This window comes from Mixophyes fleayi, chromosome 1, assembly GCF_038048845.1.
Source record: "Mixophyes fleayi isolate aMixFle1 chromosome 1, aMixFle1.hap1, whole genome shotgun sequence".
NCBI lineage: Eukaryota > Metazoa > Chordata > Amphibia > Anura > Limnodynastidae > Mixophyes > Mixophyes fleayi.
In genome coordinates, this window is record NC_134402.1 from 340,065,685 (window position 1) to 340,209,863 (window position 144,179).

The following is a 144,179-nucleotide window of genomic DNA, read 5'->3' on the forward strand; positions in this document are numbered from 1 at the left end:
GGCCGTCTTGATTTCTCACAATTGTCTTGCTGGGGTGTCTGTGTTTAGTGTCTTTTATTTATAAAGTTCTATCATATTCCACAGTGCTGTACCTGGGGGGAGCATGACCCATACAGATGACATACAATGACATGAAAGAAGGTAAACATGGCCCTGCCGGGGCTTGAAGTGCTTGTGTAGTCTGGTGTGTTTCTTTAGTACTGTGCTTGTTGCTGGATACAGTGTTGTCCTTGGTCGTTGGCAGCAAAGAGGCTGCAGAGATCAGCAAAGAAGGAACTGAGATGAGAACAGCATTGATGGTTACTGGGTCCAGCAGTTGAACTGAGAGGGTGCTCTGAAGATCTTCTACACAGCTTAGTCCTTGTACCACGATAAGTCTGCAGTATGTCAGGGCTGTAGCACCATGTGTTACCAGGAGCTTTTTGCCTCTCTTTTTCCGGTTGGTAGGGCGTGAAAGTTTTATAACACTCGAGTAGAAAGTACTTGATTTTCTTACATTTTAACTCATGTACAACTCAATTAAAAATAACACATGGATTACATTTATCTCTATGGCAGCATGACCCAATATTATTTGGTATTGATGCCCATATTTTGGATTTTTACATTGTTAAGGCAAAATGTAAGTGGAAATTTAAATTGACTAGCCCTATTCTAGACCAGTGATGGTCAACAGGAGGCCCTCCGAGCCTTCACCTCCAACCCACAGCTCCTTCATGCTTCATTTGTTATAGCTTGTAACACTTGTTTAAAATGCCTGTTGACAGGTTATTACAGATAGGTGTCTCTGTATTTGATTAAATGTATTTTTTTTTTAACTTAATAATGAGATTAATGGTAATATGGGCCCCATTGAAAGTTAGAGGATGTATCAGGATGCCCATAACTTTTCTGTACTGACAAAGCTATAAGATACCTGGAATTCTTGCTCTTTCCTGCAGAGCCTTTTATCTCTGCTTTTATTTTGCAATCACTCACATGGGCTATGATAAGTGCTGCCATAGTCTGTCCCTGTTATTTTATGCTCATTCTCAATTATATGTTTGTAAAGGTATTCTAAAACCATTTGGGGGGATATAAACCCTGTATTTTAGGATTTCCACTAGTTGCAAAAAGAGATAACATTATATGGAGTAACATTTAACTATTTAGTTTCTATTCTGCACCTGTCACTGTTTCCAGTGTTGGTATCATCAGCTCGTGCTGTCTACAGATAGCCAATGTAACAGTGACATCTGCTGGACAAAAATAAGTACTGCCTTGTGGTAAAATATATTGAGGAGGAACATTTAAACTTGCTATATTATATTTAATTTTTAAACAACATATTTAAAAGGCAAATTTTGCTGATTCCACACAATTGATGGCCTTTCTACTTTTTGTTTACGAATACATATATTTACAGATGTAAGAAACATGTTAAAAACAAAATGACATTATTTTTTGCTGCAGTAAAATAATAATTACATTAAAAAAAATGGAAATATAAATATTGATGGATGCACTAGGCAGTATTGATAAAAACATAAATCCAGGACAACCATGTGACATAATGTTTGTTTTACCTAAAATTTCCACCCAGCCTTCATTCGGTGCAAAACTCTAAAAAACTAAAACAGTTGTATTATGTTATTCCCACTATTTCTGCTAATGGAGGAGCATCTGGAATTTGACGTTTAAGACAAATCGAGACACACTGAAGTCCAATGCATGCTGCTTAATGTTAAAAATACTGATTAGGTGTCTTGCTTGATGAGTGATGCTGCAGTAGTTCTAGTACTATCAATCATATTGTTCATAAAAATAAATTTTACTGGTATTGACATATTGCAATTTTACCCTGTACATTTCTAGTTCACGTATTATTTTATCTTCATATATAATAATAATAATAATAATAATAATAATAATAATAATAATGAGTAATTATGTCCATGGTGGATTATATTAGGGGTGTTTTAGGTGGTATTAATTGCCTTTGTCATAGAAATGAGCCGCTTGATATGTTTTTTGGAAGAATGAGTGATCATAGATTTCTTTATAAAAAGCAACGTAAAGATGAATTCATCTTGGAGCATTTGACAGACGCTATGGTGTCATAAAGTACTCTCCCCCCAATTTGGTATCTGTCTGCATCATAATCATCAACATCCTCCTCAGCACCAGCTACATCAATATCCTCCTCCCGGTGTACAACATTCACACCTTCATTAGCCAAATCTGTAACTGGACTGTGGGTGTTCCTTCCAGCATATGCAGAGGGCGTGCTGCAAATGGTGGAAGGAGCCACCTCTTCCCGTACAGTGATGGGAAGGTCAGGCTTCGCAACCACCAACACCCTTGGACTCGCCTTGGGGATTTGTGATAATTTCTCTTTAGAAGGCAGAGTTGTTTGCTGTGTTGTTGCTGACAGCATAACTCTCTTAAATTTTTTGTAGGGGGGGGAGGAGGGCTTAGTTCCTTGGGTGAAGCTGAACCACTAGTCATAAACACGGGCCAGAGCCTAATCCGTTCCTTGCCACTGCGTGTCGTAAATGGCATATTGGCAACTTTACGTTTCTCCTCAGATGATTTTAAGTTTCTCTTTTTGCTACTTTTACTGAACTTGGGCTTTTTGGATTTTACATGCCCTGTACTAGGAGATTGGGCATTGGGCTTGCCAGACGACGTTGATGGCATTTCATCGTCTATGTCATGACTAGTGGCAGCAGCTTCAGCATTAGGAGGAAGTGGGTCTTGATCTTTCCCTACTTTATCCTCCAAATTTTTGTTCTGCATTATATGTAGCACAAGAGAGTGTACCCCTAAGCCACGCACACTTGGCAGAGCCTTTAAAAATTATATGCGGCACAGGAGAGTACCACTGCACTGGAGTTATACAGCAGTACCACTGGACTTATACTGCAGAATCAGTGAAATTTGTAATATGGCAGTAACAACAATGGACTTATACTGCAGAATGAGTGAACTTTGTAATATTGCAGTACCACTGGACTTATACTGCAGAATGAGTGAACTTTGTAATATTGCAGTACCAATGGACTTATACTGCAGAATGAGTGAACTTTGTAATATTGCAGTACCACTGGACTTATACTGCAGAATGAGTGAACTTTGTAATATTGCAGTACCAATGGACTTATACTGCAGAATGAGTGAACTTTGTAATATTGCAGTACCACTGGACTTATACTGCAGAATGAGTGAACTTTGTAATATAGCAGTACCACTGGACTTATACTGCAGAATGAGTGAACTTTGTAATATTGCAGTACCAATGGACTTATACTGCAGAATGAGTGAACTTTGTAATATAGCAGTACCAATGGACTTATACTGCAGGATTGTTTTGGGATATTTTTTTTTTTGTTGTTTGTTTTATAATTACTTTTTTTTATAACTTTTTTTGAATTTTTTTATAATTTGGGAATACTGGGGAAATAACAATGCCCTTAGAAGGACAGAGCACAGGACAGAGCACCACTGGACTGAACAGGACACAGCACAGGACCCAGCAGTACCACTGAACTCAGAAGGACAGAGCACAAGACACAGCACCACTGGACTGAACAGGACACAGCACAGGACCCAGCAGCACCACTGAACTCAGAAGGACAGAGCACAGGACACAGCACCACTGGACTGAACAGGACACAACACAGGACCCAGCAGCACCACTGAACTCAGAAGGACAGAGCACAAGACACAGCACCACTGGACTGAACATGACACAGCACAGGACCCAGCAGCACCACTGAACTCAGAAGGACAGAGCACAGGACACAGCACCACTGGACTGAGCAGAACACAGAGCACAGCACAGAACTGAACAGCACGAGATATAGCAGGACAGAGGACCACCTAACACACCCTCCCTCTACCCTGATCAATGCCCGAGTGAAGATGGCGGCGACTAGCGGGGAATTTATAGGATCCGAGTATCGCGAGATCCGACAGCGGGATTATGACTCAGAGCCTCGGTTTCAGTTTTGCATTTGGCGGGAATACCTGGATCTGTCTCGGATCCGGCTCGGATCCGGAACGTTCGGGTGGGCTCGGATTTCAGAAATCCGAGCCCGCTCATCTCTACTTTTAACCTCTAAATGAAGGGAGGGTTGTTGCCCCTTTATGACCAGACCAATTAGTAATTTCTTTTGTATTTTTTTTTTCTTTTTATAATCAATACAAGATAATGTTCTTGCAGGACACACATGACCTTTTTTTAATAGCATATTTGAAATTTAAAAAAGCTTCTATGTTATTTGATTTATATAGCTGAACAATTGTGAGAAATGTATGCTTTTCCTATGTGTCACGAGCCGCTGCTCCACTGCTGGCCACCACGGCTCGCTTCCTTCTGCCTCTGACGTCCCGACAGTCACCATGACGACCGGGATGTCCCTTCCTCCTTCATCGTCCCGGTTGCTTAGGCAACAACCGGGAAGCTTAGTTCTCCCTGCTGAAGCGCCCGGCCAGCTGTCTTAACAGCCGGGCGCGCGCGCAGGGGTGTGCGAGTACAGCCTCCTATGGCTGATGGGGGAATGGGTTCAGCTGTGCACTCTGAAAGGTTATATGTCCATATCACTATTTAAGGCAGTGAGGACTGAGCCTCACTGCTGGTTATAGTTTCCTGTCTTAGTTGCTTACCTGCTCCTTTATCCTGCTTCTGTGCTATTCTGGATAGATTCTCTGTGTATGACCCCTGGCTTGCTTACTGGACTTTGTTGGATTGCCTGTGACCCTGACCTCTGCCTGGTTCCTGGGTACGTGGCTTTCTTCCGCCCCTGACCCTTGCCTGGGCCTCACTCTGCTGCCTGTTATTGTTGTTCCTCTGACCTCGGCCTGTTTTCTGGACTCCGCTACTATCTACCATCAGGCCCTCGCCTGCGCTGCAGTAATATTATAAACTTGTACTACTCTGAGTTAAAGACCTGGGGGCATCTGAGTACCTGTGAGCGCGTACAGCTCTACAGGAAAGGCGGCTGCTATAGGGGAAGACCTCTCTTGCATGTCCTACAAGATTATGGTATTTTCTGTCAGCCCTAACACTGATTTTTCCCTACTTTTAGGGGGGATTTCAATTCTCTGTGGAATTTTAAAAAAATACAAAACAATCCGCGCAGGTTTGAACATGCAATCGAAGCCGTTTTTACTTAACCCAGCTGTAAAAATCGTGATATTCAATTTGAAAACAGGTAACGCCACCCCCATGCATTAACCATTGGTGCATGCGAGTTTTTAGGGGTATATATATTTTTTTTAACTATACAATTATCTATACCATCACTAAAACACATTAGTTTATACATACATTAGTGATTATTGTGTTTATTTTATAAAAAAGTTTTACATGCTTTTTGTAACAAAAAAAAAAAATCACCTTTTCCATGTTATACATTACTGAAAACATAATTTTTTTTATATTTTTTTACATTATTTCATGATTTCAAAAGTTTTCTTATGTTTTTAATTTTCTGCACAGCCGTAAGAGGTGCAAGATAAAACTGCCAATTTAACAGTTTACCGAGCCGCGTTAAAAAATTATTCAATAGCTTTTAATGCTCCTCCCTCCCTATACTTTCAATGGATAATCTACTAGTCCACGATGGGACCATTTTTGCTACCAAAATGGTGTGTTAAAAATAGATTTGAATAACGGGTAAAGGTAACACGCTCCAGAATGAGCGAAAACAATTTTAAAATCACTGTGGTGTTAAAAAATGTTACAGCTGAGAATTGAATTTTCCTCTTAGGTTGGATTAGTGCATACAAAATGATTTAATGTAAAGTGTACAGGGGTTGCCACCAATAAGGGAGCTGGAAATAAACTGTATACAATTTTAGATTAAGGCATTATTTTCTTTTTCCATTTAAAAGTTACATTGAGACCACATAAAGAATCAGAGTGTCATGTGCACGTCTCCTTCAGGTCTGAGTAATACCTGCAGTAACAATGTTTTTTTTCTTTTTTGTAGATTTAGGACCACCCATTCTGCCTGATATTCATGCATATTTCTATGCCTGTGCGACACTTGTGCAAAATGTGCCAGCATAACAGAGAATTGGCAGATGGGAAGGGACCATTATTTAATTTATTTATTTTACACCTTCTTTTATTTTAAAGAGGTTTCTTTTTCTATTTGTTTTGTTTTTTTTGGGTTGTTTTTTTTAAGGACAGGTGTGCGTCATGTCATCCATGCATTTCTGCATCAACATGTAATTGGTAGTTGAGATCTAATACCAGCTATAATCAATCACTATTCTGGAGAGGAGAATTGAATCAGCATTCCCCTGAGTTTTTATACCCACCCCAATGCATAAAAACTGTCAAAACTGGGTTCCCTGTTCGTATAGAACGCTACGTATGTAGTGATCTGGTGCTTTGGACTGAATGAAATTGTCTAGAGCAGAGGTGGGGAAGCTTATCATGTTGGATTGCTGCTTTAATTTAGCTGTAATCAAATAAGGCTGCATTCAAGAAATTTCAATTAAATTAACTTAAAACTGTTTTTATTTTATTATGTTATTATTTTGTAAAAATCTAACTATGTATTTTCTAACTTAAAAAAATTAAAGCAATTTAAATAATCTTTAAATGACTTCTGCTTTGTGTTGTGTTAATAAAGAGTCACTTTTGCCTGGAACTGCCATCCTCAACCCCCATAGACTCTCGCCAACCAACCTCGTGCGGTAGTGGCGCCAGTCAGGCGGGGAAGTTATCAGACATTTTAGAGTCGCATTAGAACTAGGTCATGAACGTAGAAGGCGTTAATTTAGCCCTTATGGCTTACTAATGTTCTAATTGTGGCCGTCAATCTGGGTGGATCATTTTATTGAAACTTATTTTACTCTTAGATAATTTAAATACGTTCATTTTAATAATAAAATAAAAGAGTTAAAAAATAAAAACATATTAATATAAATAAAAGGATTTGTTCTGTAAAATTTGGATTCGGTCAAAAGGCCACAATTAAGGAACTAGAAGGATGCAGGTTCCCCACCCCTGGTCTAGAGTCTATCACGAACAGGCTGGCTCCAGCTTTCTGTGCCTTTTCTAACAGCAATTCAAGTTTCACTGAAGTCTGAGTTGCCGGTTATATATGGATATTGGTCGAGAAATAGTTAAGAAATTTAGCTTTGTTTGTAAATGTACTCTTTCATTATCATGGAGTATGACTACTAACAAGATTGAGGTATGCAGGCTGAAATAAACTGCTCAAACAGAATCTTTTTTTTGCTTTTGTGATGTTTGTTTAATGTTTATGCATACAATTTGTAAACAATAAAAAGTTTGGTTTGACTCCAATTCGTAAAGAATATAAATAAACTCCCATTTATATTTATAGGAGTGCAGTTTATATAAATGTTTACAAGCTAAGTCTTATAAAGGCACAAGATTATTTCGAGCAGAAGAGATAGCAGATGCAAGAGGGACAGGGGAACAAAAATAATTGTGAAGAAGTATAAATGTCATTCAGCACAGGTACTGCACATCAAGCTGGTACACCTGATTGATGAGAAATCCGATCTGTGCTCAGCTTGTCACACACATGGTTCTGAATGAGAATTGGTGTGTAGTGTAGGGATTTGTATCACATTACATCAGATACTGAATCTGGCAGAGCTACGAGATTTAAAAGTTCCTATAGATGTAAGAGATACATGCTAAATGGCTGTATGTCTAAAATATTGCAGATGTTTTGTTATGCATACGAATACATTATAATTACATGGCCCTGCCGCTCATGCTGTTCTGTGACATACGGCCGTCTTGATTTCTCACAATTGTCTTGCTGGGGTGTCTGTGTTTAGTGTCTTTTATTTATAAAGTTCTATCATATTCCACAGTGCTGTACCTGGGGGGAGCATGACCCATACAGATGACATACAATGACATGAAAGAAGGTAAACATGGCCCTGCCGGGGCTTGAAGTGCTTGTGTAGTCTGGTGTGTTTCTTTAGTACTGTGCTTGTTGCTGGATACAGTGTTGTCCTTGGTCGTTGGCAGCAAAGAGGCTGCAGAGATCAGCAAAGAAGGAACTGAGATGAGAACAGCATTGATGGTTACTGGGTCCAGCAGTTGAACTGAGAGGGTGCTCTGAAGATCTTCTACACAGCTTAGTCCTTGTACCACGATAAGTCTGCAGTATGTCAGGGCTGTAGCACCATGTGTTACCAGGAGCTTTTTGCCTCTCTTTTTCCGGTTGGTAGGGCGTGAAAGTTTTATAACACTCGAGTAGAAAGTACTTGATTTTCTTACATTTTAACTCATGTACAACTCAATTAAAAATAACACATGGATTACATTTATCTCTATGGCAGCATGACCCAATATTATTTGGTATTGATGCCCATATTTTGGATTTTTACATTGTTAAGGCAAAATGTAAGTGGAAATTTAAATTGACTAGCCCTATTCTAGACCAGTGATGGTTAACAGGAGGCCCTCCGAGCCTTCACCTCCAACCCACAGCTCCTTCATGCTTCATTTGTTATAGCTTGTAACACTTGTTTAAAATGCCTGTTGACAGGTTATTACAGATAGGTGTCTCTGTATTTGATTAAATGTATTTTTTTTTTAACTTAATAATGAGATTAATGGTAATATGGGCCCCATTGAAAGTTAGAGGATGTATCAGGATGCCCATAACTTTTCTGTACTGACAAAGCTATAAGATACCTGGAATTCTTGCTCTTTCCTGCAGAGCCTTTTATCTCTGCTTTTATTTTGCAATCACTCACATGGGCTATGATAAGTGCTGCCATAGTCTGTCCCTGTTATTTTATGCTCATTCTCAATTATATGTTTGTAAAGGTATTCTAAAACCATTTGGGGGGATATAAACCCTGTATTTTAGGATTTCCACTAGTTGCAAAAAGAGATAACATTATATGGAGTAACATTTAACTATTTAGTTTCTATTCTGCACCTGTCACTGTTTCCAGTGTTGGTATCATCAGCTCGTGCTGTCTACAGATAGCCAATGTAACAGTGACATCTGCTGGACAAAAATAAGTACTGCCTTGTGGTAAAATATATTGAGAAGGAACATTTAAACTTGCTATATTATATTTAATTTTTAAACAACATATTTAAAAGGCAAATTTTGCTGATTCCACACAATTGATGGCCTTTCTACTTTTTGTTTACGAATACATATATTTACAGATGTAAGAAACATGTTAAAAACAAAATGACATTATTTTTTGCTGCAGTAAAATAATAATTACATTAAAAAAAATGGAAATATAAATATTGATGGATGCACTAGGCAGTATTGATAAAAACATAAATCCAGGACAACCATGTGACATAATGTTTGTTTTACCTAAAATTTCCACCCAGCCTTCATTCGGTGCAAAACTCTAAAAAACTAAAACAGTTGTATTATGTTATTCCCACTATTTCTGCTAATGGAGGAGCATCTGGAATTTGACGTTTAAGACAAATCGAGACACACTGAAGTCCAATGCCTGCTGCTTAATGTTAAAAATACTGATTAGGTGTCTTGCTTGATGAGTGATGCTGCAGTAGTTCTAGTACTATCAATCATATTGTTCATAAAAATAAATTTTACTGGTATTGACATATTGCAATTTTACCCTGTACATTTCTAGTTCACGTATTATTTTATCTTCATATATAATAATAATAATAAAAATAATAATAATAATAATAATAATAATAATGAGTAATTATGGTAATTATGTCCATGGTGGATTATATTAGGGGTGTTTTAGGTGGTATTAATTGCCTTTGTCATAGAAATGAGCCGCTTGATATGTTTTTTGGAAGAATGAGTGATCATAGATTTCTTTATAAAAAGCAACGTAAAGATGAATTCATCTTGGAGCATTTGACAGACGCTATGGTGTCATAAAGTACTCTCCCCCCAAGCCTACAATGCAGCAGTTATAGACCTTGAATGAAATATTGACATGCGTAGTACATTCTTAAACATTAGCCAACATTTTAAAAATAAAAGCACACATAGAATTGGCTTGCACAGCAAATACAAAAAAAAAAGTATCATTAAAACAAAACAGATATATACAGAAAAATGGCCTGTTTATTGTCTACTCACATATTACAGACATTTGGTAGAACATTTAGTATAGATAATACATATGTTCTCTTAAGAACCATGGGTAACCTATTGAATAACTGTCTTTGTTACATATATTTATACACATTTTACTATTCTATCCCTTATGAGAAAGGGATTTTTTTTTTTAATTTTAACCTTTAGTATTTCATTAATGCTCACACTATGAGGCTTGCTATGTAGCTTAATTGCAGTTTAAGGGTTGTAACTCAAACGAGGCTCTGTGTTGTTTAGGATGGATCTCCGTAATCTTTTTTTGGTCAAATCTACTGTTACACAGCTCACATTAATGCAGCGTCAGATGGGTATTTTACAATGCTGTGATTTTCTGGCCATGAAACTGCTGTGTTGTAAAGCAGGGGTACAAACAGTAACTGTAACATTTAAGTAAATGGGTAAGCCCCCCTGGCACACCTGCACAACATCGGAGTTACCACATGCAACTCTTTGACAACAGAATAGCTATACTGTGACAGTGGAACAACATTCCCAATCAAATTTAATGTTAGGGTGACTGAGTGGCTTTCTGGTTGGAAATTTGATGTGTACTGTCACACCTGTCGCGGCAGAAACATGTTGCACTGCACGGAGGCAAGTTTAAAATGTGTAGACAGATTTAGAGTTCGGAGGTGCGTGTCCTAGCTCACCTCTAAGTTGAAAAAATAGAAATAAATACATTTTGCACACCTCACATTAGAACACCAAGAACCAGGAAAGGAAAGCACGAGGATAAGAAGTTGGGAAGCAAGGCAGCAAAGTTATCAAGGAATAGGGAGGCAGGACCAAGGAGAAGGTAGCTGACTACAACACAAAGATGGACTTGATAGAAGAGACAGCGATGTGGTACTCAAAGGAGGGGAATGAGTTGAAGATGCAGAGAGGAGAGAGTCGGAAGCCCACATCGCCACTTTGTCAGCCTCCAGGTCTGGGGTGTGGAAGAAGAAGAGACTCCTGTAAGTGACAGCTGCAGGAGAAGTGCTGTCAAAGGAGGAAAGCCAGGTTTTGGTGATGGCAGGAGGACAGTTTCTAGAGAGCACTGGATGTAAAGGGAGGCAAGATTAGGGATGGAGGAAGGGCAGGAACAGAGAGTTGTGGGGCCCAAAGTTAGAAACCAGGAGAACTAGAGAGGTGAGGAGGAAGGTGTGGCTGGGAGAGATGTGGGTGATTAGGCTTATTGTGGTAAGAGTAGAAGGCTGAGGAGGGTGGGTAAGGGAAAGAATGTATCATGGTGAGTGAAGTAAGGTGGGCAAGGCATAATGTGAGACGTGGAGTACCTGAGAAGAGTGTGTAAGTGGGATGGGGAAGGAAAAGGAATAGGGCAGTGGTTCCAAAACATTTTCAGTTTGCGGCACCCTTAATTTTTTCAAGGCACCCGTCCAAAATAATTACTGAGCAGTCCCATTTTATAAGTAGTTGGGTCAAAAAAACGTAATATGTATTTAGGTGAGGACAGAAATACTTACTTAGTTGTATGCAAAAATAATACACATAAATCCAAGGGAAAAGAATATTTTTAGATTTATTTTTTTTTCAATTATATCTGTCAAAGAATAATTTACAGCTAACTCACACTATGCCCCTTCATCCACACACTCTGCGCCCTCCTTCATGTCCACACACACTGTGCCCTCCTTCATCTCCACACACTCTGCGCCCCCCTTCATCTCCACACATTCTGTACCCTCCTTCATCTCCACACACACTGTGCCCTCCATCATCTCCACACACTCTGCGCCCTCCTTCATCTCCACACACTCTGTGCCCTCCATCATTTCCACACACTCTGCGCCCTCCTTCATCTCCACACATTCTGTACCCTCCTTCATCTCCACACACACTGTGCCCTCCATCATCTCCACACACTCTGCGCCCTCCTTCATCTCCACACACTCTGTGCCCTCCATCATCTCCACACACTCTGTGCCCTCCATCATCTCCACACACACTGTGCCCTCCTTCATCTCCACACACTCTGCGCCCTCCATCATCTCCACACACACTGTGCCCTCCTTCATCTCCACACACTCTGCGCCCTCCTTCATCTCCACACACTCTGCGCCCTCCTTCATCTCCACACACTCTGCGCCCTCCTTCATCTCCACACACTCTGCGCCCTCCTTCATCTCCACACACTCTGCGCCCTCCATCATCTCCACACACTCTGTGCCCTCCATCATCTCCACACACTCTGTACCCTCCTTCATATCCACACACTCTGTGCCCCCTCTGCATCTCGGGGGCCAGGAAGAGGAAAAACAAAACCAACAACAAAAAAAAACAAACTTACCAATCCGTCAGCACCCAGGACCCAGCATCCTCTCTCCTGCCGCCTGTCACTGAATGTCGAGCGTGATGACGTCATGCCCGACATTCAGTAAGAAGGGCGGATGCTGGGTCCTGGGCACTGCCAGATTGGCAAGTTGTTGTTTTTTTCTCTACCTGGCCACGGCACCCCTGTGACAGCGCCACAGCACCCCTGGGAGCTGCGGCGCACACTTTGGGAACCGCTGGTATAGGGAGAGGGAGTGTGGAGGCGTAGAAGGTAAAGAGGTAGAAGGAGGGGGGGAAGATGTGGAGGGGGAGAATGCTCAAGCAGCTGAGTCAAGAGGTTAAGTAAGTTGGAAAGTCACAAGACAGGGATTAAGAGCAGCAGCAAAGAGAAGAAGGATGAGGCAAGTTCAAGAAAAGAAATGTAGAGCAGCATACAACGGAAGGAGCCTAAATGCAACAAGACAGGAGCTAGGGGTGGGAGAGTGAAAGCATGAGGGAAGCCCATGATGGCTGAGGGAGTGGTGAGTGGGTGAACAGTGAGACATAACATAAGTAGAGCAAGATCGGGAGAAATTAGAGTTTTGGCTACAGTTTGATCCTGAAGAAAATAGATCGGCGTTGCCTGATAAGAGGAAGCCAGGTAGGCTACAGCCTCCTTCACGACAAAGAGGTGGTGAGGACAGGCATGACGAGGAAGACGAGTGGGGCTGTGATACACCAGATACACCAGAAGTTATGTCAGAAGTGACTAAAGTGAGGACAGTGGCGAAGATGCCCATAGAAATGAAGGAGGAAGATCTTGGGAGACCTTGAGAAAAGGAAGAACACAACCCCACCCTTCCATAGTGGAAAAATAAGAGAACCTTCATATGGAAGCTGAGGAAGTGGAGACAGCTGGAGAGACTATCAAACACCCAGGAGGGATGTCAGGGGGACAGTAGGGATCATCCTGCCCAGGATAGGCCTAAACATGTTACTCAGCCCCCATGATGCTTTCCTATGATCATTTGGGGAGAGCTATTTAAGTGCCCAGAATGGTCCATCCTAGGTGGGTGTACCAATGGCCCTACTTAAGCCCCATAATAACTATATCATGGCCCTGTATGTGTATGAATGCTTGTGCTAGTGGGCAATATTGTACGAACATCATATTTGATTGCAGGAGCGGAACCACCATTTCACTTTGGCAGCAGCTTGCCAGTTCCACAGGGGGAGAGTGTAACCCTTGCAAACCAGGAAACAATTTATAGAGTCACACAGCCCAGTGCCAACATGGCTGCAGAAGAAAAGAACTACACCTCACAGACTACCTTGCTACCAAAGAGGATTCCATAAGGAGGAGGATGGCAAAGGTGCTGAGGGTATTCTCCACTGAGAGAGCGCGAACAGAGGGATGACAAGAAATCTGAGACAGAACAGAGACAGAATGTGTGATAACAGGTCAGCTAGAAGAGAGCCGAGAGCAGGCCCGGCGCTCCCATTAGGCAAGGTTAGGCACTTGCCTAGGGCGCCGGGCTCTGGAGGGCGCCACAGAATGGTAAATGACTTTAAAACTGTGCGGCGACCGCTGACCATACCTGTCACGGCCGCCGCACTGGACCCTAGCACCGACCCTGGCCGAGAGTTATTGGAGAAGTCAGTAAGCTACCGCCTGTTAAAAATTGTTAGGAACGTTTTAAAGGACAAAAAAATGCAGTTGGCCCAGTGACCCAGCCAAGGTAGCCCACTGTGGGACTGGACCAGGGGGCAGGTGCCCCCCCCTCCTGCCCCCTGAGCCCAGATGTTACCTGATTGCCACAATATTATGTTGGAGGCACTGAAGTGATCCGGAAGGCAAGAGGTACATCACAGTATACGTACATGCACCTTTCCCTTAGATTGGACAAGAAGGGGGATGCTACACTTATATTAAATAAATAGAAATTTTATTAAAAATACACAATAAAATGTTATTACATATACAAAAACAAAACATACACCATCATTTAAATGGCAAAATAAAACCACATCAGGCTTATACACATATAACTGTCCAAAAATCTCAGACACTTCACAGAAATGAATACAATAGAATAGATTGAGGCCACAGAAATAGCCCATATTGTGGCAAATAAATCCTCAGTTGATGAAGTCCTGAGAATACATCAAAACTGTAATAATTCTCAGTAAATTGTGAAGTTATTATTATTATTATTATTATCGTAGATTTGTAAGGCACCACAGTGCTCTGCAGCTCCGTATAGTAGAGAAAACAGGACATACATAAAACAAAGACATACAAGGCAGACAAAATAAATGCTGATATGAAAACAAAGGGTATGGAGGACCCTGCTCATGAGAGAGCTTACATTGTAAGTGGAAGAGAGCACAGCTGAAACAAGAGGAGCGAGTGTGGCTTAGAGTGGAGATTGGGACAGTTGTGAGGGTGATTTAGTGTGAATAGTATCAGCAGGAATAATGTAAACTTTAAAAAAAAAGATGGGTTTTAGAGAATGCCTAAAGATTTGAAGGCTGTGAGAAAGCCTGATTATTGGGTGTGGTAGGGAATTCCATAAGTGGGAAGCAGCACGGGAGAAGTCTTATAGGCGCGAGTGAGAGGTGGTTACCAGAGACGAGACAAGGCGCAGGTCAGAGGTAAATCTAAGAGGGCGGGAGGGCGAGAATTTTGATATGAGATTTGAGATGTATGAAGGGGTGGTGTTGTTGAGGGCTGCCATCAGAAATATCCAGAATACTACTGCAGCACAATACTCAATAAAGCATTTACTCACGGCTAATAAACAGGAAAAAATAAAGTTGTAGCTAGCTATAATTATTTCCAGTTTCAGAAGAAACTCTGTTAATAATGCTGGTGGTAATTAAAGACACCAGTGCAGTCAACTGGGAGAAAATTAGGGATGTGCATGATTTTAGGCACTTCTGCCCATTGGTTTAAGACTCACACATCTGTATTCAGAAGTGGCATCTACCTGCTTGTAAGCAAAGCTATCTTGAACTAAATTAATGTAGCTTAAACAAACAATTTAAAGGAGTAATATTTTGTACAAAACTTATTAAATGGTGCCCCCTATTACAACCTGTCACCCTGCAGGGATCCCCTTTCCCCTTTGAACCACCTCACCAACTCCAGTAGCATTCTAAATGGTTTTTACTTATTAGTTGAAACAAACTCGTCCTGCATACGGCCGTTAAGTCATATTGGTCCCTGGCAGCGTTATTCATCCAATCTTCTTGAATTCAAAGTACTTGAGCAAATATCTTGCGGAGCTGGAACTTGTAAAGCTGTGGTGTCAGGGGAATGACAAGGCATTGTACCCATCAGAAAGTATTACAGCACCAAGTATAACATTTAGGGATAGGTTTCAAAAGTTGTGTGCCTGCCATGGCAGAACTATTATTGCATTACTGATTATCAGTTTTCTTTATAAACGATCATAAAAAAAAAAAAAAGGTGATAATAAAATATCTTTAAAATATACTTACCCAGATGTTGCAGCTGCTGCTCCTTGCTGCTTCTTCCTACAACAGCGGCGGGAACATCAGTGTGACGTCAGGACACACCATCACTGACAGGGAGAAGGGAGGATCACATGATCGCAGGGATCAAGCAATGATTCCCCTGTGATCGCATTCTGCTTCCTGGCTGTCACGGTGACATACAGGCTGAAGACAGCAGCGGAGACACCAGGGACTGGAGGACAGCGGGCCCAGTGACGGATCCAGGGGGGGGGGGGGGCGGGCGATCGGGGCAATCGCCCCCTCCTAGCAGGGGCTTGCTGCCGATGACTTCACACTATGTGCAGCACACTCTCCCTGCCTGGCTGCTCGGATTGTGTTTTAAACAGAATCAGAACAGCGGACCTGCACATAGTGTGCAGCCGCTGGCAGCCTCAGATGTCAGAAAGGGGGCGGGGCCTATATCACACCCGCCCCATCCCCCCTAAATCGCCCCGGGTACAACAATTTTCTAGATCCGCCCCTAAGGGGGCCCCCCGGTAAGTCTGTGCCGCCGGGCCCCCTGGTGAGCCCGGGGCCGGTACAAGAGTACCTCCTGTACCCCCCTGATGGCGGCCCTGCAAAGTGATGCAGCAGATGTGGAGCAGTGAGAGAGGAAGATCAGTCTTGCAGCAGTATTTAGAATGTGGATATATGGGTGTAGGTAATGCCAGATAGCAGGAGGTTTCAGTATCCAAGAGATGATGAGAAAATGGATATGAGTTTTGGTAGCATGTTGAGTAAGAAAAGGGCATATTCTGGCAATGTATGGTCAAATTTCCATAAAAGGTCAATATATTAAGTTTATGTGCCACAAAAAAGGTATATGCCTTTAAAGTGTGTTCACTGTGCATTAGATTAACAGCATATATTATAAAACGGATAGACAATGAACCACTAAAATCAGCAGTAAAAACTGCAGTAATGCCAGTAGAACACTTTCTCAGAACATGTCAGTTTGCTTTATTAAAACAAAAACGGCAGTAACAAAGGAGTCTCCATAAACAAAAGGTCGTAAACTCTGATAATATGTAAAACTGCAACTTAAGAAAAAGCTGTGCTATAAGGCAATAGTAACCTGCACAGTTGAATTAATGAGGCGGGGAGGAGAAGCTGCTACAATGTAACCATGCATGTGGTGGCACTTATGGTCCTTCAAACTGTGGTCTGGATGTGAAATAGCATATTACATGAAAATAACCTTAGTCTTCAAATAAAAGTGCCAAGAATAGCCAGAAGTACTCATTTGGCTTCACACGTTTATTCACCAACGTGATTTCTTCATAGGCATTGAATACATTATAGCCCTTATAGGTTAAATATCTCTATTGGCCAATCAGTAGCCAGTGGCACAGCCAGCTGAATAAGTTACAATTACAGTGTTACAAATAAAAGCAAATGGTTAATTATGCTCTTTCATATCGATAAATGTTAAAAACATCTTTAAACAATTATACAGTTTAGTGCACAAAAACAAATTGTATATGTATAAACACAAGAACATTTCATATAAATGGATTTAAATGTTTTGCCACTTTCCATTTTCATTGGAGCAATATGTGTAAGTAATAGATATACCTAAAATTTTGAATACACGAGTCAAGTAAAAGAAAAAAAAGTGTATGAGCTAAAGGAACATTAACAAGGATGGAACTAGAGATGAGCGGGCTCGGATTCCGCTAATCCGAGCCCACCCGAACAGTGCGGATCCGAACGGGATCCGAGCACTGTTCGGATATTTCCGGCGGGCAAAAAAATTGAAAACGAGGCTCTGTCATCCAAGTCTCACTCGAATCTCGCGAGGGGTGGGAGGGAGGGCCCAGAACAATTCCATCTTGTACCTCTTTTTTTGGCATTATGTGCTCAAGCTACCTCGGTGCAACCTTTTGGCCTAAAAACAATATTGTGAGGTGTTCAGAATAGACTGGAAATTAGTGGAAATGATTGTTATTGAATGTTATTGAGGTTAATAATAGCGTAGGAGTGAAAAAAAAACACAAAACTGGTTTTTAGCACTTTTTATGTTTTTTTCAAAATAAATCCGAATCCAAAACCTTAAATCCGAACCAAAACCTTTCGTCAGGTGTTTTGCAAAACAAATCCGAACCCAAAACCTCAAGCAAATCTGAATCCAAAACACAAAACACGAGACACCAAAAGTGGCCGGTGCACATCCCTAGATGGAACCCAGGTCTACCACTTGGTAGGTAAAAATTCTACCACTACACGGCAATGTCCGGACCCTGCAAATAATTTAATGTGAAGTGTGTATTAGCGGGGTCCGGACATTGCTGCTTTAAATTATAATTTCTCTCGGTTGCTCTGTTCATTAACGTGTAAGTGAAGTGTCGTCTAGCAGTGTCTTCGGATTCAGTGGCTGTCAGCATCGTGCTGTCTTCGGAAACGTCAGATGTTGCTTTGCAGGTAAGTCTTGATTATATCCCAATCGTTGTAAAAGTCCTTGTTTTTTTTTATGTGGATTCTTCGGTGTCTGTGTTTTCACATTCGTGAAAACTACCACCGGCGTGCCCTTGTCCCTTAGTCCGTGTGTGCCTCTGTCACCCTGTTCCCTTGATCGTGTGTGCCTCTGTCCCACTATCCCCTTGCCTATGTGTGCCCCTGTCCCGCTGCCCCATAAATGTCCATTCAGGGTATATTTTTTACGTATCTACCTCACATGTATTATTCTAGTATTACATCGCAATAAGTGTGGGAATTACACATCACTTTGTCATTTACTTCATTTTGCAAAATAGTGAATATTCTGTCTGTTTTTTAATAACTGTAAATATAGACACTATGGAAATGTGAATATTCATTTACTTTTAACATTTTTAATTCCCTGTAATCCAACTTGAAGCTTTCAAATCTCTTCTTGATGAGTATATGAGTATGGGTTGAGTGTACTGGGGGGGCCGGGGCGGTAGACTGAAACCTTGCCTTGGGTGATGAGAAGCCTCGCACCAGCCCATGCCCATCACACCTCCCCACATTCAAATCAGACCTCCCCACCTGCCCCCAGATTTCACCACATTCCTCTTATATGCCAGCAGACCTCCCCATATGCTCTTTACATGCCAGCCAGATTTCCGCACATGCCATCAGACCTCCCCACATGACGCTTACATGCCATCAGACCTCCCCACATGACGCTTACATGCCATCAGACCTCCCCACATGACGCTTACATGCCATCAGACCTCCCCACATGACGCTTACATGCCATCAGACCTCCCCACATGACGCTTACATGCCATCACACCTCCCCACATGACGCTTACATGCTATAAGACTTCCTTACATGCCATCAAACCTTCCCACATGCCCCTTACTTACCTTTCCCACCAACCCCCCTCCTTCCCACACTCTTAGCCACTGGAGCCTGCAGAGTGAAGGAGGAAGCACATGCTAGACTCTGTCCTCCTTCTTCTCTGATTTGATTGTCTGTGACACTGTGGCTGCTCTCAGTTGAGCAGCAGAACTTTTTTCCAATCTGCCCCTGCTGGTGCCTGGACAGTATACATCGTTGATGCTCCCAGTCAAGAGCCACATTTCAAAGCTCAAAGAGCCACATATGACTCTAGAGCCACGAGTTGGCCACGCTGGTCTAAAGAATTACTAATCTTCACCTTCTGTTTCAGGTCATTGTATGTTAGTTGTTTGTATCATGATCCACTCAATGTACACTGCAGCGTAATATGTCACTGCTTTATAAATAAAAGAGAATAATAATGGTGTGTTTGTAAGTGTCTTGACACAAAAAGTATCACGATTAAGGTGCAACCCATATATTGTAATTTACAGCTACATTCGATCAAGTAGATTGTTTAGCTTGTCTGACAGTTTATAAAAGTTGTTAACTTTAAACTTTTCCTTGGTCACATATGATTCACATTCCTGACATCTGTGACAAATACATCCGAATGTTATGCAAGAGTCCTACTAGCCAGTAAAAAAAAAAGTCTGTTAGCAGATTTGGTATGTTACCTTATAGTGAACTACATCCATGTGGTCCTCATGTAACAAAATGTCCTACTTCAAAATGTTTTCTTCTAATATCGCATTATTCTTTACAAATGAGTTGTGCCAATGTAGTTCCTCTCTTCGCCACTAGTTTGCGCTGTATCATTACAATTAATGATCACATAGTAAGTCTGTCTGTCACACCTGCGTGTCCTGAAATGTTCGCGTCCTGTCTGGGGAACACACAGAGTTGGGGCAGGTTTTGGATTGCAAGCACATAGGACATGGTTGGCCAACCTGTAGCTCTTCAGCAGTTGTGGAACTGCAAGTCCCATAGATTAGCAGGACATGCAGGGGCTTGTAGTTTCACGGTGAAAGGCTGTCTGGTTTCCTCTCAAATACTTACCCCCAAATTACCAACAATGTTAAGAGTTCTTTATTATCATCATCATCATCCCCATTGCTAAAACTGAACAATAATTTAAACTATGGGGGTAATGTAATAATGGATAGTGATCTACTAGGGTACCATTATTTTGACTAGACAGGTACTACTCATTTCACTTTAATTTTCTTTCTCAAACTCAAATAATTTATATAAATGATTATTATAGATATGAGAAATTTCATGGTACACACCCATTTTTATAGCTTTTGTGTGTGTGAGTGTGGGGGGGGGTTATTTTGGTATAAAAAAAATCCATATTTAGATCATTGTGAATACTTCATAATTATAAAAATCAACAGATTTGATAGGGGACTATTTTTCTCCCAACATTCCAATAAAATCCTACATTGCTGGAAGGTCTTTTGCAGAATGACAGGATATGGAGCATCCAGTGACTGTGAATTAATCTTTGATGATGTAAATTCATAGTTTTGTTGCAGGAAATAGAATTACTTAGCATCTAATCCTTTAGCATCTAATCGTTTGGACCATGAAGCAAGCAATGTCCAATTTCCAGTGAAAATAACAACAACTTCAGTATTGCAAGTGGAATGCTAACCTATACATTCATATAGGATTTTTGGATTGGCTGTGCAATCTGTCCATCATATGACTTGAGAGAGAGAGAGGATTTCCCAGAGTTCTCTGCTCAGGGACCCCTTCCCCCAACATAAAGCTCCTGGGAAAGGAATTCCTCCTGCAGGACCAGTCTACCCCCGTCGCCCCCCTCTTTCCTATCCTCCCCCTCCTCCCAGGCAGAGGATGCTCAGAGCGGCACATTACTCCTGCCCCACACAATCTTTGTTCTAACACAAGAAAGGGGACCTGCCTGCCTGGCGAGGGAGCATTAGGATCTGTAATTAGTTGTCTGCCACATACTCAGGGTAACTTAGATTCACAATCACATTAATGGCTGGACTAACCATGCAGGCTGTATCCTCAACACTCTGTATATGTGTATACATACACATATACATACACACACACACACACACACACACACACACACACACACACACACACACATATATATATTTTATATATATATATACACACATATATATAAAATATATATATATACACACACACACACACACACACACACATATATATTTTATATATATATATATATATATATATATATATATATATACACATATATATAAAATATATATATATATATACACACACACACACACACATACATACATACATACACACACGTATATACACACATATATATGCACACATATATATATACACATATATACACACACACACATATATATGCACATACATACATACATACATACATACATGTCTGTATATTTCATAGTTGCTAATTTTAACATTTCAGAATTATTTCCAGGAACACACTGTTATACAGCAGTTGTTTCCAAGGTGGTCACTCGCTACACTCTCAATAATGTTATTTTTACAGAATGTGATGGTTATGTACTTCTGGTATTTTAAATACTCTTCTTTAATTATTTATTTATTAAGCCCAGAGTATAAGAGCAGATGCTAATAACTGCATCTAACATACAGGAAACCATTAATTGTATTGCGCAGTTTGGAAATACTGAAAGATAGGGACAAACCTTTAAACACCTGGGACTGTCCCTGGAAATTAGGGACAGTTGGCAATTATGATATTAATCAGGGTTAGGGTTTTCCAGCTTGTGATAATGAATATTGTTTCTTCATTTAGGACACAATACCCAATATCTACTAGGACAAATAATAAAATAATCCCCATGTCTTTCGCACACTGCCCCTGGCATTCATCAAATATAGCAATAATTTATTTTCCTTTCTGTATTTCAGAACTTTCTGTATAACTACCATTTTTTATTAATCATTTGCAGACTATTTGCTAAAAACAAAATGTATCTCATATTAACAAAATCTAAGGAACACTAATTGCTTCAAATATAAATGTTGTTTTGGACACTTACTTTCTGAACAGCTGCAGGGGTTTGATCCTGAAAATAACTGGCAATCCATTGCTATCAGTGTGTGTTTCATTGTACTACTGTATACAGCACTACTGGATTACATAGAGGATATTTATAAATAAATGTTACATAATGTAACCAATCCTTCTCAAATATTAACTGTATTATTGTATTTAAAACAAACTCCTTTGTTCTCTGCACACTGACCAAAAAGAGTAAAACTAGTAATGAAAAGTAGAAAACGCAGACTCTTGATTACCCCAGATGATATACTGCAGGGATAAATATTGAGCAAGATGGGTTCCATATAGTTTTGGAAATGGTGTTATTATGCAGGTTTGTAAAATAATGTTAATCATGACTAAGCAGGACTTCAAATCAAGAACCCAATATTTAAAATGAGCATGTTGGTACTGGATCCATATTTGTTTCAATGTAACATTTACACTGTAACTAAATTTTAGGAGTATGAAATTAAATAAGATCAAACTAAACTATTTAGTGTTCTGAGTGTTTGAAGCTTCAGCGTTACCCTACTCTGCTTCCTAAAACTGACAATATATAAAGTTTGTGACTATAATTAGTATTGTATTGAAAACGTATGTTTGCATTCAGACTGCTCACCATGATTTATAGCAGTGTCCTTTTTAGGTAATGTACATTTGTATTTATATACTGCCACGCACATGCAAACACTTTATAGGACAGACACTAGAATGCAGAGAATTCTAATCTGATCCAGTGAACAGTGAAAAATACATGGGGTCAGCAGTTGTAAGGACTCCCAAACAGGACAGACAGCTGAGTGTTTATCAACACGTATTATGGCTGGAGAGATCCACCCCATTTAAAATAGCATTTTAGTAGGACACTTGGTTATGTATCGTTCACCTGGAAGCCGGACACTATAATTTCACGTATTGCCTGTGATCAACTTACACATTCTTTTATTTGCCACCCACCTCTGCTGGAAGAACATTCCATGTATACCCAATAAATTAGTTTGCAAAGAACACACAAAAGCACACTTTGTTTTACAAGAAGGATGTGCTGGTAACATTCACACATCACATTCTATTTGTTGGTATGTCTTAGAATTAGAGAGAAGTATGTGATCATGGGATAACTACTTATGCTATGCACTCCAGGCTTTAATAGAATTATATTTATAAAGGGGATGACTGCATTACGTTAACCCCTAAACTCTGCCTTCCTCTACATAACAATATGGTGGGGTTGTGTTTCCTGGCAATCTCATTACCAAGATTAAACCACTAGCTTCCTATTCTCAAGGCAAGCCTGGAGAACTTGCAGAGGAGACGGGACCACCTCCTTAAACAGCGGTACCCAATTAGATAGGTGCCAACACTGTCTGCTTCTTTGTAATTTCTCCAAGGAACAAGGCCCGAAAACCCCCCCCAAAAAAACAAGCAAATGAATCCGAGGTTCTGTCCTGCTATTTTGTGGGGTTCACCAACATACTTGTTTAGTGGCTCTTTAATTCTTTAGTTTATGGGGTTACTCATGTGCCTTATACAACTTGCATATATAATGTTATGTATGACCTCCTTGGTCTTTAGGGAATCTCACTACCCCCGCCAATAAATCGTTATTTTTATAATGAAAATTTACTTTCAAAACAATATGATTTCGTACATATCTTCTTGTTTAGTTGCAAAAAAGTCACTCATGACTGTAAAGACCAATCAGAAATATGCTTTCATTGTCTAACTTTTGCTCTATCAGTGAAAACCGGTTGGTATAGATTACTGTATATTTGCACTTTGCTGTTGAATTAGATACTTAAAAAAAACAACTTCCATGCAACTATTATGTATGTTCTCATGGTGAATAGGTTACTTGTCAATTGTCCTATTGAAGTTTATTGTTGGTTCATTATACCCAAGCTGACTAACAAACATGACCGTCTTCACTTGTGTAAATAAATGTAAACATACAGGGCTGTAGGGTGTTCCGGTGGCTCTATATGCCTCAATTAATACCTGTGGAAGGATAAGCAAAAAAAAAACAACTATCCGCTCATTCTGCTGCTTCAGGCACCCTTCTCACCCCCATACAAACGATCATAAACCTTTCTATTAGTCTAGTGTGCTATAAGTGTAATGTTTTTAAATTAGTAATAAATCTACCAACAAAAAAACCCACCAATTAAATATCTTTTGAACTGGAAAAATATTTTGCCCTATATTATACTGCCCCCCAAAACACTGCCTGAATGAGCTGCTCCGGTGCTCATGAAGGGGCATCTACATTGTACCAGACATGAACATAGCGGATAATTGTGGAACAAACCAAAAACAAAGTGCAGGAAATTGAGATAAACATTTATTCTGAATATTTTATGTTAAAATGCAAGTGCGATCTATCATTTTACATGTGTAAACACTTTTTTGAAAAGTACTATAAGGCAAGTATTTTTTTTTTAATTAAAATCAAGCTGTAATAATCCTATTTTACAGGAAATATATACCCTACTTCACCATTTCTTTCGCAACACACAAGAAGCTAATTCCAGCAGTTTAGATTAAAAGAGATTAGATCAGAAAGTTGCAGGAAAATTTCATGCAAATGAAATGACAAGGAGCAAGATGCCAGAGGTGTGAAGATCCAGTGATACAATCTTTGGCTTCTGCTTGTGCTTCACCATTCCCCAGAATGCCATTCTGCATTGGATTTGTAAATTAATATTATGTGCAATTATAGTCTTCGAGCTGGGACAAGGACAGTCAATTTCATTCTGCTTGGAGTAGAACTTTGAACACTTAAAGCCATGGTTAACGAACAACCCATGCAAAATTTCATGGCTAAATGTGAAACGACAAATATTTCGCAGAACGATTTTTTACATTTTATGGCACAGCTCTAGTCAGTACCCCAGCCATTTAACCAGATCTTCAGCCCTAATTACAAATTTACCAGATTGATAGCCCGAAGAATAGCTTTATCAGTGGAAATCAATAGTTTAATCTGTATGGTGATGTCAGAAATAATGGACTACATTCAACAAGCTGCAAGAAAGTGAAATGTAAAAGTTTACATGAAAATTAGGATGTTAAAACAAACATAAAGGGAGCTGGAAATCTTATGCCTACAAAACAATGTTGTCTCCACCAGAGTATTGTGTTCTCTTCTGCACATAGAAGCTGCTCTTGTTTAACAACATTTTCTGTGAGATGTAACAGATAAAGTGTTATTATCTTCATTAATTAGTAATACTGGGGCAACATATTAGTTTCCACACAAAGTAAAGCAACATTTATAAAGTCTATATTCTCCAAAATATTTGATGTATTTGCGTTTTTTCAGTCTCCTTATTCTTCTTCTGGTGTCTACAAGTCTAATAATGTCCAACTATTGTCTGCCACTTTCACCTACACATTTGTTTTTACAACTTTTATTCAGCAATTTAGATAAACATTTATTCTTAATATTTTATGTTAAAATGCAACTGCGATCTATCAATTTACATGTGTAAACACTTTTTTTGAAAAGTACTATAAGGCAAGTATTTTTTTTTTTTATTAAAATCAAGCTGTAATAATCCTATTTTGCAGGAAATATATATCCTACTTCACCATTTCTTTCACAACACACAAGAACACCATTCCAGCAGTTTAGCTTATAAGAGATTAGATCAGAAATGTAGAGGTCATCCAATGAACAAAACTCTTGTACAGGTCCTCAAAGTCTAGGTGGTGGATTTACGAAGCTGCGGGTTTGAAAAAGTGGAGATGTTACCTATGGCAACCAATCAGATTCTAGCTTTCATTTTGTAGAATGCACTAAATAAATGACAGCTAGAATCTGATTGGTTGCTATAGGCAACATCTCCACTTTTTCAAACCCGCAGCTTAGTAAATCTAGCCATAGGTGTATATGCATATATTCAACCATCAGTCAGGCTCAGTAGCTGCTAAAGATAAAAGGATAGTTGTGACTGGGCAATGGGATTGAGGGACAGGGGCCCTTTCAAACCGTTGTTATAGAACCCAGTAATTCCTACTTGTATCATTGATTATGGCATAGAAACATAGTAGTACTGTAGTATGGAACACTACATAAAAAACTATTCATTTCTGAACAGTCATGAAAACAGCCCAGTATTGATTATGAGTCCTTTCCATAAAAATTTTCACACAATTTTGCAGCCACGCAACCTGAAATGTGACAGAGTTTTCAAATATCTATTCCCATTGTATTTTTGTCAATGTCCAACATGTGTGTCTTCCGCCCTTCGTTCCTTTATCCAGTAGCTACCAAAATGCATCAATGAGGGACACCCTGACAAATCTCTTAAAAGCGATATAGTCAATGTAGATCTACACCTTTAATATGTTGGCGTTGTTGTACAGGTGACTCAAACAATCTCCCCTCTTCTTCAATATCAGAATCGCTGTTTTCTTGAAAGATGAACTGGATTGCTGACTTTGTTTAGGTTTCTTAAAGGTTTATTTCATGTCTTAAGCCTTTGAGCATATATATATTCTATCACACACACTCTTATGTACATTAATAGCAATATATACTATCCAAGTACCTCCTTATATCTAAACCACATATAAGAAAAAGGACACTTGGGGCAGAGGATTGCCACTGTAATGGAATGATTTTTGCTTTCAGCACATGCAATATCACCCACTTAAATCATTATAGCAGCTCCCAATCAATATAAGTGAAGAATGGAGAACTGATGCATACGCAGACTGCATCCTTGTCACCTTAAAAAGGTAAGTACGGTTTTGAAAAATAGTATATTTTTTCTAATAGTCTGTAACAATTGGATCAAATGAACCATTAACAGAGAACACCTTCCAGGGCTAGTTCACGCTTGTGATGCATTTTTAATGCTTAGAAAATGCTGCAAAATGATTCTGCTATGTATTTGTGTAAGGACACGAGGAGTTTTTCATGTGTACTTAATTTGTATTCCTTATTTTCTCCATATGAAAAATGCAGGTTATGTACAAAAACAACTCTGAGTTTGATTGCACAAATGTAAATGGTGGGCAGTCATCATTAAATGAAGATACAATCATTAAAAAAAAAAAAAAAAAAAAAAAGACTTAAATAATTGTTTCTTGATTTACTGATGACTGGCAACTTTTTTTGCATATCTGTTGAAAAATGTAGCAAAACATAAATCAGTGGAACCATTAACACTTGTGTAATCAAACAAACATTTCATAGACATCTTCAGGGATAAAAAAAAAACAGAGGTCAATAAAAATCAGATTCCTTCTTGGTACTAGACGAATATTAATAATTAGAAATTATTCAATCAACACCTTAGTTACAATCCATAATCTCCTTTTCTTGTAGATTCAATTACATAAAATATATAAATCACATTTTCCCTTTCTCTAGGACTGACATACTTTATTCCTGCAGTTCAACTCTAGAAAATCTATATATTAAGCTTGAATATACTAATGAGCCCATGAAAATTATATGTGCATAAATTCCTTTTAAAAACTTGGATACCTCCTATGCAATTTGGGGACCACTGCCAATGCAGTGACACTTATGCAAGACGGACAATGTCTCCTACCAATGTTCTATGGAAAAGGGAATTATAAGTAAATGGTGGAACCTGCGCAATGTTGTGCAAAAAAATTATTCTGCTTGAACAGATATTTACCCCCATATCATCACATCATCAGCAGCTGTAATAAATAGTGTTAAATGTTATTGGAATAATATATTCTCAAATAACTGTTTGTTCACTTTACAATTGAACATTTAGGGGCGTATTCAATTGTCGGCGTTAACGCTGCAAAACGAGCGCTCGAAAAATATTACCGTTTATACAGTAATTACTCGCTCAATTTCAGCTCGCAGCTCCCTGAGCAGCGAGCTGAAATTGAGCGAGTAAATTACCATTTGAACGGTAATTACGCGCAATATTACCGTATAAACGTATGAATCCTGTTTTAACCCATATTAAATGATTCTTCATTAAGTTTTTAGTTGCACCACTAAATGTTCTGATTTGTGTGTTCAAGACAAGATTTCAGAAAACTAAATGGAATCCAAAATTGAAAGTTTTTGAAACATGCTACTTTGACAGATGGATATCTCATACCTCAGCATTGATATCAAGCCCATGAATTTAATGGTTATAGAACATGTCACCAAACCTCTTCGACAGACATAAGATCATCTCCTTCAAACAGAGGTTTATTTGTTTGACACATTGCAAAGTGTACAACCCAAACATTCTTCAATTCCTGCTTCTTAAAGTGGCAATAATATTTTATATCGTTTTATGATAATGCCATGCATCACAAGTTTTTAAAATTCCTTTATAGCTATATTTAACCAATTTTAATCCAATTAACACAACCCTGTGTGATCTAATGATAAATTAGTTTTATTGGTTGGAATATAAAACATGTATGTTAAGACTTTTTTTTGCCACCAATGAATTATTACAACAGAGGAAACATCTTGTTCCATATCTGTAGTTATTGCTTTAAACATATATTAATGAAAACACAGCATTCCAATATCAAATTTAATTTTTTTTTTATTTCACTGACGACATTCAAATAATTTCAATATTCAGTTTATTTATTTATTCACATATGTGTTACCACAACTCATTCTACAACCACTTATGGAGTCTTTTATTATTGCATTAGAATTTACAATCTTATTGTAGTGTGATATGTAACAAGTCATATTCAGTTCTCTTTCCTGTCCCACTTGTCTTATCATATGAGATACGTCACGTTATGCAACAGCAAATACAATTGTATGGGCTGGAAAAGATTCAGAACTTGTAGCCTTTTCTTCCAGTAAGACTTTTATCACATGACTAATCACATGATCAGGCAATTGTATAGTTCAATTCACTGGATTGTAGAATTTGATTGGTCACAATTTAAATAGTTATGGTGACAAAATAATTATTAATAATAATCCCACTATAGTTATTTATGAGACTTGTGATTTATTTAAACAATATCTATTTTGTTTTGGTTTTTAGTCTTGGATAGGACAGCCTTCATCTAGCCTTTGCATGTCAGGTAGATGGTTTTTAATTATGATGTCATCACTTGATTGTTATATATGCACTGATTGATTTCATTCTTTTATGGGGATCCTTGACAAAGACACTTTATTGTCTCCAAACATTATAAAATAAACACATTTGTAATATATCTGCATCAGTCTATGGTTTATATTTGCCTGTCACCTTGCTGAATGATGGGGCATTCCATAGACTAGGAAGCCAAGCACCCTGACGTTGCTAAACATTAAAGGTTTGCTTGTAATTATTTATTTTCCACATCAATTTATTCAGGGATTTCATGTGAAGAAACCAAAGATATATATATATATATATATATTTTATTATTATAAATTAACCTGTAAACTATTTAACCAAATTAGTAGAAAAGAAGCTGCGTGCTTGGATGGGAAAAGGCTAAAGTAACGAAAAATGCAGAGATGTGATTGGTGCCATAGAAATCAATGGTGTTTTACTTTTCACACTGTTCTTTAGGTCTACAGCTTTCAAGTATCCAAAAATGCATGAAAACCTCATAGATCTGAACATTCCTTAAAGAATATGGCTGTGCAATACCCGAGATATCTGAAGTATAGGTTTTGTTAATTTAATACTAGTAATATGCTGTTAAACTTGTGTAATGTGCAATTTACATGTGTTGCAATTTACAAACAGGAAGTTATAAAACAAATATTATATACACAAAGCAGAAATTCAATGTAAAAACAAAAAATGCTACATATAAAAGGCAACTTGTTTTACTATAAAATCTTTGATATGTACTGGCAATTTACAAAATACTAGGTTTGTATAAGCTGGCACTTACTTTAGAGCAGATCTTGAGAACAACAAATGAAAAGCAAAATTCAGTGTATTTATTGAAGTCATTGAGGGATATTTATAAAACAGACACAAGGAATAAATAATGCTTATATGAGAAGACATGACATTATGAGAAGACCAGCCCTATTTTCATGCACTCTTATTAAAAGTTGTGTGTTTGCATACTAAATATATAAATTCTCCCTGCTCTAGTAAAATGCCTGGTTCTTTATTCATTATTTGTGGGATTTTGTGTGCGTTACGACAATCTCCTAGTGTACTTTTAGTAAATATATATATATATATATATATATATATATATATATATATTATATATATCTCACGCACACATACACACACACGTATGTATTACACAATATTTTTTTGTCACTGTTTGACTGACCTTTTTACATGTGTCAATTTTTTGTATGTGTTTCTCATAGGGTTTCATTTACTAGTAAGATGCCACATGTGCGGCAATCTATAACAATCAAACATTTGCTTTCATTGTATTAACTTGCAGTAGAAAAAAAAGTAATTACTGATTGGGTTCCAAAGTAATATTGCAGTGCACATTTTTTATTACAGAATATCCATTATTGTTTTTAAATGAGTAGAGACTTTGTTTTTTTTAACTGGGTGCACACTGCAATTATATGTTTCTCCTTAAGTGCATTTATTTATTGATTATTTACATTTATGGTATGTATATCAATATATTTTACTCAACCAAGTATATGTAAAAATAGAAAAAGAAAGAAAGCTTTCAAAAAGGTCACCCTGACATTTTAGTAACATGTAACTCTAGGACACGTAAAACAAATCATAGAACAGGATGGAAATATACACAATGCTTGAGAAATAACTGGAGGGCTTTTATTGGATGGAGCTTCTGTCGTTTGATTATTCATTATCTTTTCTGCTTTGAAAATTATTAGCACTTTCTAAAATATATAAACTTAACCACTTTTTTAATCAAACAGGATTTATTGTAGACCCCCAGTCTCTGTATTATTTACAAAAATGTTACAAAAGTATGGATATTATTATTTAATATATAAAAACCACCACTAAACTACAAAAAAAAAAGAACTGTGGTTGAAGTGGAAATGTACAAGAAGCAGTATGGAAACTGTAAGTGAATAGAATGTGATAGTTTTACAATCAAAGCAGTAGGAGAAATGGTGGTACCACTGTCTACCAGCGCACTTCCACCACTGCTCATAATATAAAACAAACAACTTCACAAATAAACAATACTTCTAAGAACTTACAATATGAAATAAAAATAGTCTTTGGAAGTATTTCTTTTTCTATTCTGCCATTTTCAGTCTTTATCTCACGTTTCTGGCCACAGATGGGGCAAATTTCTTGGTCAGTTTTGAACTTTTTGACCCAATTGCTAAACTAATAAACCACATGTGCTATCCACACCATTATATCCAATCACTATAACGTCTGTTTAGAATCCATTATCAACACTTTTGTAGGGTTCAACCTGAAAATCTAGGTGCACATGCTTGGATTGAGATCTGGTTGTTTAATCTGGCATCTGAATTGATAAAGTAGTGAGGGTTGGATCACTTCTACAATTTGAAAAGGTAAGGCAGCGATTTATTTTGGGAGTATTAATTGAAACAAAGTGTTTTCTGGTTTTAAATGAAGTTTAACCTACACAACAGATTGAATTGAAATCCATTTGAATGCAGACTCACTGCGTACGTCCAAGAGCCTTAAGCCGGCCGCGCACAGTTGTCTTCTTACTGGCGTGGGTGGTAGAATTAACTTAGAATTGGCTCATAGGACCAAGCAAACAGATCATTTCCTGCATCGCACAAATCTGTTGATGCAGTCGGAAGATGATCATATACACAGGCCGATAGCAATCATCTTCTCACTACACCTGCCAATGTCTGAGGAGGATCAAATCAATTTATATTGGACTGTTATTGGGCATCGCAGTAGTTTTTGGGATCCCACACACACAATTGCCTAATATGGATTGCAATGTATGTGACAGGCATTGAACATGTATTCAACTCAAGCTGTACAAACAAACATAGACTAAAGGGGAAAGTCGGTCACCCCCAAATGATAGTAAATCATTGCAATCAATTTTATCTTAAAGGAGTATCTTAAAAACACCACCTACCAGGAAAAACTGGTTGTTAAAAGTATATCAAAATGTATTTAAAAATGTCAAAAAGATACAGAGCTCTACTCAGTGGGGGATCCAGGGAAAGGGGGCGATCGGTGCAATCCCCCCCTTCCCCCCCAGCTGCAGAAGCATAACATTTAAAATGTCAAGATGCCAATCACAGGGGGCAGGGCCAGGCAGGACTAGCCTGACTGAAGGGGGCGTAACTATGCTAAATCACCCCCCCCCCCCATAAAAAAATGTCTAGGTCCGCCCCTGGTTCTATTGACTGCCTGTGGATGTCTGTTGTAGTCAATGAGTAAGAGATAGGGAAGGGGGAGGAGCAACAGCCCAAAATAGCATGTTTTCCTACTCACTTAATACAGATTGGCTGCATTCTCCAGTAGACAAATGTTTGTGTTAAATACGTTGTATTCCCATGAAAAGGCAACAAAAAAATGAGAAATAAAAAACAATTGACATTATTTAATAAGAATATTACTGTTACAGTTTTAGACTACAAGCTCTAATAAACAGGTATCAGTCACATTTTTTTCTTAATGTACATTATTTTATTGTTATCAGTGCACATTTTCCTTGTTTTCCTATTGTGTAGCAATGTTGGCTACTTTGGCCCTTGATGGATAAAGGATACTAAATAAAGAATAGTTTTGAAGCCATGAAAACAATCATATCACTAGATCTCTATTTATTTAGCACATTTAAATGAGACAGTTCTAATGACATGGTCCCTTTTTAAGCACATAGGAAAGGAGCAATTTTTTGTCATGTGTTACAGATCTGGGATCTCTGCCATTATATTCCTATAAAAGTCTTTTATCTGCATTTACTTCATGGAAGCACAACATGTGGTGTTAACTAATGAAATAGCCAAACCAGACTCCCGCGTATAAAAAGGAATTCCTAACACGGTCAACTAATTAGTCATACCACAGCCACTTATTGCTTGCAACTGAAAGTAATGTATTATTGATATTGAAGGAACACGTACACCGGCCACACATGGTATGATCTGGCTGCTCAGCCGAGCGACAGTGTCAGAATACAGATTGGTCAAATTGGACAAAATGTGGCCATTTGGAGCGCTCACCTAGTAGCTGGATTTACAGGATTACATAATATAATTAAATTGATTGAAATCAATTGGATTAACATAGAACATGTTGATAAGGCTGGGTACACACTATACAAAATTTCTCCTGATGGATATCCTTAACTATTTTGCCAACAATTTAAAAAAAAGTCCTGATTAGCATACTGATTCATGTGTACACACTAAACACATTTTAGATGATTTACCTTCAAATCTGTGCTCTTCATCTGTTGTAACCATTGTCTGAAAAGTTTGTGACTCTTCACACTCCATAGAGATCTATAGACACTGCTGGCCGTGAGTGCCTACACACTGCAGGACTGGAACGACATTGTTCCACCGTTGAACAACATATTTAGTCAGGTTTAAAAATCAAATGAAACGAAATGATGCACTTTGGAATGATAATCGTTCATCATTACAGCACACACACTAATGTGATATCAGGCCGAATGGTTGTTTATTGTTTGATTTGCCCAATAATCGTCTTAAAACACTGTAGTGTGTAGCCAGCCTTAATGCATGTAGAACAGACACATATGGTCACTATGTCATCTTCCAATAGCATGAACACGCTCCAGTGATGAAGACCATGCAAGCCATAAGGTTCTTGCACAGACACACTTAACCTGTACTCAAAATCCAGTTCAATTTGTGGCATTGCGTATATTACATTATATTTAAAAAAAAAAATACATAAAACCATTTTTTTTTTATTAAACAACATCTTGTGAGAATACTATATATAACAATAAACTCCCTAGTGTACATCCTTCTCTTACCTTTTTATATTGCACCAATTCAATATGATTTTTTCCAGGTAACATAGCGCAGTCACACTGGAAGTGATCTGGACGAATGTTCCATGTGGGTTTTGTAATAATTTCACAATTTAATTGGATGAAAATGCTGTGATTCCTCTCCATTAGCTCTTCATACTAACAAGGCGTTCTTATTCCTGTTAATGTGGAGAGACATTCTGGACACAGGGCTGCATAAAGCAGCATGGGCATGAGGCCATTAATTTGGGCACAGACCTATATGTATTAATGGCATTAGACTGCTAACAGTCTGCCAAGTGGGCACAGGACTTTAATAGTGGGTATGGAGCTGCTATTCTAGGCACAGGGCTTTATGCATAGGACTGTAGCGGGCATGATGCTGTTAGGGTGGACATGGGACTGCAATGATTGTAGCATTGACCAGCGTGGTAATGGAGCTGCTAATCAGAGCACAGGTTTGTATATGGTGGGAGTGAGATAAATTAATATGGGCATGAGGCTGCAATCGCTGGCATAAGTCTGTGGTGGGCATGAAGCAGTTATAATGAGCACATGACTGCAGTGAGATATTGTTATTCAGGGTACAGGTCTGTATCTGATTGGCACGATACTGCAGTAAGCATAAAACATTTAATTTAGAAACTTTAATGGCATACTAATGGCTGTGCTGGGCACAGCAATGTACATAGTGGGCATAAAAACTATAAGATAGGCATGAGGCAGTTATGCTGGGCACAGCACTGTATATGATTGGCATTAGTCTACTATGCAGTATGTTCACTTGTTTGCATTTTCTGTACACACCATTTACTTTTTGGCTATATTTGATGCAGTAAGTGTACCACTTACACTAGACATGTTAAAGTAGTTATTTTTACACTAATGTGCACCATGCTACTCTAACTCCATGTTTACCATACCAGCCATAGTCTTCCATCTATTCAAGAAACTTCAAGCCAAACAATTGCACCATATTCACATAACACCCGAGTGCCTGAACACTCCACTACTAGAACTGTATACCCCATAAACAAAATCACATCACCATTTACATAATTGCTGCTCTGGCCCACCTTTGTCTTCTGCTAGCTCAGCGTCGCCACAATTTGCATTGGATTGTATATACTAGCATACATGTAATGTTGTTTAGGCACATGCACCTGAGCATAGGACTAGTAGGGCTTCCGCTATCTAACTTGCTTAGAATTACACAGGATAGCACCAGGACATGTGATTGGCAGGTAAACCTCCACCAACCTCTCAATACAAATGACTCAAAGGATGCACCCAGCAATTGCGGTAATCAGCATTACAGCTCTGAGCCCCGACTAATTTAAAATTCACCACTGATGTTGTTTTTCATTGATAGAAACTAGCAACATTTACACTAGCAGTCTATGGAAAATGATTACTTTATGTGCTAAAGATAAAGAGGAGGATCATCATATCAAAACTGTAAATGAATATAAATATACTTGATATGAACTGTAAAAAAATAAAATGAAATAAACTGTAAAATTCTATAACATTTATTTTAAACAAGTATTGTGGTATTTTCTTTTTGTAATGGCTGTTGATTTGGACATGAAGTTAACAGACTGAATCAATTATTATTCAAGAATAATTTACAAAAAACAACTGTTTATTAATGTATATATTTGTCAAATTTTCAGAATCTATGCCACAAGGTATATACACACCATATATAAAGGCTTATCAAGTGTGTGAGGCAGCTATACTTTGTATAAGGGATGTTTAGGTGCCATGCAGTTGGTGCTTCAAGCACTTGAATGTGTAGGAACACTGCTAGTGGTTAGGTTATTTTTCTATAAATGTTTTGTACACAGGGCCGGATTAAAGGAATGGAGGCCCCTGGGCTAAGGGGGCCTCCATTCCCCCGGGAGCCCCCCCCCCCCCCCCGTGATCCGAGCCGCCCCCAAGGCACTTACTTCCATCTACTGGCATTGCAGTCCTTCCCCGGCGCACTGTACACTCTTTACTGAGGAGATCTCGTGAGAGTGAGACTCACGAGATCTCCTCAGTAAGGAGACTACAGCGCGCCGGGGAAGGACCGCAGTGAAAGTGCTCAGCAGCATTGATCGCGCCGGGGGCGCCCCCCGTCCTCAACCGATCAATACTGCTGCTGAGCACTTTCAAGGGCCCCTGGATGCCCGAGGCCCCTGGGCTGTAGCCCAGTTAGCCCTAGGGTTAATCCGGCCCTGTTTGTACAATATTCATTTTCAATAGGATCAGAAAAGATATTTGACCATCAAGTTAATCAAGAGGAAGGCAAATAAAACCCTATAAAAGCATATTCCAATTTGCCTTCATTTCTTTGTGATTTTGGACAATTCACTTTGTCGTTTATGCCAGTAGTACTTTACTGTATATGCTTCTGTTTTGTTAGGAAAGTGTCCAATCCTTCCTTACATTTTGCTACAGTGCCAATACCAGTTCTTGTAGTGCTTTTTCCAGTTTAATGACTTTTACAATAACTCCTTTTGTAGTTGGCGATTAAGGGTCCCATGCTTCTGTTTAATTTATGTAAAATAGACATTTCAGTACTGCGCATGCTCACCAAAAATGTCTATGCATACATCTGCATACAGATTTTGTCGCACCTTACATTTAATACTCCATAAGCTTGGAAAGACAGATCAGGGGAGGGAAGGGGTGGACAAGAGTTGGCTGCGTGTAGTAAGGCAATATTCACGTACTTGTGACTGAAGTAGACCTGGACACAGACACAAATACACTTATCAGGAGGTGTATCCCTTGCTGGTGCTGGAGTGTTGATGCAACAAGACACAATGATGATGCAGCACTAGCTAGTTGCTCCTGATTGGCTAATTGTGGATTGATCTTTCTAACTAATAGTACTGCATTCATTAGTGTGGCTGCTGTTTGCATTACTCAACTGATATTTAAATTTGGACTGCGGCAGAAAAGAAGATCACAATTTGATTCTTAAAAGGGGAAAAACAACTTATGTTTGTATTTAATCTGTATTTGTATATTTCATATTGTAAATGCAATGCTTGCATTCAATAATAACTTGAAGACACTATTCTCTCAAGTGTATAGGACACTTCATTATTATAGGGTAATTATTGGGTAATGCCACTTTAGTGTTTCCTACTAACACCGTCAAGCCACATTTTCACGCTATCTTTATTTTTCACGCCCGATTCCTTTCCTGCTTATGTTCAGGGTGCCCACACAAGGGGTGGCCTTATTTCCTCTATGGGAACTTTAAATTAAACAGGTTGCCACAGAATTTTTATTAACATATTTATACACAGTGTAAATAAATAAATATCTGCTCATAACTGAGATATTTCATACCCTCTTATTAAATGTTGAGTTGTGAATTGGTGCAATTCGAACTGCAAGTCCTATAAGCGGCAAAATGATATTTTTCTCGTTTAAGTCTATGCCTTTATAGTACATGATAATATCATGTTGCTTCTGAATGCAACAGATTGACATTGCATGTTATTGCTAAGGCTGGGTACACAGTACAGACATTTTCTCCCTATGTCCAATCTATAACGATTTTACCAACAACTAATAAAAAAAAAAAAAGTCCCGATAAGCATGCCGATTCATGTGTACACGCGATACAGGTTTTACAAAATTTACCTTCAGATCTGTGCTCTTCAGCTGTCATAATCATCGGCTGAAAAGATCATGACTCTGTAAACTCTATGGAGATCCTGATCGTGAGTGTATACACACTGCAGAATTGGAACAACACCGTTCCACTGCTGAACGAGATTTTCAGTTCAGTTTGATAATCTCGATCAATGATTTGATCAGAATGGAATGATAATCATTCATTGTTCCAGGGTACACACTACTGTGATATGGGGTCAATCAGTTGTTTATCGTTTTAAGTAAATTGTTATCAAACTAAATCTTTGAATTCCACTGTAACATTGTTACATATTTCTTTAAATAAATCTTAGAGTATGCAGAGTTATTTGCACAGATTTATTGTCTGGTGTGTTAATAGATCACAAGATACAGATTACAACCACAATTACAGTTTTTATAAGCACAGGCTATGTGAAATGGGATTGAGAACTCACATGGTGAAGAATTATACATTTACTTAAAAACAAATTCCAAGTGTGCAAGGGAATGTACCTTTGCAAGTAGAGTATCTTGAAATTCCTGCTATAATAAACCAAAATATAAAAAAAAAAAAACCAATGTGAATTTATTTACTTATGTAGAGTGACGCCTAATTTTCATCTCCAATTTTTTTCTTTTTAATTACAGTATAGAACATCTTAAAAACAGCATTTAGGACATAACAGTAAATTGCAGCAAGACAGACAATCATGTCAAAATGGGCTAAAAGTATTAATAAAGACTTCAATAACAGATGTGTAAAACTTTTAAAAAAAACAAAAAAAACAACACACCACAATTTGTTTGTTTTTTTTAATTTAATTGTACCAAGTTTCTGTGGCTTTCGAATAAAGGAAAACCTAATAAAAAATACAAGTTGTTTACAAATACTTTAAAAGTAGCTTTTTCAACATTGCGAAATAAAACAAGTCAGTGGTCGAATGGGAAATTTGGAAATGGCGTTATGTAAATGTAGAAGTGGCGGTATGTGATGGAATTGTAAGTGATCGGAATTTGATAGTTTTACAACAAAGCAGTAGGAGGAGTGCCAGTATGGCATACTAACAATTTCCAGTCCACTTTGACCACTGACAATAGTTATATTCGGTTAACACTTCAATGTAGTCACATAGCACACGTAATATATGTTACAGGAAAGGAATGTCTCAATTCCAGGACGGGATTCATGGAGAGGTTTTTTTTGTTTCAAGATTGTAGTGTAAAACTTTTCATGATATTATCAGTTTTTCCCCCGGTTATATGGGGGTCACCAACACTACAGGTTTAGTAAATAACCCTCCAATCATTATTCACATAAAATGAGCATAAGCATTTGTATCAGAGTAGTGTACAATATAATAGCCATATCATTTTTTTAATCATTATTTGAGCTACCAGCAAAGTGGAAACCACTCATTTAAATGTTTGTAGCAAGAAGATTAACATTTTTGTAATCAATTCTCTACATGCTGCTGCTCCCCCTCCCCAAAACTACTTATTAACACAGCTGCTTCATCATTAGAACTCTGTCTACTGGACATGTAAATGCTATATTACATTTATAATTAGTAATAATGATTTAATTTATAATTAATAATAAATGTGCACTTCTGCAAATGTGCTGGAAACTTAGCAATACTATTTTAGCTATTTAAGCGAGTGCTACAAATCTATAAAGCCTAATGTTTAGGGGTTGTTACTACCAATGGCAGAAATACTGCCTCGGCAGTTGGTGCATGGTATGGGGCCCGGAGGTGAAAGGGGGCTAGGAGTCTGCTCTTCTGTTCCACCCTTGGTTACTACTATTTTACTGATCTAATTAGTAATATTTAAAGGTGAGTAAGATCCAAAACATACATATGGGGATTCGCTGAGTTAGGAGCCAACCGGAAGACTGAATCTACTTTATGCAGATTAATTTTTTCTTATCTACTTTAAAAAAGTTTTTTTTTTCCCTAGTGAGTCTGATGGAAAGTACAATTTCATTTTTTTATATTAAATAAGTGAATTCTTAAAAATGTCAGTGCTGTGTGGAGGTTCTACTTTAACAACCTTGAATAACAAAATTGTAGATAATTCAAGAGACAGATGCATTTTACAAAAAGACAAGACACCCCTATTGCATTTGAACAAGTTGTCTGTATGTACTGAAACAGGTCATATTCACTGGGATTACAGCACAAATAGTGGAATGTATAGAGAGTCAAAACATGCAGAATTACGGGGAACCCCTGACATGATTACCTTTTTGTAAACTCCGTCTGTTGTTAGAAGACTGAGCTACATGTGCACAGAAAGAATACACTGACCTAGATAAATATTAAACATGTTTACAACTTGTTACCAGGATAACCAGGCTAGAATACTTTATATTTGGAATGCATGTGTATTTGCATAATGAAATGAAAATATAATAATGAAATGTTTCTAATTTAGTCATTTGTGTAGAAGTTGTATTATTTTCCAACTAGCCACAAAACTACATAATTGTCTTTAATAACAATTAGCCGATAGTGTTAAGGACAATATTTTAAGAGGGGCTTATTAAATAATTTTGTCTACAAACATAAATTCTAGGTCCTTGGGTTATTCTGCATAGAGAGCATAAGTTTGCTACAAATTTCTATTTACAAATATCAATCAGATACTGTTTTGATTTTGTATGCTTTCAGGGTAAGTGTGTTCGATTCTCAATATGTACCCCTCCCTTTTTTCCTTTCTGTACCTCTTTGAAAAAACTATAAAAAAAAACAATAAAAATTTTATTTGTTAAAAGAAAAAAAAAATATGAATAAGACCCACCGAGGTAAAATTATAGATACTATGCCCATACTGAAATCAGAAATGTGTGTCCTTATAATTATCAGGATACTGTAGAAACTTGACATATAAACAGCAACAAAACACCAAACATTGGTCTATGTTAAAGGACCATTAAAACAAACAAAAAAAGTAGTTGAATATAGGAGAATTAAGGATAACGTAAATATATATGCAAAGGTTTTCAGGATATTTCAAAAACAAAAGTTAATTCAGAGGAGCATGCTCCAAATTCCTCCATGTGCACAAACCATTTATTGCATTTCTGTACATTTATATCAATATATTATTGAGGCCCACATGATACAATCCAATTGCAAGTCAAAAAGCAAGTATTGCTTCACACCTTACAACTTTGATCTGGCAAGCAGCAAGACCACTGTAGTGTATGCACGCAGTAAAATAGGAGTGAAAAATAAATTACACTATACACACACACTTCAACCTGCTCACTAAAAAAAAATATATTTTCTGCCAAAAACAAAACGGAATATCAGTTGATTTTGCCCTCTACACACAATTGTATTGAATCAATTGTCATCCACATGTCAATTTGTTAACAATTTGTTGAGATGATCAGATTGTGTAATCACATGGTGGTCATCTTTACTAATGAAGGACAACACTAGAATGATCTTAATTGCTATCTCTTAGCAACTTATAAAGTATACATACAATCCACTCCAAGGGGTATAATTACTAAGCTGCGGATTTGAAAAAGTGGAGATGTTGCCTATGGCAACCAATCAGATTCTAGCTATCTTTTTGTAGAATGCACAAAATAAATGACAGCTAGAATCTGATTGGTTGCTATAGGCAACATCTGCACTTTTTCAAACCCGCCGTTTAGTAAATCTAGCCCAAAATGTTAAAGTAACTTTTGCATTCATATTTTTAATGTTACAATGTCTTTTAATTTTAGTTTGCATTTTAGGTTTATACATAGACATTGTAATACAATGCTTAGAAACTGGCTTGGCATCACTAGATAATAAATTTAAAACTTTTGAATTATGCAATATCCAGAATACCATTCTTGATCTCATCAAGAAGTTTATCAATATATTTTCTGATTATTTGTTTCATATATTTGTGTGCCTTCCTGTTAGTGGTCTGCATTATGTAAATAAATATAATAAGCTAAAAAATGCAAGTTATCTATGAAAATCATCACAACCAGAATGGACACATGCAATGTCAAACATTTACAAGCTGCAATTTCTGAATTTAGCAAAACATGGAATATTATTGTATTATAACCCAGTTTGGAATACAAGGTTCTCTGAATCCTGAATTACAATTTTACATTGTTCCCAGAAAATAACCTGGGAGCATACGCAGTGCTGTAGCCATTGTCCGATGCACCATCACTATTCACAGCTACAGCTTTTGTAAGTGCAGACACCATAAAATTGGTTTATCGAAGAGAACATTGGCATATGTATTGTGATAAATGCCTTCACCACCATTACTGCTCATTTAAGTAAAATAATTTGCAGACTCTATTTTAATATGTGTAGCAATGCTGAATATAAACATTGTATCTTGAGCCTAGTTTTCCTTAAAGAACCATTAAACCTAAAATACTTTAACTTGCTTTTTTGTTTTAATTTTCTAGCAGATGGCATGACCTTTATGGAGAGTGTAAAAAAAATAAAAATAACGGATGTGTGTATAGAAACAGTGTTTATCATAGTGATTAATCAATGGCTGCTTTGGCAAATGCTGATACTGCATTTACATGGTATTGAACTCAGTAGAGGGTACTGTCTCAAAGGTGGATGTACACTTTCAGTGTGCACCATTAAGCCTTGTACAGAGGAAAACAGGACCATTCTACTGCATGGTGGACACAGCTAAAACAATCACCTGGATGATTGGGAGTCATTTATAAACATTTTGTAGTGAAGATATGTTGAAAAGCGGATATAAATGATAATGGTGATAAATACTTGTGACAAAATTGGTTTGAAATTATATTTTTGCAGTGCACAAGGAGTTTGATTTTATTTATTTTTTTATAAAAAAAAAAGTGTGTGGCTGAGAAGTTGCTAATGTAGTGATAAGTGTTATTCTTCCAGGCTAAAGTGGCAGATCACAGCAATAGGCAGTACTTGTCAGAATAATAGCATCTTGCTATTATGTAATGGTAAAAGGTGATAGCTTTTACAGAGGTTGCAGAGAGTTCAAATTAATATACCAAAATATTCAAATATTTCTGAACAGGTCAAGGACAATTTAATAAATTTAGCACATTTGTCAGTATCTTGCGATATTTTAAAACCAGTTTTAATAATCGTAAAATAAATATTTGTATACATGTTCTAATTTATCTTCATGGCAAACGTGAATTTCATCCGCAATGAAGAACAGGACGCACCTGTTCTGTTTTTTCAGGTGCGCCATACTTTAGTGAGCAAGGAGGTGACTTTTACCACAAAAATCAATGGTTACTATACAGACAGCCTTCCTAGAGTCAGAAGTAAAACGCTGTCATGAACGCAGTTTTACCAGAACTACTTCATTGAACCCTTTAACAAAAACACACTAGCAATACCCATAAGCAGTCTAAACGCATCTTGGTCTGGTATCCATGTTAGTCCAGCGTTTATTTAAACGCTGGTTTGTTCTGCCAGTGTCCCTCATAGGTTTTCACGACCCATATCTGCACTAACTACTTAAGATGGCTTCTGTGAGACTACTGAAAAGAGGTCTGTTGAGAGTTAAAAAAATAAAATAAAAATTGCTTTCACCATCACAACTTTTTCTCAAATATCTTTGTTTGATAAGTTCCTGGAACATTTACAGGTAGATGTTAACAATAATTTCTTTATATAACCTAACTTGTATTTAATTTTTTATTTGTCCTTAAATGCTGATCAAATCACCAGGGGGAGGGGGGGGGGGATATATTATCCAGCACAGCCTTTTATGATAATACACAAGAAGCAATACAACATTTATATTATATTATGAGGTAGCTTTCATAATGTTGCAATTTAAATATTCTTTCACCTAGTGATAACTTGCATTTTGTACATATTGTTTCTATGTTGAATTTGATCAAGAAAATAGAAGTCTAGTTTTGAGTGGTAATTCCATTAATAGGAGAATTGCTCAAAGCAAATGCAGTAGAACAAGTAGAATACATAACGATGTAGTTCATCTCACTACAAGATTATAACATACAGATCTCTAATTATTTAATGGTAGAGCACAGTAGAAGTGTCAGTGTGAGCATCCTGTGTATATTATGTAAATAGTTCACGTATAACTATTGAATCTTGTTAGATAAGTTATCAGGCGGTAACTTATCTGCAATGCGTCTTGGTCGTTCTGAGCCAACCCAGAATATGTTCACACACGCTGTGTGCATTAGGGGAGGGGGCCTGGTAGGATATCCCCTTCCGCATTCCTGCTTCTAGGTGCGTGTGGTGCTGGATTTACATTCCAATTAAGATATCTTTTAAGTGCTTAATGAAGGGTGGGGAACAGGCCTCTCTCACACCTACAATACGTGTGTCACAAGCACATGGGACAGGCAAGGGGCACACTGCCTTCTGGTGTGAGAGTTTACCATGTGCAAGTATAATATTTGTATTTATTCAAAGAGGGTCAGTTTGCCTATAAAGAAACAGACCCAAGCTGGGCTGTTCGAGTACAGTTTGCATGCGGCCTGGCTGACATCTTGTAACAAGAAGGCCGGTCCAGTAGCAATGCTGTCTGCCCGGCCTCCCTCCATAACTACTGGGTGATATACCGGGAGAATGGACTCCACAATAGGTGGTAATCATTATGGAGACTCATAACATCCAGGGATATGGTAGCTGGGGTGTGACCGCTTTCTGCCCCGCAGACACGAACATGACGAATATATCTGTATAGCCTTGCAGCAGCTAGCAGCAGATTATAAGTGATTGTTGTTGAACTCGGTATAGGCTCTGTCACAAAGGCGCATGTTGTCTATGAGCGTGTGCACTTATGGCATCGTCCTCATTTCAGTTTAAGGTTTCATGTATTTTTTTTTTTTTTAAATTATTATAATTGTTTTTAAAGAGTCAAAACACACTAGTACCCCCCTGTACCTATACCTGCCCACCACACGTCAGATCTGCCCAGTATACCTGCTCACCACACGTCAGATCTGCCCAGTATACCTGCTCACCACACGTCAGATCTGCCCAGTATACCCCCCCCCCCCCTGTACCTATACCTGCCCACCACACGTCAGATCTGCCCAGTATACGCCCCCTGTACCTATACCTGCCCACCACACGTCAGATCTGCCCAGTATACCCCCCCTGTACCTATACCTGCCCACCACACGTCAGATCTGCCCAGTATAACCCCCTGTACCTATACCTGCCCACCACACGTCAGATCTGCCCAGTATACCCCCCTGTACCTATACCTGCCCACCACACCAGTAGGATGGTTCCCCGGATCCTTACTACCTGGACGGCTGAAGGGAGTTGCCAGACTACACACACTGGCAGTTGCTGTAGAACCCAACAGCATTGTTACAATGTTGGTAACACTGTTTGGAGGGATATAGCTCTCCTAGCGTAGATATTATAATAATAAACTGCTCGAGATCAGTGCTTTCTGCTAAATATGGTGCATAATGAATGATACAACTATTAACTTAATTTCAGAATATCATACATGTGCTCACACAGAAGTAGCCATTTTAAATGCTCCCCACTTTATGACAGACTGCTTGTTATTCATAGATGCAAATTATTTTTTTTATCGATATGTATCACTTTACAGCAACATTTTTTATTGAACAATATATGGATTACCTTTGGGAGATAGTTGTTTTCTTTTTTTTTACTCATTATTTAAGCTGTGCATTATTAAAACACTGAAATTAGGGACACGTACACCCCTAAAATAAACGCTTATCCTTTCATTGTGAAGTGCTGAACAGCAGATGGAGGGAAGACTCGGCACAATTAGGGTTAATTGTGTTATGTGCAGTAAATGGTGAGCATTGTGTACATGTTTTGCCATAAGGACCTGCAATGGGCTTCTCCGCTTTGTCCCACCCAGTTATGCTATGTTGCTGCTCTTACACTTGTGAAAGAATAGTGGAGCAGCTGGTGACATGTCAGCAGTGATGTTGCACTGCCCGGTGTCCTGCAGCTGTCTTGCTAGTGGAAGTACTAGTTCCTCCTTGGATCTCCATGTCATTCTTCGATTCATTCACAGATTGTAAACCAAAGAAAGGGCAAGTCATTGAGTCCAACCCCCTCCCCCTGCAGCTACTCTTCCTCTCTCCCCCTCCTCCTCCTCCTCCCTGCCCCCTCACCTTCAACCTGATTGACTCAGCAGCTCTGGGGACAGAGTGGAGAAAGGCCCTGCGGGTCATAACCTCTGCAATCTTCAAAGAAGCAGCTGTCAGGTCTCTCACTGACCAGCCATGCAAGGTCAGGTTGAAAATAAACATTGGCTCCCCCAGCCCCCCCGACACTTTAAGAGACAATCTCTGGCGTGTTTAAGAGTCCGAGCTACACACAGACCCGACACCAGCATTAGTGTGAGCCTGGTGATAATAGTAGTAATCATAGTATGTGTGTGGTGTGGGGGGAGCCGGCTCAGGCCTGGGCAGAGCTGCCTTATCCACGTGCTGGAGCTGCAGCCATTTTACTGTGTGTGCGGAGACCAGTGTGTAACCTCATCCCTGTCCCGCTCTCCTCTGCCCCGAGCTCCCAGTACCAGGGGTGACAACAGGGTACACACACTGGCCAACCATTGGCAGGCACCAGAGCCCGCACCCTCACCCAGCAGTCATGCACAGATCTGGCTGCCCCTTCTCGCCATGAAATGGCTTCTCTCAGTCTGTAGGCTGAGCAGCAGGTGGCGGCCTATAGGACACATACATCTTATATACTGCCCTTGCATACATTGTGGCTGCCTGGCTAGAAGACGTTTAAAGGCTGCGGTGATATTTACTACAGATAAAATAGATATTATAATTATGTGGGTTATTTTATGAACATTACAGAACAGATTACATACGTGTCTCCGCACATTGCAACATAGAAAATAAATAGTACAGCTAAAAATATAATATCTGTCAATCTCTTAATACTAGGGTACAGTTAATGCAATAACAACACTGGGTCATGTTTACATGATTATAAATTGTTTATTTAAATGTGCAACTACAAACAAATACAACTACACACAGTCTGAAACATAGGTACACGACAGTACAGGGTTTGTATTCAGATACACAGTCCTACAATGGAGTTACAGGTGGAGGCTGGTGGGTTCCTAGGAACCCAAACAGCGAGTTGCTCCTCTCTCCTGGACATAACAGTTTGCAGTCAGGTTCAGACTGATGCCCTTTCATCATTGCACTGCTTAGTCATTGTGTTACAGTAGTGCAACAGAGAAAGAGTGTCAGGCAGCCTGGGGGGAGAGTGCCCCGCTAGCTACAATCACAAAGGTTGGATTAACTCTTTCAGCTAACAGTGGGGTCACAGAAGTACTACAGGTTATCGGCGTTAGAACAGAGTACAGTCAGCAAGAACATCACCAAAACATGCAGATGTACATTGGGGAACATTTCTATACAAATACCATACAGAATGACATAATGCAGTATAAAGCACAGACTTCTAGATCACATGTATGTAACAATGAGTGGTGCCTGGGGTGCACACGGTGTATGGTGCTGGAGATAACAGGCTCCTGGCTGAGCGAGCTACAGTAGGATCGATCAGCCCTGTTCTCACTTGAGCTGACTGTAGTGAGTGTCTGGTCACCACCCACTGAGCCCTTTTCCTGGGCCTCACAGGTCCCAGAAGACCCCATCCACAGACCACCTGAATATAGCAGGAGAGGCCACCCACACTCTGCCCCTGTGAGCCCCTCCTATCCATCCCTCTCTCCCTGCACTCCAGCCGTCAGCCATCACTATCACACACACACATTCTGCCCTAGGAAAACCTCGGATTCTGCCACTCCCAGACCCATGTTAGACTCGCTCTCTTTTCTCACATACCTCAGACCAAACAGCTCATCACGTGACCCCCAATTACCGAGGGTCCCTGGCAGAGCCGCTGCGGATGGGAGGGGACCGGGGAGGTTACTGACTTGGATAACTATTTAGTAAAAACTTTTACAACAAGATCTAATAGGACCGCAGTGTGATGTGAACAAGAACGGATACACTATAACAAAACCAGAAGCAAAGATGGGAAAAGAATTCATTTTCAATTGATGACTTCCATAAAGCGTTCTATACAGAACCCATTATATTCCGAGTATGAACATTACAGTGACGTCACTTTGAGATCTTAACTACAAACACCCAAAGAAGAGAATGTGTGTAATTATTACTGGCCTGTACTTTATATAATACATGAAACCATACTCTACAGCCAGCGTCTGAGAGGTGCTGGGTGGGAATCGAGAAGGAATAAGACATATCAGGTTACAGTTGCAAATATTATAAAAGAAAAGTACACTGCGTTTTTAATGTCGTGATAGTTACACCCAATTTCTGTAATACATCATATTCTGCATGATGACCAACCCACACACACACATTTCAAAATTATAACCATATCGCCTCTATTTATCTTATTACATTTACATACAATAACCATAAATACATTAGGATGCTAATAAATCTATGCTTCTAGTACATATTAGCATTTATATCTAGCAAGCAGGTTATGTTTTTCTTGAGGACACCATGGGACACAAAACAGGGAAATAGATGTAATCATGAGTAGATAGCTATAGGTAAGACGATCAGTTTAAGCTTTAAAAAAATGTGTAATGAGAGAAGAAACATTGAGAAAAGATCATACAAAATAAAAACGCAAAATAGGTCTAAATACATCTAATAGCACTTTGTTGCGTGTAGCTTGGATCGTGCCTTTATTCAGACGATTTAACGGAAAGCTGATTTCCATGGTTAAATAACGAGGTAATTGTGGGGTGGGGGCACATATGTATCTTCATGAAAACAAAGGGAAGGTGTCTCAAGGAAAAGACCCTATAAGCAATATTGCACTACTACTCTGATCTCAAAAGCAGAGGCAATATTGATAGGGTCTCTTCCTTAAGGGCGGGAGGACACTGTCACAACACAAAAGGGGGCTGAGCCTTACAACGGCAGATACCTGTTAGGAAGGAAGAATTCAAGGTATTTAGGTTTACCTACCGATAAACAACATTAAACAGTGCAAATACCAATGATACGGTCAGAATGAAACATTGTATAACAGAATACAATTCAGGTGAAAATCTGGCTCTATACTAGTAGTAAATGATAATTAAATCTACATTTCGGGGAGGGGAGGGGAGTGCTCTCTTGTGTAAAATATTCCCTTTGCCTCAGAGAACCCCGATATCTACTTGGATATTTTTTTTGTTTCAGAGTATGACGTTTAAATTGCTATTTTGTGCTACACATCGGATCATTTAAATACCCAGGAGGAATTGTGTACTTCTACCCCTTTATCCCAACGGGGTACTCCAATATTTAATGGATAAAGTGTTAGTCATACTTGAACAAACTATAGTCCATATTTAGGGACAACGTTTCGACCATATATCAGATGAGTTCATTTCATCCACGTACGCAATGATAGTAGTTAAAAAAAAATGCAATCTAAACAGTTTACACAAGCGAACATATACATGAATATGGCTACTTTACCATTTCAACAAACTTCTGCCGTAGTTGATGGCAGCTTTCTATTGATCCTGCTTGTTTAACCTTTCAGGAAATGGAGTGAAAGGGGGGGGGGGGTCTGTTTTCTCATTTTAAGGCAAAGAACCCCCCCTCTACGACCCCACACACACCCTCCTTTTTCCACAGTACAACCCCCTCCCCCTATCCCACCAATTCACTTTTTTGACACTTGATTCCCCTCTCCCTTCTTCCCACCACTGACTGGTTTTCCAGCGGATTAAATGAAAGTGGAAACGGGATACAATCCTGTAATTCATGGATTCCTGGCTAATGTATGCATTCCACATTGATCTTACTATTGCATTAAAGATTCCTCACGTTCCACAGAGCAGTGTGAGACAGGCCCAACCTGCTTTGATGTACGATTCTAACCACCAAAAATGTGTATATGTGTAAGATAGATATATATACACTATATATATATATATATATATATATATATATATATATATATATATATACACACACACACACACAAACCTTTACCGGTCAGCAATGGGTTAATCATGTATTTTATGTCCATTTACAGATTGTGCGTTTCTAACCATTTCTACTATTTTGCTTTGAACTATTAGAGATTAACGAAACAACGAATCGGTCATAACACTTCAAACAGTGTTCCACTTCATTCTAGAGCAATAATTATATATATATATATATATATATATTCACACACACATATACATACACACACTCTTTTTTTCCATACACACAGAAGTCATGTTTTCCCATCCAGAATACGTTTGGCCAACGTTTCGTTATTGGGGGGGGAGGGTGCTGATTATCTTTACCATTCATGTGAAACTCCAGAAGTTGGATTTTCTCCAGACATCAACTTGGTTTTAAACGATGTTATTTCTTGTCTTGAATTCACGGTTTCTATGAAAATGAAGAACCCAAAAATAACTCTCCTCTGGAATAGCCACATATAATGAAATTGCTCTGCAGGCCACCATGACAGAATAAGGGGGCGATCAGGGACAGCCTGCAACACAGTGCAAGACAAACATTCTTCAAAACACTATGATGCTCGGGCCATTCGGTTACTTGTAAGATGTTTTGGGATCGTCCAGAAACTGTATGTGTCATACTTCTGGGTATGATGGCTGTCCTAATAAAGCCATCAATCCCGAGAATGTGTTAGCACTTATTATAACCAACTTTAAATCAAGACATTAGCTAAAGTCTGCTATTTATACCCCAGGAGTCAGATCATGTTCAGATATGTTTAGAACGATATCCTCACTTTATCACATTTCAGAAATGTCCTTTGTCCGATTAAAGACGTCAGCTAATAATATGCTGTGGTATTCAGGCAATTCCAGATTAAAGTCCCTCTTTATATTTGTGGCAGGATAGAACTGACATCAGAGCTGTATTTTTAATACAAACACTGAAGTTTTAAAAACGACAGAGGCAACTAGTTGTATATACACATTGAGGTTACTGCATATAGGCCTTCTCTAAAGTCTGCATACCATAAGTAAGAGTTGCATTTATATTTAAGTATAATCAGCTGATGCTCATAAAATGGTAACTAATGATATCTAGCACTTCTCTGAAAAGTCAGTTGCTGGGGGAATACTGTCCCAACATAGAAAACACAGCACTACTTATGAATAAGTTCTGGTACTGTCTAACCTTCAGTATACATTCAGGTCTTCTAATAAGATTATGGTTGTGCCATTATTAAAGGGTTAATCAATTCCCGTCCCTGCGATTCCAAGCATTCCAGCATGGTCTAGTTAAACCTATGCAGCAAGCTTGTACAAATCTCCAGATATACAGGGGATTCCTGTGCCATGCAGGATCCAACCTGCCCAGGTGAGCACAAACTGTTAAATAAAGGCTGTCAGCAATCCCTGCAATTCGCCTCTCGGGCTGGTTTTCACGTCCAGCCATGCAAGATGCCCAGAAGGCTCCGATAACAGACGACTTTATAAAACTTTATTATGTATCCATGAAGTAAACCTATCAACCAGTTAACTCATCAGATGGCAACAAGCTGTCATGTGCGTCTTGTCATGTCGACAGTGGTATATAGTACGAGCCACTTATCTACAGTGAACTGCAAACCTACAGACATAAAAATAAGTCAATTAAAGAAGTATTGCAAATCTGTCAGCAGATAGTGTTGCCTGATCGCTTCAGTAAACAAAAACAGTATAGCTAAGGGGATAAAACATTCATGGTAACTTAGACTGAAAGTTAATTAGGAATAATTATTAGAATGGGAAGACTGAATGGCAGTGGAGGAGTTAAGATGCTCGGAGTTTGGTTAGTCCCGGATAGCATAGGGCCCGATAGTCTATGCAGGCTATGGAAGAAGGGGGTGATGTACTACAAGAGGATGCAAACTCCCATCAAATGTGCAGCAGTGCAAATGCTCACTCACAGGGGTCCGAGGTGCACTGCGATCCCTCCCTGTCCCAGGCCGCTTCCTACTCATGAGGGCTTCTTTTAACAAGTTTATGCAACTACAGGATGGAAGCTCTCCCGAGGCTATCCCCTCCCCCTGCACAGCCCGACCTGATTCACTGCATTCCACAGACCCCCCCGCCTGGAATCCGCACACACTACACACATACATGCTACACACATAATAGCTAACGTTTCTGCCTAAATAAATACACACTTGCCTTTTTTTCTCAGATAGATATACATACAAACATAGCACTTCACATGTAGGTATTCCAATTTACATACATCGATAACTACACAGCCTCCTGTCTAACAAGATTAATATACATCCAGTTTCTTTACATAAATAACAAACATTTTTACTTTTAATCATTCTCAAAATTACCCCATTTTAAACCAAGAGATGAATGTTGAGGTCATTCTAGTCTCCCACCCCATTATTCACCTCAATGTAATTCATTCAAAACACCAACATTAGATGCACTGTTATTTATTGCTGAAGTGTATACACGTCAAGAGTTGGGACAAAAATTGTTAGCAAACACAAATATCAAAGAAGAGCACAACAATAATAAATAACAGACATTTAAATTTGATATCATGTTCTCTAATTAAGTAGTATATTCAGTTATACCTTTTTGTTCCCAGTCTTGAATAAGTCACAGTCCTCACCTTAAAATCTTTAAAAAAAAAATAAAAAAAATCAAACAAAGCTTCACTGTGTATTTCAACTCAAGTCCCTTTCTCTGCCCACAGTTGGTACCCAGTACTGAAAAAAAGTGGGCTAACCCCGAAATGAACCACAATGCCACAAGTCAGTCTTAACCCTGTACAAACGGGAGACAAGGATAGGTCATACCCACAGACTTAACAATACTACGTCATGGTAGGACAACGCCATGAGGCCTGCAAATAAAGTACCAGTTCAAACTGTTTATTTCATGCAAAATACCAAGCACGCTTACACCAGCTCACAATGATTGTATTCCCATGCTCTAAAACCAGTCTCCTGCAAACAAGAAACCACCTTTCCAATAGATTTTAAATTTAGCTGAATAATGTGCACACCCTTCAACAAAAAAAACAAAAACCCAAAAAACACAAAACTGTTGGTAAATCCTAGATGTTGGAGCAGCTACTGGAGCTAACAACCCTGCTGGAGCCATGGTTAAAGCATGAGACTCATCATCACCATCCTACGATTTCACAAAGCAAAAGGGGGAGAGTTTATTTAATGCAGCGTCCATTGCCCAGCTCCCTTTACAGCACAACAAATTACAAATCCACACTCACTTCAGGGTCGTCGCCGAGAAAACAATAGCCCTTATTGAAATGCATTTTACAGGCAATAATGCATTTTTCACAAACGTTCAACAAGACCATGTGAAAAAATGTGGAACAGGCATTATATCTCTGTGTAAGTCTAAAATGCATATTTCCCCATAAACGTCTTAATTTAGTTGTAGTTACAATGGAAAAATAATTGTGATTACATACACCTTCCTTTGAACAAAAAAAAAAAAAAAAAAAAAAAGCTTATTTTACACATTTCCATTTTCCAGCCAGACGAGCAATACATTGCTTATTCCCCACACACCCCTCCCTCTAGTAAGAAAGGGTTAAGATGGTGTTAAAGGCGTATGTGTCCATTTTATGAAGGTTACAATAAAAATAAGAAAATAAGAAACACACGATCTACCGAATTGCACGAGGGCCACCATTTAGGAGATTAATGTCACATCCTTCTGCCACGCACATTTTCCTACTCGAGATAGCAGGCCTTCCTTCTAGGAACAATACTGAATAATCAGAGGTGGAAGATGTACTGACATGAAATGCTTTGACAATACTATTGCACTGCTTCATTAGAAAACACAGTAGTGCAACACTGTCAGAGCATCTCACACCAGCTCTCTGTATATCTATTTGACATATCTGTACAATGTATCACTGGGAGTAAACAATAATAAACAAAAAAATAACGCTAAAATATTGTCTACAAAAAAGGGACTTTCTGCACAGGAAACCTTAAATGCTATATAATCACCTCCTAACAAAGAGGAGTCCTACTGATTTTTAAAGGGATTAATTGGGACAATGCTTAGAGCAGAGAAAGGTTTAATAAAGATTAATAATAATATATCGCAAGAAAGGGAAATTTGTAAGCGAATTTAACCTAATAAATTGATAGTAACAGAGCCACAAAACACTTACACATGTCCAGTGTAAGACTGTAGCAGACATTTAGCAGATTTGTAGCTACAATTATCTTTGACACAATAGACATGCCGTATATTAAATGCAATCTAAATGCATATATTGTGTACATATGCTGAAAAAAGCACACACACACAAAAAAAACCAAACACTTAGATAAACTATAAAATTTTAGGTTTGAGGCTACACTAATGCTATTCAGGGAGTTCTTTCTGCAAACGACAGTTACTAAAGCTATATATATATATATATATATATATATATAAAATTGGATATACAATGTGGCACTTTGTATCAAAATGAGGGTATCGTTTATTGTAGCTGTAATCAGAAATAGATGTAAAACCAGAACACGAGGCAATCTAAGTTGCTATCATAGGCAAAAATATATGAACATCCAGTAAAGAACACCTAATTTAAGACTGTGATGGGGACTCTGCCAGCCAATGCCCTTTTAATATTGCACTGCTAATTACACTTTCCAGTAGTACAACAGAAAAAGGGCCTCGGATGACAATAACATTCCACGTATTTGAAAATGAACATAGTTCTGCCATTCACAAAATGTATACTAAACTCAATAATTATTATAAACATTCACAATATAAATTTTTACATTTAAACACAAAAATGCTTAATAAATTGATAATCCTCTTGTAGATCAAATAAAATACTGATAAGAAAAGTGAAGCTCTCACTTTCTTTCGGATATGGTAAGCCACATTGTTTATATTATCAGGAAAGTTGCATGGGAAAAAAAAAAAATCACTACTACATAAAATTAAATTAATGGAGAAAAAAAACAGCCAAGTTTACAAAAATTATGTGAATTGCTATGTCCTATGATATGTAAATAAAATAATCAAATTACCAGTATACATATTGTTGCTATAATGTACTCAAAATAAACCATCTACAGAAAAGTAAATATTAATCCACAATATGTATTGTGTACACACCTACCCCCACAGAGGAGAACACAATTATAAAAATATGTTTGATAGGTTATACGTTACTTTGAAAATTTAAATTCTACTTTCTAGCCACATTGTTGCAAAATGTTAATATGATTGCATGTGACAATTATTTGATTTAGGGGATGTTTTGATAGGTTGATGGGAATAATGAACAAATATAAAAAACGAAGAAGGTGCAATATGTGGGTGGGAAGTTTCTGAATATAATATATATATATATATATATATATATATATATATATATATATATATATATATATATATATCTATATCAGCTGGCACAAATAGAAATCACAAGATGCCAGCACAACAGTCAAGAACTGAACTACTGATCTACATCCAGACAAAAATATAAATAATTATCATCCTGTAAAAAGCCTCTCTCGTACAATGCTGACAGTGGCCGGCGCTGCAGTTAAAGATCCACACACTGGGAACATTCGATGCAAGTTTGTGTCACTGATACACAAACTTTCTGGGGTGATTCGCCGTTGGTCTTCATTTCAGAAATGTATAATGCAGATCGCCTGTCAGCATTCGATGACCCAGTCTGTTCGGTTGAGTAATTCTGACATTTGGGGCCAGGTCCCCTGTAACTTAGGGTCCTGTAAGTTGCCTTTCTGCTGATGAGAGATCGGTAACCAGTTGTGACTCTGGGAAGACTCCATTTTCGATGATTTCTGTCCGTGGCTAAAGTGAAAGAGAAGGTATTCTCGGGAGCCCAGCTGGTTACTTCTCCTCCAGTGAAGGTACATGGGCGTAGATATGGTACATGGCAGGTTCTCATCACTCAGATGTCCCATACAGTACAGCACGGTCTCCAGCCCGCAGTCATCGGACTGACCCCCTGAACGCTGCACCTCTCACCGGCTGACACCTTACTAAGTCCCCGCACTATCAGATCTGGGTATCACACAATGACACAGACCCCCAGCCTCAGTCCAGGCGTCCGAGCCCGCACTGAGCGCTACACCCAGCCCCTCCCATTGCCACTCGGACATCTCCTGACACCCGACCAGTCCGTGCAGCAGCCTGGAGGCCCCTCTTGGGTGTCTCCATCCCTCCCAGCCGTGAGAAGGGACGCTGCCCCCCTCCATGGACTAATTGCCTCTGCAGCCCTCACCACTCCCCTAAGATCCCGCCATTTCCGCCCATAACTCCCGGATGCTACTCACCATGTCTGAGACCCAAATTCATGAATGGTACCTGGGCACAAGAAGCACCTCCTCCTGGAAAAGTTGACCAAAGAGGCTGGCAATGCCCCTAGGAGCCACCTATCATCCAGGGGGCTTCCCTGGGGCCACAGACCTCGGCTTCCCGCTAGCCACTGCGTCTCCCAAGAGACGAGAGAGACGTTTCTCCTCCCGGTACAAACCTCATGGCCTTCCAGCTCCATCCTCCATCTTTGACTAGTTGACATTCAGCTCCTGCTTGGACAGATCCTGATTTGCATACCCCTTCTCTCATTGGTCAACGCTTGCGCTAGTCTTTGCCACCTGAGCTCCTATTGGTCTGAGCATAAGGATATTTAAAAATATTATCTGCGCTGCGATTGGCTTGAATGATAGTCACGTCACCGCACACTCTTTATTTTAACAATGAATGCACAAACACATTCTTCCATTCACAAATTTTTTGGGTTTGCCCGCCTTTTTTTTCCAACTACATTTCCATTGATTTTGGTCCCAGCAGAGGGGTCCTGGAGAGTAAACACATCCATGAGGGAGGACATACACATGGGGAAATACACAGCACTCACCCAGGGCATGAGGGGGGTGGGGACGTGTTCTGGGGATCATGATCACAAAACATCTCACAAGCCCCTATCCCCAAACGGAAGGGAAATGGATCCTTCATGACAATTAACGTAAAAATAAGAATAGCCGTTTCCCTGCACCTGATAATCCAGAAGCATAATTCTATGTGAAAACACTATGGCCGGCTCTCACTGTCTATAGTACACACAAACCCATAATGTGTATATTTACATTCCACTGTGTAATTAAAAGAAAACAATGCATTGCACATGTGTTGAAATAGCAAGGAGATTGGCAGAGTATATGATATAATAGAAGCAGTCACACTCATGCTTTGACATGAAGTAGCAACAATTACCCCTTATGTAGCAATAGTGAAATACTCTGGCTACAAAATAATAACATGTATCTTTAATGGATACTTTGCCAACATTGTGATTTAGACTTGTGTTTAAAAGAAAGGTCAAATCCTTACCAATTCTCTTTAGCAATGAACACAAACAACCCCTATTTAAAAAGTTGCACGTTGTGCAAATGCATATTTTAACAGAAAAAAAGTGAAAGCATTGTAACATGTTCTTCTCTGACATTTCAGTTAACATCAAGACATTATTAAATCAGTCTATACACAGACCAATTTTAATAAATCTATTTCACACATTTAAGTTCTGAAATAAACAATTACACTTTCCTTAGTTAGTGGTCTATTGTGTTTCACTGATATTTTTTTTCCTAACACAGAGAGAAATGATTAGGCTGCATTTCTAAATTGTCCATTTTTCATTGAAAGGGAGGGGTTTTTCTCCTTGGTGGACCTTTGGCAGGGTTTTTGGGAGATGGGAGAAGCAGTGGGCTGTGAAATCAGACATTCCTGTCCAATGGAGCTGAGATTATAGCATTGTTCTCTAGAAAAGGGGCTGCTTTTCTCTTCTATATCCCCCTCCTCATCTACAGGGACCTGATTGTGCAGTTAATCAGCAAAAAAAGTGTTTGATGTAAGGCAGGGCGTGAATTCAAAAAAGGCCATGGGGGATTCAAAGGGGGATTTCTTCTGTCTATTGGAAATGTTATTCTGGTTTCAAAATGGTAGCCATTTAAAGATGCAATGTTCTCTGGAGAAAAAAAAACAACTGTTTGCAGAGTGTTCTGGCACTAAGCAAAGCATTTATTTTAGAGGCTTCCCCCTTTTCTGCTGGAGACAAAAGTGAGAGAGGGAAAAAAAAGTCATTGGAGACTAAGGTGAGCCCATGAAACATGTCATTTATTGATCACATATCTAAATAGTGATTATATGCTATGACCAGTACACTATATTACTACACTATATTATAGAGAAACAGCTCCTAAGCTAAACATCATATGTATTTTAAAAAAAAAGCAGGATACTTCACCACTGGCTATCTGATTAACCCTTGCTATATATATATATATATATATATATATATATATATATATATATATATATATATATATATATATATATAGTGTTATATATAGCATGTTTAAAAAACACAAACAAATCACAACTGCAGTTGGCCAGGATATAGCCTCTACCCTGTGATCTGTACAAAGCAGCAATGTATTACATATAATAAAGATATATTACCTTTAGCCGATTTAGAACGTGTCACTTCACCACTGGAGATCTGATTAACCCTTGCAACGCATATATAAGCGACTGTCTCTTTAAGCAGTTTGAGGGTCAAGTAAAACAAGGCTGATTTTCTTACCTGCATTTCTGTTACAGTTGCTGAACTATCTGCCTCTTGCCTTTGCTCCCATCACACGTGCGTTATGAGGAGGAGGAGGAGGGGAGATCCGCGGTAAGGTGGGGGCTACATTAAATAATCTGAAGGCATAAACATGAGAGATAAATCAACTGAATTTGCCAGATCTTGTTTTCGCCAGTGCAACCGTCCACGTGACGTCACAGAAGGCGTGTCGCCAAGTGTTTTTCCTTAAACTATATCTCCCAGTACAAGGCCTTCAACCAAAGTCCCTTTAACTCATTGATGCCTATTGGTCACACTAATATTGCTCATTATTGTATTTTTGGGACTGTTCATAATGCTTCTCTTATGTGTTCGTCGCAACTTTGTTGGTGAAATACACTCACCACGTATTCCTCCTTTTGCCTGCTTTAATCGGTAGCCACCGAATTCTGGGATTATTTAATTGCTAATATTTGCATGGGAAGGAATGTGTTAACAAACGAAAGCAGATACTGATACTGGGATCTCTAAACCGTTTTAATCACGTTTGTCATTAAACTAACATATTCACTGAGTAATTTCTTTGCCCACTGGTATATATAAACAAGGTACTCTAATTTCAAACTACTTTATTGAGCACAGAATAACTGATGAATTATTAAGCATACAAATAAAATTCAAGGTCTAAAATGACCAAGAAAACTCCCTCAGCGTGTGATAATCATTTGTTTAGTTTTAAAATGCCGATTTTATACAGTTGTTTAGTAAGCATTCACGTATATAATAATGTGAAACTATTGCTATTAATTATGTTATTATGACCAACATTTTGATCCTAGTTCTGGACATCGAATGAAAATATTTAGTTTTATAAAAGCTGGATTAGCCTCATTAAAAAGATAAGGATCACATATTGAGTTAATTGGACACAACATACTAGTTTTTAGCTAGAATGTAATAAAATATGTACACAATAAAATAGAGAGAAGGATAAATATATATCCTGCAGTGCTTCTGAGAAATTAGCATACATTTATGCCACACACATACACACACACATATTCTTTACTAACAAAACAATCATAAGTGCATTTATTTTTGCTGTATCTTTGTTGTATATATAGTCTGATATCTTCCAAATAACAACTTCACCTGTAGTAAAATAATAGTAGCCTGCTTCAATGATTTTATTTATAAATACTTGATGATGTTTATAAAGATTATCCATATTGAAACTTTATATGAAAACAATTTAAGAGGCAAGGCTAAGAAATAGTCACACTTGGTTTAGAAAAAAAAATGATACAATCTAAATAATGTTAGGATACTTTGAAATTTGCTAAAGGGGTATTTATTGTGTTTCTTAAACAACATTACACCAGGGTATTGAAAGCTTGTTAAACATCTTTCCCAGAATTTTTGGAATCTTACATTTTGTCCACTTCTCCAATCCAGGATATTGCATGATGGTTGATTCTGTGCTTGTATTCTTAACAAAATGTTATTGATGAACAACTTCCTTTTTAAAATATCAGAAACTTGTTTTTATTCAAAGCTGAACTTTTTAACAGTGTGGTTTTATTGTAATCATTAAAAATATAGGAAAGAGATTCATAACAAGGAATCACACCATCTATCTAACACATTCACATTCCAAGCTGCAAACACATTAAATTAAAGAAAAAAAAAACCCACCAGAATTCTCAGTTGTTCTCTTTCCTCAGCTAAAGATAGCTGGGCAACGAAGGGGTTAATCAGTCTCTGGGAACATTGATCAATATTGATGGCTGTGGAAGTTTAAATGGATTTGTTGTTTGTGAGAGGTGGGGGATCTCTGCTTTTTTTCCCCTTCTACTTTGAATTCTGCCTCTCCCCCTCCTAGCTGGGAGCTTGGTCCTAATTGCATGCATGCCATTCCTTCTGGGTGGGTGGTATCACCTTTTAATTCTGGTCCTTTCCACAGGGAAGGCCTGTAAAAAAAAAAAAAAAAAAAAATCTCTTTCATGTCTCCGAAAAAAATCAATACCCAGGACTTGTCAGTGTGCTATAAAATGAATCCACTATAAGGACAACAGAAGGAAATGGAGTTTAAACTGTTATTGTAAATGTATAATTGTGTTTATGTCCCATAGGTAGATATTGCTTAAATGTGTTATAATAGAAATGTTTTGTTTACTTTTTATATGACCCAATCAAGTTATTTTTTTTTTAAAAAAAAATAAAAAAAATATTTGTTTGCAAATTAAACATAACAGATTCCCCAACTCTGTCTCTTTGTGGAAATGGTGTGTTTTTAACTGGTGTCTGATTAGCTCACTTAGTGAGCTAGTTAAATGAATTTACCACAAAAGTGAATGTTAAGTGGTTTCAAATCTGTTCAAACACAATTGTTCTCAGGACTGTTATAAATGCTTCCAGTTTGCAACAAAGTAATTAGTTTTATTTCCAATGTTTATTGGCATTTAAAATTAAGTCTTGTTGCATCAAGTACAATCTAAACTCTGAGGGACAAGAAACATTTGTATTACTGTTCTAAATTATTTTTGAACACTATATTAGTTTTATTTTTGATTGTGCTAATATATTACAGATGTCAACTATTTTCCTACATCTGAATATGACAGTACCAAACTCCTCTTTGCAGCAAATTAGTTTTCAGTGACTTTGCAAGGTTATTTAAGGTCACCAGATCATACCTATCAAATTCAGTCTGGCAAAGCTTTAGGACCCAAATCAGCATGTAATGTGCATGAGAATGATCTAGAAGACTACACATTTATACCAGTTATATTCCCCCACAAGCCCAATCTCTTTAAATATTGTTAGTATATCTTCTCTTTAGCAGTTAACTTTCTAAAAGGTATACATCTGATTCTGTATTTTGCATCATATTGAAAATAAATATTTAGTTGAATAACATTTAAATCACAAATGCATTTAAAATAATTACATATATTTATATGTTTACAGCATGAATATTTTGATTACCCTGCAATCCAGAGGTAGATTAAGGATTCAGGTTTTTTTTCATATTTTCTTTACTAGACTTTACAAACAAAAGTTTTTGTTTATTTGTATTTTTCATTTTGGGATATGTGCGTTTTCTCTTTATCCTTAACTGGACATTTTAAATTAGATATATAAAAAAAGTCTGGTTATTTTTATATATTTTAACTGCATGTACTGCTGTTAGCTGTCTCTATTAGCTAATAATACTCCTCGACTCTGGTTGTAGATAATTTTACCCATGTGGGTGGAATTTGCATATAGCATGTATAACTTTGTTCAATGAAATCCTCTACAATCATTGCTTTAACACCTACATTTGTTTAATTAACAACTATTCCAGTTTTCTTCCTCATTTAACTTTAAGTATACCCACCCTCTGTGTGCAATTTTCAAAGGAATTATGATTAGACAGCAAATTCCCAAGGGAACTGGTAACCTGAACAGTTTTCTAAAACTTGAAAAAATAATTAAATATAACTGCAAAAACTAACGAAAATATTTGAATTTTAACCTCTATCAACTTAATTAAAATGTATATATTCTGGTAAACAAGCCACTTTCCAACCTTAATTTATTGAAGAGACAAATTAAAAACAAAACTTTTAAATGACCAGCAACAATTTTTTTTACTAAATTTTGTTTTAAAATGACAATTCTGTGTCAAACATCAATGAAACATCAATTATTTTAATAGCAAAGTTTCAATACCAAGACTTATCAGAAACATATTATTTACTCAATAACAAAATGAGTATGATGAAAACTTATTTATTCTGTCACAAAATGATTACATAAACTTTGTTTTTTTTTCTTTTTAAATAAAGCCCTTTGTATAATATTAGGTTACAATGGCTTTATTTCCATCCTTTATAAAATATGCTAAGTATATTTCCTTTGATTAAATATGCTGCATGTGATAATCAGTTTACAAAGGAATAGCTATTTGCTTTTTTTCCATTGCAATTGTAGTTCTGAAAATATTAAAACATATTTTATTAAATATAAATAGATACCAAACAATTCTAAAAGAAGTGTCACATAACACCAGAAGATGAACAATTTAATGAGCAAGTGACTTACCAGGCATAATGTCTATACAAACAAGTCTACATACCAGACTGTGGAAAGGTCATATGCAATGGGATTTTATTAGTTCCATATATTTTCAGCTTTCTTTTCAAACAAATAAGTTAATTTTATCGACTAAATGCTTACATTTGATTAACTGTGGCTCAATATAACAATTCAACATAAATGCATCAAATGTATTGCAAATATTTGAACTTAAAATGTAAAAAAATATATCTATAGATGAGCTATCCTGATATATTTTATAGGGAAATTAACCTGGTCTAGATTTCTAAATGTCTTTATGTGTAACTGCATAAAGAAAAATACATTTGTTTGAAATCAGGGATTTTGCCTGAGAAACATTGTAAGGAAAAACTTATTGAAAAGATTTTTTTTATCTGAAAAACAACCAAATTCAAAAGATTTTATAGTTTAGAGGCTTAATTTATCAATGAAACAACTTATATAATACTATAACACTTCAATGCCTTTACAAATATTAATTGTTTTTCTCTAGTAATTATTTAGCAGACACCTAGGGTTTTATGCTTTGTATTATCTATAAAATTTCATGTGAAATGACTGCAATTATTGACAGACTTCTTTCTTAATTTGCCTGCAGTGATGCACCTACAGGCTTCACTCCAGTGTGGTATAACATGCTTTAAATGTAAACATATGTCTACATTTTGCTTTATACTTTGATGATTTGATAAATAACATCCTAGTTTGTAACAACAATCGTGTTACTTAGCATTAACACTTTGCACTGAGTAAACTTCTATTTAAGTTAGAAGAACATAAATGTAGATGAAAATGAAATTTGAAAAAAAAAATGAGAAAAAAGTTTTAACCGACAACAAATTATCACTAAGTGCTATTTTAATTTATATAATTACTAAGAAAATTAATATGGGAAACACATTATTACCAGCTTATTTGTCTCTTATTTTTAAATGTACCTATAATGTATTTTTTCATAATTGTGAAACACAACAATTTGTGATATACTGATATACTACCACAATTTTTACACTTTACACTACTAGCTTGTAAACTATAAAAGCATATATGTATATGCATGTAAATACCCCCCCCCCCCCACACACACAATCACACTTATCTATCTATATATCTATATATATATATATATATATATATATATATATATATATCTATATATCTATATATATATATCTATATATATATATATATATATATATATATATATATATATATTACACACACACATCAAAATAATTGTGCAAGTGCAAATTATGTTAGCATTAAATTTCTATGTTTTATACTTGTAGATGTTACAACGATGTAATTGTTATAATGTCCTTATCTACTACTCTTGTAGTGCTGTGGGAGATGTTGGCACTTTCTATAGCAATACACAATTAATTGGTAACTCATATATACTTTTGTTCAACATGTATTTAAACCGTAAACTCTTAAAAATTATCTATGCTTTCAAAGCTGATAGTGAACTAAGTCAAATGGTTATTATATGTTGCTATACTTTTCTTGCAATGTGAAGCAGATAAATACCACAATGAATCAAACATATCCCTGTGCACTTTCATATACTTCAGAAAGTAAATAGTTTAGATGGTCACACATTGTATTTATCTCATGGTTTGATAAGACCAATTGGCATCACTCATCAGAGCAACCAATGACAGGTGTTCACATGCAGGAGGACAAAATGGTCAACTTAAGACACTTATTTGGGTGGCGGCTGGCTGGATACCTAGGTCTGGTGACATAGTGCAAATATTTGTTTGTATCATCCACACATCTTAGCTTAAGTTATATTTAGACCACTTTTATACTTTCTCACTATTGACTTTGCATTTGAGCCAAAAGAATATTTGGATTTTTATTATGACAAATATGTACTGTTGCTCTCAAATCCTTCTAAATTATTTCATATTAAATACAGGATAAAGTCAGTAGTGATCTCCTTTAACAAACTATAAATCCTCAACTGGTGTTTTATAAGTCTATGTAACGTAAAAAAGAGGAATAAATGTAGTAACATTGCTTAAATATAAGTAAGTGAAACTATTAATGCTCTTTAACATATAGATATGCTTAACTTATGGATGCGTTATTTGGAGGATTTGGAGAGAAATTTGGTATGATGTACTCTGGAAATGATCAGCCCCAATCAAATCTGTGTATTTTCAAATACACAGATATTAATAATGCTTAGTGGATTCATTTCTTCAAATGAAACTAATGATGTAATGAAATTGGTAATAATAAGGTTGAATGCCTTTTCCTATGGGTTTAAGAAGTTCTGCAACAATGAACTAAATGTATTTATTTAATTTGATTAGAAAGAAAGCATTCTATAACATGTACAAATATGCTTAAATGTGCTCACACCATAAAATACTTGAAAAGATCACTAGTAGAAGTCATTCACTTCAACTTCTCTAACTGTTCTCTCAAAAGCTGCAGTTGTTTAAGGACCAATGAATTTAAATTAATTGCCAGTTTTTCAGGATGAAATGTTGTGAAAACTATATACTTGCTAAAGAGTTTTTGGAACCAGGTCATAATCTGCAGATGGGTCTTTCCAGATAGGTTGTTACTAACATGCCAATATTTATATCCGTACAAACGTAAGAGGGACTGCGTTATATAGGGGACCTATGATTTTCTGAATGGTAAAAGATTTTGGGTTCAGATGTTTAATACCCGTGTGAAAAATAATTTACCAGTGTTAATATATGTTAGAAGTTACTCTTTTATTTATGAACGCATTCTTTTTAACTTTAGATTTTCCTCTAATTATGTCCTTTACATTTCATATCTTAAATAGGAACCTGCTCAAGTTTGAGGATGTCTCTGATTAAACTACAGGGGTCCCTGGTAATAACTGAGCCTAATGGGAAATGAAGTTGGCGGGGTGAAACTGCTTATCTGGCAAATTAATAAGTCCATATAAATGTGTAGATTTGAGTGGCACATGCATTATCAGGTTGCTGAGAACGCCCTTTGAATAATCTAAAGTACACATTAAGGTAAAATAAGGAGAGGGCTCTGTTATATTTTTGATATTGCCAAACATTTTATATTTACTTAACCATACAAAAATAAATCAACAACACATAATGTTAACAGACCATAAGCTTGGTCCATCTTATATGTCTAAAAGGTACTTTACGGTCTCTATTTTATTGTCATGATATTTATTTATATTTAAACATATTTAAGATAACTTAGAGTGCCTGTTTCTACTGGATTCACTGACTACATTTTCCAAGCACCTACTATTGTTTAAGTAAAATAATATTTCCTAGTGTTTTTTCAGAACGTGTACAACTAACAGTTTCAAAGCATGACCCCCTGTTTTTGGACATCTCCTCATGAACTTTGTTGAACCTCTTAATATATTAAAATTTATGCATAATTGCTAGATTCCTATAAACACCTAAATCCTTCTATGTCTATATATCCTTCAAAGGCATGTGCCCAGAATTGTACTGTAATGCTCATATGCCTATATAAGCTCTGCAAGAGTCCTAATTCCAGACATTGTGCTCAAATCGGTGATATAAATCACTGAAAAACCAACCTTATCACATACAATCAGTGAGGTAAAATATTTTTAAATAAATAATTGACCCATAAACAATGTTTGCAATTTTGGTTATTTCCCACTACAGAAATCAGGCATATGTTTATTTAACCTCACTTCTAATTGTGTTTAGAGCAGAACTACCATCACAGGTTAGGATCAATGAAAATAAACTTTGTTTTGGTGATGAAAAGCAGGCCACTCATATACCAATTTTCTAAACTGGTCAAGCAATGCCATATGTATGGTCCTAAAGCAAATGAAGTTGGCCAACAAGAAGCATTATGCCATTTGTGCTCCAATCGTTCAACTCAACCACCAAAACACACTAGGTTTGTAACATTTATGTGTGTGACCAAAATCAGCCACAGATCCATAGGTTGGATGGTCACATGACAGTATGTGTGGCCAGATTGTTTTTAATTAGATAGATGGCTGCTTGAAAATAAAAAAATCTGTTTTGGAAAGCACAACAGTTTTAAACAGAATTCATGAATATGGAAGCATGCACATTTCTAGAACAGTGTACCTAGTCAGAATAACAATCCATTGGAGAAAAATGAATTTCAGAGGAATCAAACACTATATTAACAAGCAGTTAGTGATTAATTCAATTTACACAATTAAGTAGAATTTATGGGTGTCATATGCACATAACCGAGGCAATAGGGCTAACAATAGGGCTAGCTTACTCAGTGTGCATTTAGGTACAAACTTTGCACTGGACCACAACAACCAATGAACAGTTTGCTTTTATCTAGTGGATTGGAGTCAGTGAAAGTAATTACCTGACTGATTTTAAGAGTTCAGTGGATATTTAGCAGCTAATTGCAATGTTAATGAATAAGTCCTAATGTGTGCTTTTCTTTTGCCATGTAAGGGCATTACTTCTAATGCTACCAGTTCTTACCTAGTTACTTTCATCATTAAAATTACATCTCATTGCATTCATCAGAATCTATATGATTATGCTTTAAGCTCAAAATATTTCATTTTGAGAAGAGTGTTGTCTACTATCATATTATTATTTCTCAGACTTGGTCCTTGGAATCCTCAAAGATCACACATTTAGAAGCCGTTCCCATGTGAGCGCAGCTAACTATAAAGGATTGTTTAGTTGTTTCTTATCTCATTGGCTAACTTCTAACCAATTCAGAAAATATGCTCTGTTATGGCATTGCTGTTTGGCTTGGTTTGTAGTGTTTATGCTGTTTTTATAACCATTTTCATTTTTTTTAGTACTGACTTCAATAGATTTATAAGATGTCATATCTACAAGTCTTTATAACTATTGATGTTTATTTTTTTAAGTTAATTGTTTTAGACATGTTACATTGCATAACTGAATGAAACAGAAGTAATGAGTGTCCCACTCAAACTAACTTACAGAAAAAGATGGAAAGGAACTCATGTAAATGACTTCAATTATTACATGGAAAAATAATTTTCGAGATATGTAATTAAGCTTTTACCATGTCACTGATGGGAACCGAAACGTATTGGAAATAGCCACAATTAGTTTTAACAAGATGCATTTACAGTATTTACGATGTAGCTAAAATAGTAAATTTAACTCTGTGTGTAGCTACTACAAATTCTTCTGTGTAATTGTGCCCTGAGCAACCAAGCTTAATACACACTGCGCTGTTAATATCACCAAAGCACAGAGTGTCCACAGACTATAGAAGACATTTAAAAATATGGCAGTACTGAGATTGGCTTGCTGTAGGTCATTGTAAATATATCTTAACTTAATAATCATGCATACTCAATGCTCAATGATGAAAGTAAAATAAAAATAGATTAATAAAAATAAGTCAAAACCTGCTGTCCTTTAACAGTGCACCACCATAGAACAAAATGGTAAATATTGGCAAAGTTAAACAAAAATACAGCCCTATACATTAAATACATAAATGAAAGGGCACAATTTGAATTGATTGCTAACTTTTCAGAACTCAGCCAGGAGACATTTATTGCTCCTGCTGTTCCTCCTCTCACCTACTCTCAACAGCTTCCTCCTGGGTGAGCTGCAGCTTTCAGATAAATAATCAGGTCTAGATTCAGGTAATACCTCCCACTATTTGCTACATGGGAGGGCATAAAAGGCACAAACTAAAGAAAGGGAAAGTGTCAAAAAGTGAACAACCATTTTAATTCCCCCATGGTTGCAGACATCACTTTAAAAACAAATTTATGGATATGCATATAGTATGTACTTGATGTACATCTATGAAAAAGAGTAACCCAAAAGTACAAAACTTACCTGCAGGGGAGTGCTATAATGAGGCACTCTTGCAGGGCAATTCACTTTTAACAGTGTAGCAACTGTAACTATTGCTGTGAGGGTCAAATTAGCCACTGTTTCTGTAATGTACTTAGGTGTGATGTTGGGGTTCAAAATACAAGGATGTTTATGACCCAGGACAGGTGAGATTAACCTAGCCAATGAGAACCTGCAAGCCTTGGCACCGTATAAGCTAACCTTGTAAGCTATCCTTCTGGGTTCCGTAGCTGCTGCAGAGACTCACCACCACAGAAAGGCAAGTGTCAACCCAAAACAGAGGCAATGATGGAGACAGAAATGGATGTCTAGACCAGGCAAAATTTTACTTGGCAGAGTGAAATCTCTAGCAAATTTTTAGCAAATAACATTTCACATTATGCAGTAACTTTAGTACAAATCACAACATACATCACGGTTCAGGAAACTGACAATATACCCTAAATCAATGTAAATGGTATCATTTACTGTTAAATGACATTACATGCAAATCTCTGACAAAACTGTAACAAAACGTGCTCTTAATGTGGGACCTAGTTTCATTAGCCAAACTAATAATTGGCCTGGTTAACTATGATCCTGACCATGAAAGGATGTAGTTAGCCTGTTCTTTCAGTAACAATAAACAATCTGCATACAGGTATGGAGATGAGATTCAGACAGCCGACCATGCAAGATTTCAGAATCTAAAAGTGAGGTAGTATGAGTCCCATCAGGTATGGCGTCTCTCCTGCTTCCATATGTCAACCAGTGTCCCTCAGCTGCCATGACAATATGTTCCTGGTAAACCATGGTGATAGGAGGTTTTCTACTGCTGCGATAAGCAGCCCAATCTGCACTTATTAATAAATGGACCCATCTGGTATTAACTTTAGCATTAGACTGCAATGATTATGACAAAAACAGAATTCTTCTGCAACACAAGAAATACAGAAAAGATGAAATCATAAAGTATTACATTTATTCTGTTATAAGTGTAGAGAATGCTAGTTTTCTGCTATTTTTTATTAATTCTTGTGAGACTAGGGAAAAATTATATCTACCAAAAAGATTTACTCCAGACTTATTTAAAGTCAATATAGTTGGATCACCATTTTTTTTATTCTTTTAACTGCAGCTGTTTAGTTTTCTATTATAGGGAATTTATACATTATTGCAGAGAAATAATTCACTGATTAAAAAAACAAAACGTACAGGTAAACTAAAAGTGTTTATTATACTTGTATTATAGAACACAGCAAGTCATTTGTCATAAGAGGCTTAGCACGGTTCTTCTACTTATGACTTTGTTAATATTTAAATCATTTAATCCATTAAAAATACATATATAGCAATGGAGATTATTTTCTCCACCATACTCATCAGTATGTCCTCTATCATCCTCTATTATACTCTAAAAACTCCTTCAGATTTTTGCTTCACTATATTTGCTCATTCTGCATTCTAGACAGAATATGACAGGAGAAGACTCAGGGGGTATATGTACTGAGATGCGGGTTTGAAAAAGTAGAAATGTTGCCTATAGCAACCAATCAGATTCTAGTTATCATTTACTTTGTACATTCCACAAAATGACAGCTAGAATCTGATTGGATGCTATAGACAACGTCTCCACTTTTTTCAAACCTGCAGTTTAGTAAATATACCCCTCAGACTTCAGGATCATTGTTCCCAGTGACTTCATGGGCTAGATTTACTAAGCTGCGGGTTTGAAAAAGTGGGGATGTTGCCTATAGCAACCAATCAGATTCTAGCTTTCATTTATTTAGTACCTTCTACAAAATGACAGCTAGAATCTGATTGGTTGCTTTAGGCAACATCCCCACTTTTTCAAACCCGCAGCTTAGTAAATCTAGCCCCTTGTCTCTGCTGATTGCACAAGCAACAGTATAAACCGCTTTGCTCTGATCCGTGATTTAAACTGTTATTCAGTGTAAACACTAGAAGGGAGAATGCACTGAGGTTAAGGATCCTGATGCCTGTACAATTTTCAGAGAAATTTGCCCACTTCACATTATATCACACACCACTAAAAAAACTAGACAGAATGAGGATGGTGAGAAAATAACAAATTTTATATATGACATAATATATAATATATTATAGCCTATGTATTAAAATACACAGTGAACATTGAGAGATAACTATTTATTCTTAAGGAACATTTCTTACTTAAATAGGTGAGCATAAATAGTGCACATATTTTTGAAAATTCGAAAATATAAATTATACAATACAAACTACATTTAATTTTTACTTTTTGGAGGGTCCATGTGCACCAAAGTCAACTACATGCAATGAATACTATGCCAGGTCAAAGTATTCAACCCAAATTCTGCCAGGACACGTGCTAAAGATCGTTATAAAATTTGTAAGCAGTGTGTAAATGCCAACAACCTGCTGGCTCACGTTTATCAGTTTTCTAGTTTGGATCAAGTCTGTGTTTATCTTTTAGAATTGCAATCAATTAAACAAATTATGTTTGTTATTGTAAGCGTTAGATGTGACCCTGTATTACTTGGTATGATTAATTAAACACTAGCATACAAATATCTATGGTAATATAGTGCCTATAGAAAATTATCATGCCCTGTCAAAATCATTACCTTTTGTGAAATGACACCATGGAAACTGAAATAAATGAAATCAAACTCTTTTCAGCTTTATTTACACATTTCGCCTTACAACATTCAACCAAGGGAAAAAAAAGGCAACAGTTATGAAAATTAATAAAAAATAAACACTAAAATAACAGGGTTGAAAAAGTGATTAGTTCTCTGATTTAATACTTTGTAGAGTCAACTTGTGCTGTAATTACACTCACCAGTCTGTTCCAATATGTCTCTACCAGCTTTATACAATTAGATTGGGGAATACTTCCTAGCAGAATTATTCAAGTTCAGTCAACTTTCGTGGTGAACGGCAATAGACTGCTCACTTCAAGTCCATCCACAGATTTTCTTTCTGATTTAGGTCATGAATCTGACTTGGCCAGTAAAGAACATTGACCTTCCTATATTTAAGCTATTACATTGTTTTTGTGACTGCATGTTTAGGGTTGTTGTCATGCTGGAAGTTGAACCCCCTGTCCATCTTCAGCTGTCTAGCAGACGGACGCAGATTTTCCTCAAGAATTTGGGTGTATGTGGTAGCATCCAGCCACCCTTCAATCCTGACCAATCGTAAAGTATCTGCTGATGGAAAACACGCCCACTACATAATGTTGTCACTACCTGAACAGTAGGTATGGTGTATTTTGGGTGGTGTGCTGTGCTTGGTTTGAACCAAACATAGCGCTTGGAGGTCAGTAAAAAAAGTTCTACCATGGTCTCATCTGAAAATACAACTTTTTACCACATCAGAATCTTCCAAGTCTTTTGCAAACGAGAGTGTGGCATTTTATCAGAAGAGAATGCTTTCTTGCCACCCTGACATACAGGGCAGCTTTGTGTAAAGCTTGTGAGATAGTTGTCACATGCACAGACCAACCAATCTCAGTCATAAAGACTTGTACATCTAAGTTGCCATTGGACTCTTGTTAATCTCCCTGATCTATATCCTCCTGCCTCTGTCATCCAGTTTGAAGGATCGGCCCGAGCTGGGAAAGGTGTTGGTGGTTCAATACGCTTTCCACTTCTTAATAATGCTCTGAACGGTACTAAGAGAGAAAGTAAAAGTCTTTAAAATCCTTTTTATATCCTACTCTTCCCTATTGCCTTCTACAACCATGGAGCCCTTTTGAAAGAACCTTTCCAACCATAGTAAATTCACTGCCTTACCATGTACTACTAGTAGTGAAATCCTCAAAGACTTTGTTGTGTGATCTGGAAGGTCCTTGGTTGGTCCAGAGTAGGTTTATACTGGTTACTCTAAGGGTAGGATCACTTATCCAAACCAGGTGTTTTAGTAATTAAATTATATTAATTGTTAAGAATTTTTGTAAATGTTAATTTTATTTTGATTTAGAGGACTATAATATGTAAATACAGCTGAAAAGAAGTTTGATTTATTATATTTAATCTCCATGGTGTAATGTGAAAAAAGGTAATGATTTTGACAGAATATGATGATATCTATAGGCACTGTGATGACTTTCTATAGGCACTGTATGCCTTGCACCTACTTTACCTACAAAGTAAAACAGTACCCCAATTGAGAGTAGCGCCTGCACTCATTGCCTGGCCTGGTTTCCGTTAGTGGGGATATACAATTAGTGTCGGGTCCCCCCACAAAAGCCGTAGCCAGCACCAGGCTTTGTCAGGTTGGGCTGGTCATACTACATCAGATTGCAAATCCACCTGTGGAGCGTTGCACTACCCGGTGTTCAGTACATTGATGTTTCTTTTGCTCATTTCAGTTATCCACTATCTAATATCCAGCATCATTATGCTCCTAAAGGTTTAGAATCATATTCAGCTTGAATTTATAATATGAATTTTTATTGTGCTAACAAGTTAATTTTATTGTGTGTAAACTGACATATGTTTAACATACATTTTACATCTTTATTTATTCTTTCACTCTAATTTGTGTGGCTCAGACAAGTGTCTGTTGTGAAGAGATAATTGCTTTGATCAGTGACTCACATCTCATGTCCCTTATGGCTGGTACTGTAGAGGGGAGATAACATCAACATATATTTGTTTTACTGTTGTTTACAATTAGCATAAATAACATTACACTTGAATTTGAATAACTTGCTAGATCTGATTATTTTAGAGTTTTATTCTGATTATCATTCTCTCCAGTATGTTGCTATGTGTGCAGAGCTTTCATTCAGCAGCTATCTATTATGAGTGGCAGTAGCAACAGGTTATAAGTAAACTAACCAAATACTGTAAAGGTAGCATATCATAATAAAATAATATAATAAAACAATGCATTTCTTAAAAATAGGTACAAAGATCAATCAGTAATAAGTCCAGCTCAGTGGTGTATAATATTTTTTACAGGTCTGAAAAGTAACTCTCAGATCCACAAAAGGGCCACACGTTACCTTAGAAGGAAAACACCATTAGATTATTAGTTTAGACAGAAAACATGATGTTCTAATTTATCCCAGAGAGTAGCTTAATCTATGGCTGACTAGTCAAGCTGGTAGGAAGACATCATCACCCTATCAAAGACTAACCTAATACATTGAATATGTGAATGCACATCAGTCCCTTTTGTCATCAAAATAACTATGAAGAGGATGAATGATGGTGTATTATCCTGGTCAGGAGGGCTGCCAGTTGCCACCACTAGCGTAGCTTGATTAAAGGTATTAATTAGTTTGAAAAATATTCTCCATTAAGAAAATATAATTCTGTGTGAAGAGGCTGCCTAGGAGAAACTTGTGATGCTGCCTAGTTTATTATGCCAAGTTAATTAATTCATGTTTTACTAAAATCTACTCTCCTGCATATTACCCACAATTATTATTTCTTTATGGAAGTTGAAGTTGCCATTTCAGGGTGTTACTAGGCAATTCCCCTGAAACTCACAGAATGATCTGTACACTGCCCATACTTCCCTGGATCTATAAAATATGCCACTTGTGTAAAGCAATATGCAGACGATGTGGTGAAGTTGGGGCACATTTATTTTTTAGCTCTTGATCATTGCTGTTTGTCTTTCTATGGGGCATGGATACAGTTTTAGGACCGTCATGGTGGCTGCTGACTTATAGTACTTAGCGGCCGTGAAGTGATAACATAAATACTTAGCATGTATGGTATGGTGAAATAGGAAATACACTACATGGCTAAAAGTATGTGGGTACCCCTTCTAATAAGTGTTTCTTTGAGGTGCGTAAAATCAAGCATACAACCATGCAATCTCTATAGTCAAACATTAGCGGTAGAATTCTGAAGAGCTCAGTGACTTTTAATGTGTCACTGTCATACCACCTTTCCAACAAGTCAGTTTGTCAAGTGTCTGCCCTGTTAGAGCTGACCTGGACAAATGTAAGTACTGTTATTGTGAAGTGAAAATGTCTAGAAGCAACATCATCTTGGCCGCAAAGTGGTAGGTCATGAAAGCTCAAAGACCAAGACCATTGAAGAGCATAGCATTTAAAATAATCTGTTCTTGGTTACAACCCTCACTAGCAAGATCCAAACTGCCTCTGGAGGAATCTGCATAGGAACTGTCCATCTGGAGCTTCATGAATTGGGTTTCCATGGACAAGCAGCTGCACACAAGCCTCAGATCACAATGCGCTATGTCAAATTTTGACTGGAGTGTTGTAAAGCACCCCATCATTAGACTCTGAAGCATAGGTAATGTGTTCGCAATCTGGCAGTCTGACTGACAAATATGGGTTTGGTGGATGCCAGAAGAATGTTTCTACAACAAACAATGACATTCTAGAGAATTGTGTGCTTCCAACATGTTGGGGAAAGACCTTTTTCTGTTTCAGCATGACAATGAGATTGGTGTAGAAGAATTTCAGTGGTCTGCACAGAGCCCTGACCTCAAACCCATCGAACACCCTTGGGATAAATTGGAACTCTGACTGAGAGACAGACCTTATTGCCCAACATCAAAGCCCAACCTCACTACTGCTCTTGTGAATGAATGTATGGGAATCCCCACCTAGTTATTTCGGTAAACCTAGGGAGTCCTAGTTATTTTGGTAAACCTAGATTTTCTTTACTTAACAAGAAAAAACACACCCCCAAGAAAAAGAAAATACGCAAAACAAAGTGTTGGGGGAAAGCGGCAAGTCTAAGGTTCTGCATGGGAAATTGAGGATTTAAGAGGTTTACAGTACTGGTTAACCTTTAAGAAGTATGTTCTCATACAGAATATCAGGTCGCCCGGAGAGAGACAAGAGCTGCTTGGAGAGGATTGGTGTGTCCTTTACATCCACCATGTACAGGGCCAGATTAACCCGAGGTCTAACTGGGCTACAGCCCAGGGGCCTCGGGCATCCAGGGGGTCCTTGACAGTGCTCAGCGGCATTATTGATCGGTGCGGGGACGGGAGCGCCCCCGGCCCGATCAATGCTGCTGAGCCTGTCACTGTAGTCTTTCCGGGGCGCTCAGTAGTCTCCTTACTGAGGAGATCTTGTGAGTCTCACTCTCACGAGATTTCCTCAGTAAGGCGCTTACAGAGCGCTGCGGAAGGACTACAGTGACAGGAGACAGAAAGAGGTAAGCGCTATGGGCAGCGGGCGGACCACAAGGGGGGAATGGGTGCGGCTCACGGGGGAATGGAGGCCCCCTTAGCCCAGCCCAGCCCCTCCTCTCTGCTCCGTTCGCACTGAATGTCGGGCGTGACGACATGACGCCCGACGTTCAGTGAGAAGCGCCGCAGAGAGAAGTCAGCAACAAGGCAGAAGAGAAAAGAGAAGAAGAGAAGAAATAAGTCAATAGAAAAGGTAAGTGAAGAAGTGGAAGCAATGGGGGAGCATTGCAGAGTGAAGGGGGAGTAAAGGCAGCATGGCAGAGAGTGAAGGGGGAGCACAGACAGCATGGCAGAGAGTGAAGGGGGGCCAAAGCAGCATGGCAGAGAGTGAAGGGAGAGCACAGACAGCATGGCAGAGTGTGAAGGAGGGCCAAAGCAGCATGGCACAGTGTGAAGGGGGGGGCAAAGCAGCATGGCACAGGGTGATGAAGGGGGGCCAGAAGAAGGGGGGAGCATAAGCAGCATGGCACAGGGTGCAGTGTGATCATAAGGAGGCATAGGATGGTGATTAATGGGTACAGTATTGTGTGTGTGATGGCACAGCAGGCTTGTGGCAATGTAATGTGTGTGTGGTAGGTGGTGGCTAAATAATGGGTGCTAGTTTGTTTGTAGGGTGAAGGTGGGGCAATTTATTTTTTTTTAAATATTAATTGTGGGTCCTATTGATTTAATGCCGGGGCTGGTTTGAATTTTCTAAATGTACCCATTATTTTTTATTTTTTCCAAATAGGGCCCCCAACATTCCATGATCCAGACAAGCTGCAACTAAAGAAACCAGCAGCCACAGGTGGTAAAAGTGACAAGAACAGGTAGGACAGTCTGTCAAATGTTCTGAGTCTAGTGCATGCTTGGCTAACCTGTGGCTCTCCAGGTGTTGTGAAACTAAAAGTGCCAGCATACCCTTCTGGAGTGCCACAGGTTAGCCAAGCCTGGTCTAGTGGGCAATCCCGATTTTTGGTGACTGTTCTGCCCAATCTAAGAGGCAGAACAAGACTGTGTACTCTTTATATACACACTGCATTCTTAATATACTACACTATGGTGCTAGCTGTCGTTCGTGGGCTGACTAGTCCCCCTCTAGTGTCTGGTCTCACCTCTATGATGGCTGGCCACACCGCCTCTGGTGGGCCCTTAGCATTGCAGTCCCCCGGTGGGCTCTTCATGCCCCAGTCTGACACAGGCTACAGGTGCTATTATATGCTGAACAAACTGTCCATACCATCTTTACAATTAAATTGGACACTTGATTCAGCTATCTAGGTGTGAAGTGTTTGAAGTGTTGCGGGAACACCAGTGGTGTTATCGTGGGTTCCTAAGGGAAGAAAGATTCCGCTACCCAGCCTAAACTTCTATGGAAATGCAAAATATACCAAGAGCCTTTGTGAATGTGGCAGCAGCACAGGAGGAGAATACCCGTCTTGTCTGCAAAGAGATTGCTCAGGGGCAGGGGAAGGCTGGGCTGCGGGGCATTTGCCGGTCCCATAGTGGGCTACCTTGGGCTGGCTCACTGGGCCACCAGCATTTTTTCCCTTTGAAATAAGTTGCTGAGTTGAGTCTTGCTCCCCGGGCTGAAAATTGCCAGTCTTCTCCTGCTCAGGGGAGACGACACAGGGAAACTCCAGGAGCACCCATGTTTCAAAATTTAAGTTCTGACATAAAGGATGTAGAAGCATATCTAGTTACGTTTGAATATGCCACCACCCAAGCCAAATGGCCATCTGGGAATTGGGCTGAACATCTAGCTCCATATCTTTCTAGAAGCTCAGCTTACTTATATAGACCTGGAAGAGGACCAGGCTGGTAACTCTCAGCAGCTGAAAACCACTATCCTGGTGTGGATTGGGGTCACTGGTGTGGGTAATGCCCAATGGTATCATAACTGGAGACTATCCAAAGATTTGCTAGTTTCTGCTCAGCTTGCTGAACTTTGCACTTAAAAAGTGGTCAGGATGATTGAGATTTTGTTTATAGATCACTGTATACGAGGAAAGGACTGAGGACTGAATAGGAGAGCGCTGCAGGTGGACCCTCAGACGCATGAGAAGTTGGCCACTGTAGTAGACAGATACAGTGCTTTGCAGCTTATGCCCAAGCCTCCACTGCCTGCTCCAAAGTTTGTGCTTAGTCAAAACCTGGTATACGAAGGGTGGACTGGGCATTGGTGAGAAAAATTTGTCTGACAAAGAGGCAGCCAAAATTGCTTTGGGTTGAATGGGCTTTGAGTGCGGAGAGCCCTAAAATATACGGACACAGTGCACAACATTAATTGAACCTATGGATTTGAGTGCTGGTGCACTCAAAACTGATCTGTCTGGTTGTTTTTGTGAATCACTTTCTGGTGCTTCCCCTGGTAGATTTGGGTAGTGAACTGACCTTGGCTTCCAGTTCTATTTTGCCAAATGTTCTGGCTCACAAACTACCCAAAGTAAAGGTCCTCTGTGTAAACAGGAATGCCGAAGAATATGAGAGGATCCATTTGTCTGTTAGCATACATGGAAGGTAATACATGGACAGTATAGAAGGTAATAGTGGCAGTTGCACCAAAACTACCTTACCCTTTGATACTTGGCAGAGACTTTCCCCTGTTTAAACAAATCCTCCAGAAGACTGACCAATCGTATGTTAATCTGTTCCCTTATTAACATAAATAAACAAGGTAAACATGTTTAGTAGTGGAACTACCAGAAACATGATGGGCCTGATTCATTAAGGAAGGTAAGACAAAAAAATCAGTACATTTTTTATGGACAAAACCATGTTACAATGAGAAAGGTTCAAATTAGTTTTATTATTGTGCACATAAGATAAATACTGGATGTTTTTTCATGTGACACACAGTTACTTGATAGCTTATTTGTACACTGAAATTTAAAGTTGATATAAATCTGTCATCACATTTTTTTTTTGCTGTATTCTAGTTTCGATTTCCCGTGTATGACCCCTGGCTTGTTTCTGGACCTTGTTGTTTTGCCTGTGACCCCTGACCTCGACTCGTTATCTGGTATCGCTGTCTGCTGCCGGCCCTTGACCTTTGCTTGGATCTCACGCTGCTGTGTACTTCTTTCGCTACTCCTGGGTTCTCCCCAGTCAGTGCACATTTCACGACCCTCCGTTCGTCTGCAGCCAAGTCTGTCCCCACCACTAGGGGCTCCAGCGAACACCAGACTTCGGAGCAGACTCCGGGTTTTGTCGTGCTGACTGGAGGGGTTCCTAACAGATTACAGTTAACCAGGGTAATAATGAATAAAGAGAGGGTGGGTGAAACTATGGACATTGAAGGGGTGCAGGGCAGGGGAGGAGGGAAGGGTGTAGTCGTCGGGTGAAGGGAGCTAAAAGGAACGTGGACTCCTACAGAGGGGGATGTCGTCAAGTCTGTATTATGGGACTCAGAGAAGCAATAGGCCCAGTATTATATGGGGCTATATGGAGGGATGGTTATTTAGAGGGAGGAAAAGTGTGGGACCCTAGAAATAGAGGCAGGGAGCCCATATTTGATGGAATTTGTCTTCTTTGTCTTGTAGTAGCGAAGTGATTTTCTCCATGTTGGCAATGAACCAAATATAGGATCTTAGAGAAGAGACACGGGGGGGGGGGGCCTCCACACGCTTCAACACGCTTCCACATGCTTCCACGCGCTTCCACAACTTAGCTATCAGACATCTAGGGGCTGCCAGAACATGTGAAGCAAGTTTCGTTGAGTAAGCATCAAGGTCCTGTATAGAGTAACAGAGTAGGAAAGACCACGGATCCATCCTGATAGGGCATTTAGGGCATTGGAGAAGGGAGGAGAGGAAAACCCCAACCTTATTCCAGAAGGAGGAAATGAAAGGGCACGACCACGAAATATGTGCGAGTGTGCCTCTTTGACCGCAGTTTCTCCAACAGTCAGGAGAAGCAGACTGATACATCTTTACGAGTTTCTCGGGTGTGAGATACCATCTGCAGTAGAGCATGTATGCGTTTTCCGCTCCCTCTCATGTGCATTCCCAGAAGCCAACATATTCTCCAGTGGGAGGTTATATAATGTGGAAATCATACCTTTCCGTAAGAGGGAAGAGCGGCAGAGAGATTCAAATGGGGAGGTGAGCTGAGGTGAGCTGTCCGACAGGAGAGACAGAAGGAAATGCTGAACCTGCAGATATTGATAAAAAGGTGGATGAAAGTCAGGGACTTTAGAGTAGAAAACGTTGTAAGGTATGGCCTTCCACACTCAAGAAGGTTTCCGGAAAATCGAAAAACCCGCTGTGGTCCATGTCCGAGAGAAAGATCGAGACATACCCTGAGGGAAGACGGGGTTATTCCACAGGGATGTGATGGGTAGAGGGCTGGAGGAAACAGAAAGATTTCGCTTACAGGTCTCACAGGTCCGAGCAGCAAATTCCAAGGTTGGAAAATGTTTAATTAGAACCCTCCCGGTAACCGGAGGAATTCCCCAGAGACCAGATAGGGAGAGGAGAGAGATAGGCAGCTTCTAAGTCTGCCCATGCGTGAGAGGCGGGAGGCGCAAATGAGCACACTGTTGAGCTAAGATGGGCTGTCCAGTAATAAGCCTTGAGGTTGGGGAAACCCCTACCTCCACGGATCGTAGTTTTTTTTAAGTAGCACCATTTGAATTCTGGGAGGCCTGCCCCGCAAACAAATTTAGTTAAGTGTCGTTGCATAGAGAATAATTCGGACAGAGGTATCTTAACAGGCAGTGTCTGAAAAATCATCATCATCATCATCATTTATTTATATAGTGCCACTAATTCCGCAGCGCTGTACAGAGAACTCACATCAGTCCCTGCCCCATTGGAGCTTACAGTCTAAATTCCCTAATATAGGGACACACTCACACAGGCAGACAGAGAGGGAGACACTAGGGTGAGTTTGGATAGCAGCCAATTAACCTAACAGTATGTTTTTGGAGTGTGGGAGGAAACCGCTGCAAACACGGGGAGAACATACAAACTCCACACAGATAAGGCTATGGTCGGGAATTGAACTCATGACCCCAGCGTTGTGAGGCAGAAGTGCTAACCACTTAGCCATTGTGCTGCCCATGAAAAAGATAAAGTAGTTGGGGGAGAATAGTCATTTTCACTGTAATGATGCTACCCAGCCACAATATGATTAGGGTCCGCCAGGAGAAAATATCTGCTTTAAGTTTGAGGAAAAGAGCTGGGTAGGGACCCGTAAGATGTTTTAATGTAGACCCCAAGATATTTGAATTTTTTCTTCTGCTATCTGAAGTGGAAGTGAGAGGTGAGATAACAGCAATCCTGAGGAGAAAGATTGAGGATAAGAAATGTACCCTCCCTGTCGCTATGTGTATCTAGAAGATCAAAATCAAGATTGCTAGAGAAAAGGATTTCCACCCCACGTCTCTTCTGGGTAGAGTCACAAACGTGATAGGTGAAAGGGAATCGTTTTGAATCGTTTGGGCCTAAGTTCCGGTTGGAGGAGTTTAATAAAGTGAGTTTCATGCAGGAAGACTAGGTCACTTTTAAGGGCCTGTAGGGAGGCATAAAGTTTGCTCCTTAGTTGGGGAGAGTTAAGACCCTTGACGTTAAAAGATATCAGACGAAGGGTCATGAGAAAGTCAGGGGGGAGGAGTCAGGAAAGAGAGATATGTATAGTAAAATGGGATTCTGACTAGCTAAGAGAGTGGATAAACAGGACAACCAGGAATGAGGTGACATGGTTGGAGTGTAAGGAGTGTCGGGAAGGCAGGGGCGAGAGGTCGGGTGTGGTGCTAGACACCCGTCCAAAGTGCTGATAGGATGAATGGAGCGGTGCCCTAGGTACCTGGGGACCAGCTGAGAGCAAGAAAGCTCTATAGGGACGTGATTGGCAGATATTAATCAAAGGGACGGCAGATAGAGAGCAGGCAGGGGTGGTGGGGGGGTGGGTGCCAGCCCCCTAGTGGGCCCGTAGGGGGTGACGGGTCTGGGCATAACTGTAGCACAGGAAAACACAATAAAAACATATACAATCAGAGCAATACACTATCTAAACAGACAGGGCAAAGATAGCAGGCAAATTTCACATATGCAAGTAGGTACAAGTGTATACAGGAAGAAAATAAACAAACAGGCCTGCTGGAAAAGGGAAGGGAAGGACACCACAAAAGGGGTCAATGCAGGCGGTACAATGTCACTGAAGAGGTGGCGGCTGTGAATATTAACCTGCAGTAAGAGAGTAGAGAGAAAGAAAGAAAGAGGAGAGAGCAAAAAACAAAGAAGAAACAACAACTATCCTAGAACATGCAAACTTTACAATGAAGGAGGAACAACATTTGTACGTCATGAAGAACTAGTAACCGGAGACCTTCAGCTTCTTGGGCAACATCCAATAGGGGCAGCCAGTAGGCATATATAGTCAACTACTATTAGCTCTGTCCCGGTTGTACCAACTTGAGAGAAGAACTCCCTGATCCAGGAAGGCAGTCAGAGGGTTAGGTTATGAAGAAGAGGTCTTGCGAGTAGTGGAGGGTCTCTGAACCATGGACCATTTGCATTGTGGTGCTCTCTGAGTTTGAGGGCTAGTATCCTGAGTGCCTGAAGCAGATGGTTGAGAAGAGCCTGGAGGAGGTTGAGGAGCTAGGCCCAGTCGATAAAGAAGAGTCTTGGCCTCCGGGAGTGTACGAGCGGAGACCTGGTGCTCCTGATGCCAGAGGAAGAGCCGTAAGGGAAAGCCCCATTGATATAGCACATTGTATTACTGGGGCAAACTCTCGCTGTCTAGCCAGGGTAGTTGGTGACAAGTCCCGGAAGATCTGTATGTTGTGACTCTTTGTGAATATTTGCTTGTGTAATAATGTTAGAAAACTAAACAAAGTTTCCCATTTCAACACATACCAGTTGCCCAGAATTGATGAGCTAGTAGAGAATTTGGTCAATACCTTACAATGTTAGATCTGATCAAAGGTTACTGGCAGAACCGTCTAACGGCATCTGCCAAGACAGCCTTTTCAACCCCGGATAGGTTGTTTCAGTACAAGATCCTGCCTTGAGGGCTTCAAGGGGCTTCCGCCACTTTTCAGAGGGCCATGATTCATCTCCTAAAGCCACACCAGGAGTATGCAGTTGCATACTTGGACGTCATCCACTAATAGGACTGTGAGTCACACCTACACAAGGTTGAGGCGGTGTTAGCATCAGTCAGGGCAGCGGGTCTGATTGACAATCCTGAGAAGTGTACATTGGCCATGCGAGAAGCCAAGTACTTAGTGTACCTGGTAGGACAACAAGGCAAAGTCAAACCCCAAGTGGATAATGTGAATGCTGTCAGAGACTGGCCTAAACCAGGACAGTAGAGCCAGTTGAGAATTTTACTGACTATAGTAGGGTACTTTCACTGGTTTATGGTGAATTTTGCAACTAGAGTTGTTCCTCTTATTGAGCTGCTTACAAATGCTTGCCCAGACAGGTTGGTCTGAACAGAAGTGGTAGAGTCTGCCTGGCAAGATCTTTGCATAGCTCTATGTTCAGTACCAATACTCCAAGCACTGGACTTCAGCAGGAGATTGTAGATGCATCTGGAATGGGTATAGGTGCTGTGTTCAGATCAGTGCACAGAAGTTTGATGAGATAGAGAAACCGATCCTTTATCTGAACCACAAACTCTCAGGTACTACCTCCACAGAAGAGTTAACCTCATTCCGTGACCATGAACCATTAAAATGGATGCATAAGAACATGGAGGTGAATGCCCGGATAACACAGTGTTTCATAGTGCTCCCGCCCTACCATTTTACAGTAGAGCATAGGTCAGGGAATCTGCACAAAAATACAGATGATCTCTCTCTCAGAGATGCGCTTTCCTTGTCATTAAGATTGGTGACGCTAAGGGAAGGGGTTTGTGACAAAGATGGTTATTTTCCACACCTCATCTGCATAGGGACCGGTGAAATCCCAAAGAGTCTGCAGGTACAGGCTGCAGAGAGCCTTAAATTGTCACTCAGGCTTTCGTACAGCACACAGTTAGTTATTTGTAACCTATATATAATCATTTAACAAAATGAATACATATATGACCATTTGAGTACACATGCTGTACATATGGTACAACATATATTCTCTACTGTGGTCTTATAAGTATGCTTTAAATATATATGTTTTTTTTTTATATTTTTTTTCTTTCATTATATTGTCCCAAGATCAGGTTAGGGTTGCCATCTTTTGGGATAAATGGCCCCAAAAAAGCACTTCTTATGCAGCAGCCAATTAACAGGACACCAGTAGCCACAGCTAGTTTTATTTAGCTGAATAAAATAAACAAAACATAAACAAATCCTAGCTTGTCTGGCTTTAACTATCATAATCAGAGAACTAAGAACTAGAACTAGAAAAGTAAGTAATTTCCACGTGCCTCCATGAGGCCTTGCGCCTCCTTGCCTCAGGGGTAATCTGCGCCACATGCCTGACTGCCTGAAGGCAAAAGAATCATGGCTACCAGGCATCGAATCTAGTGAGATGCATTACACATAATATGAAAATTTACCCGAGTTGAAATGCTTCCTATTCCTAAAAATAGTTTAATTTCTACTTGATGGAATCAGGGCTATAAGTGTACAAGCTGCTGCCCCTATAAAGCAGGCTATGGTGGAAAATTGCCACTTTATGGGCACAAGGAACTTCTCATTGAGAGGCAGAAGTATAAATTGATGCCTGCGGTGACAGGAAAGCTGCACACAGGGTTGTAACTAGGTCTTTGTGAGAGGGGCGACCACCCAGGGTGTAATGATGAAGGCCGGCGCAGTTTTTAGGTTAATTTGGTTAAAATTGAGGGCAAGGTAGGCGGAGCATTTCTTCTCGCCTGAGGAGCTAAAATTTCAAGTTACAGCTCTGGCTGTGTCACACCTGAGGATCTGTCTGTACCTCGACTGGGTTGTGTCTCTGGAGCTAAGCTGGTGACTATGTACACAAAGCTGGTTGGCCTGATTATGTTCCTTTGCATGTAAATGGTACAAATGGTGATTAGGCTAGCAGATGAGACCAGGCAGGAAGCAGATTGTTGGACTGGACTGGAACCGGATTGCTGGACCGGACTGGAACCGGAATGCTGGATTGGATTGCTGGACCGAACTGGAACTGGAATCTGGACTGGAATACTGGACTGGACTGGAATCGGAATGCTGGACCAGAATGGAACCAGATTAAAACTGGAATGGTGTACTGGATTGGAAATGAAATGCTAGACCGGACTGAAACCAGAAAGCAGACTGCACTGGCTGAGCAGGAATAGGAGAGCAGGCTGCAGACTGTTGGGGACCAAGTTGGCATCTGGAGAATCAATGTTGCACTGGCAACAGGTAAGGGCTCCAGAAAGTCCTTTTATACTAACTGCTGTTAGCTGATTGGAGACTGAGGTCAGTTGGGCTGAAGCAGCATTCTGACTGGCTGAGATGGATCAGGTGACCAGATCCAAGATGGCAGTGCCCAGGTACTGGTTTTGGAGGGAACCCTTGAGTGGAGACTGCTATCTCCTGATTGGGAGCTGCAGTCAGCTGAGCTGAAGCAGTACACTGATTGGCTGGGGAAGAGCAGGTGACTGAATCCAAGATGGCTGCGCCCATGTACTGGATTTGGAGGGATCTCTGCAGTGGAGACAGACTTGGCATCATCCTGCAGAGAGATCTGAGACCAGCAGAGCCTGCGGACCACCGCTTAGAAAGACAGCAAAGAGTTAAGTAACAGGACCTGAGAGCCTTGTGAGTGACCGGCTGCAGCAACAACTTCAGCACATGACTAAATGCAGGGTGTTGAGAGAGGGAGAGGGGGCGGCAGGTATAAAGTACTAGGCAGTCAGGCCGGGCCTCCACTGGAAGCAGCCACTGCATTTAATTTATTTCTTTTTTTCCCAAAAAATGTTTTATAATAAATTTCAGGATCCTTACAAGAATCCTGTACCAGGTTGTGAAAGCTAAAATAACAGGTAGGTGAGAGCTACACAGTTTTAATACATATGTCATGTCCAAAGAAGTGCAGCCACGTCCATATTGACCAGTACCCAACACTATGTGGTGGCACAAAACCTTTGTCCTACTCATTTATGGAGGGGAAGCAAAAAGTTGGTGTACCAGGCCCCAAATTCCTCTAGGCTGCCCTGACTAAAGGTGGACTGAGACAATCCTGCTGCGACTCCCACTGTAGTCTGGAGTGATCTAGACACATAGAAGTGTAACATCACTAAGCGTTTGGTCAGCGGTGGTATTGCTGTTGAGATGTTGTGCACAGGTTCTCGGTCACTCAGCACAGTGCGCAGAGTGTCCATGACGAGATGAGGTGGAAGCCGATAGCAATAAACCACCTCAGCATCTGACATCCCAAAGAGGCTGACACGTGGCCTGAAGAAATGCTCCTTGGGTTGGAAATTGCTGGTTTTATAGGGGACAACGTCTGTTATCGTCCACAATCACCATTTCTGCAATAATTGTCTATATATGAGAAAAATGGAGGGGGGGGGAAATTACCTTATGCATTGTAGATTTTTGGTTTGCCAAAGTTACACATTATAGGCAAAAAATACTACCACAGCTTCTTCCATTTTAATAATATTACTTTTTTAGGGTTCTGTGTTTAAAAAAAAGAAACATTTCTAATTCAGTATACTAAAGCATGCAATGTTAATTTTAAAATAAATTTTACTATTAGAAAAAAACCCGCTATGCTAATGTATGCAAATGCTTATATACCTTTATAAACATATATTGCAATGCAAATGTCTGCAAATGCTTTCAAAGTGTCAGAAAGACAATTTAAAACATCTGCACATGCTAACATATGCAATCCTTTTTAAATAAAATAAAATCAATTTGTTTTTTTCTACTGAGAGGCATATATGAAAGTTTCCCCTACCTCTTTAACTCAGAATGCAATCCTTGTTATGAATGAAATGGCACTATATTTTTCTCCCTCCATTGGTCTTCTATAGTGTTGCTTGTTGAGATGAGTGGTGTCAGGTGGGCAGGTAAATTGGCAATCACCCCATTAGAATGTGAGAGGCAATGCCATATTTGGTTATCTCCATAATCCATCAGTTACACCTGCCCTTGAGCAGGTGCAAACCTTGCATCTGAAAAGAAGCATACTTCTTCGACCGCATGTGTGTGGGAGTGCCCTTACTTCACCCGGCTACACTGGTCTGCCCCTTCCCCCCCTCTTTTTGCCCTTCGAGACGCAGGCAGTCGTAAGTGTTATTTGCACTCATTGATGTAAAGTCTATTTCTGGGCATACACAGAACTATTTCACACAAAATACGGCAACTGAGAGGAACAGTAAATGGATGGTTTTTCTATATTTGTGATATATTATAGTTGGTTTGATTAAGCCACTAACACAGATTTGTGTGCTATTGTATGTGGAGGTCAATAGATGTGTAAAATTTGGGCTGTATAGAACACAGTCAAACAAAGGAATCGCATAAGTAACTCTCGCGGATTCTTAGTTGGGACACTTTAGTATTACAACTGGGACTCCCTGTCTAGGGTTGTAGTGGTAAAAGGCTAATGTTCAAAAGTTGAGTAAAATGATGCCTCCTTAGAACATCTGAGATGTTACGATGTTAGTTGTAATACTAATTTTGATCTTCAAAGGCCTTGAAGATACATAATTAATTGCAGCGAACCTTCTTATGTATTGATGTTTTTATTTTTCCATCATGGTGAGACGAATTGTGTTTAATAACTGTAGAATCTCCTCAAGGAAACATAGGGAAAATCAGCATATTGTTAATGGGGCAGCACGGTGGCTAAGTGGTTAGCACTTCTGCCTTACAGCACTGGGGTCATGAGTTCAATTCTCAACCATTGCCTTATCTGTGAGGAGTTTGTATGTTCTCCCCGTGTTTGCGTGGGTTTCCTCCAGGTGCTCCGGTTTCCTCCCACACTCCAAAAACATACTGATAGGTTAATTGGCTGCTAACAAATTGACCATATTCTGTGTGTCTGTCTGTTTTTGTGTGTTAGGGAATTTAGACTGTAAGCCCCAATGGGGCAGGAACTGATGTGAGTGAGTTCTCTGTGCAGCGCTGTGGAATTAGTGGCGCTATATAAATAAATAGTGATGAAGATGATGATCTAACACTTCTTTTTCTAGGTGGATAGAGTTGGATGATAGTGGGTTAAATTGTGTACTAACTTGAGAATATTTGGGAAAATGTAATATCTTTTGTTAAATGTATAATTGTGCTTGTTTTTTGTAGAATACAATACTCTTTTAATTTGTTCTCTTTTCCAGGGTAGCAACACACTGATCCTGTATAGCGCAGAATCCATAACAGGCACCTCAAGCGATATTTCCAGCAGAAAGTTGTCTAGCAGGTATGTGCTTTGGAGATCCTTTGAAATTCTGAGTAGACGGCACCTGTGAACTCAGGTGTATGAGACAAATCCATTGACATTACCACACAATAGACAGAGGCAGTATATACACATGTCGCTCACACGATCGGGAGATTCATCAAACTTAAGGTAGACATGGATTTTCTTAATATTAGAAAGCTTGCAAAAGGTAGTATGTTTAACCCGGTGATACTTACAAGCTATTCACCTGTGGAAAATGTATGGTCATATAAGGTTTATAGTCATGGCAAATAGTTTATTAGTGAGAGGAGTGTGATAAAAAGGAAAGGAGATTTCAAATGTTGGCTAAACTAGTACAGGCTTATAACGAAACAATTTGAGACTGGAACATGCAGAAATGATGGCTAGAGGTAGGTTAACTAAGAAGGTTAATGTAGTAAAACAGGAAACTAGTTGTAAAGACTGTGTAGAAAAATCCCCGTAAAAGATAAAGCGATCACCGAGTTATGCCCAGAGCTCAATACTACAGATAATCAGATGGCGGTTACTGGCACAATTAAATCATGATTTATTAATTAGAACCCAGATGATCATAAACATGCAGGGTTTTATTACCATAAAAAAGTTTTCCAAAAATAATCCTAGTGTGGACTCTACATGGTCTATACCCACTAAACAGACTTGTGTATACAACAGGGAAAGTGGTAATACAGCTGGGTATCAAGCAGATTTATATGGTTTGGGAGTCAATGTATAACTACTTGGTAATAGGGATGATCAGCAGGATGGAAAGTTCCCTTTGAGTTATCCACAAAACCAGTTGTCCACTGAAATATCCCTTAACAACAGGGGTTAATTCTGTTGGGACATAGGCACTAGACCTTAGTAGTGGATGGGAAGTAATAGATGTCACTCCTATCTTAGCGTATACACAGAAGACTGGGACGCTGCACATGTTCAGTGTGATGTGTGTGTTGAATCAAAATAGGATCTATTCTATTGTGACGGAGATGGATGAGATCACATGGTACAGAGAATTCCAGGGCAGGTAATGTCAAATATTATAGTTGATAAAATATCATAAATACATACAATAAAATACTAGTGGCATCTCAGGAACACATAGGCACGTATATAATCAGAAAAAAACACAGTTAATATGACGATATTAATATTATATGACAATATAATTGATATTCTATGGAACAATGAGAAAAATGAGAAAAAAAGGAAACATAGATATTTAACACCAAAAAAATCTTTAAGCCCAGAGCGCTTAATTAAGTAGTGTGATAATAAAAACAAATAAAGATAATACTTATATGTAATAGGCAGCTCCCCGGTCATTCAACACCTGTCTGCAAGTGTCAGACCTAGTAAATGGAACACAAAAAGACAGGGGGCACCAACATAGTGCATTACAAGAATTAAGAATGCAAATACAACTTCAAAGATAGGTTTTACCCGTACCAGATGGTGGTAAACTTATAGCCAAATAGAATATAGTTCTTGCTGGAGACACTGGAAATCTGTACCAAGCCTGGATGGCAGATGGAACCTTCCAATACGAAAAAGTGATGATCAGGAAACACCTGTGGACTTAAATATAGCCACAATAGTGTGATACCATAACATTAGAGACTACAACATCTCAAGGCAAATTCAAATTTAATAGCAGCAGATGAAAGCGATGCTTCTAAGTAAAATCAATGCCCGTACATAAAATAAGTAAAAACAAGCTTATCTGCGCCCGTTACACAGCCGTAGAGGGTTCCAGCCGGCAACACCTCTAACATCCAACAGCAATTACAGGAGGCAGTAAGGTAAGTAAGGACTCTCCGACGCATTTCGTCTTATCAGTAAGACTTTTTCAAGGAGTAATAACAACAACATGACTGCAGATTCCTAAATACTCAAGTCCTCTTAACGAGAGCCAATCCAGGTGCAGTGCCAGATCAGAGGGTGGCAGTCTCCTAGGTCCGATACGTCATATCTGGTTTTTGTCACTTCCGGTATCGGAGATATTACAATACCTGGAGGTATACACAGGGAGTGAGGTCTAAGTGAGGTCTAAGGTCCGATATGTCACATCCGGTTTTAACATTTTGTCACGGGCACTAGGAGTCTTTACCCAGGGATCACCAGGTGATAGGCTTACCAGAGCAGTATAGGTGGTAATATGGTACTCTGGTAGCAGGGTGATCACGGAACAGGAAATAGCAGATGATGAGATGCTCAGGAAAGTCTATGACTAGCAGCACTGGCAATATGGAGGTAGTAATACACGAGGAACTGTATGGACAAAGGACACGTGAAGGTAGTCAGTGGTCTGCGGTAGCAAGTTGTACCACTGCTATAGTGAGGAGGAATGTCCAACAGAAACGAGGAGGTGATGAGAGTCAGCGGTCTGCGGATAGCAAGTTGTACCGCTGTCTGAGTGAAGGAATGGAATCCAAGTGGAGGTATCCGGGGAGTCAGTGGTCTGCGTTAGCAAGTTGTACCACTGCTATGTGAGAGGATACTGGAACAGGTGAAACTGGAAACAGGGGTCAGTGGTCTGCCACTAGCAAATTGTACCACTGAATATATATGTGAGGAGGTGCACGGGGAGAGACTGCAACACAAGATATACACGGGCACCTTGACTTTGATCCACAGTAATATGCACAATATAAATGTATATATGACTGAACAACACTGCCAATATAGAAAGTCTCTTGAAGTAATCCAGCACGAGATAACACAGTCAATGATGGCAATAGAGTCAGCGGATAGTACACTCCAGAGGAGAACCAACACCGTCCAGCAAGGTATGCAATACACAGCACAGTCAATGGGAAGTATGCATACCGTGGTTCAGGAGAAGGCAGTCAGACAGGAGTGCAGAGATACCTGAAGGGCAGGAGGCCGGCAGGATCCAAAGTCCCTGGATGGGTGAAGCGGTGGTCTAGCAGGTGCGGAGCACAGGTAGGTAGACCAGCAGGGAACACAGGAAGGCGTGGAGAGCGGATCAGTAGTAGATGGATGAGTAGCGCTGAGAAGTAACAGCAGCGGGTCTCTGCGGGAACACGGAGGTAGCCAATAGCAACCAGCAGGTGCAGTAACGATGGGACACCGGAGCAGAGTTGAACTGGAACAGTTGGTCACGGAGAGTAGCGGGTAGCAATAGTGGCAGCAGACTCAAGAAAACACGGGAGAGTTGACAAGGGCTGAAGACTGAAGCGCACAGGGGCAGCGGATAGGAATCAGCCAAACAGTCACGATGAAACACAGACGGGTTGCAGGTTGAAGACTGTAGTGCACGGAGGCAGCGGATAGGAATCAGCTAGCAGTCACGATGATGAAACACAGACGAGTTGCAGGTTGAAGACTGTAGTGCACGGAGGCAGCGGATAGGAATCAGCCAAACAGTCACGATGATGAAACACAGACGAGTTGCAGGTTGAAGCCTGTTGTGCACGGAGGCAGCGGATAGGAATCAGCTGGCAGTCACAATCATGAACAGGTGAGTGGATGTGAATGAAAGACTGTAGTGCACGGAGGCAGCGGATAGGCATCAGCTAACAGTCCCAATGATGCATGGTAGAGTTGAAGTGATTAGAAGACTGTAGTGCACGGAGGCAGCGGATAGGAATCAGCTCACAGTCACGATGAAACAGTAGGTGGTAGAAGTGGTATGGGAACCACAGGAATCAGCTGGGCTGAATAAACGAGGAAACACAGGAACACCTTCAGAGACTCATGGGGAATGAGACTCCAAGATCAGGCCACGTGGTGTTGACCACAGGTGCTTAATATAGGGAGGTTGCCTGATCTGCCAATTTAGTTAAAGGAACATACACTGGAGGTATGGAAAGGGCTGCGCATGCGCAGTCCCTCAGGATGGAGGACGGCCACGGTTCCTAAATGTCCGGGAAGAAGCACTCACAGTCCGGTGAGTGACACATTTCCATAGCAACCCGAAACAAGTGACAATATATCAATATTTAAATCACAAGGTACAAAAATCTGGACCCAACGCCCAGTAAATACATACAAAATACACCAAAAATACCATTGACATGGAACAATAAACTACCTAATACAACAAATTACTGACTAATTAGATAGATATATACACGTAAGGAATTACCTAGAAGAAAAGAAACCAATGTTAATGATCTCAAATACAATATAGTTTAAACTAAGAAAGAGGCCATCTCAAATGCCTCATTAAGACCTTTGGGTGCCATAGTATCCAATCTATATACCCAATACATTTCTCTACAGGTAAGTCTTTTAGCTAAATCTCCACCTCGTGATCCCAACACCACATGCTCAATTCCTTTAAATTTAAGACCGCTGGGATCAGCATTTTGACAAGAAATAAAGTGTCTAGAAACTGTTTGCAGGTCTGATCTGTTTTTTATAGCCCTAACATGCTCCTGAAGACGAAGCTTAAGAGCTCTCTTAGTCTTGCCTATATAAACCTTGCCACAAGGGCATTCCAATTGGTAAACTACTGACGTCATTACGGCAATCAATACGATCATTAATGTTATATTCCTTCTGATGTGATGAATCATAAAAAACTTTATTAAGCGGAGAAGTAAATTTACACATATTGCAACTGTTACATTTGAAGAAACCTTTACCCAGGTTATTCAAAAATGTACCCTTATTTATCTTGACCTCTTTTAATTGACTAGGTGCCAGCATAGATTTAAAATTTCTAGTTTTCTTAAAAATGATATCTGGTTTTGACGGAACCACAGATCCCAAAATAGGATCCATACAGATCAACTTCCAATGTTTATTTAGAACAGATTTTATTTCCCTCTCATCTTTACTATATTCTGTAATAAACGGGACACTGTCTTTACGCCCCTCCTGATTTTTGTTCTTATAAACTAACATTTCTTTTCTATCCATATCAGTTATTTTAGTTAGTGCATTTGTAATGATCGAATCAGGATATCCTCTCTCCCTAAATCTATCCGTAAAGATGAGGGATTGTTCCTTAAAAGAGTTGTCATCTGAGCAATTGCGTTTAATACGATTAAACTGTGATTTGGGAATATTGTCCTTCCATTTCATAAGATGACAGCTATCATAATGCAGGTAACTATTTATATCAACCTCTTTCATGAAGGTTTTTGTATGAATCTCCGAACCTTCACTTTTGAGAACCAGATCTAGATATTCTATATTGTTATCATTAATCTTAGATGTAAACCTCAGATTAAAATCGTTGGCATTTATATAACACAAAAAATCCTCCAGAGGTTGAAGGGGGCCATCCCAGATTAGAATAATATTGTATATAGATATTGAACAATACAGGTACTGTTCAGTAGCTGCTTTCAAGCAATAACTTCATTATTGTCACATAAATGATGAAAGGACCAGAAGTGATGTGACGACTTCCGCATCCGTGATGTTCTTAGGATCTGTGCCTGCGCCCCAGAGCATTTTTAACCTCTTAATCCATACGGTTCAATGGGTGTATTAGAATGATTAATAAAGTCGAACAAAGTGAAATCTCAGTCAAATGTTTTCTTTGTTTAATGTATTCCAACATGACATTACTTGCTCTGGTATTTTCTGTACCATGTCGACATTACCTGCTTTGGTATCTGTACCATGTGACATTATCTGCTCTGGTATTTTCTGTACCATGTCGACATTACCTGCTTTGATATCTGTATCATGTGACATTACCTGCTCTGGTATTTTCTGTAGCATGTGACATTACCTGCTTTGATATCTGTAGCATGTGACATTACTTGCTCTGGTATTTTCTGTAGCATGTGACATTACCTGCTTTGATATCTGTATCATGTGACATTACCTGCTGTCACGGGCACTAGGAGTCTTTACCCAGGGATCACCAGGTGGTAGGCTTACCAGAGCAATATAGATGGTAATAGGGTACTCTGGTAGCTGGGTGATCACGGACCAGGAAGCAGCAGATGATGAGATGCTCAGGAAAGTCTATGACTAGCAGCACTGGTAATATGGAGGTAATAGTACACGAGGAACTGTAGGACAAGGACACGTGGGGGTAGTCAGTGGTCTGCGATAGCAAGTTGTACCACTGCTATAGTGAGGAGGAATGTCCAACAGAAACGAGGAGGTGATGGGAGTCAGCGGTCTGCGGATAGCAAGTGGTACCGCTGTCTGAGTGAAGGAATGGAATCCAGGTGGAGGTATCCGGAGAGTCAGTGGTCTGCGATAGCAAGTTGTACCACTGCTATGTGAGAGGATACTGGAACAGGTGATACTGGAAGCAGGGATCAGTGGTCTGCTACTAGCACGTTGTACCACTGAATATATATGTGAGGAGGTGCACGGGGAAAGACTGCAACACAGGATATACACAGGCACCTTATATACGATCCACAGTAACATGCACAATATATATATATAAATGACTGAACAGGTCTGCAAATATAGAAAGTCTCTTGAAGTAGTCCAGCACAAGTTAACACAGTCAATGATGGCAATAGACTCAGCGGATAGCAGACTCCAGAGGAGAACCAACACAGTCCAGCAAGATATGCAATACACCAGCACAGTCAATGAGAAGTATGCATACCGTGGTTCAGAAGCAGGCAGTCAGATAGGAGTGCAGGGATACCTGAGCGGCAGGAGGCCGGCTGGATGAGAAGACCCAGGATACCTGAGGCAGCGGTCAGTAGGTGCAGCGCACAGATAAATAGACCAACAGGGACACGAATCCACAGGAATCAGTAACACGTGGAACTGGACTCAAGCAGGACCCAGGAGAGTGGAGATGATCCAGCAGAGGAGTAGTTGATGAGATATAAATCCAATGCTGTCAGGAGGGTAGACCTGCGGGACACGTGAAGGCGTGGAGAGCGGATCAGCGGTAGATGGGTGATAGCGCGGTCAGCAGCAGCAGGGCTCTGCGGTACACGGAGGTAACCAGTAGCAACGAATAGTTGTCAGTAGAGATGGAACACGGGAGAGCAGAGTAGACCAGGAGCTGTTGATCACGGAGAGTAGCAAATGGCAATGAGAGCAGCAGGCTCGAGGAAACACAGGAGAGCTGAGGAGAGACTGCAGTGCACAGGGGCAGCGGATAGGAATCAGCTAACTTGTCACGATGATGAACACAGGCGAGTTGTAGGCTGGAGGCTGTAGTGCACGGAAGCAGCGGATAGACATCAGCTAACAGTCACGATGATAAACACAGGCGAGTTGTAGGCTGGAGGCTGCAGTGCACGGAAGCAGCGGATAGACAACAGCTAACAGTCACGATAATGAACACAGGTGAGTTGTAGGCTGAAGGCTGTAGTGCACGGAGGCAGCGGATAGGAATCAGCTCACGGACTTGATGAGGAACAGGTGAGTGGATGTAAAGTAACGGTTGGAGTGCACAGAGGCAGCGGGTAGGAACCAGCAAACAGTCACAGTGAAATATAATAGCGTGATGTGGATTAGAGGACTGTAGTGCACGGAGGCAGCGGATAGGAATCAGCAAACAGTCACAATGATAAGTAATAGCGTTGAAGTGGTTTAGAAGACTGTAGTGCACGGAGGCAGCGGATAGGAATCAGCAGACAGTCACGATGATACAGTTGATGGTAGAAGTGGTATGGGAACCACAGAGGTAGAAGTGGTTTGGAAACCACAGGAATCAGCAGCGCTGAAAACACGAGGAATACAGGAACACCTTCAGAGACTCATAGGAAATGAGACTCCAAGATCAGGCAACGTGGTGTTGACCACAGGTGCTTAATATAGGGAGGTTGCCTGATCTGCCAATTGAGTTAAAGGAACATACACTGAAGTATAGGAAAGGGCTGCGCATGCGCAGACCCTCAGGATGGAGGACGACCACGGTTCCTAAATGTCCGGGAAGAGGCACTCACGGTCCGGTGAGTGACACCTGCTCTGGTATTTTCTGTAGCATGTGACATTACCTGCTTTGATATATCTGTAGCATGTGACATTATGTCACGGGCACTAGGAGTCTTTACCCAGGTATCACCAGATGATAGACTTACCAGAGCAGTATAGTTGGTAATATGGTACTCTGGTAGCAGGGTGATCACGGAACAGGAGACAGCAGGTGATAAGAGAATGCTCGAGGAAAGTCTATGACTAGCAGCACTGGTAATAGGTAGATAACTGTACACGAGTAACTGGATGGACAAGGAAACGTGAGGGTAGTCAGTGGTCTGCGTATAGCAAGTTGTACCACTGCTATAGTGAGGAGGAATGTCCAGGAGTAACGAGGAGGTGATGAGAGTCAGCGGTCTGCGTATAGCAAGTTGTACCGCTGTCTGGGTGAAGTAATGGAATCCAGGTGAAGGTATCCGGGGAGTCAGTGGTCTGCGTTAGCAAGTTGTACCACTGCTATGTGAAAGGATACTGGAAACTGGTGACTCAGAAAACAGGGAACAGTGGTCTGCCTCTAGCAAGTTGTACCACTGAAATATATAAGTGAGGAGGAGCACGGGGGAGATAAATGCAATGCAGAGTATACACGGGCACACTGAACTTGATCCCACGATGATATGCACACAATAATAATAACTGAGCAGCACTGCACAAATATACAAAGTCACGAGAACTATCCAGGCTAAACGGTAACACAGTCAAATGATAGCAATAGTCTCAGTGGATAGGAAACTCCGGAGGAGAACAACTCAGTCCAGCTAGATATGCAATACACCAGCACAGTCAATGAGAAGTATGCATACCGTGGTTCAGGAGAGCAGGCTGTCAGAGAGAGGTGCGGGGATACCTGAACGGCTGAAGGCCGGCAGGATGCGAAGTCCCAGGAGGGTGGAAGCGGTAACCAAGTAGGTGCAGCGCACGGTAGGTAGACCAGCAAGGATGTAAACAATACTCAGGAAGCAGTAGTATATAGAACTGGACACCTGGAGAACACGGGAGAGTTGAGGCGGTCTAGCTGAGATGAAAGCAGCGGAGCGTTGATCCGATGCAGACAGGCAAGTTGACACAAGCAGGAACACTGTAGAAGCACGGAGGCAGCGGATCGGCTGGCTGCAGACACGATGAGTACTGGAGGGTTGCGATGAGCAGGAGACTGCAGATACACGGAGGCAACGGATAGGAATCAGCTGGTGCAGTCACGATGAAACACGGGAGAGTTGAAGTGAGCTGGATACTGTAGAAGCATGGAGGCAGCGGATAGGAATCAGCTGGGGCAGTCACGATGAAACACGGGAGAGTTGAAGTGGTTTGGAGACTGTAGAAGCACGGAGGCAGCGGATAGGAATCAGCTGGTGCAGTCACGATGAAACACGGGAGAGTTGAAGTGGTTTGGAAACTGTAGAAGCACGGAGGCAGCGGATAGGAATCAGCTGGTGCAGTCACGATGATACACGGGAGAGTTGAAGTGGTTTGGAAACTGTAGAAGCACGGAGGCAGCGGATAGGAATCAGCTGGTGCAGTCACGATGAAACACAGGAGAGTAGAAGTGGTTTGGAAACTGTAGAAGCACGGAGGCAGCGGATAGGAATCAGCTGGTGCAGTCACGATGAAACACAGGAGAGTTGAAGTGGTCTGGAAACCACAAACGAACAACAGGAATCAGCAGGAGCTGAATACACGAGGAAACACAGGAACACCTTCAGAGGCTCATGGGGAATGAGACTCCAAGATCAGGCAACGAGGTATTGACCACAGGTGCTTTAAATAGGGAGTGTTGCCTGATCAGCCAATTAACTAAAAGGAACATGTACTGAAGGGTTGAAAGGGCTGCACATGCGCAGACCCTCAGGATGGTGGACGGCCACGGTTCCTAAACACACGAGAAGTAGCACTCACAGTCCGGTGAGTGACACATTACTTGCTCTGGTATTTTCTGTAGCATGTGACATTACCTGCTTTGATATCTGTAGCATGTGACATTACTTGCTCTGGTATTTTCCTTAGCATATGACATTACCTGCTTTGATATCTGTAGCATGTGACATTACCTTCTTTGGTATCTGTACCATGTCGACTTTACGTGCTCTGGTGTTTTCTGTACCATGTAATCTTATCCATTTCTATCACAATAGAATAGAACCTTTTTTGAGTCACCATATACTAGAGATGCTCAGGCTTGGTTCCTCGAGAACCGAACACACCCGAACTTAGGGGATCCATGTACCGAGCCGAGCCAGCTCGGTACTTTTGCGCGCCCCCAGAATCGAAAACGAGGCAAAACATCATTGTTACATCATCAGATCTCGGATCTTGCGATTTTTGGATTCCTTTTTAAGATCCAACATAATGATGGGACAATTCCATCTTGCACCATTTTTCTTTTTGATCGCTGCAGTATTTGTCCGAAAGTGTGTGAAAATAATATTGTGATCTATGAGGTGGTCAAAATTGACTGCAAATGACTTGAAATTATTGAAGTTAATAATAATGTAGGAACAAAAAAAAAGAGAGCAAAAATATGTGATTTTAGCATATTTTAGGATTTTTCCTAAACAATCCAAAGCCAAAACCAAAACACGCGAGGGCGGTTTTGCCAAAACCAAAACCAAAACACAAAGCTAATCCAGGTCCAAAACCAAAACGAGTTCACGGGGGTCAGTGGGCATCTCTACCATATACATCACACTGTACATGTGCAGCGCTTGAGTCTTCTGTGTATACATATTTGTTTTATCAGAGCCTGGGAACCTCTGAACCCAAGCAGCACCTATGTCAGATTAACACTGAGTAATTTGAGCGCAATATACTTTTGCTTCTACACTCCAATCTTGGTGTCAGTGAACCATAGTGCAGTGGATTTCTTCTCTTTAAATCATCTGGCACTCAACTTAGTGTGGCCCAGAAGATTACATGGATCTATTCAAGTCGTGATTACCCTCTTACATAGGTCAAAGTTAAGAGACCACTAGGGAGTTGGCCCCAAGAATGGTCTCGATGAAGACAAAAAGGAAATAATCGCGGCTCTCATGGTGCTAACAACAGGGCATATCGAAGTAACTCCCAATATCATGGATCGTTTCAAACCCACAATTAGCCTTTATTGCTATATGGTAGGTTTGAAGCTATATACAGGACATTGACTAATGACCAAAGCACCATATTTCACCAGGTATGATTCACACATTTGTGGAAAAATGTCAATCCACAAATGTCAATCTGGGCACAAACACACATATGAAATCACACTTGCAGATGCAGCTAGAATAATTGAGGTCCAAGAAGTCGGTACAGATTAGGGAACAGGGTACGTCTTGAGGCCTACTTTGCGATCACCAGACCTATACTGAAAACTATTCAGTCTTAAAGCTATTCAGCCTTTTGCTCTACCAGCAGAGGATGAGGAACTGATGTGTTACAAATGTAGGCAGACAGGTCATAAGAGAAGGAACTGTCCTAAACAGTCTGTCAATACAGCTAGTAATAATAATGGCCTCTTAAAGAGGTATATTAACTCTATGCACAATCAAGAAAAAGTGTGGCAGCCATAAATGTACAAGCAGACAAACAGCCTGCTTTACCACAGAAACTGTAACAGACCAAATCGGTATCAGTCCATGCAACAGAGGTTCCTTCAGGAAATCTGGTTCAGATAGACTGAATGTTTGGAGTACCAAATGATCTGATTCCACTCTGTAGGCTCACATTAGATCCTTCAGGGAGACCCCACATTATAGTTAAAATAAAAAATAATTTGTTTGACACTGAAGATGAAATATGTATCTCAGTATGATATCGGATTTGATCACCAACAAGTGGGGGGAGACAGTCCATATGGTTTATAAAAGTACTGTAGAAATCAACAATGATTTCTCTTTAAAAATCCCAATGTAGTATCACTCAGGACCCGATAACATTATTGGATCTGATGTAATGACACTGCAGGGCTGGATAGTAGATCTGGCAAATTTTATGGTGTGGAAGGGTTCCAGAAAACCAAGGATCTGTGTATTACAGCATCATCATTTGGGCTCACCCGTACATGCACATGACAGAAATGACAAGGGGCCTGAACATAAATGGCCAGAGTTTTCACACAACACAGACCTTGAACCTATTGTGTACAAGTATTCGGATTTATGGGCATAAGGGAAAAATGACTGTGGAGCGATGGTTGATGTTCAGGTGGATATACAAGGGCCGGACCCACCACCTCAGGATCAATAATGCTTCCACCCTTAAGCCATAATTTGCGTTGGAAGCTGAAACTGACCTAGAGTCAAAAAGGGGTGGTCATAAAGGGGAATTCAAAGGGCAAATATAATGGCCAGTATAAATGGCAAAACCAAATCAACCATTAATGTGACTAACTGATTTTTCTCTATTCCCTTGGCAGAAAATTTCAAGTAGAAGTGTTACATTCACTATACGTGATACACAATCAGGGCCGCCAAGAGGAATTTCAGTTCATTATTGTAGAACTGAAACAAAACATGTCTGTTTATCTGTTTAAAAGTATTAGTGTTACAATTTTTCAATATCTCTTAAAATTCTTGTCATAATATCAACTTGAGGACCTTGAGACAAACTGGGTTTAAATGTATGACATTTTTTTGCAGTACAAATTTTTTTTTTTCTTTCTCAGCCATAATGGGCCTGAGTCATTAGGCAGAGCAAAGCTAAAAAAAAAGGCGTAACATTGCACCTGGGCAAAACCATGTTGCATTGGAGGGGAGGTAAATTTAAAATGAGGGGACAGATTTTTAGGTGGAGTAGGGCATGTCCTAGATCAACTTTAAATTTCAGTGTAAAAATAAAGCTATCAAGTATCTGTGTGCTATATGAAAAAGCAGCCAGTATTTTCCTTCCGTGCAAAATATTAAACTAAGTTGCACCCCCCGCAATGTAACATGGTGTCCAGGATCAAATTTACTCCTTTTTTTTGCTCTCCTTAATGACTCAGGCCCAATAAATGTATTGTTATGTGCCAGAATACCAGCACGTTAGTACCTGAGTCCAAGATATCACCCTGGATCACAAAGGCAAAGAGAGAGTGGATACAACAGTATTTTTATTACAGACGCACAAAACAACTGTAAATAGCAAAAGCAAATGGCTACACTCACATTTAAAACAACACCAAGAGTGTTGCCAAATTTCCATAAAAGCCTCACACCATCCCAGTATCTAAGGATGATTGTAGTCTCTGGCCAAGTTGTACTTCTCCTTTAGCCCGGCCAAGCTGTTAGCTCTGAAAACGCTGATAAAAACTGGCGACCATCAGCAATATCACGAAAAGGCTGACAAAGCCGACTCTATGCTCGCTAACAAACTGCGACAGAAAAAAATCTCAAGGACAGATTACAAAACTCAAAAAATCTCCTAACTCGCAACCTATATATGACCCGGTGCAAATCGCCCAAGAATTCCACGATTATTACAAAACATTATACAATCTCCCCGAGACCTCATCCTCTGTCGAATCTCTTGATACAAAAATTACATATTTTTTGTCATCTCTCTCACCACCACATCTCTCAGACACTGATATCGCTTTTTTGAACGCGGATATCACCCAGATAGAAACAATCTTAGCGATAAAAATGATGAAATCATCATCGGCCCCAGGCCCCGATGGATTCACGGTACAATATTATAAGAAATTTGCCATAGACCTTGCCCCACATATGACAGATTTCTTTAGCAACATCTTAATGGGTTCACTTTTTAATGAGGCGACGACCTTGGCCACTATCGTTGTTATACCAAAACCAGATAAAGATCCTACCTCCTGTCCCAGTTATAGGCCTATATCCTTATTAAACGTGGACCTCAAGATCTATGCCAAAATTTTAGCTAACCGCTTGAATACCCTTCTCCCCTCCCTGATCCACCCAGATCAGGTCGGATTTATACCAGGCCGCCAAGCTATAGACAACACCAGACGGCCTATTGACCTCATACATTCTATTCATTCTGGTAAATCACCATCACTAATCATGGCACTTGATGCCGAAAAAGCGTTTGATCGCATCTCTTGGACCTTTATGTCTAGGGTTTTGGGGTCAATGGGTTTCTCTGGTAAGTTTTTAGATGGCCTGTTAGCTCTATATCAGTCTCCCAGAGCAACGGTAGTGGCCAACGGAGTCGCCTCTTCCCCATTTTCAATTTCTAACGTTACGCGGCAGGGATGCCCACTTTCCCCTTTAATCTTTGCCCTGTTAATTGAACCATTAGCTGCAAAAATACGATCTAACGGGGCGATACACGGAGTTAAAACAGGGAAATCCGAACATAAAATATCATTATATGCCGACGATGTTCTTTTGACTCTCTCGGATCCCGCTGTTTCTCTTCCCCCCCTTCTCGCAGACATCAAAACCTACAGTTACATCTCTGGATACAAAATCAATCCACAAAAAACAGAAACTCTTGATTTCTATCTCACAGAATGTATGAGATCTACTCTCACTCAACAATTCCCCTTCAAATGGCACCAAAAAAAGATAAAATATTTAGGTATCTACATAACTAAACAATATAGTCAGCTTTTCCAAGCTAACTATCCTAAACTACAATCCCAAATCAAATCTGATTTAGAAACCTGGAGTAAAAACCTCATATCTTGGATAGGGCGAATCAATTCAGTTAAAATGAACATTTTGCCCAGGTTATTATATCTTTTTCAAGCCCTTCCCATACGCATCCCCCCTTATGTATTCAAATTTTTGCAACATTATACTTCACAATTCATATGGGGTAGAAAACGTCCAAGAGTTCGGCTCCTTGTCCTACAAAGGTCGACACAGGATGGAGGTTTGGGGGTCCCCAATTTTAAAAACTATTTCTTGGCAGCGCAACTTGCCCAGTGTATTATATGGAACTCCCCGGGCTCCTCCAGAGTTTGGGTCTCGATCGAAACCGAAAGCTTGGGTATTTCCTCCGCCTCCTCTCTCCTGTGGCTCCCTCGCACTAAACGTCCTCGGTCCGCTCTTTATCACCCAATTGTATCGCATTCGCTCTCTATTTGGGACCAAGAAAACTCAAAGTTTAATCTCGCCCCGGCTCCTAGTCCAATTGTTCCTCTTTTTGATAACCCAGATTTTCCACCAGGTCGTATAGTTTCGTCCTTTGAATTTTGGAAAAGGAACGATGTTTACTATCTTAATAATTTCACCACAGACGCTTCTTTTCCCTTATTCGAAGACATAAAATACCTGCAACTAAGAAACTTTCATTCCACCACTAAATTATCTTTAAGAATCAGGCCGTTGACCTCGTTCGAGTCACTTTTCCTCCGGCGATCTTCTACCAATGGCCTTATATCTCGGCTATACGGAGAGCTGAGAGTCCCTGACTCAGACACCCAAGATTCCCATGAGCGAGTCTGGGAGGAGGATCTGGGTGGTCCTTTGGATGGGGAAGATTGTGATAAAATAAAAGCCAACACGGCATCTAGTTCAATCTGTGTGAAGCTGAAAGAAAATGCCTATAAGCTTCTTTATCGATGGTACTTGGTCCCGACCAGATTACAAAAAATCTTTCCGGACTCATCTAGCTCATGTTGGAGAGGCTGTTCGTCGAAAGGGTCTTTCCTCCATATTTGGTGGCAGTGCCCCAAGCTTGCCCCATTCTGGTTGGAACTACGGAACTTTCCGTCTCAGATTCTACAGATTGACATCCCAATTTCTCCCAGGTTTTTCCTTCTCCCACTTGGGATTTCATCCGCAACTAAACATCAAACAAAAACACATAGTTTCTGCAGCACTGTGTCAAATTGCCACTAATTGGAAACAACCCACCGCGTCTCATATGCAGACAATTATTAATAGAGTTTGGCACTCATACAAAATGGAGTTTATGACATGCATACTGCGCAATACCTCTAAATCATTCAATAAAGTCTGGGAGCCGTGGATGTCATTTTTTCAAATCCAAATTCCTTTTGTCCCATGACTCCTCTAAAACATTCCACTTGATATCCCCCTCAACCTGCTACCATCCCCCGCCCCCCCTGCCTCTCCACTTCTTTTCTATCTCTTGCTTTGCTTTCTTTTTCTTTTTTTCTTTTGGCGGCCTGCCACACCGCCTCCTAATCTATCTTGCCCACTTTTCTCTGACTAGCCTCTCTTTTCTGTCTCTTCTTTCTTCTATTCTTATAGTTAAAACTTGGTCAATATCAAGACTCTTTTTATTATGATATACAATGATTGTATTAGTCCCTGAACATGCATAACCTGATTGTAACAGATTTTGTCTTGGACTGATGCTCATTATTGACCTTCTCAAAAATAAAACTTTAAAAAAAACAAAAACTGGCGACCAAGCTGCTGTGGTTTCCCGATGTCTTGAAGATCCCAGTTGTTCGTACAATGCTCTGTAACAGCATGGTATTATTATTATTATTATTGTTAATTTTTATTTATAGGGCGCCACTAGGTGTCCGTAGCGCAGTACAAGGACAAACGAGATTACAATACGAGGTGAGACAGCACAGTACAGTAAACAATAATCACAGTAACTCAGTGAGCTCAAAGCACCGCTAGAGGGGCGGAGGAGGGGAGAGGGGAAGGTCCGCCAACGACGGAGTCCAAGAGGGAAGGCACGGATGACAGGGAGACCCCTAGAGGGGAGAGGAGTGAGCGAGAGGGGACACGGGAAAGAGGGTCCTCAAGGAGGAGGGCTAAGTAGCTGGAGAGCAGAGTTAACAGTGGTGAAGACAGCAGGAGAGAATACCCTGCTCAAAGGAGCGTACAATCTAAGGGGTGGGGTAGACAGCCAGAGAGACACGGGGGAGAGATGGAGGAACGGAGGATAAGGATAAGGGAGGAGGAAGAGGCAGAAGAAAAGGTAGGAAGTTAAGTGGGAGACTGGAAGGCTTTAAGAAAAAGGTGGGTTTTTAAAGCCCGTTTGAAACTAGACAGATTAGGGAAAGTTCTGATGGAGGGAGGGAGCTTGTTCCAGTGGAGGGGGGCAGCACGGGCGAAGTCTTGGATACAAGCGTGGGAGGAGGTGATCGGGGGGAAGAGAGGCGATGGTCATTGGCAGAACGGATAGGGCGGGATGGAGCATGAATAGAGAGGAGGGTGGAGATGTAGGGTGCAGTGGAGTTGGTGAGGGGTATGTAAGAGTGAGGAGCTTGAACAGGATTCTGTAGGGGAAGGGGAGCCAGTGAAGGGATTGGTATAGGGGGGAGACAGAAGAGGAGCGGCGAGAAAGGAAGATGAGCCTAGCGGCTGCGTTAAGTACAGATCAAAGGGGAGCGAGATGAGAGCGGGGGAGGCCAGTAAGGAGGAGGTTGCAGTAGTCCAAGCGGGAGATGATCAGAGAGTGAATAAGACATTTGGTGGCATCTTGGGAGAGGAAGGGCCGGATGCGAGCGATGTTGCGCAGCTGGAAGCGGCAGGATTTAGCAAGAGAGAGAATGTGGGGGCCAAAGGAGAGAGAGGAGTCGAGGATGACACTGAGGCAGCGAAGTTGGGGGACAGGGGAGATAGAGGTGTTGTCGGCAGTGATAGAGAGGTCAGAAGGGGGCGAGGTGTGAGGGGGAGGAAAGACTATTTTTGGAGGAAGCGGGTAAATTTGGAGTGCCAGGGTTGGGGTTTGGAGCAGCGAGGGTGGACGGAGTGGGCAGTAGCGACCGCGTCCAGAGCAGAAGTGAGGGTGTGATTGTAGAGGGAGACCGCCTGGTTGGGGCAGGCCAGGGAGGAAAGGGGAGAAAGGAGGGTATCGAGAGAGGAGGACAGAGATGCCGGGTTAAGGGCGTCAAGGTTGCGTCTGGACAGAGTAGGTTTGGGCAGGGGGAGGGGAGCAGGAGAGGAGGAGAGAGAGAAGGAGAGGAGATGGTGATCGGATAGAGGAAAGGGAGAGATGGAGAAGTCAGAGAGACTACATAGGTAGGAGAAGACCAGATCAAGGGAGTGACCAAGGCAGTGGGTAGAGGAGGAGGTCCATTGGGTAAGACCAAGGGAGGAAGAAAGGGTGAGTAATGGTAGGGACCTGCACCCCAGTCACCCTACTCTTGTAGGCACACCAGGAGATACAGATCCACAAGCAGTTTCCCCATAGTAAGGTGGTATGTTGCAGGTGCGTATCAAACACAGAAGATTGAGCAGGAACTACAGTTGAGCTGTTAGAGATGGGACTCCAGGCTAAGCAGATCCACGAGAACCCCTGAGTCCCCCATACAGGAACTTTTAAATTGTCAAATTTTCCCACAATGGAGATCCCACCCTGCAGGGTTGTCCCAAGTTCAGCTTGGGTTCCATTAGCTCTCAAATTCTTGAGGGATGGTTAAGGGAGGGAAGAGATGGAATCCCCTTGTGGTGTTCCCTCCTACTGTGTTGGAGCTCAGAAGTCTGGCACAGTTCCAGGGAGAACAATAGTGGCTCAAACCAGTCTCTGATTGTCCTAATCTGAGTTGATGAAGAGAGCCTCCCTGTTTAACTCCTTCCATGATTTTGTGACATAGAAGAGGTTTTAACAGCCCAGACTTCATATTGTCCTTGTAGGAGGGTCTCTTGGCAAGGAAATAATAAAGCATCCATTTTATAATCCACTGAGTATTACTAAACCACCTGGGTATATTTAAGAACCAAGCAGCTATTAGTCCATGTATCGTTTCGAATAAAGGGAATAAGTGGCCAAATCAAATCAGTCCATTAACAAATAAATATCCACAAAGTATTAGATCAACAAAAGTCTCTCCACACAGTCCCGATGTTTGATTGACAGATGGGGTGATACCTCTCATGATGCCCATGTTGTCACATTATGGAAAACTGAAGTTTATGATTACTGTGCATGTGTGTAACAAGTATTTAAACCAATTATTTCAAAGACATATAGGGCCTGAGTCATTAAGGAAAGTAAGGCAAAAAAAAGGAATAAATGTTCACAGGACAAACCATGTTACAATGCAAGGGGTGCAGATTAGTTTATTATATATACATAAGTTAAATACTGGCTGTTTTTTCATGTAGCACTCTATACTTGATAGCTTTATTTTTACATTGAAATTTAAAGTTGATCTAGTACATGTCCTACCTCAACTTTAAATCTGTCTCCACATTTTAAATTTACCTCCCTCTTCAACGCAACATGGTTTTGCCAAGGTGCAAAGTTACTCCTTTTTTTGCTTTGCTCTCTTTAATGACTCTTAGAAACAACTTGAGAACATGTGCAAAAACATTTTATTATATATGTTCTGAACACAATTGCTATGAATTATCATTTAAACTCACATAACCTAGCTAATAAAGCAGAAACAACGTCCTGACATGTGTATATAACATTTTAACTTTTGTAAATTCTACTCTAAGGCCGAGTAACTGCTAAACTCTCAATAAGCATCTGCAAATCATTCTATTTACAAGAGATTCACTAGTCAGGTCCATAATGACTGTTTGACCAGATCATTCTGGTAACTTAAATAATTGACTGCTGGTGTTTTCCCACCACACAGAGTTTCTGGTGTAGGAACAAGGAGAGCATGATGAAGAAAACATCATCATCATCATTATTTATTTATATAGCGCCAACATATTCCGTAGCGCTTTACAATTGGGGACAAACATAGTAAACTAATAAACAAACTGGGTAAAACAGACAAAGAGGTGAGAAGGCTCTGCTCGCATATTGCTCTGCAGACATATTGGTAGGCTAATTATCTTCTGGCAAAATTAATTTTATTGTTTGTGTGGTAGGGATTATAGAGTGTAATCTCCTCTGGGGCAGAGACTGATATGTATGATTAAATATTCTTTGTAAAGCACTGTGTAATATGTAAGTGCTAAAAAATAACTGTCTTCTGACTGGGACCATGGTACCTTGGAGAGTGCAGAGTCAAATCAAACCAAGTTCAGAGAGCAAACAAAAAAGAAAAGCTACTGAGATCAAGTTAGATATCCCAAGAGCGATAAGAGCAAGTGTGAAGCTAGAAGAGTGCTGATTAGGAAATGAGAACATTGCAGAGTATAGATAAAAATGATTTGCTTATCACTAAATAAAGTGGGTGCTGGCTCAGAGAGCTACCTGAGAAAAGAGAAATTTCAAAGCTGTAATTATCTGTATCCACATTACAATATTGTTCTAAAAGATTTGGAATTCAAGGGCACAGGAGCAGGCCAGTGTGATGTTTGTGTGACAGCAAGGAAGAATATTCACCCTGCCTTATATAACAGGATGAACCAAATGTTACAAACAGAGTTCAGGGAAACTCACATCATTTGCTCTAATGCTACAGTGTAAAAGACAAAAAGCAGTCCACCATCTCATGATGGTATTTGTGCTGCCAAATGTTCATAAAATGAAAGGTGAGCAGCTAGAGATAAGATAATGTTCTCAGGCGATGGTTATGGGAGGTAAGAGATGGAATCAATAGCAACTCAAGCCAGTCTAGTAGTATAGGTGGGTGCAGGCCAGGGTAAGCTCTAATAAGGAGTATTGGTGGGTGCAGGGTAAGCTCTAATAAGGAGTATAGGTGGGTGTAGGGTAAGCTCTAATAAAGAGTATAGGTGGGTGTAGGGTATGCTCTAATAAAGAGTATAGGTGGGTGTAGGATATGCTCTAATAAAGAGTATAGGTGGGTGTAGGGTATGCTCTAATAAAGAGTATAGGTGGGTGTAGGGTATGCTCTAATAAAGAGTATAGGTGGGTGTAGGGTATGCTCTAATAAAGAGTATAGGTGGGTGTAGGGTATGCTCTAATAATGGGACTAATTATGGCACTTTTTGGGCTGGTTATATTTTAACATCAATCATTTGTTTATTCAGGACTCAAACAAATTATACCTTGGTTTTTTTCAGAAGACTTTAAAATTTCAGAAAATATTATTAGTTTGCTTTAATGGCAAAAAGCTGGATTCTACACATAGGTTTTCATAATGAAATTTGAACCTGAAAATGATGCTGTCAAATGAAATGCATAAAATGTGTAGGAATAATATGGGTAGTCCAACAAAGCATACCATTTTAAAAACTAGACAACCTACCACATCAAATGAAGAGATCCATTAGTTTATTTTTGGGCCAGTGTGGGGAAGATTTTGACATTATAACATCCCCAGCCCTGGGGTATAATTGTCTGATAATCACAAGTGATCACTAAACAATTTCTAAGGGACAACATCATTTGAAAGAGGGAACATCCCTCTTTCAAACAAGGGTGACCCTGACTGTCTAGGTATCAGGGTGGGGGAGATTGTGCACTTATAGTGACCTCCCCCATCTCCTACCTCTTCTAGTATTTCTGTTGTATATGGTATTATTGTCTGGTGATCACCAGACAATAACTTCTCTGGGGCCACATCGTTTCAAAGAGGTGACTCGCTTCTTTGAAATGAAGGTGCCACCTAGTTTTTAGGAGCCAGGATGAATGCCCTCTCCCATCTCCTGGCTCTTCAAATATTTCTGTATTGTGGGGACTGAGCACTGGTGTGCTCACTGAAGTCATTGTGCACCAGCGAGAATGAACTGATCTTGGATTGGGGAGTGTAGGAAAAGGTGGGCGAGTGTTGGATTTGCCATGAGGAAATGTTTTGTTGAATGGTATTCATTTTGTCTTTGAAGTATGTGGCAAAATCATGAGCAGTGAGAGAGGAAGGGTGAAATGGTGCAGGTGGGTAGATAAGCGAGTCAGACCTGGCATAGACGTGTTAGGGGTTAGAAGACTAGTTGAATATTTGAAAAATGAAGTATGTTTGCTTGGCAAGTGAAAGGAAAGTGCTGTAAGATGAATGGATGAATTTATGAATGGGTAAACATAGGATCGAGACTTCCTCCAGTGATGTTTCACAGTGCGGGTCCACAGTGCGGGAGCAATTTTGCAGGTTGCAAGTCTGTTTGGTGTGCCATGGATGAGGTTTGGATTTTAGGAAATTGTATGTCAACGCTGGAGCTGCATTGTCTAGGGCTATAGTGAGTGTTTTGTTGTAGAAAGAGGCAGCTTGATCAAGGCAGGATAGAATAGTCATAAAAAAAAGTAGTTGTTTCAGTGAAAATGAGAAGTAAATGGGGTTGAGAGTATCTAGGTGTTTCTGGCAGCAGAGACAGTGGTGTTGCCAATGGGAATGTTGAAATCAACTAGAATGAGAGTAGGCAGTTTAAAGCATAGGAAATAACTGAGTTAGGTAGCCAAGTTTTCAAGAATTTGGGAAACTGAACAACAACATGAAGGTGGACATAAAGAGAAAGAGAGGGAGGGTTCCAAAGGTATGATTCAGAAGGTGCAGAATGGAGAAAGTAGAATGTCAACTACACCAACTGGTCTTTTTCTGGGTTTGGGAGTGTGACATAGGGAGCGTCCCCCATAGGAGAGAGCTGCAGGTTATGTAGTGTCAGAGAAGCTAAGCCAGGTTTCTGGAATGGCAAGGTTGTTGAGGGGTTTTGAAATTAATAGATCATGGATAGATGCAAGTTTTATACAAACAGATCTTGCAACAAGAAACAAATCAATGGTCCAGTGTTTTATCTGCTACAAGTTTATGCTAATTATAACCAACTGCAAGTAGGCAGTCCCTGCCACACTGAGTCTTTCCGCTCCGTTGAATGGCTTAGCTATTGGCAGTTGCCGGCGGCTGCGCAGCAATGAGGTCCGTGCAGCTGTGGAAGCACTACACACAGAGACAGCGGCTGGCAGGTGAGGAATTCTCTGCTCACCAGAGCGGTAAAGCTGTCAGTAGCACTGCAATACAATGTTCATATAATTGTGTAAGCTGCATTTGGATCCTACACAACATGTCAGCTGTAAGTTTGCTTCCATCTGAATTCTTTGTTCCAATGTACGTTTGGCAACAAGGTGGGTGCTTTTAGCGGAGGATCAAAGTTACCTACTTAACAGCTTGTCTGCTAGCCTCTACAGCTCAAGTCATTGGGAATTTTTAGTCCCTATTGCGTGACTAATTATCATTACTACAATTGGAAAAATTCAGTACTTTATGCTTACAGCTTGTTCATATGTTGCTGTCTATGAATTAACTAATGTTCTATATCAGTATAAGTATCTAGACATTCATCTAAGATTATAAGAACTCTAGCAAGTATATGAAATTACACCAATATTTAGCTGTAGGATATGGCAACTGTTTTTATTGCGTTGTTTTATGTGGTATTTTTCTGCCTTATAAGTCCCTTGTACACTCAGTGTATTCTATAAGTAACCTTGAATATGGTTATAGAATTAATGTTTCTGACATTATATTAGTTTTATGGATAAGCTTATGAGATTTATTATTGTTTCTATATGTTTACAACATATTTCATAGTGATCATAATACATTATTAGAGATTTATATGTGGTTTATATATTTTTGGGACTACTTTAAAATTATTCATATTTGTATTGATGAATTGTAAGACATTTCATTCTGTATGTTTAAATTGATAGTGCAACTATGGTTTAGTTAGTACCAGTGGCGAAATTACCATTGGTGCAGCAGGTGCGGTGCATCAGGGCCCATGGAGATTATGGGGCCCGCTGCTTGGCAGATGCAGAAGGTTGGGAGCCCCGGTTCACTTCTTCCCACCTCCATGCACAGGGACCCATAGCTTACTAGTTCCCCCTCTGATTAGCGCTGTATCCTTTCTTTTTTTAGTTAAACAGATCTTGCGTTCCAAAGTGACCAGCAAAAGTGGAGGAAGGGTAATGGAACAAGAGTACAAAGTGGATGGAAAGTTATGGGTTAGATGGAGCGTGAGCAGACAGTGTGAATCGTGCGGGGTCCAAGGTTGGGTGAGATGTTACCAACAGTCATGAGAAGAAGTACGGCAAGAATGGATGATTTGTGTGTATGAGGTTTGTTTCTGGTTATGTAAGCTGGTGAGTGTGATAATGGCAGGAAACAAAACAGTTCATATGTGCAGAATAGTGAGGAGGGCAAGGACGCCTTTAAATCCTTTCCCAGATGGGTCATGGGCTACTGTTAATTTGTAGCATCTAACTTGGATGCCAGGCCCAGCCGCTATTGATGTATGGCACTACCTGCACCTAATCATGGATGTGTTCGTGAATGACGGCCCCACCCACTGGTGTACATACAATGAGAGCTTTAGGCGCAAGGTATTAGGATAGCACTTTATTCACTTTAACTGTAAAGACGTGGAGATATGGCTGGAGATTGTGCGTCCAGGTAGCGTTACAGCCCCGCAAAGTACCAGAGCGAGATTTCTTGCCTATGGGAGGCTCAGTATTCACCACACACAGAGAAATAGATGCTTTGCTTTTAATAGAGGGGCATGCACCCATGAAGCAGCCTGCAATTTCATACAGGCCTGCTCCCATTGTCTTGGTGCCCACCCCGCAAAGGAATGCCCAACGCACTTCACCGGGTCTGGCAGAGGGTACATTGCCACACCTGCCCTCTTCTTAAAGCCCATTCCCTGATACATCTGGGGGAGATGGTTCATTGCTTGCACCTCTACTTAGATGCTGAGCTGACTTCCTTCCTGCTACATGGCCTTCAGTTTGGTTTTAGGCTCTCTGTGAGAGGTGAAGTCAAGGTAGTTGAAGTTAGCAATTTGCACTTAGTATGTAAGTCCCCTGACATAGTGGCAGAAAAGATGCGCAAGGAAGTCCTTATAGGACTCATAGTTGGACCTTTCTCTTCCCCTCCTTTAGCGGAATTGCTTATATCCCCTAATGGCGTTGTCCCTAAAAAAAGCGGCCTGCTAGTTTAGATTAATTCAACATTTGTCACACCGCCCAGGTCGATCAATGGCTCCATAGACCCCAGTTGTAACCCAGTAACCGATCAGTTGTTTGAAGCGGCCCTACCTTAGTGAGATCCTTTGGGGAGGGGGCATTGTTGACGAAGCTGGACAGTGAGTCTGCCTTTCGCCAACTGCCCCTGCATCCATATTCCTTCTGATTCTTAGGTTTCTGGACAGGTATTACATTGATAGATGCCTTCCCATGGGTTGTTCAAGTGTCGTGCACCTATTACCGAGATTAGCTCCTTCTTGCACTGGTGTATACAGGCAGGAACGGGCTATGAGGGTATGATTACCTGGATGACTTCTTGCTCATAGGTCTGGCAGACTCTACGGTCTACGCAGATATGCTCCGGTCAGTCCAGGCTCTGTGCGAGGGGTTGGGCCTCCCAGTGGCACAGGTCCCACTACCTCTCATTTCTGGGCATCGAAATTGATATGGTGACCAGTTGCTGTCACCTGCCTCCGGATAAGGTGGCAAAATTTCTAGACTTGATAAGCAGAGTGGAAGTTGCGCATAAATTCCCCCTTTGACAAGTACAGACGCTATTAGGGTCCTTTAATTTTGCCTGTCAGGTTATCCATATGGCCAAGTTTTCTGCAGAAAACTCCAGTTAGCGACTTCAGGCCATAAACAACCACATTCTAGGGTGTTCTTGTCAGATGACATTAGGAGCGACATGCAAGTGTGGGCTAGATTCTTAGGGGTATATTTACTAAGCTGCGGGTTTGAAAAAGTGGAGATGTTGCCTATAGCAGCCAATCAGATTCTAGCTGTTACTTTGTAGAATGCACTAAATAAATGATAGCTAGAATCTGATTGGTTGTTATAGGCAACATCTCTACTTTTTCAAACAAGCAGTTTAGTAAATATACCCCTTAGAGTCATTTAATGGCGTACGTATATGCCCGGCCTCTCCAGTATCCAGTAAAGTTTTAGACCTTCATACTGATGCCTCAGGGTCATGTGGTTTTGGGGCCTGCTTCCAGGGGAACTGGTGCGCAGTCTGGTGGCCTGATGCCTGGTTCAACAGTGGTTTAGTGAGCAATTTATTGGTCCTGGAACTATTCCCCATAATAATGGTGGAAGAACTACGGGCTCCCCGGCTACGGGGGCGAGACATAGTGTGTTGGTGTGACAACTTGGGAGTTGTACAATGCATAAATAAATAGAGCGCCTCATTGCCCCAGGCTATAAATCGTCTTAGACACATGGTCCTACACTGTTTAGAACAAAACATTTCCTTTTGAGCTTTTCGTGTCCCCGGAATTGATAACAACTTAGCTGACACTCTTTCTCAAGGCCAATGGCGTTAATTCCGGGAGTTGCCTCCTGAAGCCCACCCCATGGGTACCCCTTGTCCTTCATAAGTTTGGCAGACCATCGAGCTGCCATAAAAGGACTGACCGAGATGTGGTTGGTGCCATCCACTAGGAGAGCCTACTGAGTGGCCTGGCGACATTGGGTTCAATTCCTATATACACGGGGGCATCGTAATTCGGGCCAAATCGACAAAATGGTGGCTTTCAGCTGGGCCAGATATGGGAAGGCGCATCGAAAACATCAGTGGCCGCCTCACTGGTGTGTATATCCTTAATGTTTCATATGCAAAGTAAACCAGATCTCACAATAATTTTCATAATTTCTAAGGCCCTTAAGGTGTGGAATAAGAAGCACCCCCCTGGGGAAGATCTTAGAAGGTCAGTCACGATTGCTATGTTGCGGCAGCTGATAGAGGCCCTTGCACATACTGCCAATGATGCTTACGAATAGCTATTATTCGGCACAGCATTCTCACTGACTTATTTTGGGGCTTTTCGCGTTAGCGAGCTAGTTGCCCAATCACAACATATTGCAGGAGCGGCTCTGCTGGCTAGGTGTGTTAGCACTACTCATTCACAGGTATCGTGTAAACTTCTTCATTTTAAGATCGGTCAATTTGATAGAAGCCGCTGGATAACGCGAATTCCACAATCAGTCCCATAGGTATGTGTACCCTATTTGCACTCAAGAGGGGGATCTATGGTTGGTTCATACTGATGGATCCTTCCTCACTAAATTTCAATTGAACACCCTATTTAAACAATCATTGGAATACGTGGGTCTAGATCTGGCCCTGTACGGCATCCACTCCTTAAGTGGGACGGCTACTACAGCGGCCGAGGTGGGGGTTTCCATTGCAGCCATTAAACACCTGGGTAGATGGAAGTCTGATGCCTATAAAACCTACATATGACCTACATGGTGCCAGGATTCTTTCTTGCGGGGAGGCAGCACACACACATCCCATGGTAATCACTAATCTCATTACCATGTGTGCACACTACAGCTCTAGGCACTCCCCCGAGCTGCAAAGAGACCTTACCGCAATGAACACGATTGCACGCAATTCATATCTAAATGCAAACAACACTTATTACTGCCTACAACTTGAAGGGCGGAACATGGGAGGGATTAAGTGGCCTAACATAGACATTGCACAGTAAGGGCGTGCCGAGGGTGCTCCGATGCAGATTCAAGTTTTGGGTTTCTCTGAAATACGTTTGGTTGTAGTCGTATCATTTGGACCAGTACAGGACAGGTGCAAGTGCTGACTGATAGTGATGACATATGCATTCCACTAGCTAGTATGTGTATGCAAGTTAAATAGACAATAAAAATGCATTGTATGCACAGTACTTATTAAAAGCATCTTAATTCATGATTTAATGTAAAAATATTGATTATGCTGTTTAGAGTTGTTAATTTATTTTTATAATATACATTTATTGTTTTGTTGTGACCTATTATTGCACTATACTAGTCTGTTCTGTCTATGTACTTGCTGCAAGTAACGTTTAGGCATCCAAAGATATTCCTTTAGAAATACCTTCGACTTGGATACGGTCAGAACTATGTTCAAGTTCACTGCTTTATTTTAAGCCGCAACTTGCATCGGACTTGAATCAGGTCCTATATGCCTTAGTACATAGACCCCTAAATTTCATAATAAGCAATTACTTAATGGTTATACAACTCCCTTTTACTTTTATTATGTGTTAGAGAAGTGCATTTGTTAACAGGACAACTCACTGTTCATGCTTCCTTACATAGCTTACATCGTGCTGCCTGACTGGTCATTAGTTTGTATTACTTTTACTTGGTGCCAGGAGAAACCTAGTCAAAACTCAGCACCAGTCAGCTATGGATGGGATCACATACCTAACTGTCTGCTTTAGTTATATATATACCTACCTTTCGGCAGCACCGAGTGTTCAGGCTGTGTGCAAGAGGATGGGGTTAGAAATTTGGAGCTGTTACAGATGCTGAAGAGTAGCTACAAATTTAAAATAAAAGCCAGTAGGTAGTTGGTTTTATAAGCATAAAGTTAGCAGCACTACTGTGGAGGATGGTGGGGGTGTTAAATGGAATGTCAGGAAATTTGTGGCATAATGTGTGTTATATTTAGTGCTCCGCCTTTCTCTCGAAAATCAAATGGCTGTGGTGTCACTGTAGAAAAGATAAAGAGCAAAACAGGTTCAAGGTACACTCTGAGCTATGTGCCTAAACTGATAAGTAAATTAAACAGTTGGGAAACCGGCAAAAGTACTAAAACAGTTGTAAGTATCTGTGGGCATTCCACTGGTTTATGACAAGTTTAGCAGTTAATGACATATCTGGCTGCAATAGTGAAAGTTTTAATTTATGTACAAGTGAAGCCCGTGTGTGTGTGTGTGTGTGTGTGTGTGTTGATTTCCTTGGGCTAGACCCTAGAAATATCCTAACACACCCCTAAGTTATAATGACAAATGTCATGGCATGTTTTTAAGCAATTCCATTGCTTTGTATAATATATGTATTTACAAGTATTGTTTTATTTTGTTTTTACTTCTTGTATGGCAGCCACATAACAGGTTGTATTGGACCACCAGAAAACAAACTTGCTCAAGAAAGTTGGTAATCCTGCAGCTATCTGGTGCAGGCATTGAAGTACTAAGGCTGCATGCAGACTGTTAGCCAGTCCACATTGCCCCTCCTTATGAGCTGCATTCCATTCATATAGCAGAGAACTGATCAGAATGCATCCAGACTGAGCTTTAAAAAAAAAAAAAAAAAAAGGATCAAGTCGGGGTGGCTGACTGCCTCTGTTCATGAATCCTGAAGCTGATATCACACAAACCATTTTTTGCTCAGCAGAAAAACAGTCAGAGAAAATGAGCTTTATTATTTGAGAGCGTTTTACATGCTGGCTTGAAAAATGTGGTTTCAGCCATTTTTCTTACCCTATTTTGCTTTTGAAGTTACCGTCCAAACAGTGTATCTAAAACATAGCACAATAAGGTGCTTGTTTTACTTTTCTAATTCTAAGTAATTCTTCTGATTGCCTTAAACATTTTTTTCAAAACAAAAATATTAATTGCAAATCAGCAAAAAAATGGACATGCTTTACTGGAAAGAAAACATAATTAAACATTGCTCTTATAACACCAGCCTTAAGAGGACACTGATAAAGCAAATTATGTTACATGTAAAGCTGGGTACACACTAGAGATGAGCGGTTAAAATTTCTTGAAATCGGACGTTGGGGATCCGAGTGAAACTGAGTCATGACTCAATTTCTCCCGCCAAACTCGGATCTCAAAACAAGGCAAAACATCATTTCCGGGATCGCCATCTTTTGTATATATTGTCAGCCCTCGTTCTCTCAAGTGCCATTTTAGAAGAGACAGCTTGTAGGGAGGAGGTGAGCTGTGCTGCTCTGCTCATAAAATAGCATTCAGGATGAACCAGGGACATAGGAAAGCTATCATTATTGTAAAGCAGTTCTGTGGAGAATAGTCAACTACAATAGTTTGCTGATCAATTGCTTTTAATTTCAATCTTAATACTCTTTACAAACACTAGTGGCTACTGGTTGTTGTTAATGCATTGCATATATATATATATATAATAGAACTGGACTATATACAGACTGAGTTAGATAGATATAATTCTGAACTAACTACTAGTATATTCTTTGATAAAAAAAAAAACTGTGCTTTTGCTGTCAGACTATTAGCAGCAGAATCCAAAAACAAAAACAGATTTTTTTTCTTTTAAACTTGAAAGTTTATCTAGTGAAAGTATTCTTGTGTGGGGCTAGCGACAAGTGAAATGTGTCTATATTAGGGAATTTAGACTGTAAGCTCCAATGGGGCAGGGACTGATGTGAATGAGTTCTCTGTACAGCACTGCGGAATTAGTGGCGCTATATAAATAAATGATGATGATGATGATGAAATAACTTGTAAAAATGGGTGTTTGCGTGGGAGATTCAGCAACAGTTGCACCTCAAAAACGCTATGGGGCATATTCAATTCTGATCCGATCCGCGGTAACGTGTGTTACCGCGGAAAATGCTCAGTACTGCCGGTAATATGGTACCGCAATAACGCGGATTTTTGTACCGCGGATTAGGTTCGCGGCCGTTCCGGCGCGATCCCGCGAATCGGGATCGGAATTGAATATGCCCCTATATGTTTTAATCTTTTCTATTTTTCAATACTTTTATATTTTGGAAGTGAAATATATTTTCATTCAGTGAAATCTATATTTAAAGAAGGGAGTTTGTGAGGGTCAGCTCACAGCAGGACCCCCCAAAAACGCTATATATTTTAATCTTTTCTATTTTTCAATACATTTATATTTTGAAAGGGTCATTCAGTGCAATCTATATTTAAAGAAGTCTGTTTGTGAGGGTTAGCACGCAACTGGACCCCTCCAAAAAATGCTATATATTCTAATCTCTTCTATTTTTTATTACATTTATATGTTGGAAAGGTCATTCAGTGAAATCTATATTTAAAGAAGGCAGTTTGTGAGGGTCAGCTCCCAGCAGCACACCCCAACGGGAAAGGTGGCTGCTATAGGTGAACACCTCTCCTGCTAGTTCTGAAAGCTTATGACAGTTACTAGGAAGCCAGAAAATTGTAAAGGTTTATATCTGTAGACCAATGGTCTAACAGCAATCTAGCCTTTCACTGTTTGGTTTTGCATTAGCTGTTAGCTGACTCGCATTGCTCTTTCCGCCACCAATGTTTAAATAAAACCTGTGACTCCTTGCCAAATTCACATTGGTGTCCCTGTGGTAATTTATTTATTCAATTACAGTAATAGTAAGTCTAAATATGTGAAGGAGGTTTGGATGCAATGAAAGGGAGATATCAATGCTATACAGTTTATTATTTTTTTAATTAAATCAGAGAAAGCAAATGCAATGATGGCAAAGTTACAAAATCCTTTATTACAACTGCTCGCTGCAAACTTTGGCCAACATTGGTGAAAGGTGGGACTGCTGTGAAAGGATGATTCCAAAATTGAATGGAAATGACTGGAAATGAATGTTAATGCTATAAATAGTACTATAAAACAGCTCAAAATTACATTATTTTACCTATTTTTCAAAATTTTTAATTAAATCCAGATCCAAAACCAAAACCAAAACCTTTCATGTTTGTTTGACAAAACCGGTAGCAAAGCCAAAAAACCGAAACATGAGGGCCAGCGCACATCTCTAGTACACACTACAGAAAATTTCTCCTGATGCGATATCTTTAACGATTTTTACCAACGACTGAATGTCCAGATCAGTATGCAGATTCATGCGTACACACTATACACGTTTTACACCATTTACCTTCGGATTTAACCATGGGCTCAAACGATCGTGACTCTGTACACACTGTACAGATATAAGCTAGCCAGCAGCAATATGCAAAATTAATTTAAATAAAGGACCTCAGCGCACACAAAACCCACAAGCATACACTCAGAAACAGGAAATACCATCATCGCTATTCATTCCATTGTTCAGCATTGTGTATAATGTACTTTCGGCAGCTCCGTTCACAACTGTACTGTCACTCACCGGACTGTGAGTGCCATTTCCCGTGTGTTCAGGAACCGTGGCCGTCCGCCATCCTGAGGGTCTGCGCATGTGCAGCCCTTATCAAACCTTCACTACCTGTTGCTTTTAATTGATTGGATGATCAGGCAACCCTCCCTATTTAAACCACCTGTGATCATTACCTGGTGGCCTGATCTTGGAGTCTCATTCCCCATGAGCCTCTGAAGGTGTTCCTGTGTTCCTCGTGTATTCAGCTCCTGCTGATTCCTGTTTACTGCTATTGTGGTTTCCAGACCACTTCAACTCTCCTGTGTTCATCGTGCCTGCACTCAGCTGATTCCTATCTGCTATTACTACCGGACTCCTGTTCGTTTCAACTCTCCTGTGTTCATCGTGCCTGCACTCAGCTGATTCCTATCCGCTGCCTCCGTTACTACTACAGAGTTCCTGATCGTCTTAAATCTCCTGGGTTTATCGTGTCAGCTCTCCGCTGCCTCCGTTACTACTACAGAGTTCCTGACCGCCTCTACTCTCCCGTGTTCAGCGTGCCTTCTCTCCGCTGCCTCCACCACTACTACTGGATACCAGACAGCCTCAACTCTCCCGTGTTCTTCAGGTTTCCAGGTCCACTTACTATTGCTTCCTGAGTATTGCTTCGTTGATTCTGGATTACCTGCCATGCGCTGCACCAACCTGATTACCGCTTCCACCCTCCAGTGGTCTCTCCTCCTGCCGGCCTTCAGCCGTTCAGGTATCCCTGCACGTCTCTCTGACAGCCTGCTCTCCTGAACCGCGGTATGTATACTTTCCATTGACTTTGCTTTTGTATTGCATATCCATCTGGACTGAGTTGTGTTCTCCTCCGGAGCCTCCTATCCACTGAAGCTATTGTTACCATTGACTTTGTTTCCTATTGCCTGGATAGCTATTGTGACTTTGTATACTTCAAGCAGTGCTTGTCAGTTATCGTTGTATTGTGGATATCATCGTGGGATCAAGTTCTGTGTGCCCCGTGTATACTCTGCTTTACATTAATCTCCTCGTGCCCCTCCTCACATATATATAGCAGTGGTACAACTTGCTGACGCAGACCACTGACTCCTGTTCCCTGTGACACCAGTTTCAAGTATCCTCTCACATAAGCAGTGGTACAACTTGCTATACGCAGACCACTGACTTCCCCGTTACCTACTTTCACCTGGATTCCATTCCTTCACTATAGACAGCGGTACAACTTGCTATACGCAGACCGCTGACTCTCACTAAATCCTCGCTACTCCTGGACATTCCTCCTCACTATAGCAGTGGTACAACTTGCTATAAGCAGACCACTGACTTTCCTCACGTTTCCTTGTCCATCTGGTTCCTCGTGTACATTCATCTACTCATTACCAGTTGCTGCTAGTCATAGACTTTCCTCGAGCATTCTCTCACCATCTGCTGTTTCTCCTGTTCCGTTGTCACCCTGCTACCAGAGAACCATAGTACCAACTATATTACTCTGGTAAGTCCATCATCTGGTGATATCCTGGGCAAAGACTCCTAGTGCCCGTGACATGTACATTTGTTACGATTTATTGAAATATAATGATCACCCCTTTAAATAAACGAAAGGCTTGTGCTTTGTTGCTACTCGCCTTGGCAAGAACGCTTGAAACACTCAACCTTAGGGAAAGAAGAAGAAAGAGTCAGACTTGTTGGACCAAGGAGCGGTTCCAGAGGAGAGACTCCTTTTCTCATATGCACCTGCTACAGGAGATACAGGACAACAATCCTGATGACTTCAAGAAATTCCTGCTGATAATTGATCCCACATTCCAGGAACTGCTCCAACTTGTCACCCCACTCATTCAGAAGGAGGACACCCATTTAAGGAGACCCATATTTACAGAGCAGAGACTGGTTGCTATCCTACGATTTTTTGTTATTAAAAACTGAACATATTAAAAACAACAGCAACAATATATATATATTTAACACTTAAACAAATTAAACTCAAACACAAATATATTATATATAATAAATAAAACAGAGGAAAGAAGCGACACTCATAGTGTACCAAAAATAAAACCATCAATTTTTAAACTCAAATAGTGTAGCCCTGTACCAAGTGATAAAACAATAACAGCTTATCTGGTGAAAGCAATCCCTCCTGGATATTCTTGAAAGATGAATCTTCTTAATTTCCACAGGTGTGGTTCCCAGGAGTTAACTGAGCTAAAACTCAGTAAGGAATAATATAATGGAGCAGTGCGTCTTAATAGGCACTTATATTACCAAAATGCAAATGTACCATATTAAATCTTGATAAATAACATATCAAAATACAGCTGCAGGTTAAAAAAACATTCCCTTAATACAAAATAGATATCAAATGCCCGTACACTAAAAAGCTTAAGCTTATCTGTACTCCCCCAAGCTGTTAAGCTCCTGGCCAGGATGATCCTATTCGGTATGGAGGTCCAACAGAAAGCTCCCTTCCTCGACACATTTCGTCCTAAAGACTTTAACAAGAGGTCCACAGCAATGCAGCTTTCCAAAAGTGATTACATATCTATCTATCTAGTGTACTACATATCTATCTATCTATATATTTTCTGGTGGCCATATTTTCCGCCATGGAGGTCATTTTAGTTCCTTGTCCCTTTTAGAGTCTTTCCCCAGTATTGCCGTAGCCCCCGCTGGACATTCCACTGGCTCAAGCCAGGGATTTGCGGCTGCTTCCAGCTCTTTCCCTGCAGCATGTGAGCGACATGGGAGGATGTGCGGCACTTGCGAGTTGTGGTTCGGGCAGCCTCGCTGCATGCCTCTGAAGCCCTCCGCTGCCACTTTTTCAACTCCTCTGCCAGTATCCCTGAAGAAGCTTTGGTGAAACGCGTAGGGTTTTGAAGTTTTCCTCTTCATTGCTACATAAGCCACCGTGCTACCTCTACTTACATTTGCGCTACATTTCAGAGCTGAGTCAGCAGGGCCAAAACCCCTCCAATCCACTAACTACTTCACCAAACCTCTGGAAACTTTGGAATCCAAAATTGTAATAATTTCAAATTCTTCCTGTTGGGTGAAACTGGGCGTAGTAGAGGAATGCTTGGTAGAAGAGAACCTATTGATGATCAACGGTTTCAAAAGAGATATATGGAAAGAATTAGAGATACGGAGTGAGGAAGGGAGCTTCAATTTGAAGGAAACTGGGTTAATGACCTGCAGTTTTTTTATGGTCCAATAAACCTGGGAAGCAACAACAATAATCCTGCGCTGAGCACAAATAAATAAGATCCTAAGAGCAGCTGAATCAGAAAAAGGGCTAATTGCCAGACCCTTCGATATCCACACAGAAAAAGAAAAACAAAAAAAGCATCTGACAACATATGAGACCGGTCTCATTATACAATATAAAAATTAATAACAATAGCTCTCGCTAAAAAGCACCAAAAGTGACTACAATCATGCTGTAAATCATTTGGAAAACACAATTCAAAGTAGTGATAGAGTAATGCGTTAGATTAGCTGAATAATCACCCGTCAGGGGGAAAACCTTGGTTCAGATGATCAATTAAAGAAGACTCCACAAATGGTTAATAGAGTGTTTGATATGGCAGAGACAGCATTTAGTTGGTAAATAGCTCAGAGTCTTAAATATCAATAGTACAAGTTAAAAATGATCCATGGTGCACCATACCACTATAGTAAATAACATATCCCATTGGCTTCTTAGCAATTGCCCAGTACTCTAATAATGCAATAGGGTATAATTTGCATCTTACCCAGCAGGTGCAATTTTAGTTATAGAGAAACGGGTTAAAAGTATTATCACAATTATGGATTATTGCTCACTGTACCATAACGTAAAATTCGTATGAGTGGCACAGACGGAAATGTTGTCCAGATTTTACTCCCGATATTGTAGGGAATGGAAAGTCTTACCGTACCGTAGAAGTATAGCCAAATGAATTTGTGGTATGGAGGAGAATCCGTAGCCTTCAAAGATCTAGACGTGCTTAGCACACCAAGTGCACGAATGTCCTTAGCACGGTATGCAAAATATCCGCCCACTCAGGCAGGTTTAATCCAAGTGATATGCTACTTACATCGATAGTTGTCTTTCAGACAAAAGTAGGCTACTGCAGATAGCCAAAAAAATGGAGCTCCGTATTAAAATGATATGTATCCAGTCTGACAATAGAACGTTCTCTGTGACAGGGTCCTCACCATCTGAAGCGTTTCGTTCAGCTGAGCTGAACTTTCTTAAAGATATGGTCGCCAATAAACCTGGGACCAAATTTCATAGAAGGCACTCTAAGACGGATGTTCCGAGTGGATAACCACACTTTATCTCCAACCTTGAGGGCAGGAACAGCCCAACGTCTTTTGTCTGCTGCAGTCTTGTAATGGATGGATACTTTCTTGAGCTGAGCCAAAACTTGAGAGCAGGTGGAAGAAAAATTTCGTAGAAGTTCAGTTGCAGCAGGAACATGGGTGGGTGGAAGGGCTGAAAACCTGGGAAGTTTAGGATGAAGCCCGTAGACAATGAAAAAAGGAGTGGAGGAGGTGGACTCAAGAAATAAATTATTGTGGGCAACTTCTGCCCATGGTAACAGATCCATCCAGTTGTCTTGGTTAGCGGAGGAGAATATTCAGATAAAGGTCTCGAGATCTGGATTCACCCTCTCTGTCTGACCATTGGATTGGGGATGGTAACCAGAAGAAAAAGTGAGTTGTACGCCAAGAGCCGTGCAAAGTGCTTGCCAGAATTTAGATGTGAACTGGACACCTCTATCAGACACAATCTCCTGAGGACAGTCATGTATACAAAATATCTCCTTGATGAAATGTTGAGCTAAAATAAAAGAGGAAGGCAGACCTACCAGAGTTATGAAGTGGACCATTTTTGAGAAACGATCCACCACCACCCAAATGGTATTATGTCCTTTGCTGGTAGGGAGATCAGTCACGAAATCCATACTGATGTGAGTCCAGGGTTTAGATGGTATGGAAAATGGTAACAAAGGACCCATAGGAGCAAGACGAGAGGATTTGTGCTGAGCACATATATTACAAGAGGTAATGAAGTCTTTGACATCAGAATGGAGAGATGGCCACCAATAGGAACGAGAAATTAATTTGTAAGTCTTGAGGAACCCAGCGTGGCACAAGGTAATAATCGGTTGGATGAAGACCGTTGGGAGAGAACAGCTCCGACACCAATAGCTGAAGCGTCTACTTCCAAAACGAAAGGCAAAGAAAGGTCTGGTTGTTGAAGAATAGGAGCTGAGGAAAAATCTTTCTTAAGAAAAGAAAAGGCCTCCAAGGCTTCATTTGGCCAGGTTTTTGGATTGGCCCCTATCTTGGTGAGGGCTGTGATGGGAGCGACAATACTGGAGTAGTTAGAAATAAATTGGCGATAATAATTTGCAAATCCTAAAAAACGCCGGAACGCCTTGAGTGTAGATGGAAGTGGCCAATCAAGAATAGCTTGAACCTTCTCAGGATTTATTTGAAGGCCAGTTTCTGAAATGATGTAACCAAGAAAGGGCATGGATGCGGCTTCAAAGGAGCATTTCTCGAGCTTACAATAAAGATGGTTTTTACAGAGTCTGGTAAGTACCTCAGCTCATGTCTTCTATGGGTACTGAGAGTTTTGGAAAAAAGGAGGATATCGTCTATATAAATGACCATACAGGAATAGAGTAGATCTAAAAAAATGTCTTTAACAAAACTTTGAAATACCGCTGGGGCATTACACAGACCGAAGGGCATCACTAAATATTCATAATGCACATTGCAGGTATTGAAGGCAGTTTTCCATTCATCTCCAGACCGGATATGAATCAGATTATATGCGCCCCGAAGATCTAATTTTGTGAAAATGGTGGCGTCTTTAATCCGGTCAAATAATTCCATAATGAGAGGAATTAGATAACGGTTCTTTACAGTGATTATATTAAGGCCGCGATAGTCAATACAAAGCCGTAATGATCCATCTTTCTTCTTCACAAAAAAGAAACCTGCCCCAACCGGGGAAACTGATGGTCTGATAAAACCCCTCTGTACATTTTCTTTCACATAAAGAAACATAGCCTGGGTTTCAAGTTGAGAGAGAGGATAGACTTGGCCCCTAGGTGGCATTTTCCCTGAGACTAGTTCTATGGGACAATCCCAAGAACGATGTGGTGGAAGAATTTCAGCACGAGCCTTGTAGAAGACATTAGCAAATGACTGGTATTGAGGTGGTAACAAAGATGGACTAGCAGATGTTGCAGTAGATGAAATTCGAAGTTGTCTTACTTCCATTAAACACCCAGAGCGGCAGCGAGGACCCCAAGCCAGAATATCAGAGGTATTCCAATCCATTTGGGGGTGGGGGGTGTAATTGAAGCCATGGAAGACCCAGAATGATGGGAGTAGTGGTGCAGAGTAATACTAGAAAAGAGATGCATTCCGAATGTAATGCTCCAATACGGAGAGTAAGTGGTTTATTCTGTAGCCCGAAGCACACTTCTGGGAAGTTGAGATCCATCAATAGCTGTGATAACAATAGAGGACTCTAAGGGGAGCGTAGGAATAGACCATCGAGTCACTAGGGATTCTGAAATAAAATTCCCGGCAACACCAGAGTTTAAAAGCGCTTGAGTCCCAACGACTGAAGAATCGAGTAGTGAGACAGGAATAGTACAAACAGTAGATGGGGAGTTGTTGCTGGTCCCTAATCTAACCTCCCCGCTACAGATCAGGGTTTGGCGTGTCCCATCACGTTCCTCAGGAGTTAAGCTGGACAATAACAATGAAGAACTTAGCTGATCTGTTAGATGGTAACTCTGAGCAACAGCAGATGAATTACTAGTACAGCGGCAGTTCAGTAGAAACAATAACAATGAAGAACTTAGCTGATCTGTTAGATGGTAACCCAGAGCAACAGCAGGTGAATTACTGGTACAGCAACAGTTCAATAGAAACAATAATGTTGAAGACTGTAGCTGATCCGTTAGATGGTGACTCAGAGCAGCAGGTATGCAGAGTTCCTAATGAGGCTGGAGTTCCAGTAGTGAGCGCTGAAGTCGGAGCAGTAAAGCCGAACAGGAAACACAGAACACGGCTGCAGAGGACAGGTAATGTAGAAGTTCCAGCGGAGGCACCGAAGAGAAACTACAGCTGACTTTGGAAGAGCAATGCACAACAGCCACAGGTAAGTCACACAAAGGAAGCCCGATCCTGATAAGAGTGAGTAACTCGAAGAACAGGCATCAGACAGCAGGAACTGGGAGGCTTAAATAGCGCGCCAAAGTGCCAGGGACAATGGTAACGGGTAGGAGGTCATTAAAGAGAGTGGTGGCTGACACATGCGCAGAACGAACAACCAGATGAAGACTGATAAGCAAAACACTGAGTTCAGGATGCCATGATCACCGCTTATGAAATAGAGGTAACAATGCCGGTACCCGTCCACCGGGCCGGTGTGTGACAGGTTCCTTTGGTGAAATGAAATAGGGCTGAAATATGGATTTGTCCATATGTTTTGACAATGGCCATAATAGACCATATATGTAAAAATGGACACGTCACATGAGTAAATAAATGAAACTTTATTGAGAATATGTATTTTCACATGTGTTAATAATTCATGTTCTATACAATTGCATACAGGAACACATGGATGTCAAATTTATTTTGATTGTATCCTGACCCTCCACAGTGTTATGCACGTTTATTCCTTAACATCAATAGAGTATGCAATGTGCGATCTCTTCGCCGAATGAACCGGACAGCTGCTGATGTAAAGGGGATTAATATGATACCAGACATGACACCTTTCCTTTAACCTGTACCATATGTATCACTAATATGCATATAACTTATAATATTACACATAAACACTACTATATTTTGACATAAATAACTATGTGTTGCAACTACAATTAATGTGGTACTGTAACTTAACGTGGTACTGATCTGTACTTAACTCCGCTGCTAGGCTTATTTTCCTCTCTCGCCATTCCTCTTCTGTCTCCCCACTCTACCAAGCCCTTCACTGGCTCCCCTTCCCCTACAGAATCCTTTTCAAGCTCCTCACTCTGACTTACAAGGCCCTCGCCAACTCCACTGCTCCCTACATCTCTAACCTTATCTCTATTCACAATCCCTCCCGCCCACTGTGATTGTCCAATGATCGTCGCCTCTTTTCCCCCTCTGATTACCTCCTCTCACGCACGTATCCAAGATTTCTCCCGCGCCGCTCCCTTCCATTGGAACAAGCTCCCCCGCTCCATCAGAACTTCCCCTAATCTGTCCTCTTTCAAACGAAGATTAAAAACCCACCTTTTCCTTAAAGCCTTCCAGTCTCATGCCTAAACTCCCACCAGTTGGCTACCTCTCTTTCTCATCCCTTCTTCCCTTCTCCCTCTTCCTTGACTCCATCTCCGTTTCTCCCGTCTCTCCATCTCATCCATGTGTATGTCTGTCTTCCCCTCCCTTTAGATTGTTCGCTCCTTTGAGCAGGGCTCTCCTACCTCCTGTTTCCATCACTTTTAACTGCGCTCTCCAGCTACTCAGCTCACCTCCTCTCGGTCCCTCTGTCCTGTCTCCTCTCGCTTCTCTCCGCTCCCCTCAGTGTCTCTCAACCTGTCATCCGTGCCCACCCTCTTGGGCCATAGTTACCTGCCTGTACTCACTTTTCCCCTCCCTCCCTCTCTTTCATGCTGTGCCTGAGCCCCCAGAGTTTTAGTGCTTACTGTTACTTATACTTTGCTGTTTCACCTTGTACTGTGCCATTGTTTGTCCTTGTACGGCGCTACAGATACTTTGTGGTGCCCTATAAATAAAAATGAATAATAATAATAATAATGTGTACTATTTACAACTGTATATGTTTGTGCGAATGTGTGTAAAAGTGTAGAAACTGTTTATTGCCACGTGTTGCGGCTGGATACGCTCTTCCACGCCGTAGTGTGCTCTACGCATATTTTCGGACAAAGACAACAAAGTTTGCTCGATATTAATTGAAATGACTTTATCCAATTTGCTGACTTCGACAGCTCCACCCTTTGATAGTGTAATAAACTATCACACAATCACTGTTTCAAGTTCAGGATTATACAACACTTCTTCACAGACCATGACCTCGGTATCTCGCACCACCCTTTCAGTCTCGTTTTTAGTGTTTCCCCTAGAATACTGTTTTCCACACTTCAACACAGTAGGAACACATTTGACACATAAACCAATTGCTAAGATGACACCCAGTATAAGGAGGAGCTTACCTACGCCAGCAACCATTTCCTGTACCCACTCCCCCAGACCAGAGAACCATTTCACAGGGTTCAACCACGAGAACCAACCTGCCACCTTTTCCCCGACCTCATATAACGAAGAATTATGGTTACTTCGAAACTCCCATTTCAGTTGCAGAATTTCATCCATCTTCCGGTCTATAACCTCTTTGGGGTCATCTGTATTATTGGTGATGTACGTGCAACATTTGACACCAAACTGGGTGGCCAAAGTCACACAGTATCCACCAGTAATAGAGGTGAGATAATTCAATACCAACCTTTGTTGCACCAACTCCTTCTTGTACGCTTGTAGCTCCCTTCCAGTATACCTGAAAGTGTCATCATACATCTCGGTGATATTGTCTATCAATTTAACTAGATCTTGAATATATTTAAAATTTAAAGTACCCCGAGTGGTCCTGGTGAGATCTAGAGCAACCATAACTTGAAAACCAGCGGTTTCACTAATCAATTTTGTAGCTATGGGTTCCTCACCAGGAATCATATTTCTCTTGCCACGGTGTTCGTACTGTGTTTGTATGTATGGTGGGGATGTAGTCTTGCGAATACCAACCATTTCTTCATGAGTAATAGTCATGATTTCAGGAACCACTTTACCTAAGAAACACAGGCCCTTGGAACTCGGAGTCACCCAGGAATAAGCTTTTCTCCCACAAACAAAATACACACCATCAGGGAGAACATAAGGAACAGTATGCCCATTAATTATTTCACATAATGTTTTGACAAAACTACCCATGCCTAGTGTCTCCATTTGTTCAAGACACGTGTCAGCATGGATGACATTCTTACAATTACCTATGGAGACCTTTCCAATGGATACTTTCTTATGTTTAGTTACACGCTCTAATTTGTGGTGTCCATCAACATTCCTGCCTATTGGTGACCTTGCAAGTCTCTCTCTAAATGAGTGTGGCGAGCCATTGTCTGATCTGATAGGTCAGCTTCCCAATTCTCCAGACGCTTTGCATGAGAGATGTTTAGGCACAGTAAAGATCTGTCTAAGGAGTATTGTCGAAGCTTCAGACTAGGGGACCTAGTGTTATTGTATCTCCCTTCTATGGGCCTCCCTCCCCTTAATTCGAGTACCTCAGAAATGTTTAGTGGGAACGGCACTAGTCCTATGTTATGCTGTCCCTGAGGCACGTGAGAGCACACCCAGCACTCTGTTTGGTTTAGAATCTTACCCACTAAGGAGTGATAATCCTCCAGGGGATGCCCGCCCACGTCCAGATTACTAGTGGACTGGCATCACTGGATGCACTTCTCTTCAACTAGGGAGTCACAGAACTTACATATACAATACTCATCAGACAATAGCCCCTCACACTGTCTTCGAGTTCCAGGGCTAGCAGACCTTTTCATAACCCCTGGACCAAGCTTGATAATGGGCTGCTCTGGGTATTCTAGTAACTTATCCTCGATCTCCATCTCATCGGTATCACTACCAGAACCTTTCTCTGTCCCCAATCCTCCTTCACAAAAATAGAGTGTCCTATAAAAAGTAAAAACAAGGAAAATCCTGGAACAAAAGAAAAACAAAAACCGCCACTCCATCGCTGGAAAGATAGTTCTGAGGCAACGTCTCTGGTTCAGGTGTCTTGACTGCGGGCTTTAGGTCTCCCAGAACAGGTTTACGAGTGACAGATCGGTGTCGTCGGTCTCAGTTTTATCTCGCACTTTCTCCGGGTTACTGACTTTCCTGCAGTGGGTGGAATGGACCCAAGTATCTCTCTCTGCAACATTTAGTGATGCGGTACTGGTCAGCAACACTTGGTACGGGCCTTCCCAACGGTCTGTTAAACAACCTAAGCGTAAGAAATTGCGGATCATAACATAGTCCCCAGGTTCAATACCATGACAGTTTGTTTCTGGCATACCAGGTCACAGCATTTTTAGTTTTTGTTGTTGTTGCTTTAGCTGTCTGCTCATTTTTATAAGATATTGTACAGTAACTTCATTATTACACTTTAAGTCGTCTTGCTGACTCACGATCAAATGAGGTTGTTAGCTGAACAGTATCTCAAAGGGGGACAGATTAAGAGGAGGTCTAGTAGTGGTTCAGATGCTATGGATGAATAGTGGCAAAGCTTCAGGCCACGCCAACCCAGTTTCAGCTATTATCTTACCAAACTTGTTCTTAATAGTACCATTTACTCTTTCCACCTTACCACTGGCTTGTGGTCGGTAAGGGGTGTGAAGTCTGCTACTGATTCCCATGAGCTTCCACATATTTTGGAAGATATCACCAGTAAAGTGGGTACCCCTATCACTTTCGATGATTCTAGGGATACCGAACCTACACACAAACTCTTGTACAATTTTCTTTGCAGTGAACACAGCAGTATTAGTGGCTGCCGGATATGCTTCTACCCAACCGGAAAACACATCAATACATACTAACACATACTTTAGATTCCTACAAGGTGGTAATTGGATATAGTCAATTTGTATTACCTGAAAAGGCCCGTCTGTAGGAGGGATGTGGGATGGCTCAGTTGGAATAGTTTTCCTGACATTTTCCTCAAACAAGTAAGACATGACATTGCCTTCTTACCAGCCTGAGAGGAAAATCCAGGAGCACACCAGTATGCTCTCACCAATTTGCACATACCTTCTTTACCCAGGTGAGTCAGACCGTGTGCTGCTTCAGCCAGGCTTGGATAGTATGTTCTGGGAGCTACAGGCTTACCTTGTCCATCTTTTCAGAGTCCTGATAACTCTTGACCACATCCCTTCGCCTTCCAGACTGCCTTTTGTGCAGGGAACACAAATCTTGCGTTTTAATTAATTTCTGCATGTCTAAAATCTGAAAAACCATCATAGTCTCGGTCGATACAGTCATAGGTTGCCCAATGACACCGGGTCTTCTTCAGAAGTGTGGGCCTTATATTTTATGACGGCTACTGTCCCGGGTAACTGTATCGCTGTCAAAAGTTCTTTTATGTGTTGTGAGTGTGCCACTGGCGTGCCTGCTGCTGTCGTAAAGTTTCTAAGACGCCAAAGGGCCCCAAAATCGTGCACTACCCCGAAGGCGTACCTAGAGTCAGTATATATATTAATATATATATTAGCTGATTTACCCTTTGCCAACTCACACGCTCTCCTTAATGCTACTAGTTCAGCCACCTGGGCTGAGTGAGGTGGGCCAAGGGGTCTAGCTTCTACAACATCCTGATCGTCTACTACGGCATAACCAGTACATAGTTCTCCCGTCTCTGTCTGTCTATGACAACTCCCGTCTGTATAAAATGTAAAATCTACATTTTCTAAGGGGGTGTCATGTATGTCGGGCCTTGCAGTAAAGGTCTGGTTCAGGTACTCCATACAATCATGCATATCAGTAGTCTTGCCAAACTCATCATCAACCAGGGTCTCCTAACCTCCCACCCTTTGTGTCTCTTGAGACACATATGGAAGGTATGTAGCTGGATTTAAGGTGCTACATCGTTTGATGGTGATGTTTGAGGGTGCCATCAGAGCTAGTTCCCATTTTGTGAATCTAGCTAAAGAAACATGTCTGGTTTGAGCTGAATTTAATAGGGCTGATACAGCATGGGGTGTATAGACAGTTGAATCATGTCCTAATACAACGTCCTTGCTCTTACTTACCAGAAGACCAGTTGCTGCTATACTTCTGAGACATGTTGGGAGTGATCTTGCCACAGTGTCCAATTGTGCACTGTAGTATGCTACCGGTCTGCTAGCATCACCATGTTTCTGTGTGAGGACACCTGCTGCACAACCATCAGCTTCTGTACAGTATAGCTCAAAAGGCTTTTTATAATCAGGTATTCCCAATGCAGGTGCTCTAGTCAGACTATCTTTGAGATTAAAGAACGCTTGCTCTGATTCCTCTGTGTGTACGACACGTTCTGGTTTTGAGGAAGAGACTAGCTCCTGCAATGGTAATGCCAGAATAGAAAAACCTGGGATCCAGGATCTACAGTATCCACACATGCCCAAGAAGGTACGAATTTGCTTCTGGCTCTGCGGCACAGTCATGTGTTGTATAGCTTCAATTCTGTCCGTTGTCAAGTGTCTTAGCCCCTGGGTGAGCCAGTGTCCTAAGTATTTGACCTTAGTCTGACATGGCTGTAACTTGTCCTTTGCCACCTTGTGCCCTGTTTTTGAGAGATGGAGCAACAACAATTTAGTATCATGTAAACATGACATAAAAGAATCAGAGCACAACAACAAATCGTCCACATATTGAATTAGAACAGACCCATTGCTAGGTTGGAAGGATTGTAAACAGTCATTTAAGGCTTGGGAGAAATTACTGGGGCTGTCAATGAACCCCTGGAGCAGTCTGGTCCCTGTATATTGCACCCTCCGGTAGGAGAATGCAAAAAGGTATTGGCAGTCAGGGTGAAGAGGGACTGAGAAGAAAGCAGAACATAGATCAATGACAGTGAAATGACTAGCAGATAGTGGAATCTGCATGAGGATGACAGCTGGATACGGCACTACGGGGAATTGGCTCTCAACAACTTTATTAATTCCCCTTAAGTCCTGGACTAATCTATAGCCCCCCCCCCCCCCTCCCCACACTCTTCTTCACAGGAAAAATGGGACTATTTGTTGTGCTGGATATACGAATTAAAATCCCTTGTTGCAACAGCCTCTCAATAACAGGATATACCCCTAGTTCCACCTGCGGTTTTAATGGATACTGTGGGATTTTTGGAGCTATCCTACCACTTTTTAGATTTACCATCACAGGAGCTACATTTGCCATCAATCCAGTGTCCTGTCCATCTCTGGTCCATAGGGACCCCGGTATTTCCAGCAACATCCCCTTTACTTGAGATGGACTTTGTTCTATAACGGTAGAGTGCGACATTAACCTTTGAGGGGTGTCCAATATATCCTGTACCTCATGCACGACCTTCTCTGGTATATCTAGGAATACACCATCTGGTGTACAGTATATGACACATCCCATTTTACATAACAAGTCTCTTCCCAGCAAGTTAGTAGGAGCTGCTGCAGCCAAGAGAAACGAATGCTTGGTGTGCAGGGGCCCGATAGTAACTTCTGTGGGTTTAGTTAAAGGATAATGTAACACTCTTCCCGTTACCCCCATAGCTGGAATAGTCTTACTGGTCACCTGTAGATTGAAAGGAGAGGTTATCTCAGATCTGGCCGCCCCTATATCTACAAGAAAAGTTTGTTTCCTACCAGCTATGTCAACTATCATTGTTGGTTCTTCTCTCACATGCCCAGTTAACCTCACTGGCTGTAGACTACAGGTATGACCTGACCCCTAGTGCTGACAATCGCTTTCCCGCGCAGCATTTGCTGCTATAAGATGCGCGGGCAGGTGTGAGTCTTCTAGTCTATGTGAATTCCGCTGCAGTTTCACTATCTTTCTGCTTAACGGTGAAAATTTTACTCCAATTTACTACTACTGGAAAATAGATGGCTAAATGTGTGACAATTTGTTCTATATTTTCTTGATTAACCTCATCTGTCAAGGTGTCGTCTCCCTCCAATGAACAATCTTTAATACATTTTTGTATGTTAGTATTGGGAGGAAGACACGCCCTCAACACTATACGCCAATCCTTATTGGTTGGTTCATGTGCATTTCCTAAGTCTTTAACAAACTTCTGACACTTAGCCAACTCTTTTCTAGGATCTGGGAATTCAGTCATAATGGAACGTAATTCTGATCTAGTCCAAGGACAATGCATTGTAACATTTCTTAAAGGAACTACACCATCCTTATCCGCCTTTCCATTGGGAACTGATATTGTGCGGACAGGATACGTACCCACCAGTTCACTATCTTCAGGATTAACTACAGGAGTAACTACTTCAGTACTTTGGATGTTATCCCTCCTAGTGGTCACACTACTCTCACCTATCTCAGCCATTGCCCCCTTTCCATACTTACACTGAACCTCTAACATATTAACAGGATGGGCAATGACTGAAATTACAGTGGGTTCATCCTCTTCTTCAGAAACACTTGTTTTAATCTGACTTAAAACAGGATATAACTTAGCAAATTCCTTTTTTTCATTTTTAATAACGGCTGTACTTACACCTCCCGCCACATAGGGTGGCGGGGGCGCGCTTTCGCTGAGTTCTCCACGCTTCTCAACGGCTACTTCCGTTGTGCGCGCGCTATTCGCCACGCCTACTTCTGCTGTGCACTCGCTTCCCTGCGACGTGTTGCCTTCCATTTGCCACAATTTCAAACAATCATTATGTTTATTTCTCACTTTCGTTGACTTAATCAACCACACTTTATCTTTTACGTTATTTAGTACCTCTGCATTAAAACTCCCTATTGTTGGGAAAGGCCTACCACAATCCTTGGTCATCTTGACACACGTGCCGCAATACGCAGTTGCGTATGCACCATACTTCTTACACATGAGAAATCTTGCTGAACCAATAGGCCCTTCCTTTGGCAGTACCTCGGCCATCTCTAGCGTCTGCTTAGCACCCATGTTGAACAATAGGGTTCCAGAAATATCACAATATCCTGACACTACTTTCAACACTCTTCCACCCGCAATCTACCGCTAGAGATATTTTACCGGCCTGTGGACGTATTTGCAACAAGCCACGTCCACTCGCTTCCTCTCGTCTTAAACAAGGACCCCTAATACAGAAATATCAATGCGGACTAAAGGGTTATCAGCTCCTCGATTACCCCTGACTCTCCAACAAAATCTGCTGAGTTTATTACAACTGGCAGCATCCGGTAAAGTCAATTACAGGCCTTGCCAACAGAATTCCTCCCCGTGCTCCCAAGTCGCAATCACGGCTTTCCTTGCCGCGCGGTCCGATCGCAACGCTAAAAGATACTAGTTATCAGTAAACGATGCGATTACTCTTGGGTGCGCGTCGCGAAAACTTGCTTTGTTTCCGCCACCGGTATACCTGCCTTGTATACCGTACACCAGTTGGGCACCTGCCTCGTCAGACAGCAACTGACCCTCTATTCAACAATAGATCAAATCCTCAGTGTATATTAAAGTCACCAAATCACACGACATACACCTTTTCTGCGCAGAAAATCTAAGTTCCCAACAATAGTAATTATGTTCCAGAGGTTTTAACAAGTGATTATACTATGCATGTATAACAACTATCAAAACGATTGTTTGAACACATGGCAAATCTACCGGAAGTTCACATACGCTAGGCAGGAAGTACACATACGCTAAGCAAGACAATATATTAAAACGCAATATGACAATAAAAAGAAACAATTTTCTCTTTTTGTCCCTAGATTCAAGTTAGCGCACCTTCAGATTATGCAAAACGGACATTCGGTTTCACAACACAGAGTAAAAATCAGGTTTTGAACACACTGCGTTCTTACCCGTATATGACGCGTCTCCACCCTTTGTTGCGGAACCGAAATCCATTTGTCTTGCCTGTCGTCCGGTAACGTAACCTCTGCGCGAGCCCCCAAATTGTTATGCACGTTTTGTCGCTATCCAATAGCGATTGTCGGATCTCGATTTGTGTTTCCAATGCACAAATATTTATTCTCAAAAAGTAGCAGAATAATTCAAGCGAAATAATAATAAGTACAGCCGTTACTTATCGCAGGCGCTCTGGATCCAGTGAACAGTCATTCAGGTCTGAAATCTGTGGTCAAGATGACTGAACACTAGATGAAAAGCTCCTGCTTATATGCTAACAGAAATACAGTAAAACAATGCAGATGGTATGGCTTGCTTCTATTGGTCCAGGCTTCAGGAAGGTCCAGGGGGTTGCAGATCATAGGCTAGTTCAAACTAAAGAATCCAAAGGTGGGGGTCATCTCTCCAGGGGATGTGCTCCTTTCTTCCTCCCAAGACTCCAGTTACAATTAGTCCATTAGCATTTTATAGTCAGCATCATATTAAAGGTTTATTCCCTAACATCAATAACTAGAGTATGCAATGTGCGATCTCTTCGCCGAATGAACCGGACAGCTGCTGATGTAAAGGGGATTAATATGATACCTTTCCTTTAACCTGTACCATATGTATCACTAATATGCATCTAACTTATAATATTACACATAAACACTACTATATTTTGACATAAATAACTATGTGTTGCAACTACAATTAATGTGTACTATTTACAACTGTATATGTTTGTGCGAATGTGTGTAAAAGTGTAGAAACTGTTTATTGCCACGTGTTGTGGCTGGATACGCCCTTCCACGCCGTTGCGTGCTCTACGCATATTTTCGGACAAAGACAACAAAGTTTGCTCGATATTAATTGAAATGACTTTATCCAATTTGCTGACTTCGACAGTGTATCCTTGGTTGTGATCTTGACTATGAACATTAATTCCTGACCTATCATCTTGATTGCACATACTAATCAGTCTATCCTATATACTGTATAAAGTATGGAACTGTGACCCTGATCATATATTTTGAATCGTGGGCAGAACATCGAGAGCAGCTTCCTGCTGTTGCCATTCCCCTGAGAGTTGCCTGCCTTTAGCTAAGACTGTCTCTAAGAGTCTTTTCAGAGTTCTTGCCATTAAAGACCAGTTTTGTCAATTAGAGGCCACCAGACACTGGGATCTGATCTCCAAGTTACAAACCACTCAACACAGTGTTATAAATCATTACTTTTACATCATCTGTAGGATTTTATGGTTAAACAGCCTTGCTTTAAACCTAGAAAATGTAAGTCTCACCTTATCTAGGCAGTATCTCTATCGAGGATTAGCCTATAATATGATAGAGGGGCAAAGTCTCCTAAAGAGGGCGTGGTAAACTGGGGCTACCGACAACTAAACCATGCCTAAAAAGAGCAACCATCCCCTAGACCCCTGACATCATAATAGACTATGGTGCAGACTAAGTTGAGAATCTGATTTGAAGCCGTTGGGGGACCTACCAGTCACTCAGCTAGTCTGCCAGACGTGGAGGTGTCTTGGATCATCAGCATGATGGTCATGGCTGGGAAATCATTGTGTGAGAAAAAGCAACTATTTTAAAGGGAAATTATTGCACATTTTCCCTTTAATATGGTTTTTCAGTCACTTTGCAAATGTTCCTACTACTCTCAGTATCATTTAGTTATTCAAGGGCAAACGCAGAATTTGTAGAGAGGGGTTTCCACACCAAACCACCAGTGGGCGTGACCAGCATGCATGGAAGCGTAGCTATAATTTTAGACAGTGCTTGGCTGCTCTCCAACTCTTCCTATCCCCATCATATACACGGGCAATGCTGCGTGCACTACTGTTAGATGCACGTAGCTCCCCCTTTTCAAACAGAGCCATGTGAAGTGGGACATACCTCCCAACTGTTCCTACAGTCAAGACAAAGTCCTGACTGACAGCAGGACAGTCTGCCAACTGTTCTGATACATTCTCCTACCTATTGTTACTGCTTTCACTACTTGATGCTGCTGCTCGTGTCCTAAGCTCAGTTGCTGCGTGTCTGGATCCTGGAATGTTGGGTCCCTAATTGGAAAAAGGACAGGTATATGATTTAGAAATCCCAGCAATAAGTGAACACAGTAGGCCTCCCTCCCCCAAAGCAGACCGTTATTAAATCAAAAGCACCCACGTTTAATAATTGGGCCTCCCAGCAACCAACCCGGACAATAAATTAATGTCATTCACCTTTAATAAAAAGATCCATTTGGCCCCAAACAACCCCAAGATTAAATTTAATAGTATTTACATTTAATAAATAAACCTATTTCCTCCCAAACATTAAATTAGCATTCACTTTTAAGAAATAGCTCTTCCTCTCCCCAAATGCAGCCACCCATTCAATTAATAGCACCCAAACCACCCCAGCATTAAATGAATAGTCCCATCATACAATCCTTAATAGGTCCACCATAACCTCACTATTAATCTAAATATCCCCAACCTTCACCCCACCAATAAATTAAAAACACCCACTCTCATCCTACTATTAAAATTAATATTTCACGCCCCAGCCACATCACATAAAATACTCCCCTACTCTTACATTAAAATCCCCCCCCACAATTATATTAAAAGTCCCTCCAAGCCTATGTATACAAAGAAACTATTTTACTTGTACATTAAATCCCCCCACTTACATTAAAAGCACATGAGAACTCCCCCAGACACACTCACATTCACACACTCACTCACTTACCCTCATCATCTGGTGCTGTGTCTTGTGTCCTCCTGCTGCACACGTGAGACATGCAGGCAGTGAGAGAGAAAGGGCCAGGGACACACAGAAGGGGGGGAGGGTTGGAGACACACAGCAGGGGAGAGAGGGGCAGGTGCACACAGCAGGAGAGAGATGGCAGTGAACAGTGTAGACAGAAACGATCTGCACACAAGCTGCAAAGTGGCTGGTCCCGGGGACTGGGTCCAGCCACCTCAAGCATACAGTACCCCAGGCTGGGAGGGGGTTTCCAAGCATTCGGAAACCCCCCCTCGGTTTGCCTATGTTATTGTTCATCCAAATGTTTCAAGCATCCTATATGTTGAGATTACTGACCACTCTGTGAATTACCCTGTAAAGACAGAACATTTATATTGCGAATATACCTACAAGGAGCTCTTCAAACTCCATCTCCATACGGTAATGACTTGTAGTTGTAAAGAGGGTGTCTAAAGGTTCTCATGTGCACTGCCATCACTGAAACCATGCTTTCAGTGATATAAAATTAATCTATCGGGGTGGAGAATTATATTTTGCTTATGGATGTATCCAGTGGTGGGATTCAAATAAATTAACAACCGGTTCTCTGCCCTAATGACCGACTTAAATATACAAAAAAATATCAAGAGGCAGTTATCTAGTCAAACCCATGTGTGTGTGTATGTATAAATTATTTCTTATTTTATGTTGCTAATATCGAGATAATAAAAGTAATGAGTCATGTTATGCCACACAGTAGTGCCCCCATTTCAAATTAAGCCACAGTAATGCCCCCAGTTCCTATTATTCCACAGTAATGCCCCTCTTCATCACACTCTGCCATGCTGCCTTTGCCCCTCTTCACACTCTGCCATGATTCTTTTGCCCCCCTTTATAATCTGCCATGCTGCCTTTGCCCCTCTTCACATTCTGCCATGCTGCCTTTGCCCCCCTTCACACTCTGCCATTCTGCCTTTGCCTCTCAAAATACTCTGCCATGCTGCTTTTGCCCCTCAAAACACTCTGCCATGCTACCTTTGCTCCCCCTTCACGCTCTGCCATGCTGCCTTTGCTCCCCGTTCAGGCTCTGCCATGCTGCCTTTGCTCCCCCTTCAGGCTCTGCCATGCTGTCTTAGCTCTCCCTTCATGCTCTGTCATGCTGCCTTTGCTCCCCGTTCAGGCTCTGTCATGCTGCCTTTGCTCTCCCTTCACGCTCTGCCATGCTGCCTTTGCTCCCCGTTCAGGCTCTGCCATGCTGCCTTTGCTCCCCCTTCACGCTCTGCCATGCTGCCTTTGCTCCCCTTTCAGGCTCTGTCATGCTGCCTTTGCTCTCCCTTCACGCTCTGTCATGCTGTCTTTGCTCCCCCTTCCTTCACTTACCTTTTCTATTGGCTTCTTTCTTCTCTTGTCTTCTGCCTTCTTGCTTGCTGCTGACTCCACTCTGCGCCGCTTCTCACTGAACATCGGGCGTGATGACGTCACGCCTGACTTTCGGATTGAGCAGGGAGAAGAGTGCCGACGCCACGGACAGGTGAGTATTTTTTTATTTTTTTTTAAAGGGCTTGCTCCCCCAACCAATGAAGAGGGTAGACTCAGCCTGTAGTCACCGATTTGACAAACCAAGCCTAAAATTAGGTATTGGTTCTGGCGAAACAGTGAGAACCGGCTGAATCCCACCACTGGATGTATCCCAGCAGCCCTTAAAAAAAAAACTTAATACTTTTAATTAGACATGAATAATAATTTTGGCATTAAAATATCATAAAAACATAACACATTTATTAATTTATCTTATTCACACCCAATCAAGTTATAACATATTTCTAAAATGTCACCCTTCAACACTCTATGGCTGTACGCTATTACAGCCTATGCACAGATCTCTAATTTTTAACAATTTATACAAGCAGCACCATGAAGTGTAAGCAAGCTTGTAAATATCCTGTGCGTTGTTAATTACATGGACCCAGGTAGGCATGTTGGTAGCTTAGGGAATCTTTAGTTAAGTGATTTCGTTTTTAAGGCATAGAATTTCAATTCTCTTAACAATTGCCTCTCTGTTGTCTAACAGGGACTCTGTTATTCGTAGGAGACATTAATATATTGTAACATTGTGGTCCGAAAATACAAGGGGACCCTGCCAAACAATATGAATAAAGGGGATCTCCTGGACTCCAGGAGCGTTGTATGCTTCTTGGAATTCCACTCAGCATTCCCAGAGCCTCCACCAAGATCAGTCTCTGTATGGTGCAAAGCAGGAAATAGATGTGAACTTCTCCGACCAGAAGTCATCTAGAAAAACTTTTGCTCAAGTCTTCCGAACACAGATAAGCAGCACAGACTTAAATGGGGGAAATGTTTATGCTAGTGGCAAAAGTAAAGGGATGCATGGTGGGTGGTAGAGTGATAAGGCAATAAGGTGAATAATAGGGTACTTTCGTATAATCACAGATAAAGAGAGTAAACTGATTATTTACCATAGCAATAATCACAGATAGTAATAAGAAAATAATGGTTGAACACTTGGCTACAATTATCTATAACAGTAGAATTTGATGTCTAGCTATAGTTAAATAGCATTGAAATCACAAACAGCACTCTAACACAATAAACCCCTCTCTAACTAAATATGTCTCTAACAACAGTGCGGTTGGTTTCTCACCTTGGTGCACGTAAAGAATGTTGATATATGCCTCTGTCAGTCTGGTGGCCAAGCTTACAATGCTTTTAGGTAATAAATATTATCTTAGTAATGCTGCCACTTGTTGGCTGGCATGGTATCGTAAACGATTTGCTGTCAACAGCACCAGGGCACCCTGGAACAGAAGAAGAAAACTTACATGCCTCTGCCGCCGCCAATCAGGTAAATCCTCAGCCGGGCACATCCTCACACTTGCAGACCAGCTTCAAACATGCTGCTTGAAGGCTATATATTTTAGACCACAATCACTTTGGAGCCCACCATAGATATGTCATCAATTATTAACTTCAACATTTATTTATATACCACCAGCATATTCCGTATCACTTTACAAATGGGAACAAACACAGTAATAAAACAATACTGGGTAATACAGACAGAGGGAAGAGGGCCCTGCTCACAAGCTTACGATCTATAGGGAAGACCTATACGTTTTTGAAATCTCTTTTGAATCCCTACATTACTTGGATTAAAAAAAGAAGAATATTTGCACATATATAATAATATTATGGCACACTTTACAAACTGTATGGGAATATTTGTCATTCTTGACTGACAATCATGTATGGGCTTCTGTTCTCAACAGCTGAAGTTAATGGAAGGTAGGGATCAGCACATGATATCACTCATGTGCTGTATGCATGTTATGCCATCATCATTGTTTATTTGTATGGTGCCACAAACCTCTACAGAACAGCCATACAAATTATACAAAATATAACTCAGATGTAAGCTTGCAAGCTGGGCATTCTTATTTATTTATTTGTCTGTATTACCCACTATTGTTTATTACTGTGTTTGTCCCCAATTGTAAAGCGCTATGGAATTTGCTGGTGCTATATAAATAAATGATGATGATATAATAACAAAACAAGAACATACAAGGTTGACTAAGAAACTGCAAACATGAGAAAGGGTAGAGAGAGTCTTTATACTGAGCGATTACAATCTGAACAGTGATGAGTTATCAGGAGCTAGAGGAACAGGTTGGCAGCTGGTAGTCCCCAGAGGGACTAGAATCAAGTGGGGATAGAATAGGTTAAAGTGAAGAATTGTATTTTGAGAGAGCACTTTGAAGATGTAAAATTACAGGACAGTCTGGTCAGGTGAGGTAGTGCGGTCCTTAAGTGGAGAGCAACATGGGTCTTGGAGGTGGGAGTGACAGATGAAAATTGATTCTTCAAGTGGTGCAGCAAAAACAGGGAGAGAAAGAGATCAATCTCACTGCAGCATTTAAGACGGATTAGAGTGTGGATAGAAAGGAGGAGATTGCAGTAGTCAAGAAGGAGATAATTAGTGAAGGTAACGTCCAGAGTAAAAAAGGTCATATTATGGCAATGTTTCAAAGGAGGCGGCTACATGACAGCGAGAAGAACTGAGTAAAACTGAGGATAGAGTCAAGATAGTCACCAAGGCAGCAGACATGGGGGACAGGGCAGAGCATGATGTTATCAGCAGAGAGGAGAAGTAGTTTTGGGTTTTGTCTGTATAGAGATGGTATTGGAGGCCAAAGAAGAATATCAGTCCATCAAAAGAAGACATATCCAGAGGGCCAAAAAACAAGCCCTGATGAACCTCAACAGATAGAGAGGATGGAGAAGTGGATGTGCCAGAGTAGAGTTGATATAGGAGCGATTAAAAAGATAAAAGGTTAACCATTAAAAAATAGTGTTGTGGAAAAGGCGTTTGACCGTATCTCTTGGACATTTATGAGGGGAGTTCTCGAATCCATGGGCTTTTGTGTTAGGTTTCTAACTGGTATTTTAGCTCTCTATAGAAACCCTTCTGCTACGGTTTCGGCCAATGGACTAACCTCCAAACCATTTACAATTTCTAATGCACTCCCCATTGATCTTCGCCCTTATAATCGAACCGTTAGCAGCCAGAATTCGTTGCAACCAATCCATTTCCGGTATAAAGGTCGGTTCCACGGAAAGCAAAATTGCTTTGTATGCAGATGATGTACTCATTAGCATGTCCAACCCCATTACCTCTCTCCCCCCCTCCTTTCGGAATTAGATACTTATGGGCATTTCTCGGGCTATAAAATTAACCCTGCCAAAACTGAAACTTTGGATTTCTATATCTCTAAAACAGATAAAGCAATCCTAGATCAAACAGTCCCTTTCACTTGGCATCGCCATAAAATAAAATACTTGGGGGTCTTTCTTACCAAAAATCTCTCCCATCTATTCCAAGCTAATTTCCCCCATACCCTTTCCCAAATCAAGAAAGATTTCAACACCTGGTCGCTCCAATTTATCTCCTGGATAGGTCGTATAAACTCTGTTAAAATGAATACTCTTCCCAGACTGTTATACCTTCTTAAAACCTTACCTATCCGAATTCCCCCCTATGTATTTAAATTCCTCCAATTTGAGTCTTCTAAATTTATTTGGGCAGGTAGATGCCCACGAGTACGACTCGGGGTCCTGCAGAGATCCTCACAGAGTGGTGGTCTAGGTATACCTAATTTTAAAAAATACTACTTATTGGCCCAAATCGCTCAGTGTGTCCTATGGAACGGTCCTGTTTTTGCTAGGGTCTGGGTGACACTAGAGGTGGAAAGTCTGGGGATGCTTACTCCTGCCTCCCTTCTGTGGATTCCAAGGGCACGTCGCCCCAAAAAAGCTCTGTCTCATCCCATAATCTCCCATTCTCTGGCTATATGGGACTCATCCATCAGGCTCTATGGTCTCTCTCCGCATCCATCACCAATTATGCCCCTTTTTAATAACCCTGATTTCCCTCCCAGTCTACACCATTCCGCATTCCTTCCGTGGCATTCCC